This window comes from Xenopus laevis, chromosome 2L (genome assembly GCF_017654675.1).
Source record: "Xenopus laevis strain J_2021 chromosome 2L, Xenopus_laevis_v10.1, whole genome shotgun sequence".
In the NCBI taxonomy this organism is placed as follows: Eukaryota; Metazoa; Chordata; class Amphibia; order Anura; family Pipidae; genus Xenopus; species Xenopus laevis.
The window spans coordinates 170640403-170784581 of NC_054373.1; the positions used below are offsets into that span (position 1 = coordinate 170640403).

The 144179-nt window shown below is 40.1% G+C and overlaps 3 protein-coding genes across 5 annotated transcripts; 1 reads left to right on the forward strand and 2 right to left on the reverse strand.

Annotated features, from left to right (window-relative positions):
• Nucleotides 1-7846: 7846 nt before the first annotated feature.
• On the forward strand, nucleotides 7847-67257 carry elmod1.L (ELMO/CED-12 domain containing 1 L homeolog). Of its 3 annotated transcripts, none has more exons than XM_041580785.1 (12): nucleotides 7847-7994; nucleotides 30969-31057; nucleotides 43335-43480; nucleotides 45048-45076; nucleotides 49682-49779; nucleotides 51757-51886; nucleotides 52974-53107; nucleotides 53825-53893; nucleotides 54648-54671; nucleotides 58328-58378; nucleotides 63580-63713; nucleotides 64835-67257. In XM_041580785.1, the coding sequence occupies exons 2-12, from the start codon at nucleotides 31041-31043 to the stop codon at nucleotides 65005-65007; spliced, it is 1005 nt and encodes a 334-aa protein (XP_041436719.1). In that variant the 5' UTR covers nucleotides 7847-7994; nucleotides 30969-31040; the 3' UTR covers nucleotides 65008-67257.
• Nucleotides 67258-80894: 13637 nt separating this feature from the next.
• On the reverse strand, nucleotides 80895-92983 carry LOC108704687 (sarcolipin-like). Its single transcript, XM_041582685.1, has 2 exons — nucleotides 92775-92983; nucleotides 80895-81488 (listed from the first exon to the last, which is right to left on the reverse strand). The coding sequence occupies exon 2, from the start codon at nucleotides 81392-81394 to the stop codon at nucleotides 81299-81301; it is 96 nt and encodes a 31-aa protein (XP_041438619.1). The 5' UTR covers nucleotides 81395-81488; nucleotides 92775-92983; the 3' UTR covers nucleotides 80895-81298.
• A 6656-nt stretch (nucleotides 92984-99639) lies between these two features.
• Nucleotides 99640-104322, reverse strand: LOC108704688 (sarcolipin). Its single transcript, XM_041582686.1, has 2 exons — nucleotides 104217-104322; nucleotides 99640-99835 (listed from the first exon to the last, which is right to left on the reverse strand). Exon 2 carries the CDS (start codon nucleotides 99752-99754, stop codon nucleotides 99659-99661), a length of 96 nt encoding a protein of 31 aa, XP_041438620.1. The 5' UTR covers nucleotides 99755-99835; nucleotides 104217-104322; the 3' UTR covers nucleotides 99640-99658.
• Nucleotides 104323-144179: the final 39857 nt, after the last annotated feature.

Sequence of the window (144179 nt, forward strand, 5' to 3'; positions counted from 1 at the left end):
AACAACATCTTAACAAGTGGCTGCAGGCTGGTAAATAAACCATCCCTGTCATCTTTCCCTGTTTTCACTAACTTGCCCTGGTATTCCTAGCACAATCTTCCTACCAAATAATCTACAGCATGCCCCTTTTAATACAGCTCAAGTCCTTGTTGCCCTTGATGCTGCTGACTGTCATTGCTTGCTACAGCCAAGTTTATCATCTACAAGGACTCCAAGGTCCTTTTCCATAATGGATTTGCCTAGTACAGTCCCATTAAGGGTATAAGTGGATATTTTTACATCCCAGGTGCATGACTTTACATTTATCAACATTGAATCTCATTTGCCACTTAGCTGCCCAGATTGCCAGTTTGTCAAGATCTTGTTGCAAGGATGCCACATCCTGGATGGAATTAATTCGGCTGTATAGTTTTGTGTCATCTGCAAACACTGATACATTACTTACAATACCCTCCCCTGAGTTATTAATAAACAAGTTAAATAAAACTGGACCTAATATCGAGCCCTTAAGGGACCCCACTAAGAACCTTACTCCAAGTAGAGAATGTACCATTAACAACCACCCTCTGTACCCGATCCTGTAGCCAGTTTCCTATCCACGTGCAAACGACTTCATTAAGCCCAACAGACCTTAGTTTAGAAAGCAGTTACACAGTGACTGTATGTATCCTTCATAAAGCCATGCTGATTGCTGCTCATAATGCCATTTACAAGGACAAAATTTTGAATATGATCCGTTAACAAGCCTTCAAAAAATTGCCTGCCACAGATGTCAAACTTACTGGCCTATAATTGCCAGGCTGAGATCGTAATCCCTTTTTTAAATAAAGGAATGAGCTTTCCTCCAATCCTTAGGTACCTGTAACGGTTGGCACCCTAAATCTAGAACCAATGCCAAGCACCCTGGTCTCGGCTCGTGCTTCCGCATGTAGCAGCCGCCTTTGGCCTCAGGAGGAGCCCTCAGCTACTCAGATGCCGCCAGGTCTTAAAACGAGAGGTGCAAGGCGAGGGGTTCTAGACAAGCAAAGGGGCACAACTGTAAACAAGAGTCTTTTGGGCTGAAGGTCACAGTACAAGGCGCTTAGACAGAATTGTATTCAGATCAGGCCGGGTCGGGGCAGGCAGAGAATAAACTTAGTCAGGCAGGCAAGGGTCAAACCAGAAAGTCAATCCGAAGGGTTTAGCAGAAGAGGTAGTCGGTATTCAGGCACGGGTCAGGATCCAGAGGTCAGAATAGTCAAAAGCCAGGCAGGGGTCACAACAGGAATCAAAACAGGTTCAGAACAGAATAGCTTAGAGCATTGAAGCACCAGGAACAAACTCCTTTTATATCTTTTGAATTTCGCACCATTGCGCGCCAGCGCGCCTGCGTCCACAAAGGAAACGAGACGCGGGTGCACGCCCCTAAGAGAACCAGCAAGGGAAGGAAAACAGAAGTGCGGGCAGAGCGTGGCGGGCGTCCCCGCCGAGGGGGCTGCAGGCGTCCCTGCAGACCCCTGCCGAGGGGGCTGCAAGCGTCCCTGCAGACCCCCTCCCACTAGACCACCAGGGGTGAGTTGTTACAGTACCATACCAGATGAAAGGGAGTCTTAGAAAATCAGAAATAGAGGCTGGTCTAAAACTGAACTAAGCTCTCTTAGAACTCGAGGATGTATTCTTTCTAGCCTCTGGTCCCTTGTTGACACCAGGGCCAGATAAAATACATCCTCACTTAGACTGTAAGCTCTACGGGGCAGGGACCTTCTTCCCACTACGTCTCTTAGCACACAGCGCGTAAGCTCTTTGTCCTATGATTCTGTATATATTTATTATATGATTTGTCTCCCCATGTATACGTTTATATATATTGTACTTATGAACTGTACAGAACTGCGGCTCCTTGATATCGCTTTACAAATAAAGTTATACATACATACATACATTTTTAGTAAAGCTTTATGTACCATATCTTGTCAGCCACTGACTAGATTGAGCAAATAAAGAAAATAACTGATTTCTCCTTTTCTGTATCTGTTACAAACATACTGGTACCATTATTTTAAGGAGCAACCTCTCAACCTGCATCTTTTTACTATTAATATACTTAAAAAACGTTTTGGGTTTAGTCTTAGCCTGTGCTGCAATGCGCTCCTCAATTTCTATCTATGCCTTCCTGGATTGTGTTTTACAAAATTTATTTCAGTGTTTATATTTATTAAATGCAACTTCTGTCCCTACATACTTGTAGTTTTTAAATGCCTTTCTCTTCATTCCTATTAACTTTTTTTTTAAATTACAACCATTTCTGTACTATGTTTTTAGCTGAAAACTTAATGCCCCAATCAATACTCTGTAGGGCAGCACTGAAGGCACTAAAATTAGCTTTTCTGAAATTCATGGTTTTTGTTGCCCCAGTATATATTTGTTTTTTGCACCAGACATATAGGGGCAGATTTATCAAGGGCTGAATTTCGAAGTGAAAAAACTTCGAAATTCGACCATCAAATTGAAAAATTTGATAGTCTAAGTTTTTTTTTGGTTTAAATTTAGCTGTTTTCATTAAAATTGTTCGATCAATCGTAGAAATCGTTAGAATTGAACGATTTAATCGATTGATCAAATGATTTTCAGAAAAAAAACTTTGACTTCTAAAAACTTAGCCAAATGTTGGCTATGGGTTCTAGGAGGTCCCCATAGGCTAACATACCAATACCAATTCGGCAGGTTTAAGGTGGCGAAGTGTCGAAGTTTTTTAAAGACAGTACTTCGATTTTCGAATGGACGAATATTCAAAGTATTTTCAATTCGAATCGAAGTCGAATTTGGCCTGTTGGATGGTCGAAGTACCTAAAAATGACTTCGAAATTCTATGTTTTTTAATTTGAAAATTCACTTTGACCTTTGATAAATCTTCCCCTAAATGATATAACATTATGGTCACTATTACCCAGGGATTCAATGACTTGCACATTTGCTATAAGTTCCGGGTCATTAGAGATCACACAATAATTTTTCCTGGTAGGCTCCTCAACAACTTGCCATAAAATTGTCATGCAACAAGTTTATAAACATGTTCCCATTTACTGTACTGGCAGTACTGTTGCTCCAGTCAATATCTGGGTAATTAAAATCCCTCATTATCATTACTTTCCCCAAACTAGCAGCCTTTTCTATTTGCATCAGGAGCTTATCCCGCCCTTCCTCACTTACATTAGGGGGTCTACAGGATACTCCTACAACTCCACCCATAAGGCTTCAGCACCCTCATTTTCTAACATCATCATCTCCTTTATATTAACTTTTAAATCCTACCATACAAACAGACCGTGTCCATTTTATCAAATTTGGCAGGTTATGGAAAGTTTGAAAACATTTCTGGGGGTTTTAGGGTCATGTTTTATGTTGTATTACAGTTTTGCTTATGAATATGTAACTTATGAATATGTTGCTTATGAATATGTAACATAATAGCCAGAACACTACTTCCTGCTTTTCAGATCTATAACTCTGAGTTAGTCAGTGACTAAGGGGGGCCACATGGTACATATCTGTTTAGTGAGTTTGCAATTGATCCTCAGCATTCAGCTCAGATTCAAAGCAACATATATGACCCATGTGGCCCTCCTCAAGTCTCTGATTGGTTACTGCCTGGTAACCAATCAGCGGAACCCAAGAGAGCTGCAAAGCAGGAAGTAGTGTTCTGGCTATTATGTGAGACATCCAGTCACTCCAGCCTTTATACATTACATTTTTGGCTAACTAACCATATTAGAAACATTTTTTATTTTGCACAGCCTATCTATTTACCCAGTTTTTATTTTTACACTGAACTGTTCCTTTCAAGGGTAATTCATGTTCATTAGCAAAACTGTAATAACACAGAAAAAACACAGAAATGTGTTCAAACTTTCATAACCTAAAAAATTTTGTAAAATGAACATGGTAATTAGAGGGTGTGGCCTCAAAATGGACGTGGTCAACATTTCACCACGCTCCACTCTGCAAATCTTTTTGTCCCTCTTTCTATTTCCAAAATATTGGGAGGGATGTGGACTGACTGCGTGAGTTGTCCAGATAAGGAAGAAGATTTTGTTTATGTCTTGCCTCTGCGTTGAAAATTAAATGAATAATCATTTCTCCTCCTCCCCATGAGAATTTCTTCCTGGCTCCCAGTCCGACTCTGGAAATAATTGGAGGCAGCAGAAAGCCTTATACACAGGATAAGCAGAACAATGCTGGACACATGCCCTTCTTCTGGTGATGGATAGTGAATAAATCACACACCAATCAATGATGCCTCCTGCTGTGATTGGTTAAGAAGTCTTGCTGTATTGTGGAATATCCTAAGCACAAAATTAGGGAAGATTGAGAGTTGCATTTAAAGGAGAAGGAAAGGCTTGCAGCACTTGGGGGTGCCAAATGTTAGACACCCCCAAGTGATTGTATTGACTTACCTGAAACCCAGGCCGGTCCTCAGTGGCGGAAGTACCGGGGGAGCAGGGGGTGCGAGCGAGCCAGGGCCCGCACCCCCTCAGGGCCCCCCCGGCAGCCTGCGCGCCACTGAAATCCGGTGTGTATGGAGGGGGGCAGGGGCCGGCTGTGCGTCACGCACCAGGGCCCGCCCCCTCTAGTTACGGTACTGCCGGTCCTCCTATCAGCAGAAAACTGCACCGTGGTTATACCAGCGAGCACCACGGAGCGATCTTCTTTTGTCTTCAAATTTCCCGGGGAAAACTAATGCGCAGTTGAACGAAGTAGCCGACTTTTTAGTAAAAGTTCAGCTTTTCATTCTACTGCACAGCCTGCAAAGAAGGAGAAAGACAGAAGATCGCTCCGTGGTGCTCACTGGAATTCCCCCGGGTCGGTGCAGTTTTCTGCTGGGTTTCAGTTAAGTGAATACAATCACTTGGGGTGCCTAACATTTGGCACCCCCAAGTGCTGTAAGCCTTTCCTTCTCCTTTAAAGAATCACACATCTATGGCATTTTAATGCCAAGCACTGGAAATGGCACAGTCCCCACATTGAAAATTTATAGCCCCATTACATCTGATTTGTCAGAATGCATGCATTTTGTCACATAGGCAGTCTGAACCATGCCTGCGATTACGGGGGATGCCATTATGGGCATTATATAAAGGGTTATGAGTATTACCCTACATTCCTCTTAGCTGTGCATGGATACACATGGGTTCAAGGCACTTAGGGATCCCCAGACTGACTGCCTACTCAGTCAATGCAATACATACAGTGCTCCAGACTAACTGTCTACTCAGTCAGTGTAATACATACAGGGCTCCAGACTAACTGCCTGCTCAGTCAGTGCAATACATACAGGGCTCCAGACAAGCTGCCTGCTGAGTTCCATACACACAAGGTTCTACACCAGTGATCCCCAACCAGTGGCTTGTGAGAAACATGTCGCTCACCAACCCCTTGGATGTGGTGCTCAGTGGCTTCAAAACCGATACTTATTTTTGAATTCCAGGCTTAAAGGTAACCTTAGAGGTTTTGGTTGCATAAAAACCAGGTGTACTGACAAACAGAGCCTCCTGTAAGCTGCCAGTCCACATAGGGGCTACAAAATAGCCAATCACAGTCCATAATTTGATCCCTACAAACTTGTTTTTATGCTTGAATTGCTCTCCAACTTCTTTTTACATTTGAATGTGGCTCATGGGTAAAAAAATTGGGGATCCCTGTTATAGAGGATTGAGCTCTTACTCCACTAAAGCACACTCTCCACTTTATAGAAAGTATAACAAGGACCCACATACACACACACATTATTTAGAGCAGTGATCCCCAACCATTGGCTTGTGAACAACATGTTTTCCAGGCTTGGAGGCAAGATTTGGTTGTATAAAAATCAGGTGTACTTCCAAAGAGAACCTCCTGTAGGCTGCCAGTCCATATAGGGGCTACCAAATAGCCAATCAAAGCCCTTATTTGGCATCCCAGGGACTTTTTTATGGTTGTGTCGTTCTCCAATTATTTCTGCATTTTAATGTGTCTCATGGCTAAAAAAAAGATTGGGGACCTCTTCTCTGGACTAACTGCCTGCTGTGTGCCATACATATAGGGCTCCAGACTAACTGCCTGCTAAGTTCCATACATACAGGGCTCCAGACTAACTACCTGCTTATGCTCAGTGCCATACATACAGGGCTCCAGACTAACTAGCTGCTAAGTTCCATACATACAGGACTCCAGACTAACTACTTGCTTATGCTCAGTGCCATACATACAGGGCTCCAGACTAACTGACTGCTTAGTGCCAAGCATACAGGGCTCCAGACTAACTGTCAGCTCAGTGCCACGCATACAGGGCTCCAGACTAACTGTCAGCTCAGTGCCACACATACAGGGCTCCAGACTAACTGCCTGCTCATGTAGAATTCAGTGGTAAGCTGGCACAGAAACTGGACTTCAATCCAAAATAGATGCAAATTAAAAAAGTTTTATTACGCAAAAAGGACGGTGGCCTTACATGTTTTGTTCCTCAAGGGCACTTAGTCATAGGCTAGGGAACTGCCTGCTCAGTTCAATAGCTACAGGGCTCCAGACTAACTGCCTGCTCAGTGCCATCCACACAGTACTCCAGACTAGCTGCCTGCTCAGTGTCATCCATACAGGGCTCCAGACTAACTGCCTGCTCAGTGTCATACATACAGGGCTCCAGACTAATTGCCTGCTCAGTGTCATACATACAGGGCTCCAGACTAACTGCCTGCTCATGCTCAGTGCCATACACATAGGGCTCCAAACTAACTGCCTGCTCAGTGCCATCCTCACAGGACTCCAGACTAACTGCCTGCTCAGTGTCATACATACAGGGCTCCAGACTAATTGCCTGCTCAGTGTCATACATACAGGGCTCCAGACTAACTGCCTACTCAGTGCCATACATACAGGGCTCCAGACTAATTGCCTGATCATGCTCAGTGCCATACATACAGGGCTCCAGACTAACTGCCTGCTCAGTGTCATACATACAGGACTCCAGACTAACTGCCTGCTCAGTGTCATCCATACAGGGCTCCAGGCTAACTGCCTTCACAGTGCCATACATACAGGGCTCCAGGCTAACTGCCTGCTCAGTGCCATCCACACAGGACTCCAGACTAACTACCTGCTCAGTGTCATCCATACAGGGCTCCAGCCTAACTGCCTGCATAGTGTCATACATACAGGGCTCCAGGCTAACTGCCTGCTCAGTGCCATCCACACCAGGCTAACTGCCTGCTCAGTGCCATCCACACAGTACTCAAGACTAGCTGCCTGCTCAGTGCCATACATACAGGGCTCCAGACTAACTGCCTGCTCAGTGCCATACATACAGGGCTCTAGACTAACTGCCTGCTCAGTGCCATATATACAGGGCTCCAGACTAACTGCCTGCTCAGTGCCATATATACAGGGCTCTAGACTAACTGCCTGCTCAATGTCATACATACAGGGCTCCAGACTAACTGCCTGCTCATGCTCAGTGCCATACATACAGGGCTCCAGACTAATTGCCTGCTCAGTGTCATACATACAGGGCTCCCTTGCACCTTTGGCCGCTGCTCACTGTGCTTTTTACCGCGAGTAACAGTAATGGTGCAATGGTGCAATGGGCGCACACTGATGAACTATATTCTATATTGGTCAGATGAACTATATTGCCTTTTAATAGGCTTCCCTCCAAGCAAAGCAGCTACAGTTCGTGCCTGACATACAAACGCTATGGGACACAGATCATAGCTGGGTTGACCAGCTCCATCCCAGCAGCACCCTGCACTTGCCCTGAGCCCCCTGTTTATCTCCAGCAGGAGAAGGTGATCAGTGGGCGGGGCTAGATAATAAGGGCTGCTAGATTGGCTGCAGGTCGCGGGAGCGCGCGTGTGTTGTTCTCTGCCAGAGGAGCGCGTGCTCGTGCAGCATTGGCACTTGGATGCAGTGACAGTTGCAGCAGCAGCGCTGGATTCACCAGTCATGGGAGCCAGGGAGTGAGAACACAGCCCGGGCAACTGCAGGTGAGATCGGGGTACACCCACGCCTGCTGCGTATTAGCGCCCGACCCCCAGTGAGTTGGTTATAGTGGAGCTATAGTATCAGCTCTGCCATTCCATCGCACCAGGACTCACATCGACTCACTGCTGTACCCTCAATATGAAACATATGTTTTGCAGGGCATGCTGGGAGTTGTAGTAAGAGAGAAGATGTGTGGAGTTGGTAAAGCAACCTGTAATCCTATTCCATTGCTAGATGTCAGGTTCTGTTGCACAGCTGCAGGCATGTGCTTCTGGTTTGGGGTGTCCAGTCAGCACCCTGAAGGTTGTTGGAGAATGCTGGGAGCTGTAGTTAAAAGGCTAGTAGCCACAGACTGTGTGTAGCATTGATCAGGGGCTGGCACAGGTGATTGCCATGATATTGTTATTGAGCTGCTGCTGTGCCTGTGTTTGTGTGGCTGGCACTATTCCAGCTGCTATTGTTCATGTTAATATTCAGGCAGGTGCCCAGGCTACTATAGGAATGTCTGTGTTTCCTCAGGGGGTACATAGTAATGGCCAGTTCTGTTTATATGGATCGTGGCTGGTGCCACATATTGATGTTGTCTCCAGTTGGTCACTGTCCCCCCTCCCTGGCCAATATCTGTACAATACAGTACAATACAGTACAAATAAACACTGGCAAAATTTATATTCGAGTGTCAGTGGTTTAAATTCTAGCACCGGCATTTCCCTCGGGCTATTTGTATGTACCTACCTCTCTTCTGTTTGATTCCAGGACACAGGCATTTACTGGGAGGGAATCTTTCTTTTACCAGATGGAAACAAGGCTAGTTGTTATTAATAGTCAGAACTGCTCAGGTGCCAAGATGCCCTTTGGGTGCCCCTTATTTGGAACAAAATTAATCTCTTTTGGGCAGGGCCCTCTGTACCTGTTGTATTAGTTATTAGTAGTTTTCAGGGCCAATGGTTTACCAGGAAAAACCCAGTGTGTCCCCCCCAACCCAGGCCGCTCGCAGAAAGTGTGGATGGTCGGTCCCCTGCTGCTCCACCTGCACAAGGAGAAAACAAAAGGGGTGCGAGCAGGTGGGTGGGTGCACAAGGGGGCAGTTTCAGGGTTGGATTTGGGTCGCAGGGAGATGCATAGGGAAATTCGTCAGGGAGATGCGATAGGGAGATTCGGCAGAGAGCGGATCTGGGCTGGCCACCGGGTTTTTTCCAGGTGCCCCGCTGGCCCATTCCGACCCTGGACAGGTTGGCATTGGGTTTAACTTCTGGAGGAACGTGACTGGGATGTGGGCCCCTGAGGTGGTAGCCCTAGTGATCCCTGGACACCCCAGTTTGACACTGTAGGGGGTAATTTATAAACACTGGGCAAATTAGCACCTGGGCAGTAAACCTGGGCAGGAAAAAAGCTAATCACTGATTGGTTGCTATGGGTTGCGATTTCTTCCGTTCAGCCGCAGGAGAGCGCAGGAGTAGACGCACTCAATTATTGTGAAGGGGGCTGTGCTCACACAGACGCATGTAAGCGCCAAACACAGGTGGGACGCAGCATGCTGCATTTCACCAGCGTTCAGCGCATACATGCGTCTGTGTTGTACGTGGATTCTACATGGAAGTGACCAATTTGTTAGGTGTCCCTGGACTGCCCTTTGAAAATTGGGTAACTGTAGCTGGTGCTCCACTAATAGCAGAGAAAACCATTTGTATGGAAGGGTGCATGAATAGACTTGTGTATGGCATTTTGGGGCCAGTTTAAATTGGCGTTAGGGATACCTTGGAGCAAGATGGTGGTGATCCACTCTGCAGTTTGGGATCACCACCATCTTGTTCCAAGCTATCCCACTGTGTGTTTTTAAAGAAGAGGAGCACAGCCGTGGGTGGCTACTGCTTAGAGTCATGGGGGTATCTAACTAAGAAATTGCCCCCCCCCGCCCCGGAGATTCCAAATCATGTGACTTGTAGCGTAAACACAACCAAGGTGCTTATGTTGCTGTAATGAACGGCACAGGTTCTGTGTGATTATTGTTTCTGGTGATTTATGGGATTTGAGTCCAGGGACCACTTAATAAGCACAAAATATATTACCCGAGGCCGGCAGCATCGAAGCCACGTCATTTCCATACCAAGCGAGGACACTCATTCCTTACAAAGCAATTCCCACGAGGGGAGAGGGGACAGCATCACCCCAAAAATTCGGAAGACTGTCAGGTACAGGAAATGTGCTGCAATGATACTGTATTCTTCTGTTTCAATGCGTATGTTGTTTTTATTAATGTTGTGACGTTCTATTGGACAAAATATGTCATGTTTTTATATACAATGGCCTATTTGATATCTGATGTGGAGTAGTTTGTGCTGCATTGCTGAACTTCCTTATCCCAGCCTCTCTGCTAATGAATCCTGTTATAAGGGCAGCCAGTCCTGCAGTGATGTAATCAGTAGCTTTCTGCTTGGATTCCTGGTCTCTGTGCTTTTAAGCTTGACAGAACTGCTGATTTTGAGTGAGAAGGCTTAGGGTAAGGCCACACGAGGAGATTCAGGGAGATTATGTCGCCTGGCGACTAATCACCTCGTCTTTTGAGCGACTATCTCCCCGAACTGCCTCAGCGTTTTTCCCCATAGGCTACAATGTCGGCAACTTTGAGCGACTATTGAAAACATTGCCGCGTGTGCATTAGCGCAGGCGACTTTACATTGTAGGCTATGGGGAAAAATGCTGAGGCAGTTTGGGGAGATAGTCGCTTAAAAGACGAGGCGATTAGTCGCCAGGCTACAAAATCTCCCCGAATCTCTTTGTGTGGACTAGCCCTTATTGCAGACTGGGCTATTGTTGGTTCCCTCAACAACAACTTTCCCTTGTATGACTAGGAAGCGGCAAAAAGCTAGGCCTTGACAGTCGCAGAAAAAATAGCCCACATACCACTAACCTTGAGAGAAACATAAACTCTTGAAACAAATGCAGGTCCGGACTGAGAATTAAAATAGGCCCTGGCATTTCAGGTACACAGAGGCCCAATCAGCCCACATAGAGGCCCAAACAGCCCCCACCAGCCCACTAAATACTGACTTTCTATGGGACCTTATAGCAGCCCCTCTGGCATTTGCCAGAACCCACAGATTGCCAGTCCGGGCCTGAACAAATGTATGTAAATGTAATACAGGTATGATATTCGTTATCCAGAATACTCAGGACCTGGGGTTTTCCAGGTAAGGGGTCTTTCCATAATTTTGGAACTCCATACCTTAAGTCTGCTAAAATATCATTTAAATATTAATTAAACCCAATAGGATTGTTTTGCCTCCAATAAGGATTAATTATATCTTGCAAGACTCGACAGGCAGACGGCACTTCTGAGATTGGGTTTATTGGAGTTACTGCTGTAAAAACCTAATACATTTCGGGAGTTATCCTTTAGTCATAGGTTCATTAATATATTAATTATATCTTACTTGGGGCCAACTACAGGTATGGGATCTGTTATCTAGAAAACTCCTAATTACAGAAAGGCTGTCTCCCATAGATTTCATTTTATCTAAATAATCCAAATTTTTAAAAAATTATTTCCTTTTTCACTGTAATAATAAAACAGTCGTTTTTTCTTGATCCCAACTAAGATATAATTAATCCTTATTGGAAGCAAAACCTGCCTATTGGGTTTATTTAATGTTTACATGATTTTCTAGTAGACTTAAAGGGGTTGTTCACCTTTGAGAGTGATATTCTGAGAAAATCTGCAATTGGTTTACATATTTTTTATTATTTGTGGTTTTTGAGTTATTTAGCTTTTTATTCAGCAGTTCTTCAATTTGCATTTAAAGCAATCTGGTTGCTAGGCTCCAAATGACCCTAGCAACCATGTATCAATCTGAATAAGAGACTGCAATATAAATAGGAGAGGCCTGAAGAGAAAGATGAGTAATAAAAATGATCAATAATGATACATGCGTAGCCTTACAGAGCATTTGCTTTTTAGAAGGGAGTCAGCGATGCCCATTTAAAAGCTGCAAAGTGTCAGAAGAAAAAGGCTAATAATTATAAAGATATAAAAAATAAATAATGAAGACCAATTTAAAAGTGGCTTAGAATTGGGCATTCTATAACAAACTAAAAGTTACCTTAAAGGTGAACCACCCCTTTAAGGTATGAAAATCCAAATTACGTAAATATCGATTTTCCGGAAAGCCTCAGGTCCCAAAAAATCTGGATAACTGGTCATATACCTGTACAAGGCACTGTTTTATTATTATTATTAAGAAAAAAGGAAATAAGTTTTAACATTTTGAATTATTTGAGGAAAATGGAGTCTATGCGAGATGACTGTACTGTAATTCTGAGCTTTCTAGATAACGGGTTTCCGGATAACTGATCCCGTACCTGTACTCATTTAAGCACTTTTGTAATTTGCATGGATTCATTTACACTAGTTATCAAGATATTAGCAGTGTTTACACTACGGATATAGGATCTGTTATCCACAATGCTCGGGACCTGGTGTTTTCCTGATAAGGGGTCTTTCTGTAATTTTGGTCACCAGACCTTAAGGGTCACTCAGCGCCGGCTAAAATGAAAAAAAAAAGCCAGCGCTAATCACACGCGGCAATTCGTTTTCCGAAGTCGCCCAAAGTTTCGTCGTGAGGCAGCTTCGGGCGACTTCGGAAACGAATCGCCATGTGTGATTAGCGCCGGCGGTTTTTCATTTTAGCCGGCGCAGAGTGAGGGAAGGCGTTTGGGGAGATTGGTCGCCTTAAAACGAGGCAATTAGTCGCCAGGCGACCAAATCTCCCCAAAACGCCCAGTGTGGCCTGACCATAAATCTGCTAAAAAAATCTTTTACACATTAATTAAACCCAATACAATTGTTTTGGTTCCAATAAGGATTAATTATATCTTACAGTACTTGTTTTGATCACAAGCCAGGCTAAACAACTGTGATTTTATTGCAACAGGCTGAATAATAACACAGTTTTTAAGTCTGGAATGTTACCTGGATTGTGTTTAAAATAAATGCTGAGACGTTCAGGATGCTGGTGGCAGAGCATCCACAGAGGCTGCTGTTTGGCATATGTGGCATTGAGTCCATGGAAGATTGTCTTCCCGTAATTTAGAGCTTTCTGTATAACAGGTTTCCGGATAGCAGATCCTATACCTGTATGTGTTTGAAACAACAGGGACATCTGCTGTTCACCTCGGCCTCAATCTGCAGAATATTAAGTTAGCTAAAAAAAACATCTTGTGATGTTACTCTGCTTAGAACTGGCCAGATGACTGTTCTCTGCTCACAAACTTCATTATATGAACAGAACAACAGGACAAGGGTTTCCAACTAAATGACTGTGGCTGATCAGCTGTTGGTGCTATTGCATCATACTAGCATTGTGATTATAAACCAAAAGAATGAGCAATACAAGTTATGTATGCCACTGTTCCGCAAGCTTGTAAAAATATATGTCTACGCCAAAAAATTACGAGTGACTGGACACCCGTTACACTAAGGGGCAGATTTATCAAGGGTCGAATTTTGAAATAAAAAATACTTCGAAATTCGACCATCGAATTTAAATACTTTGAATTCGAATATCGAATTCAAACTTTTTTCATTGAATTTGGTTATTCTGCGGTCAAAGTAAAACCATTCGATCGGACGATTAAATCCTTCGAACCGTACGATTTTATTGTATGATCGTACGATTTTACTTCGACTTCAAAAAACTTAGAAAAATGCTGTAGAAGGTCCCCGTAGGCTAACATAGCACTTCGGCAGGTTTAATTTGGCGAAGTATTGAAGTCGAAGTTTTTTTAAAAAGAAAGTACTTTGATTATTGAATGGTCGAATATTCAAACTATTTTACTTTGAATCGAAGTCGTAGTATCCTATTCGATGGTCAAAGTATCCAAAAAAATTACTTCGAACTACGAATTTTTTTACTTCGAAAATTCCCTCGAATTCACTTTGACCCTTGATAAATCTGCCCCTAAGTGGCCAATCAGTTCAGCCAAGCAAGCCAGTTCAGAACGTGGTGTTAGAAAAGTAAACATAAAGTTAAAGCGTAACTTTTAATATAAATCACCTTTAAAAAGGCACTCAAAATAACACACACTCACTACCAAATAAGCTTATCGGTAGTGCTGGACAATGTCCTTAAAAAAATGCAATGTCCATTAAAAATTAGCAAAACGTGGATACGTGGAGTAATCAAGGAGGGATTCATTCTGATAGCCCAAGTAACCCTCCAAACCAACAGAGATTTTCTACGAAGGGACTGCGTGGGAGCTAAGCATTCCACCCGCCACCTATGCCCACCCTACGCGTTTCACCAACTACATTGGCTTCCTCAGGAGCATAAGTGGCGAGCACGTATTCACGTGAACTTTAAATAGGTGAATTGAAATTGCCGGGCACACAAAATCTCACGGTATTACGAACGTGACTTCCGCGTTTGTCCAGATTACGTCATGGTTGTCACAGCAACACGGGTAGCGGTTCTCCCGATATGAGCTGTTTTCAACAAAGTCCAATTCGCATATCAAGTTACCATGCTGTCAGGGGTATTCATTTTTAATTATGTTTTTAAGGACATTGTCCAGCACTACCGATAAGCTTATTTGGTAGTGAGTATGTGTTATTTTGAGTGCGTTTTTAAAGGTGATTTATATTAAAAGTTACGCTTTAACTTTATGGTTACTTTTCTAACACCACGTTCTGAACTGGCTTGCTTGGTTGAACTGATTGGCCACTTAGGGGCAGATTTATCAAGGGTCGAATTTCGAAGTTGAAAATTTTTCGAAATTCGACCATCGAATTTAAATACTTAGAATTTGAATATCGAATTCAAAGTTTTTTCATCAAATTTGGCAATCGTTCGATCGAAATAAAATTGTTAGATCGAACGATTAAATCGTTAGAATCGAACGATTAAATCGTTAGAATCGAACGATTAAATCGTTAGAATCGAACGATTAAATCGTTAGAATCGAACGATTCGAAGGATTTCTGTGATCGATCGAATGATTTTAATTCGATGTGTAAAGACTTAGAAAAATGCTGTAGAAGGTCCCCATAGGCTAACATAGTAATTTGCCAGGTTTAATTTGGCGAAGTATTAAAGTCAAGTTTTTTTAAAGAGACAGTACTTCGATTAGCGAATATTCGAACTATTTTTACTTCAAAAAGTAAATTCAAAGTCACAGTATCTTATTCGATGGTTGAAGCATCCAAAAAATTACTTTGAATTTAGAATTTTTTAACTTCGAAAATTCCCTCGAATTCACTTGAAAACCCTTGATAAATCTGCCTCTAAATGTTACAGGTGTAGCATTGTGATTAGTAATTACGGTGATTTATAAAAGCAATTCTGAGCAATTTGACATTCATTTCTTTCAAGGGTTTATATTCCCTTCCAAACGTCAACATTTGATAAATCTATTTCCCCAATAGGTTTTATTATATTTTTCTTACAGTTGTTTATATTTAAAGGGGTGGTTCGCCTTTAAGTTAACTTTTAGTATGCATTTGTTCTTTTTTATCATTTCAATTATTCTGACTCTTTCCAGCTTTCAGATGGGGGTCACTGACCCCATCTAAAAAACAAATGCTCTGTAAGGCTACAAATGTATTGTTATTGCTACTTGTTATTACTCCTCTTTTTATTTAGGGCCTCTCCTATTCATATTCCAGTCTCTTAATCAGTACATGGTTGCTAAAGAAATTTGGACCCTAGCAACCAGATTACTGAACTTAGAGAGCTGCTGAATAAAAAGCCAAATAACTCCAAAACCACAAAAATAATAAAAAATTAAAACCAGTTGCAAATTGTCTCAGAATATCACTCTCTATATTCTACTAAATGTAAATTAAAGGTCAACAACCCCTTCAACTATTTATATGTGAGTTTCTCAATCTAATTTTTTTACCCTGGCTGCAACCAATCAACACATTGATGCTGTCAGTCACTGACAGATTTCACCTGTTCTCATTGGCTGATTTCAGGCACGAGGCAGCAATCTGCAATGCCCTATGGACACACAAAGTGGATGGGTTGTTTGCAGTATGGGTTAAGGAAAAAATAAAAGAAAAGGAATTATTAATCACCCACTGCAGTTTAATGAATATGTTTATTTATGCTAGTGTGTATCTCACTGAGGTGACCTTACTTTCTTGCGTGCAAGCAGCTTGTGCTTCTGTTGCATTGAGTCTGTGCTGCTACTGATCACGCTCAGCGTGGGGCAGGATTACAGGTAAATCAGAGGGAATGAGCAGAAAGCTGGTAAGCACAGATGTTTATGGGATGTTAGATGAAATGGTGCGGGAAAGAAATGGAATCTATTCACTGATGCACAAGCATTTGTAGTAATACATTGCAATGATTCCGACTGTTTGCTCTTAAAGGAGGAGGAAAGGCTAAAATTAAGTAAGCTTTATTAGAATGGTCTATATAAATACACCAGCAAAACCCTCAAAGTAATGCTGCAGTCCTCTGTCAAAAGAAACACATAATTTCTTTCCTTCTATTGTGTGCTCATGGACTTCTGTATCAGACTTCCTGTTTTCAGCTTAAACTTCCAGGGTTAGGGCTTGAGCATGCTCAGTTTGCTCCTCTTCCCCCTCCCCTTTCCCCCTCCCTGCTGTAATCTGAGCCCAGAGCTATGAGTGAGCAGGGAGAGACTCAGGCAGGAAGTGATGTCACATCAAGCTAATATGGCAGCTTCTATCCTAAACAAACAGAGAGAGCTTCTAGAGCTGTTTACTCTGGTATGGTAAAGCATTCTGCAGAATAAATATAGTGTTATAGCTTGCACTATTGTGGCTAATCTGTTGGCAATAAACTTCTTCGGTAGCTTTCTTCGGTAGCTCCTTTAAAGAGACATTTACACACACTGCCTTTCAGTAAAACATGCTGCTGTTTGTACAGGGCACCTGGAGTATAACAATTGGGAAAACAAAGGGGCTCTACTGGGCCCAGGGTCAGCGGGGCCTGGGAAATAAGACTTTGCTTATGCGTTAGTAATTTTTAACATATGGACATTCATTTGTCATTGAAGTATAGTTTACAAAACCCATTGATAGCCTACAGCCAATAACCAAGAGCTATAGAGGTAGGGCAATATTGAAATAAAGTATGACTGCCACCATCATGCCCGTCTTTTAAAGGGTACATATCATCTCAAAATAGTTTCCCCCATCAGAGGTACATGCTTTTAGAGCCCACACTCTGGTTGGGGGCAACTGTAGTATTTTTCTAAGATCGTAAGATCAGGCGCTTATTAATCTACATCATGCAAGCTAATGCACTTGCTCATTATCCACCTGTGCGAACCAACACTTTGAGCTCCCTCCAGGTGCAGGGCCCAGAGTACTCAATAAGAGATTTTTCCTAGAAAAATACTATCTCTTCCCACATCTTGAGTGTGGTCTCTTTTATCCCGCCTCTCCGATGGAGGAAATAACATTTTAGGTGATGACAGGTGCCCTTTAATAAATGGTCAATGTCAAAAAAACCATTTGTCCAGGCAAAGGGTGTTTGTTTTCTGCAGTAATATTTGATTGAAACAGGGATTCAACTGGGAGAGCTGAAAAAATCCCAAGGGGTGTAGTTTATAAACAGTTTCATCTCTATGGGGAATCTATTTTCTTGAGGTGTCCCATGTAGAGGTTCTACTTGCTAAGTTCCAGAGTTAAAGGAGAACTAAAGCTTAACTAAAGACGTAGCTAGAAATGTTGTACATTATGTTTTTGGCTTCTGTACCAATCCAAGGCAACCACAGCCCTTTAGCAGTAAAGATCTGTGTCTCCAAAGATGCCCCAGTAGCTCCCCATCTTCTTTTCTGCTGAATCACTGCACATGCTCTGTGCTGCTGTCACTTACTGAGCTTAGGGACCCACACACAATATACAGTACACATAGAATAGAAATGTCACAATATAAGGCTGATTAGTAATTAATTCAGATAATTACTACATGGCAGCACAGAAACCAGTGCAATTAGCATCAGAATTTAATAATCAGTCCTGTAGCATCAGCTTATATTACAGGGGAAGCTCATTTTCTGCTGGATAATTAGTGACGAGCCCTAAGCTTAGCTTCTCAACAGCTGCTCAGAGCCCACTGAGCATGTGAGTGTCACAGACACTTTCCAAGATGGTGACCCCCTGTGACAAGTTTGAAGTCCTGGATCATTGCTGCTATTGACAAGCTGAAACTTTAGGCTGGTGCAATTAGTTCATTTTATAAAATATGGCATTTTCAGCTATATTTATTTTAAGGGTTTAGTTCTCCTTTAAAAGGGCCTGAATGTTTTTTTCTCCCCTTTCCTGCTGTAGAATAAACATAATAAGGGGGCCCTTTGGGTCTGCACACACTTGACATTGTTGCCAGTGAAAGTGTCAGATTCTGTAAGGTTGCTCTGTGCCTGGCTGGGTAATGTCTCAGCACAAGGCAGACTGGGGAAGTAGATCTTTCCTGCCACATTTGTCAACTGCAATAAAAGTGAAATCACAGCGGCTGCTGCTTTATCAATCTGCTCATAGGACGTAACTGCGGAGCTCATTTAGCAGTGAGTCACTTTCCGGGGGCTGCCAAGCTCAGCATTGCAGTAGAGCCGTGTGCCCGGGTCACTTGGTACAAAGCATTAATACAACAGCATTCCTTAAAGTAATTGGTGCCACCTTATGGTGTTTGCTGCATGCTATATCCAGTGAAATAGGGATATGTTGGAGGCCATAATGAGTACTGTGCTTTGGACAAGTGTCCTCAAATAGACCATGTATTTATGACTTCAAGGAAGGCCCATTCTCAATAACCAGGCAACCCAGCCAGCCACATCGCCCCTCTGCCGAACGCTACTACATGAGTGCGCGCATGCATGCGCGCTGAACCACCGCACCAACCCCTCCCCTCCTGGTGAGCGTGCGCATGCGCGCTGACACGAGTTACTCATTCACCTCATAGGCGCACAGGAACAAGTCAGATTCAGAGGCCTGGACTTGGGTAGGCAGTATTAGAAGGTACGTGCCTGGCGCCCCCCAAGCTTTGCGCCCTAGGCACGTGCCTACTCTGCCTACCCCTAGTTCCGGCCCTGCCCTGAACAGAAAGATGAGAAATCAAAAGTAGAAATAACAAAAAATGTAGCTTTACAGCATTTGTTTTTTTAGATGGGGTCAGTGGATGGCAAATAATTCAAAAACAGACCAATTGAAAAGTTGCTTAGAATTAGCCATTCTATAACATACAAAAAGTTAACGCAAAGGTGAACCACCACTTTAAATATAAATGAACTATATTTTCGTAAAATAAAATGCACTGGCATGTGCTTATTGTATACAAATATTTTACCACTGCCAGCAGCGTTTCAGGATCTGCTGCCGCCTGAAACAGCAGGCCTGATTCCGCCCCCTTCCTGCTCCGCGCTTTCAACTTTCATCATCGAGCGGGTCCGGGGGGGGGCATCACTAGTGCACTGAGTGCTGTGGTGCTTGTTACACTAGCAGAGACGAATTCCCGTGTTGAAAAACGGAAATTAGGCTTTTTGCCACCCCTAGTAACTAGGGATGAACCGAATCCACTATTTTGGATTCGGCCAAACCCCGGAATCCTTAGGGAAAGATTCGTCATATGCAAATTAGGGGTGGGAAGGGGTAAATATTTTTTACTTCCTTGTTTTGTGACAAAAAGTCACATGATTTCCCTTCCCACCCCTAATTTGCATATGCAAATAAGGATTCGGTTCGGCCTGGCAGAAGGATTCCGAATCCTGCTGAAAAAGGTCAAATCCCGAACCGAATCCTGGAGTCGGTGCATCCCTACTAGTAACTGGCAGCTCCATCCCGCTTGAGGCAAGGTTCTCATCTGGAAGGAATGTTCCTGCATATGGGTTCCATAGCATGTGTTTTACAATACAATGGGATTCCTACACATGGGGGCACAACATTATGTAATATTAGGTGTTTCCATTGGTGGAGGTCTATATGTGCGTATATTTTGTCTAAATTGACTGTGTTTGGGCAAAAAATATACCTGGGGAACAACCGCTTGGTGTACCATGGGCCTCTGTCAATAAAACTGCCAGGGAGATGGATGAGGAGACTGCTCCTTGTTACAGTGTTTATTTGTCCGGCTGACGGATGTATAAGCCAGTGATCCCTGCCTGGCTGCTTGGCTTTAGGGCTTCAGGTACCTGTAATACATTTGTATAAAATATACACACAATGGCCACCAAAGCCATGTATGCACAATGAGCACGCAATACATTTGTATCTGACAGTTGTGAGTGCTTGCATCAGGGCCGCTTTGCCAATGATGTGAGTTGAGAGACTCCCAGAGCACCCCACTGGTTACTAGGGGCAACAAAAATGGGTTCAAACTAGAAATTTGGCCCTTCTAGCACAAAGAGCGCAATTGCACTTCTATGTGTTAGCGTCGTGGACCCCCAGACCCTGCCTGGACCCCCTCCAGTGAGAGTGGGGGGAGGGGTGGCGGCAGCAGCAAGCCACCTCAGGCAGCAAAGGGGCCAGGATCACCCCTGGCTTGCATTATACTTTATAGCCTTCATTCCCTTATTTTGCCCGTTACCTGTGCCTGAAGAATACATTGTGATTAAGTGAGAAGCTGGTGCCACCCTGAGCGCCCTTCTGTTCCTTTCTTTTCCCTTACATGTGGCCTGAGCTCACGTTGCTAGGCGACAGGGAATCAATTAAACTGCCGGTGGAGCAAATTATAGGGGGAGTGAGGCAAACACATAAAAAACGTGTAGTTCTGTCTATGTTAAGATACAGGTAAATGGAACTGAGAGGGGGTCTGCATGGCAGGGAGGGAATGATAATTATTGCTGGGAGGGCTTCGTGATGTGAATGCAGAGAGAGATACAGGCTGCCGTCCCTGTGTTTGGGGAATTGCGCAGGCTTCATTCTGATGCACGGCTCCACGTCTGCTGGCTACCGGCCCCTGCACATAGCACGCATTGATAATTACCTTCAGGGAGACAAAGAATGGCTCCATGGGAACAAGACACACTCCATCAAACTGTCAGCCCTGTTTCTGTCAGTCCCATGCCTCTCTGCAATGGCCGGCCCACTCTGATAGATTTCCCTGTGTATGCGAAAAATATAAGGCAGCATCATTTCTCTGCAGGTATATAGTCATAAGTAGGGCTGCACCAAATCCAGGATTTTTCGTTTGGTTTTCAGCCAGAATTCGGCCCTTTTCAGCAGGATTTGGATTCACCCGAATCCTCGTGCCTAGCCAAATCAAATCCTTAAAATCACAAAACAAGGAAGTAAAAAAATCTTTTAGCCACGTGCTGCTCTCCCGGCTCTTTTTTCCCCTCCCCTGAATTTGCATATGCAAATTAAGGGTCAGATTTGGTTCGGTATACGGCCGAATCTTTCTCGACGGATTCTGGGGTGCGGCCGAATCCAAATGAATAGATTCTGTGCATCCATAGTCATTAGTATAAATTTTTAAAGCTAGAAGATTAAACATCACAGAGCGATACATCCGATTGGCTTTATTTTATGCTATGGTGACTATGGGGTCTTTTTACTGAAGTGTGATAATGCCAGGGCCATTTCACCAAACTGCTATAGCTCCTGTACCAGTGGATTTCTAGGTGCACACATGTTTTAGCCTCTATAAGCTGTTTCTCAAGCCAAGAATAATTGGCTAGCCACACCTAAATTACAGTTGATACCTGTATGGTTTTTCACAGGGCTGTCTGGTTCAAAACTTCCTGTCTGGTTTACCTTTCAATTAACGTTTAGTATGATCCAGAGAGTGATATTCTGTGACAAATTGCAATTGGTTTTAATTTTCTATTATTTGTGGTTTTTGAGTTATTTAGCTTTTTATTTAGCAGCTTTCCAGTTTACAGTTTTAGTAATCTGGTTGCTAGGGTCCAAATTACCCTAGCAACCATACATTGATTTGAATAAGAAACTGGATTATGAATAGCAGAAGGCCTGAATAGAAAGATAAGTAATAAAAAGTATCTGGTTGCTAGGGTCCAAATTACCCTAGCAACCATGCATTGATTTGAATAAGAGACTGGAATATGTATAGGAGAGGCCTGAATAGAAAGATGAGTAACAATAACAATACATTTGCAGCCTTACAGAGCATTTATTTTTTAGATGGGGTTAGTGACGCCCATTTTAAGCTGGAAAGAGTCAGACGGACAAAGCAAATCATTAAAAATTCCATCCAGTTACAGGTAAGTGATGTCATAGCTCTGCCCACCACATCACCCCCGAACATCACTGGCCCACCCCCTGATATCCCCAGCCACCCCAACATAATCACTCCACCACCTTTTGCTGGCTTTTGCGGCTGTTAAAGACGGCAACCCTATCCTTTGATTGATTCATTAATTAGCCGTAATTTTATTTGATAATACCGTGAGAAATAGGTCATAAAGACTTGACTCAATTCATGTGACCTAATGTAAACATCTTCTTTAAACACTGATCAATATAAGTGTTGTCTTTTGCAAAATGATGTCAGCTACCCACATGCCCCAGTACTTAGCTGAGCCTGTAGCCTGATTCTGTAGCCCAACATGCATGCTCTTCAAGTTGGTTCTGAGCAACTTTTTAATTTCTGGACCATGTATGTCCAGGCCCATATTTCCTATGTAAGCACCTGAGGGCCCATGCCTAGGGACAGGGAAGCAGTATTAGAAGTGTGGGTCTCAATGGATTATATAGAGAAAAAATATGTGTGTGCCTCTGCAGAGGCCATAATGTACAGAGTCAGCCTTCACCTTAATATTATATTCTGGTATAGGGCACAATGTTATTATGGAGAGCTGTAATACTTGCTGCTTTATTAGATTTGTGCTATGATGAACAGGTGAGCGGTGGAAAAAGGCTTCCCTATTAAGGGCCATATTTTGTTGTGGGGTTTTTTTTTCGGTGACTGTTCAAACCTATATACAAAAATGTTTAGTGCTAAATCTGCTTCCGTTCACTTAAAATTAACTAAAGTGAACCCCGCTAATTTAAGCACCAAGAAATCTTATGCAAAAGCCTTTGCTATATTGTGCCTATTGCATCTCTAGCGGACAATTTTAAAAAAAGATTAGCATTAAGACAGCTCACCCGAAAAAGGTGGTGACCCGGGTGTATAAACCCCAGGTCCCGCTCCTGGGTTCACTAATGCCTAAAACGGTATCAAGGGTAATTTGCAAGAAGGAACTCACCAGATCAGACGGGTGAATGAAGTGCTCGTCAAACTTTCTAGCGGTGAAACAGTAAAAGCTTCCGGTTTATTGGTCATTGTAAGATACTGAGCCTGAGCAGAGTTTATTTTATTTTTATTATTACAGAATCTCATTTTTCAGTGAATGGTCGATGATGCCAAGAGTATTTAAAATATTTTATTTTTCAACAACATCAAGAAAGAAGAAAAAAAGGCCCAATAGCCGATAACTTATCACTAGCTGTGTATCTAGAACAAGTATTATATGTACCTGTCACCTGTGATTATGTTTCAGTTCTTCATCAGGGCTGTGTGTATCCCAGGACAAAGCAACCTACATATTTAATGGGGACCCTGGGGTTTCTTTCTCTCTCAGCTCCGTTGCATGTGATAATATTCTTCTAGGCCTCTGTAAAAAAAAAAAACAAACCTGCTGCAAGTTGCACAAATAGTGTTTGTCCCAGTTTTACAGTACCAGGGAGGATTGTGACAATAAAAGGAATTTACAAATTCATTGTTACACTGTACATTCGTATAAATGATGGGCCTATAATACATCAGCTAAACGTAGCAGATTTTAAAATCCCTTAAATGGAAATTAAAGTTTAACTAAAGAAGCAGGACAGAAATGTTGTACATTAAGGGGCCCATTTACTAACAATCAAACTTTTTTTTCCCCCACAAATCTTTAAAAATTTGTGGTTTTCTTTTCCAATGTTTTTAAAAACTTTTAAGTATAGAAACCACAAAAACCTCTAATACAAAACATTGGCAGGTAAATAGTGTTGCCCCCTTTCCATTGTCAACCATCCGGGCAGAGGGGTAGGGTCAGTGACGTTGTGGACGGAGCGAGCAATGTCACAGGGGCAGGGCTATGACTGCCATGTCAATCAAGGGCGATTCTGCCCAGTTTTCCTTATTTGGAAAAACCGGTCAGACTGTTTTGATCCGGGCAGCCCTTCTGAAAACCAGGCTTTACGACTCAAATCCCTACAGGTAAAATTTGTTGAGGTCCTACATAACCTAGGAACTGCGCTGATCCTATTGACCGTTTGAAATCAATTCAAAGTTTTAGAGGTATTCAGGTTTTTTTCCAAACCTGTTCAGCGTAATTTCCCTTTTTGTTCAGTGTAATTTTCCTTGCTGTTACTTTCTGAGCTTAGGCACTGACTGACGCGAAATATACTGAATATATATAATATAAATGTCACAACATAATGTTGATTTATAAATAATTCAGATTATTGGTACATGGCAGCTCAGAAACCAGAACAATTAGCATCAGAATTTAATAATCAGCCCTGTAGCATCATCTTATATTACAGGCCAACCTCATTTTCTGCTTGATGATTTGTGACGACCCCTAAGCTTAGCTTCTCAACAGCTGCTTAAAAAGCCCATTGAGCATGTGCGAGTCACTGACACTTCTAACAAATCCAAGATGCAAACACTTGTGGCAACTTTAAAGGCCTGAATCATTACTACTATAGAGATGATGAACCTTTAGGCTGGTTCAGTAAGTTCAATATATAAAATATAGCATTTCCAGCCATATTCATTTTTGCATTTAGTTATCCTTTAATGTTTTTGGCTAAAATGGATTATGTTTTTGTTCAGTACCTATACCAGACACCATAGGGAGTCAAGTTGTGACGAGTCTTCATTGTTATGTTAACTTTTAATATGTTATATAATGGACAATTTTAAGCAACTTTTTAATTGGTCTTCATTATTATTTTAAGGCTACAAATGTATTGTTATTGCTACTTTTTAGTGCTCATCTTTCTATTCAGTCCTCTCCTATTCATATTCCAGTCTCTTATTCAAACCAGTGAATGGTTGTTAGGGTAATTTAGACTCGAGCAACCAGATTGCTGATATTGCAAACAGGAGAGCTGCTGAATATAAAGCTCAATAACTCAAAAACCACAAATAATAAATAATTAAAACCAGTTGCAGTTGTCTCAGAATATCACTCTCTACATCATACTGAAAGTTAACTCAAAGATGCACCACCCCTTTAACACCACCTCATCTGGATGTAAATGGAACTCAAAAACCACAAATAAAATATAAAAACCAATTAGAGAGAGAAAGAAATAGATAATGGGAGAAAGATAGAGCACTTCTTTCCTTTAATCATAACAATTTACAGTATATATTGTATTTCTCTAGAAGTAAGTTTGACTGTATAGAAGGGAATTATGTTCATGCTGTGAAAACAGGACAGGGACCCATTTTAGGTCCTAAACCACAGGTTTCATTAGTGTGAATAGCATCCTTCCACATGCTTAAGACTGTCTCGCTTTGAGAGTGTCTGTATGGGACTACGTTGATTTGTTCAGACAGATGAGTCCTGCTTGTCTCTCGCCAGCCGTCACTCTCATGGTGGAACAGGTCCTTGTGTTCATCTTTCTTTGTCACATCAATTACATCCAGCGAAGAGCACATTCAGCGGTGCGTTATTGGTGTGTAATGTATATAAATTATGTCTTATTCATGCAGCCAAATGAACTGAAACAAACCATTCCTGACCATTGTATTCTTGTTCTTGTACCATGTGTGTGTAAATGTGATGCCTGGTAGCTGGTACTAGTGTTGGCTTTGCAGCCATTTAGTAGAATGACAAGAATATAACAGTAAAGGCTATCTACCAAGGGCTAAATCGGCAAAGGACAACTCATTTATTAATATGGCACCAGCAAGTTATGCAGCACTGCAGTAATGAGACCCACAGGGTAGGTTTATTTACCAAGTGTGCGTCCCATATCTTCTGCCAGACCATAATTTGCAATTTATTGAAAATTAATTTAACCTAATGTAAACATCTTGTTTTAAAGGAATAGTTCGGCCTAAATAGATAGGCTGTGCAAAATAAAAAATGTTTCTAATATAGTTAGTTAGCCAAAAATGTAATATATAAAGACTGGAGTGACTGGATGTCTAACATAATAGCCAGAACACTACTTCCTGCTTTTCAGCTCTCTAACTCTGAGTTAGTCAGCGACTTGAAGGGGGGGACACATGGTACATATCTGTTCAGTGAGTTTGTAATTGATCTTCAGCATTCAGCTCAGATTCAGAATCAACAGTTATGGCCCATGTGGCCCCCCTTAAATCTCTGATTGGTTACTACCTGGTAACCAGGGTAACCAGTCAGTGGAAACCAAGATAGTTGAAAAGCAGGAAGTTGGGCTATGTTCTGTTATGTTAGACATCCAGTCTTTATACATTACATTTTTGGCTAACTAACTATATTAGAAACATTTTTCTATGTTACACAGCCTCTCTATTTACCCAGTTTTTATTTTTACACTGAACAATTAATTTAACACAATATTAGTGTTGTATTTTGCAAAAGGACACCTAACCACAAGCCCCAGTACTTAATTGAGCACCTCTCAACCTCTGTAGCCTGTTGTAGCCCAATATGTATGCTCTACCATTTGGTTCTGAACAACTTTTTAATTCCTGGACCATGTATTTCCTGGCCCATATTTCCTATGTAGGTATCTGAGGGCCCATGCCAAAGGGACAGGGTGACAGTATTAGAAGTGTGGGTCTCAATGGATTATATATATAAAAAAAATGTTATACTCTGGTAAAGGGCACAATGTTATTATGGAAACCTGTAATAAAGTACAGGTAGTAGTGGGTAGTGTGGATCACATATCTTTTGCCAGACCATCATTTGCTTGGCTGTTTCATGCTTCCTTGTACATCATGACCAGCTATATGGTGGGCAACAGTTGCAGGTCATGGTTATGGGTCTGTTGTCGGATATAAGTAAATATGCAGTTTGGTGATTCTGCTCTGAAAGCCAACTTGAGGCATCTTACCCATTGCCGCTTACTTTTTGCATTCCTACAGTGGTGAGGAGGGGCACTGGTTCAGACAGAGCAATTGCACTCTCTGTGCTAGAAGAGCCAAAATTCCACTTTAGCTATTAATAGCTTGCCTCCAGATGAAGGTAAGGATCTGGCAAAAATGTGTCAACCCCATCTTTACTAGAGTGGACTTCTGCTATAAATAGATCCTTGCTCATCTGGAGGACATCACAGTAAGTCTTTTAACCCCCATCCATCATACATATTTTTTCCTTATTGTGAAAGTTCAGATTGGACCTCACGGACTCATGAGAGTTTCCTTATACATTGGTCATAATATTTTCTCCTTTATTCTGGTTGGGTACAGTTAGGCTGCATGTCTTGTCAGCTGAGATATTGGCTCCTACATGTTTGTGCCATTTCATAGTTACGGAACCACTGCTCTTAGGCCAGACACATGTAACTGTGTTAATTAGCCGTTGTGACCATGGAGCCTTATTTGCCTTTAATTGCTATGTTGCATTACCTGGTCCAAGATCAACTAGTTTGTCAAAGTTCATACCAGCATTACTAAATTGATGTAAGACGCTTGTAAAAAATTCTTCTGCTATGGTCACAAAACCTGTGGAACTCACTTGATGGGTATGAGAGATTGATGTGGTCAAGGAAAAATAGAATTGCATCCTAAGGAATCCATAACATCCCACCTTCCAATTGCATCTAATAAGTGGACCTGCTTAGAACATAATGGGGCTCATTTATCAACACTGGGCAAATTTGCCCATGGGCAGTTACCTATAGCAACCAATCAGTGATTAGCTTTTTGAAGCCAGCTGCAAGTAGAACAATGAATGCAGCAATCTGATTGGTTGCCATGGGTTACTGCCCACGGGCAAATTTACCCAGTGTTGATAAATCACCCCCAATGTCTATAATTAGGGGACGTGAGGTATCTATTACAAATTTACTTGTATTCAAACCCACATAGCATATCAATAACCAGCCACTCAAAAGACAAGACCTCTTTGGGTGAGGGACCATGACTCTCATCAAACGGCTTGTGGAGGCCATCGTTTATTCTTCCACTTACACCCAATTCATTCACCCAGCCTCAAAGAGTTGGGAATGAGGAGGGCTACTTCACTCCCTATCCCACCCATGCCAGCTCGGAAGTAGTGCAACTCAGAAATCTGGACAATTAGGCAGCTAGTCCTGCATTCAATAAGGGAACATTATGCATCACTATGCCTTTTACTTAGAATGGTTCCCAGTAACCACTATTTTACATCATTTGTCTTCAAGAAAATGCAGAGAACTAAACATTCAGCTCCACTTTTTTTCTCTTTATTCGTGAATAAAAAGTGCATGGGTTCTTCTAATCTTCAGGTCATTTTTATTACGATAAATTATGCAAATGCCATTGTACAGAAACCACAGTCAATTGAAAGCAATTCACCATATCTGATTAAGAAAGAGTCTGGGTCCGTTGAGAATTTGCATGGAAAATGTTCTATCTCATCTAAATCTGTCCGGTTAATGTCACTGAGCTGTTGTCATTCCGTGACAGCCCCTCGGGATGGAAATTGGGTCACCTAAGGTAATTGAGCAGGGATAACTTTTCATCCAGAGGTTCTATTTGTTAGCCTTTTTGAAGCAATACAAATATAATTTTTTTTATAGATTTTTCATTTTGCATCATTTTTCAGGCTATTCGTCGAGGAACCTTAAATGGCATTCCGTAAAATACATGCATATCTAATGAGAAGATAATCTTTAACACCAGTTAGTGCCAGATCTTCAGTACCATAATATTTAAGAAATATCTTGTTCTTCAAGATATAACTAAATATATATATACATATATATATGTAGTTTTATATATATATATAGTTATATATAGTTATATATAAGATATAACTAAATAAACTGGCTAATATCTTCCACCTACATTTGGTTGTATCCCTAGTGGGACTCTACAGCACTTGCTGGATTACCCTTCTTTAGTAGCCTGAACTTGCCTAGAAGGACACTTACCTGAAGCTATTAAGAGTAATTTTTGATCCTTGCATGCTGACCCAATACAACATGGTAGTTTGTAGGCAGTAGAACGTGCATCATTTTGGAGGTCTTGGTGGACGCCATGTAAAACTCCACTGCAAGAGTTTTCTGTAGAAATTGAATTTGCTGCTTCCCAATGTATTTGTCAACATATTTCCTACCCAATATCCTATTATTGAAACTTTGGACCATAGAGATGCCATCTTACCTTATCTTCATTCTTACCTTATCCTCATTGCCAGCTCCAGGCTCAAATGAAACCACTATGTGAGGGAACGGTCACCAGCTTGCCATGTGAACATCTTGGTGGAGTCAGTTAAGGCCAAATTTGGGAAATTGGGGTGTCTTTAGGGATACAAGTGAATGAACCACCTAGACCTGTCCCAACCAGGTACAAATTACATGGTCTGAAACTGACACAAAGGAAGGCAAACAAGATGGATACACTCCTACCTGACCCCAAAATGGATGTCCAGATTTCTGTAACCCCCAGAAACGAAGAAACTTTGCAGATTTGTTGTCTTCATGTTTGAAAGGAGCTTAGAAAGGAAATAAAAGAACCACAGTGAAGTACAGTTAATAAGAATGAATTGACTGGCCTTTTAGTGGTCCCAAGAGCAGGTGGAAACCTTTTATGCTCTACATGTAAGCAACGATCTAAACATGTTTTCTAATGTGAACTGACTGATTTAATCTAAACTGACTGATGATTCAGTTATTTCTATTAGGCAGAACTTGGTCCATGAAGTCCTTAACTGACAGTATATGACCACACAACACATCTTTCTTCACACGTGACATTCTTATTCCCTGAAATGTTTCTAAAACAGAACCTAATTTACTGACCACATTCACCATACTGAAGTCACAGCTTGCACTTTTTTCAGTGAAACTTAAAGGGGTGCTGAAACATATTCACCCTCTTTTCCAAAATAACTCTATGGATGCTGGGTTAATGTGGCCTTTTTATAATTCTTTAAAATAGAACCCACAATACTTATTGATGGACTTTAGGGTTTTCAGATGACATCAGAATTAAAGGAATGTTTCAGAACGAAAAAAAATATAACACTTGGGGGTTATTTATTAAACTTTGAATTTTTCTGGTCTGGCTTTTTTGGGGCAAAACTCAGAAAAAATGTATTATCCCCAATGCTGAAAAAAATGGCATCCAAAAATCTGCCTTCTCAGACCTGTCGAGGTCCTGTATAAGTCAATAGGGGAGGCACCTATGCAAAACTGAATTTATCGTGGTCTTCAGTGGGTTTAGCCTGAAAGTCTGACTTTTTTGAGGTTTTTCGGAAAATACCTGAAAAATTGTATGATTTGGGTGTCCGCTCAGTTTGTTTGTGTTTTTACCGATCTGATTAAATCGAGTTAATACTGTATATTAATAATTAAGGCAAATTATTAATAAATAAGGCAAAATCTGACATGGGAGTTTGGTTGAGCTTTTTTTATTGGGACAATGAGAAAAATTCATATTTTAGTAAATAACCCCCAAAAAATTACTGAAATCCCAATACTTTAACAGAATTTCAGTAACTTATGGTAATGCATCTGTAAGGGTGGAAATTTGATCATTTTCAGCAAAATAATTTTGTTTTTTCAAATAAATAGTCAAAAATAGAAGTTTGAAATTATAAATAGGGCCCTGTAGGTTATTTAAAGAAGAAGGAATGCTATTTTGGCTCATTGTTAGCTTACATTTGTGTACAGTCCCTCGAGAACTACCCCAAATCCTTTCTTAAAATGTTGGCTTTGGTTACTCATTTTGTTCCTGGTTGCAATCTCCATCTTGTTAAAGAAATGACTGCAATGATGCACTGAGATATTTAGAGCTATGGAAATGGTAAGATATGAAGAAAAACATTTTTTGGGGGTTTAAACCTTTCTTTTCCTTGGCTCTCATTTTTAGGTTCTGTTGGGACAAATCTATTACTGCTAAAGTCACTGAATATTATCTGCTTGGACCATTGAGGAACCAAAAATGAAGCACTTCATGCAGTGAGTATTCTACTGAGTATTCTACCGAGTATTCTACTGTGTGTTAATAACAAACAGAGACATAGGCTAAACTCACTTCTTCAGTAATGAGGATAATCCAGGTCGGGTTTTACAAAGCCATTGAAGGCTATTAGTTGTTTGTTATAGAATAAGATTTATAAGATAAAAAGCTGGATCATTATCTCAGTGATGATGATGATGATCTCTGTATTTTTCCACATTCATATGTAATTGTGCCAGAATGTGTCACATGTCAGGGAATTCTGGGAACAGTGGGTGTTTACTATAGTAACAGAAGGGAATAATCCAGGGCAACATGGGACCCCCAAATGTTGTAGAACTTCAGCTCCAACTCCTAGCACATACAGTTAGCATACAACGAAATCTGGGAGGGTGCAGGTCTCACATCCATGATATACGGTAATATAATGGTAAACTCTACATGATGTCTTGGGGTTGTTGGGGGCATCGGTTCTATTGAGACTTCCCAAGAGCTGGATTAGGTTCGGGATTCGGCCTTTTTCAGCAGGATTCGGATTCGTCTGAATCCTTTTGCCTGGCCGAACCGAATCCTAATTTGCAGATTCAAATTAGGGGCGGGGAGGGAAATCGCGTTACTTTTTTGTCAAAAACAAAGAGGTAAAAAATGTTTTCCCTTTTTCCACTACTTATTTGCATATGCAAATTAGGATTCAGTTTAGTATTCGGCCGAATCTTTTGCGAAGGATTCGGGGGTTCGGCCGAATCCAAAATAGTGGATTCGGTGCATCCCTAATAAAAAGTGTGCCATTCAGAACACACCGTTACTGCCTTATATGGAATAGTTAATGAACACATTTTATTTGAAATTCTCATTAGCAAAAAAACTTACAAATATTATATATGAATAGAAAATGAAATTTGAGGCTCCCACAATGTTCTCTGACCCCCTTATTGTTGTAGTTTTTTATAAGTGCAGTCACCCTCAGTTTTCCTTATTGTATTTAATCTCTTAACCTTAATCATCTCTTGTGAGTCAAGAGACTTCTAGTGGAGAAGTCATTTGACAGGATATTGTATGCATAGTAGATTCATCATTTTTAATATTCTTGGAGGAAATATGACAATAGTGAGATTTTGCTCTGAGTATACTTTTAGCTTTTTTTTCTCTGAGCATACTTTTAGTTATTTACTTTGAGCATACTTTTGGCCCTTTATGTTGAGTTTACTGTTAGTTCTTTACTCTGAACATACTTTTAATTATTTACTCTGAGCTTACTATTAGTTCTTTACTCTGAGCTTAGTATTAATTTTTTTACTCTGAGCTTACTATTAGTTCTTTACTCTGAGCATGCTAATAGCCCTTTTCTCTGTTTATATTGTTAGCCATTTATGCTGAGGTTTTTCTAAGTTTTATACTGTTAGTCTTAAACCCGGAGCTTGCTTGTAGCCTTTTACTTTGAGCATGTTATTAGCTGTGTGCTCTGTGCACACTATTTACCCTTTACTCTGTGGACACTATTAGCTAGTTACACAGTGCATGTTATTATGACTTTACTCAAGCATACTATATAATAAGCTTGTTTCTCTGTACATATTAGTTATTTATTCTGAAATTTGTACCTTTGTACTTTTAAAATTTTACTTTATTTGAAGCATATTTATAGTTCTTCAATCATACCATTATAATCCTTTACTCAAGCATACTACTAGTCCATTCCTTTTTTGCATGTCAGTTCTTAATTCTTGAAATACTTTGTCATTAACACTAAACAAGCACATACCCTTTTCCTTTTTGCATATTAGCCCTTTATTCTGAAAATACTGTTAGCCATTTACACAAAATTTGCTATTAGCCATTTACTTCCTTTATTTTGAAAATACAAGTATGGGACCTGTAATCCAGAATGCTTGTGACCTGGGGTTTTCCGGATAACGAACCTTTCTGTAATTTGGATCTACTAGAAAATCATGTAAACATTAAATAAACCCAATAGGCTGGTGTTGCTTCCAATAAGGATTAATTATATCTTAGTTGGGATCAAGTACAAGCTACTGTTTTATTATTACGGAGAAAAAGTAAATCATTTTTTAAAATCTCGATTATTTGGATAAAATGGAGTCTATGGGAGACTGCCTTTCCGTAATTCAGAGCTTTCCGGATAACTGGTCCCATACCTGTACTAGTAGCCTGTTACAATAAACATACTATCAGCCCTTTAATCTAAGCATTATATTAACCTATTACTGTAAGCACACTATTAGTCCTTTACTGTAACCATTCTCTTAGTTCATTACTTGAGCATACTATTACCCCTATGCTTAGCCCTTTATTCTGAGCTTGCTATAATTATTTACTTTGTGCAAGTCCTTTATTTAAAGCTTTGTCAACGCTCCATAGCAATACTATCCCCATGTATAAGCAAATTGACCTTCAGGGCTAAGTCAACCTTGCAATTCGCATTAGACTATAATGTCAATTATGATAGCCTTTGCCTATTTCATCCATTCATTCATTATGTTTAGTTTTTTTCCCTCTATCAATGAACCTTCTGTCGAACTCAAGTCTGGAATATAGACTGCTGGTTTGCTAGTTCCAATAACTGGAGCAACCTAGCAAAAATTGGCCTGATACACATGCTACTGACATTGTATCGAGCCGTCATGTGCCATTTTCAGAGCAAGTTTAAAAAGCAATAAAATGAAGACCGACTGCAGAGATGATAACCACCATCTTCAACATACTGAGCGGCTTATTTTCTAATACAGATGCTAAATTGATGACTGTACTTACCCTTAGCTACCAATCAGATCCTTACTTTTATTTGCTTACTGTTTGGGTTGTCATGAATTTATGTTAATAAATTAAACCTATGTTCCTTTAAATACAATCATTCTGTATTGGTTTCGCTTGAATTCCCCCATGTTCGAACTTTACATATTGGGAGCTGAGCTTCGATCAATAGGCCTCCTGCCAATTCAGCATCAGTGCCTAGTTAGAGTCGGGGCTATGCACAGCCTACACAGTGTTTTCTCTTTCAGAGGAATTATAAATCGCAGTACTTGGTGCCTCGGGCATACTTCTTTCATGGCTTTCCAAAAATAAGGCAATTAGGAGGAAGGGAAAGCCTATGAATAAGGGGTTTCTTTTTGCTTAGCCTTTTGCAGAGTACAAAGATCCAGCTGAGAGAGAAGAGGGAAGCAGTGCATTATGCACAGAAATGGCTCTGGCTAAATGATTTGTACATGTTATTATTAACTTTTATTTATATAGCACCAGCATATTTTGCAGCGCTGTAAAGTAAATGTGTTTATACTACGAAATCACATTAGTTACATAAATAGAACATATGGGCTTACATACATCACAACCAATACTGGTACAAAAGGTGAGGAAGGCCCTGTGCAAAAGAGCTTACAATCTAAAGGGAAGGGAATGGGAGTGGGCAAGATTTATCGACTGCCAGTGCAAATATTTCCATTGTAATGCTGATGCCTCTCACTAAAAGGAAATCTGTACCAGTTGCACATTAAAAAATGTAAATTTGACAGTAAGTTAAATATTTTCGTTATGCTTAACAACCAACATGTGTGTTATATAGACCAGTAACTTGTCTTTCAGGCCTTCTACTATTCATTTTCCAGTCTCTGATTCAAATCAATGTATCAGTGCAGGGATACCCTCATTCCAAAGTTTCTTTTCTGAATTTCAATTTCATTCTTAACCTTCATTGGTGTCTTCAGAATACAATTCCCATCAGTATCCTTAGTCTACAAGAAAGTGGAAGGGTGTTACTGTGCTAAGCACAGACTAATAATGAAGAAATATGGGTAAAGTAACTTTACCTGGATAGGATTAAAAATGCAAACTACATCATACTCAAAGTTAATTTAAAGGTGAACAACCCCTTTAAAGGAGAAGGAAAGGCAAAAAGTAAGTAAGCTTTATCAGAAAGGTCTATATAAATACACCAGTAAACCCTCAAAGTAATGCTGCTCTCTTTCCTTTTATTGTGTATACATGGACTTCTGTATCAGACTTCCTGTTTTCAGCTGCAATCTCCAGGGCAGGGCTTGAGCATGCTCAGTTTGCTCCTCTCCCCCTCCCTTCTCCCATCCCTGCTGTAATCTGAGCTCAGAGCTGTAAGTGAGCAGGGAGAGATTCAGGCAGGAAGTGATGTCACACCAAGGTTATATGGCAGCTTCTATCCTAAACAAACAGAGACAGTGTCTAGAGCTGTTTACTCAGGTATGGTTAAGCATCCTGTAGAATAAATATAGCATTCTAGATTGCAATTTTGTGGCTAATATGTTGGCAATAAACTGTCTTGGAACTTTCCTTCTCCTTTAATGACCAAGAGGTCAACTGCTTTTGTCCAAAAGCCAAGATATGGGGACATGGCCAGATCATTTGAAAAAAGTCAGACGTGACCTCTTCACTTCTAGGGCAAAAGTAGTTTGTAGTCCATCCCATTTGTTTGTACTTATATATAAAGGGGGAAAATGTTTACATTAAATTAACAGGTTTTTCTTTGAGATAAGAAAATGTTACTGGTTTCTATTGCCTCTTCCCAATCAGCTGAGTAAGGCCCAGTATTTTAGCAGTCCATCACTTCAAAGTAAGGTTGCCACCTTTTCTGGGAAAAAATACCGGCCTTCCTATATATTTATGTTTTTTCACTATTAATAACATTGGGCTCAACCATGATTTTTACCATGATTTTTTGATAAAATACCGGCCAGGTGGCAACCCTACTTCAAAGTGGAGCTGCATGTCCTGGGCCAATAGTAATAGTAAGCAACATGTGTCCATATCATCACTATATTCATTGGGGCAGGTCTTGATACCCCTAGCTTTTGCATCATTCTGACGTGCTAGCTAGGGAGAGTGTCAGCGCATCCAAGGTGCTATGGAGACTTATCAATGGTTCTAATTGAGCAACTAAAGCACCGAAGTGATTACACCCGCAGGTTTGTGATTAATTGATACAACACATAAAATGAAACGCTTAAAGATCTGGGGTACAATCCTGGACTCCCATGCAAACCAGTTCAGGCGATGATTAATGGAATGACTGACTCATTGCTGACATTAAAACTTCACCTTTAATTGGAAATATTTAAAAATAATAAATTGGGCCGACCCATACAACACACCACACATGACACCAGATTCACTGCATATTGTCAGTCGTGCAGTGCAGGACTGTTGCCTTAAAATACACACAATTAAAAGGGGCCCTGACGAAGCCATTTGAGCGGCGAAACGTGCAGGGCATTGTAGGTGGATGGTGGGGGACAGCTCCCATCCTGTCCCAACGTAGCTAGGTAGAACATTTTACACAAATACATTTACCGGGGTTCTGTTTTTTTTTTTTTTAATTACCTCTACCATGTATACTTTATAACAAAATCTTTTGGAAAGAACATATTAAAACATCATCAGAACAGTTCCATGATTTATTGCCAGATGATGCAGAAATACCCTAATATAGCAAGGCAGACAGCTTGTTTGCAAATCAGCTCTGTGTATCGCTGAGTTTTGTTTTGCAGGTGACATATCTGTGGTTAGAGGGGCAGAGGCAGTTGAATAACACAGAGCTCCTACCTTCATGTCCATTAGATAAAGATAGAAGCTCTGAATCCGAGTGGGAGGAAGGGGGCATGAAATGGATGTTGCCATGGAGATGTACCTTGCAGATTTCAGAGGTGAGAGATGGTGTGATACAGCCAAACCCTCCCAAAGCAGAAGCGGGAAATTGAGACATGAAGCTGGATAGTATGCAGCTATATTAAATCCCTTTAGATGGAACACAAAATTCTATTTAAAATATTTATGTGTGGAATATTGCTTTATTTACACACACCAAAAGGTAAAGACTGGTTTAGGGTTTGTATATTATGCAAAAGGAGAGTTTTTTTGACATTGTGGTCCTAAAGCAGGACCTTCATCAGGAACAAACCTTTTTGCTGTTCCTGACGATATTATTTGCTGTTCCGAAGGTCCTGGTTTAGGTCGAAACATTGAATAAACTCTCGTTTTTTACATAATATACAAACCCTGAGTGTGCCAGACTTTACTTTTGTTATATATACAGGGTTGGACTGGGCCACACCTTCTCAGATAATCTGCCGAGCCCCAAGAAAAAAGTGTGTGGCGTGGAATGCACCGGAGTTTGTGCAGGGGGCCCCTGAAGTGTGGAACTAGGTGGAACCCCCCGTGCTCCAGTTTGACCCTGGATATGTATGTGTGTATGTGTGTGCAAACAAAGCAATATTCCACATATAAATAATATAAATATTTTAAATTGAATTTTGCCTTCAATCTAAAGGGATTTAATATAGCTGCAAACTATTATATCCAGCTTAGTGTCAATTTCAATTTCCCGCTGCTGCTGTGTTCCAGTCTTTACCTTTTGCTTTACATTAGTATATATAAGTTGCAGAAAATGCTGTTGCACTCTAGGGACTTTTGCAAATAAAATTAACTTTATTTAGATTGATGTTTCGACCCTTACTGAGGTCTTTATCCTGCAACTTTTATATACTCTTTCTGTTAGCACCAGGGCAGAACCTCATTTTAAGTGCGTGCAGTTGTCTCATGGAATAAATATATATATTTATATAAATGGCAGGATTTTCCTCCAATTATTTTGCTTTTCAGTATATGAAACCAAGACATTTTCTGTAAGCCCCGGGGACAGGGAGAATAATGTAGAGCCAGGAGCCTAGTCTTAAGAAAGCTGTTTATATAGGGAAGGGAATGTAACCACGGTGCTAGACCATTTCTGATTAGACATGGGAGAGCTTGCGGCTGAGATGGAGTGTGATGAGCTGTGAAGCTCAGAAGGAAGGGGATGGAAAGGAGGACAATTTTTTCATTTAGATTTGAGTTGCTGATTCAGGCCTAACTTTAGTACTGCCTCAAGAAGCTTCTAGATTCAGGTTTAGCTTTTAGATCAATGATCCCCAACCAGTGGCTCATGAGCAACATTTTGCTCACCAACCCCTTTGATTTTGCTCCTAGTGGCCTCAAAACAGGTGCTTATTTTTTAATGCCAGGCTTGGAGGCAAGTGTTGGTTGTATAAAACCTGTCTCCTGTAGGCTGCCAGTCCACATAGAGGCTAACAAATAGCCAATCACAGCCTTTATTTGAGGACTTTTTTCATGCTTGTATTGTTCTCCAACTGTCTTTTTATTTGAATGTGGCTCACGTTTAAGAAAAAGTTTGAGGTCGCCTGTTTTAGGTAGCCTTTCCTGCTCTTCTGACTGTAGCAGTAATTTTGTAGCAGCACTATGCCCTGCTTGGGCCTTCCATTACTCATTTGCCAGCATGGCCTAGTGCACTTAGGGACGTCTACCAGAACTAATGGGAACCCAGGTTGTGGCTGGATGAATAAGAACCAGGTGAAAGCTGGACAACAAATGTATGGTCATTACTCCATCTATGAAACAAAAGGTCCATAAAGTTCAACAGGCCAGAGGAGGCACAGGACATTAAAAAAGACCAAGAGAAGCTTAAGTGGTAATTAATTATATGTAAATGATCATACTTATAGCCTAAGTGACAAACCTGATATAGCTTCACCATGCAAATAGGTATCCTATTCTCAAATGCGTCCCCTTCCCACCCATTCTAGAGCTCACTCTAAATACTTGTCAAATATGCACCTGGCAGTAACTCATAGCAACCAATCAGTAATTAGTGTTTTTAGCCAGCTGCAGGTTAAACACTAAAAGCTATAATCTCATTGGTTGCCATGGGTTACTGCCTAGGTGCAAATTTTCCCAGTGAAAATATGAAGGTGTGGATTACAGTACACACAAAATTTCTCTGTTCAATGATAAATATTGGACTAGATTCAATGCAAGCTCTCCTAACTTAATTCTAGATTTTCCAATAGAGCCAGATGCAATTCAATGAGACAAATATTATCAATAGTAATGAGTGAATCTGTCCTGTTTCTCTTCGGCAAAAAATCTGTGCCAAATCTTTTTCTCACTCCAAATGCATTAAAGTCAACGGTTGTTTTTTCTTGTGATCTTTTTGTCTATGGGGAAAACTGGAACTGAACTCTGTAAGTTTTTTTTATCCTCAAACTGAATCTTAGCCAACATGTTTTAACGTGATAAACCATAAAAAAAGGTTTTCGCATTGTTTTGAACTTGGCCCCCTATAGCTAAATGTTTGAATGAATTTGTAATGGAAAAAGATCTGCCTCCACTACTCTCACCTCGATACATACTGAAGTTGTACTTAACCTTTCATTATCCAACAGGTCTCTGTCAGAGGTCCCACGTGATTCAGTAGGTAATGAACTGTAGGGTACAACAATTAAAAGTAATTCAATTCATGATATCATCATTTCTTTCCCTAGAGTGCTGACTTCGTGCATTTTTGATGCAAACAACCATAGACCAACAGAGACAGTACAATAACTTGCAGGTAACATTAGGTAGTGAGCTTCTCTCCTGTCCTTCGCTCTATCACTCTCTACTCTTAGTAAAGGGGTTCTTTCCCCAACATTTCTAGCTTGATCCAAGATGTATTTGCTATACTGACAATCCTTGCTTAACCTATTGAATTGCCTCCCTGTTTATCAGCATGTAGAGCCTGTTGAGGTTGATTATGATGGACTTTTTCAGTACCTGATATTTACCATGGGATAACACCATCTTAATATTATTACTCCTATTCCAGTATAAAACTACCAATAATACCATTGATAATTGGCCTGTGCCCACTGTGTTAAATAGTGTGCCCCTGTATTTTAATGATACCTTCAACTGAACAAGCAAAGTAAGTTACCTTTATTGGAACAAGCAAAGGAAGTTTGAACTTACTTTTCACTCACAGCCAAATAAATTGATCTCAAACTGACTGGTGAAGGGGTCCATTCTCAAAAAGAGATCATATACCTCAATCCATCCCCAAGCTGGCAATAAGTACAGAGCTCTTAGGCCCTTGGTGCTACTGATTAACTAAGTCTGTACTAGCCCAGTGAAAATAAAACTACCACTATATATCCCCCCATGGAAGACAATCCATTCTGTGTGCCTGGAGCAGTGGCTAGAGAGGGCTTAGCCTAAACAGCAGTAAGGGAGGGATTTCAGCACAATGCCTCTTTGCTCATATAGGCCCTCCTAGAAGCTCAGCATGGAAGTCATAAACAGTGGGATTTGGGGGCAGGCATTTTTTTGCTGTTCTATATATTCTACTGTATGTCCATTGGGCGAATACAGAAAAGATATAATGACAAAATGTTCCCCAAGTATTTTAATTCAGGAAACATCCCAGAAGGCCATGACAAGGTGGTATCTAGTTCCGAAAAGAATTTCAAAATGGTACCCATCAGCACCCTCGACATGCTTCCACGGCTGCAGCTAGAGTGGCTCCTACCTGCATGTTTGGTGGTCCTGCCCTAAGGTAGTTCGATTCTGGACCAGAATCTATACAATGATTACAGGTTACAGGGTTAAATTAAAGTAAAACTCCTGCAGAAGCGCTCCTTCATGGAAGAGTGGCAGGGAGTAACAAATATGGTAGAAAGTTAATTAGCCGAATTTTCTCAGCTGCATAGCTAAGGCTTGGAAAACACCCTCACTTGACCTACAACAAGTTAAAACTAGACTTGATAATTACATGGTAATGGAGAAACTCACTTTTGTAGCTAGTGGTGAACTGGACAACTTTCATAAGATTTGAGATCATCTATGGATCCACTATAGAGGCTTAACAGTGTGATATTTAACTCAGTATTACAACTCCTGAATACCCGCCAGTAATAGCCCATTCCACAGGAATAACCATGTATATGCCTTCATTTGTACTGACGATACCCCAATGGATACAAACTTTACAATGCTACCTGTTATTGTTGATAACAATTTATTTATTTTTTTTCTCTATTATATTTCTTTTTTTTTTCTTTTAGTCCTTCTACATTTTTCTTTTAAATGACATAATATATACTCCACATTTTGTAGATAGCAAATGCAAAAGAAATAACAATATGATGTGGTTGTAAAATGATATATGTTTAATACAGTTCAGTTCAGTACAGTGTAAAATGTAAAATGCTTTAATACTGTAATATGTCTTTTTATTTTTCTATTTTTTCTTTTCTCTATGTTATTACAAAACAAAATAAAAATATTATTTAAATAAATGTGGTATCCCACTTGGGGAAAGTGGTATCCCACTTGGGGTTGCAAAATTTAAGGCACCCCCAAGTGATTGTATTTACTTTCCTGAAACCCTGGGCCAGTGCTCCTATCAGCAGAAAACGGCAGAGAGCACCATGGAGGGATCCTCTTCCAGCATCTTCTTTCTTCTCGCGGCTGCGTGTGCATTATAGTAAGAAGCCAAACTTTAACTAAAAAGTCGGCTGTTTCGTTCTACTGCGCATGCGTCTACCACAGGGAAATTTGAAGAAATAAGAAGCCAGAAGAGGATTGCTCCGTGGTGCTTGCTGGAATAACCTTGGGCCAGTGCCGTTTTCTGCTGATAGGAGCACTGGCCCGGGGTTTCAGGTAAGTAAATACAATCACTTGAGGGTGCCTAACATTTGGCACCTCCAAATGGGATACCACTTTCCTTCTTCTTTAACACATAAAGTACCCTAATCTTCCCAAAATAAGCATTGTGCTTCTGTGATGAATTACGCCCTTCAATCTATGAAGCATGGTGTTATAGTAGCTTTTAGTGGGTGGAGGGCAGATTGAAAGACTACAGGGCACCATTGTAGATAAATGACCCATGTGAGTCTATAAAGCATGAACCCATAGTGGCTTTTTATGGATACAGTCGACACAAGGCTGCCCTTTGGGTTTGTTCCTTTAAATTAGAGTGTTAGAATTTGACATTATTCCCAAGGGATTTTGCAGTAAATCCCACAAACCATTAATTTGGCTAGAGCTCATTTTTTTCCATTCAAGAAATGCAAGATTACATAAGTAAATATTTTAAGCCAGTTTAAAAAACCTTCACTGTTCTCATAGAGGTCATTGTTCCAGTTGTTCTGCCTCACATCCCTGGGAGACCTTCCTTCTGTAAATTTCATAAGTGCATTTTCTTCTTCCTCTATTTGAATTCCTGCTATTTCTGCATCCTCCTTCCACGTATCAGCTCAGCTGGGGGAATACAAAATATTATTAGCACAAATAAAAACAGGTTGTTGGCCATGAAGCTGTACAATAAATTGCAGAAAAGGGAAATTGTGACCTAAGGCAACAAAGTGGCTTCATCATTTGACTATATACATAATTAGTGAGAACTGGAAACACATCTTTGATTTTGAGAAAAAATGAAAGACAAGGGCTGCAGTATTTACATGTCTAGAGAAAGACACCAAAGTGAGAAGGTTGTTTTTTGTGATGTATTCGGCAGGAGTGATGGTTAATGAGTCTACCTGACATTCCCATGACAGTAGTGGTTAAGCCAATGTTAGTTAGCATTCTTTTTAGCCATATTGTCCATCCACTGTGTAGTGTGCTAATCGGCAAATCTAGGACATAAAATTCAATGTTATAAAGGAGATAAAGGGGAACACTATGGCCGCAGTCATTTGAGTTGTTATGTAGGACTGCAAACCTCACCAGAACTCATCCTGGTTTCATTAGGTGCATTAGATGTTGGGGCCACTCAATGTATGTCTTGTAACATTGTTTATGATCTTAGTGCAGCCATTCCACTGGTATGAGATGCAGGTGGGCTTCCTATTTGAATCTAATCTTCAGAATATAAAGGGCAGCCTGACCGAACACTTCTGGGTCAGAGCCTAAGACCCAGAACCAGCATCAGCTACTACTACTTATTTCATGTCATAAAAAATGTTTCCTTCTCTGCCCAGAGAGTTACACCATCTATACCAGGGGTACTGGCCCTGTTCCTATGTGGATCAGCACCTTGTTTAGACATAAAGAGGCTGATGTAATAAAAGCTGCCAAATAAAGCTACTTGCTGATTGGTTGCTATGGGTTACTAGGCTACCAATCCACGACCAGTGCAATAACCCATAGCAACCAGTCAGCATATAGCTTTGAATGGTCTAGTGCCGTATGAGTAAATAAATTATTTAATGGTTGCTTTGGTTACAGCTCTATATCATCCTTCTTATTGGCTTTCTGATTCCCTATCAAAATTGTTAGGGTTTGTTAACCTGGATTTTTTTAAAAAAAATCTGAATAGAAAAGTAACTGTTTAAACCTTTGTACCTTAATGTCATAGTTAAAATATTCTTATATTGGCACTGTTTTGTCATTGCATAACTAGGAAATATTGTGTATCTCCTACAGAATGGTGGTTAAGGTGTGGATATACTTCTACTGCATTTGTCTGTGGCGTTGCTTGAAATTCATCTTGCGGAAGCTGACGGGCCGCTGTGAACTGCAGAGAATCTGTTACAAAAATAAGCCCGGCGCTGGCCGAACGCTAAAATTAGGTATGTGCCATGTTTCTAGGGATATTGGTGACTGTCAGCTTATATGGTTACGGTGTAATAATCAGCATAATGTTGCACACAATGAATCATTGTCAGGCACCTCCTAACAGTAATAAGTGCAAACAAGTACAGGGAAATATGTGGTGACCCGTGGGCCCTACACTTGCTTGCCCCTTACCAGCATGCCATTATAGAGGTACAAGCAGGGGCACCAGCCGTCACAACGCACATAAAGGGGGTTATTTATTAAAGTCCAAATGTCAAAAATGTTTTTTTAACTATAAAATCCAAATTTTTGTGGGAAAAAAAACCTTGAATTTTTCTAGATTTATTATACCCCGAGAATGGAAAAAGTCAGAATCAGAAAATCCGGCATCCCAGACCTGCCGAGGTTGTATATAAGTTAATGGGGAGAGGTCCCTATACTATTTGGATGTTTCTGTGGTCTGCGCTGGAATTAGCCCAAAAATCTGACTATTTCTGACATTTAGGGCAAAATTCCTAAAAATTCTGGCATTTTGGGAAAAAGTCCAAAAAAATTGAGCGATTTGGGGGGGAAAATAAAAAAAATCGTATGATTTGGATTTTCACAAGATTTTATCGAGTTTTTCCCCAATCTGATGAAATTGTGCTTTTTTTAATAATAAATTAGGTCAAATTGTGGATTCTAGTTTGACTTTTTTTTAATAAAATCATCATAAAAATCAGGATTTTGATAAATAAAGCCTTAAGAGTTCTGCTTATGACAGCTGGACCCCAGACATTAGTACAGGCAGCACAATAATAATAGGGAAAGCAAAGCTTGGAGCACTAGAACCTGCCTACAACAGATGATGCCAGCTATACAGGGTGCAAAGTATGAAAACCATCTGAGCTTGCACCTGTATTTAGCACTTTGCAGCCTGCCCACTCGGGCCTGGATTTGTGGAAAGGCCACCAAGGCCTGGGCCTAGTGTGGCAGGATTTTAGGGGGCAGCATGCTGCCCAACTACACCCACATTGGTTCATTGGATGCACAGGAGCTATGATAGTTTTTTAAATTTCAAGTTTTGTACAAGTTGACTCTAGTGTGTATTTCTCCTCTGGTCTACCCTTTCCTACCCTTTCTAAACTCCTAGGGGCCTGTTTATGATTGCTCAAGTTTTTTCAGCTTGATCGATCATCTTGATGATTGCTCAAGCCAAAATAGGCTCCTTAATGTAGGGAAGAAGGAGATTTGCTATGACATTGATTTAGGGTTGCCACCTGTTCAGTTTTGACCCAAACACTTCAGTTTTTCTGTTTTGGTCAGAACTCTTTGTTTCAGCCTTGTGAAAGCCAAACAATAATCGGGTCAATAACCACCTTTGATGTCAAAACAACACCCACATGAGGCACAACCACGCCCTCAAATATCCTAACCCCACTTTCACATGTTATTGCTCCAGCCCCTGATGCCATCATTCTGCCCCCTTGTTCGTTTTTTTGCAGAATTCAATGGTGGCAACCCTACATTGATGCATGTTGTAATTTCCTGATTATATCCATCATTTAATGCATTTAATTTACACACAAAATGTTTTTGCAGAATCTTCCCTGAAGTCTTCAAAGAGCAAGGTAAGTGATCTTCTGCCTCTGTAGTTTATGACATTAAATGCATCACATGACTGGCTTATTCTGACATCACCATCTCACTGTTTATTTCCAAACGATCAACACAACTAAATTTGCAAGTGTATTGTGTTACGCTGGGCACATACAGTTATGGCTAGAAACAATTATTGACCAGGGGGCAGCATCACAGATTATACACGTATGGTCTATTAAAGATTGTTTTACAGTATGGCCACTTTGGGATTCCCATATATCACACACCTGTTATAAAGGTATGGGATCTGTTATCTGGAAACCCCGTTACCTAGAAAGCTCCAAATTACTGAAAGGCTGTCTCTCAAATTACAGACATGGATGGATGAAAGGTCCCATACCTGTATGTTTATTTTGGGTTACTAAAAATTAGTTCATCTGATAGTACAGGTATGGGATCTGTTATTCGGATACCCGTTATCCAGAAAGTTCTGAATTAGGGAGAGGCCATCTCCCATATACTCCATTATAATCAAATAATCCAAATTTTTTAAAAATAATTTCCTTTTTCTTTGTAATAATAAAACGGTAATTTGTACTTCATCCAAACTAAGATATCATTAATCCTTACTGGAAACAAAACAATCCTATTGGGCTTATTTAATGTTTATATGATTTTCTAGAAGTCTTAAGGTGTGACAGAAATTACAGAAAGATCCTTTATCCGGAAAGCCCCAGGTCCCGAGCATTCTGGATAACAGGTCCCATACCTGTATCACTATAAACTATATAGTCAATAATGTATCCCTTATTGTAAAATATAATAATATTATAAGTCACAAGGCGTTCCATGACCATCTAAAAGCACAATGCATATAATAAACAGGGCGTACTTTATGTATTATAATACACAAGTTTTAGTGAGTCATGTGACATGACATCACTAAGAGCCGTTTATGAAGATATAATTTACAAGATATATATTTATATATATATGTGTGTGTATATATATATATATATATATATATATATATATATAATATATATATATATAATATATATATATATACAGTATATATATATATATTCATGTAGAAAGCTGACGCACACTGGGATTTATCAAAATAAAACTTATTTTATTGGATCAATATAAGATCCAATAAAATAAGTTTTATTTTGATAAATCCCAGTGTGCGTCAGCTTTCTACATGAATATATGGTTTTCACTAAGGGTCGAATTTCGAAGTAAAAAATACTTCGAAATTCGACCCTCGAATTGAAATCCACTGCACTTGTCTGCTAGGTGTCATTTTTGGAGTGAGACATGTGCACCCAATTCTTTAGAGGCAATTGTGATGCGGCAATTGATAAAGGCCGCTGTGAGAACCCTGGAGCTGTCGTTTAGATTAGGAGGTGGCAGTAGTTCCAGGGTTACCCTACATCAAGAGGCACAACTTCAAAAAAATTTGGAACAGGAGGAAGGCAGTAGCATAGAGCTGAACCATATAGAAGTGCAAGGAGCACACATCGATGCAAGTACCTATAATAAATGCAATTTTTGAAGTAACTGACCAGCCAAGTGCAACTGCATTTATGGTCATGAATGACCTCTAGTGCCTTATTATGGAAATGGGATCTGTGCAAAACTGTCATCATTCACTATGTGAAGCAGATTAGTGGTACAGTCCACAATGGCGGGAATGGGCAGGTTACAGGTATTTAATAACAACTTTGTGGGGGTTATTTATTGAAGCTCGAATATTTTAAAGGGGAAAACTAGGATTTTTCAAATGGAAGAAAAATCCTAAATCTTTTGAGATTTATTATACCCCGAAGCAGCCAAAAGTCCAAATCCGTAAATACTCCATTTCAAACCTATTGAGGTCCTGTAGAAGTCAATGGCCGATGTCCCTTTTCCAATTTGAAGATACCGTGGTCTACTATAATCTGAAAAATGTGTGGTTTTGCGCGATAACTCAAAAAAATCAAGTGATTCGGGAGTCAAGTCCAAAAAAATTCGTACCATTCAAGTTTTTCCAAAATTTTATCGAGACTTTCCCCCAACTAAATTTTTCGAGTTATTTGATTAATATTTAAGGTAAAATCGTGGATGGGAGTTTGGTTGAGTTTGTTTTATTGAAATTATGAGAAAAATTATTAGAAAATAACCCCCTCAGTGTTTTATTCTCCAGTTCAGAATCTATAGAAGGCTCACCTTCAATTTTAATTCTATGGATATTTTATCCCCCCACAAATGCCTCCCAGTTCCCCCCTTAGCTAATCAGCCTAAATACTAAACAATGCAGACTCTGTTGTTTGTTTTTAGGACCATTTGTTTCTACAGTTCAAGCAGCTTTCTTAAATCAAAATATACTAATCTTCTGAACTGGGTTTTACTACCGTCCTTACAGCACAGGAAAGAGGATTATGCTCCAGTGACAGGGAAAAGTGGCTTAGGAAAAGGGAAGCTGCACGGCTGAGAAGGAACAGTGTATATAGTTACTGTATATCTAAAGGGCAGTGCTGTGCAGTTTGTGTTGAGAGACACTGGTAGTCAAAATATCCATTGTTGTTAAACTTAATACAGGTATGGGATGCCTTATCTGGAAACCCATCCAGAAAGCTCTGGATTATTAAACCCATTTCCCATAGAGTCCATTTTTTTTTTTCAAATAATTCAGTTTTTTAAGCATTTTTTCTCTTTTCTCTGCAATAATATAACAGTACCATGTACTTGATGGTAACTAAGCTGCCTGAATCCATTTGGGCGCAAAACATCCCTACTGGGTTTATTTAATGTTTAAATTATTTTTAGCAGACTAAGGAGGTTATTTACTAAACTCAGAATGCAAAAATCACAAAAAATTTGTTATTTTTTTTTTAATATAAAATCTGACTTTTAAAAAATAATTTTTTTTTTTGGAATTTATTAAACCCCGAGGATGGAAGTCTAAATCAGAAAATCCGGCATCTCCGACCTGTTGTAATATAATGTAATATAAGTCAATGGGAGCAGTCCCAATGATTTTTTTGGGTGCGCTGGGTTTCGTGTAATACCCTGAAGTTTTCGGGCAGAAAACATAATCGGAATTTTCGGATGAAAAAATTGTGAAAATCTGATTTTTTTTTTTTCCGCAAACAAAATTTTCGGGAAAGTGTATTAATAAATAAGCCGAAAAAACCTATGCAGATTTGGTCTTAGTTTTTTTCAGAAAATATTTAGATAAATTTGGTCTTTGATAAATACCCTTAGGGTATGAAGATCCACATTACAGAAAGATCACCTATCTGGAAAACTCCAGGTCCTGAGCATGCCAAATCAAAGATTCTATACCTGTATACCTACAGTGTATATATTCTGAAACTCAATTTTGGGGGAAGGAGGGCATTCCAAGAAAAAACATTTTTCTTTATTTAAAATGCTTTGGTACTGTAAAAATATCTTGGTTTTTTTTTTTTGCAATTGTGTGTGTCAAATGAATTTACATAATTACAGTTACATAATTAAGTCCATCAAATTCAACCCTTTCAAATAAAACCCAGTGTCCATACATTCTTACACTCACACCAACCCATACATACACTAGGGGGCCGCCGATTCATCAAGGGTCGAATATCGAGGGTTAATTAACCCTCGATATTGGACTACGAACTAAAATCCTTCGACTTCAAATATCGAAGTCGAAGGATTTAGCGCAAATGCTGCGATCGAACGATTCGAAGGATTTTAATCCAACGATCGAAGGAATATCCTTCGATCAAAAAAACTTAGGCAAGCCTATGGGGACCTTCCCCATAGGCTAACATTGACTTCGGTAGCTTTTAGCTGCCGAAGTAGGGGGTCGAAGTTTTTTTTTAAAGAGGCAGTACTTCGACTATCGAATGGTCGAATAGTCGAACGATTTTTAGTTCGAATCCTTCGATTCGTAGTCGTAGTCGAAGCTCAAAGTAGCCTATTCGATGGTCGAAGTAGCCCAAAAAACACTTCGAAATTCGAAGTTTTTTTACTTCGAATCCTTCACTCGAGCTTGATGAATCGGCCCCCAAATATACACCAATATCTATACTAATTGTAGATTTTAGTATGACTTTATGATATTATGGGCCAGATTCAATTCAGTAAATTGTTCATAGATTCTATTATATTGCTCATAGCTTATATCATATAGTTCCTAGATTATATCATATAGTTCCTAGATTATATCATATAGTTCCTAGATTATATCATATAGTTCCTAGATTATATCATATAGTTCTTAGGTTCTATTGCATTGTTCGTAACTTCTATCACATTGTTCATATTGCTCAATAGAAGTTATGAACAATGCAATAGAACCTAGGAACTATATGATATAATCTAGAAACTATATGATAGAACCTTTGAACAATATGATAAAACCTAGGAGCAATATGATAGAATCTAGGAACTATAGATTCTATCACATTGCTCATTTGCTCACAGATTCCATCATTTTGCTCCTAGGTTCTATCACATTGTTCATAATGTCTATCAAATTAATTTGCTTATAGATCCCATCATTTTGCTCATAGGTTCTATCATATTGTTCATACATTCTACAATATTGCTCTTCGATTCTATTGTATTGTGCATATTCTCTTTTGTGTTCCGTGCAGCTTCTGCAGAATGCCCCGTCCGTTCATCCTGATGCCATTGAGAAAACTATAGAAGACATTCTGACTTTGAAAAAAGTTAATCTTGACACAAACCCACAGTGAGCCTCCCTTTATTTCTCTGCATTGTAATATTAGCTCTAAATGCTGGCACTGTATGGATGTTCTTTGCCCAGGGTTTCTCCAGTAGTGCTAATTGAAAGCTTTGGTATATGGGAAGGATAAATTGTCAATTCAAAGAGATTAAAGAGCTATAGGGAGGTGATGAAATGATTAGTGTCTCACATTATGATGCCTAGTTAGAAGCATTGATTGTAAATGTATATTGTGCTGAGACTTTAATTGCATTTATAACAATGACAGCAGTGGTAGGATTTGTCACATTTGCAGTTAAATCACATGGATTTAGAAAAATTATATGATAATATGTCATGATTTCAACGTGTAAAGCACACATGAAGCGGTTTTTTATTCCCACTTACTTTGGGCATGAAAAAACTTGTATAGAGAGAAGTACAGTACAATAAAATGTAACAGTACATTTTTGGAAACACAAAGCAAAATTGTCTCAGATACACAACATTTAGAAAGCTAGGCTCAGATTTAGGAGATTAAGGGAAACAGTTGCTTTTTTTGTGTTACATGGGGATAAATGCATCTCCAGTAGATATGAATGCTGACCTACCTACATTCTGGTACAGATACAGTATGTGACCTGTTATCCAGAATGCTTGCGACCTGGGGTTTTCCAGATAACAGATCTCTCTGTAATTTGGATCTTCATACCTTAAGTCTACTAGAAAATCATGTAAACATTAAATAAACCCAATAGGCTGGTTTTGCTTCCAATAAGGATTAATTATATCTCAGTTGGAATCAAGAACAAGCGACTGTTTTATTATTACAGAATAAGAGCAAATCATTTTTAAAAATTTGGATTATTAGATAAAATGGAGTCTACAGGAGATGGCCTTTCTGTAATTTGGGGCTTTCTGGATAACGAGTTTCCGGATAACTGATCCCAGACTTGCATTAGAACTCAGCAGATCTTTGATAAGGCCCATATTTTGGATCCTGGGAAGAGATATCTGCAACACAGACATGTTATCCCCTGAAAGAAGCAACTAGAGTTTGGGGGAAATGTGGAAGAAGGCAAAAAGGCATAATCTAATACATTTATAGGATCCATATCCAGAAACCCATTATCTATAAAGCTCTGAAACAGTGGCGTAACTAGATGTAACTAGCCCCCAAAATGTATAGAGGTTGACCTGATGTACCAATATTTATTGAAATGGTATGTTAATTAGGGCCTCATGGGTCCCCTGCAGCCGCAGGGTCTGCTTCCTCTGTAATTACACCCCTGCTCTGAAATACGGGAAGGTTGTCTCCTATAGACTCTATTTGATCAGATAATTCAGATTTTTTTTTTTTAATGATTTCCTTTTACTCTGTAATAATAAAACAGTAGCTTGTACTTGATCCCAACTAAGATATAATTAATCCTTGTTTGTAGGAAATCAATCCTATTGGGTTTACTTAATGTTTAAATGGGTTTTTTGTAGCAGACTTAAGGTATGAAGTTTCAAATGATAGAAAGACCCCTAATCCGGAAAACCCCAGGTCCCAAGCATTCTAGATAACAGGTCCCATACTTTCACCATTCACCATATTCATTGACACTTTATAAGAATGGTATGTTTAATTATTGTAAAGGTTGGTTCGTGCCCACTGGCTGCACTTGAGGGCTGGGCATGTAATTAATCAGTCCACAATTTATCTATTTTTTTTATATCTGTTAACCTGAGACACACGTCACAGCTGGTGGAAGGGGGGGGGGTCTTGTTTATATAGAGCTCATTATCTAATTGTAAATACATTCTCCTTATTACAAATGTAGGGGAGGAGAGCCATTTAGGGTAAAAAAACAAGGCAATGATCCAATATAGGCATAGGTGTAATGTTTAAATGAAGAGTATGTAGGTGTATACTGCCCCTTTTAAAGCTAAAATCTGTAGGGGACTTTTAGGGGTAGGTATAAGCACTTGTTATTAATATAATCCTTTCCTTGTGACTAGGTTGGCTGTGTCTCTCCAAGCCTGCCTCTTGCAGATCGTGGGCTACAGAAACCTAACAGTGGAAATTGAAAAGCTGCGTCGGGAGGCCTATGATTCGGAGAACCAGCAACATGAAGAAATGCTTTTAAAGGTCAGAAGGTCTACTTATTAAAACTCCTTGCAGTCAGGGGTGATCCATGAATACAAAAACTCCAGCTTTATTGAGGCTACTGTATGATTATATCACCCATGTATGTGGCCTAAGTGATACTGGTCCACAGGCAGCTCCAGCAAATCCTTAAAGTCATACATCAGAAAACTATTGGGGTAATATATAAAAGCAACTTTGATTTGCCATGTATTTTTACTTGTAATGCAGCATTCCCCCCAACCAAAAACAATCCAGCATAATTGTGACTGCACTCCGAGTTGCGTCCCTTGCAATTGCATCCAAAATGGACGCACTCCCGCTTACGTCTTGATGCTAATTGTGTGCAAGTTGCATGTCGCATTTTCAGAGCCAGGGGTGCATCACTTCAATGCATTCAACACAGTGCACTTTATGCAAACAGCTTCAGGAACACGGGTACTACCAGTTTGTCCAAGATAGCGGTAGTTCTAGGGTACACTAGTGTCAGGGTTTTAGGGTGGTATATCATTATCCTGAAATGATATGATCCATTATCCGGAAATCCATTATCTGGAAAGCTCCAAATTACATAATTCTTCTTTTAAAAATGATTTCCTTTTTCTCTGTAATAAAAACAGTAGCTTATATTTGATCCCAGCTAAGATATAATTAATCCTTATTGGAAGCAAAACCAGCCTATTGGATTTATTTAATGTTTACATGATTTTCTAGCAGACATAGGAACTGTTATGCAGAGCAGTCTGGATAACAGGTTCCATTCCTGCACTGCCTACTATTTTGGTCACAAACTATCTGTCTCTGATAATCAATAATCAAGATGATTTATATTTAAAATTTAAATATTAAAGTTGCATTAATCTATAACATTGTACATACATGGAAAAAAGACTTTATTAAATCATCTGGTACTAAAGGAATTGTATCCCAGATGCACCACGATTATTCTTTGTAGTTCAATGTTTCCTGTATTGGAGAGACATAACCAAGGCTCCTTCCTGATTACAGAAGCGCTTACTAATTCTCCAATATGTGCCCTCCATAATAAATGCTGTCACGTCCTGCACCAACGTGGGTTTCTCACTTGCAGCTTTGGAAGACTCTGAAACCTGGCGTTCCCCTGGAAGCTCGGATTTCTAAGCAGTGGTGCGAAATTGGTTTCCAAGGCGATGACCCAAAAACGGATTTCAGAGGAATGGGCCTTCTTGGACTGTACAATTTGGTGTAAGTATCAGATTTAGGTTCGGCAGGCTGCACCCTGTTGTTCCAGGAATAAGACTCGGATGAACAAGAAAAATGTTGATTGCTATTATTAACAGTTTGCCCTGTAGTGTGCCACCATAATATAACATGCACTAATGAAACTTTTTTTACCCATGAGATACATTCAAATGTAAACAGGTTGGGGAGCAATGCAAGCATGAAATATTTTCCTGGGGTGCCAAATAAGGGCTGTGATTGGCTATTTAGTAGCCCCTATGTTGACTGGCAGACTACAGGAGACTCTGTTTGGCAATACACCTGGTTTTATACAACCAAAACTGCCTTTAAGCCTGAAATTCAAAAATAAGCACCTGCTTTGAGATCACTGGGAGCAACATCCAAGGGGTTGTTGAGCAACATGTTACTCATGAGCCACTGGTTGGGGATCACTGCACCAATGAGTTCATTGCTCATCTTAACTCTTCTGACCTTAGGGTGCAGGGGGTACTTTAACTTAGGCTAACATATGGCTGGGCATAGCTGGATGCTCAGTTATACCACTAGGTGAACTTTAAAGCTAACCCAGAACCTGGTGGGACTGTGGATATGCTGGGAATGCACCGCTCCATATAACATGAGCTGCACCATTTTTACTGGGCTGAAGGCATAAATATATTGGCAATTCCATGGTGAGAGGTCGGTACTTCTCATCTCACAGTATGTTATATTTATTTCCAGATACTTTGCAGAGAAGGATCCAACCTCAGCTCTTCAAATCCTCTCTGACTCCCTTCAACCAAAATCCAGGTAATTGAGCAAATGTCATTTCTATTGTTTTCAAAATCATTTTTCAATCATAATTATGATTTTTATCAGGCCATGCCCCCAACAACTTATTTTATGTCGATGAGAAAAAGTACAGGAGGTGATAAAGAAAGTAGCAAACAATGAATCTTAAGGCAAGACTGAACCCATGACCCTTTCATAGAAGCAGGAGGAAATGTTTCTCAATGCACTTCTTTATATTTCCATAGGATCAATAAAGTAGGGAAATACTTTAATGGACATTATTGTGACTCTTTGAAGGAGAAGTGAATTAAAAACATTACTTATATAAAAACTATTACTTGTGAATAGAAACTTTATTTAAACTAGAGATGCACCGAATCCACTATTTTGGATCGGCCGAACCCCCGAATCCTTCACGAAAGATTGGGCAGAATACCAAACCGAATCTGAATTCGAATTTGCATATGCAAATTAGGGGTGGGAAAGGGGAAACATTTTTTACTTCCTTGTAAAGTCACGCAATTTCCCTCCCCACCCCTAATTTACATATGCAAATTCGGATTCGGTTTGACGGCAGAAGGATTCCCGTAATGAATTTCTGGATTCAGGGCATCCCTAATTTGAACGAAAAATCAGTGGGGCCCACATTATTGACGGCATGGTATTCTATTGGCTGTATCATTGCTGTGCGGATTGTATACTTACATACGTAGCAATATCTTTAGTTCCTTTCCTTTATTTTTTATTTATTTTTTTTGTTTTACATTATAAGGGATGCCAATAAGGAGGAATTCAGGTATTATTTGTTCTGTGTTATATGTATTTTAATCGACTATATTTGTATTAAAAAAGGTGCACTCCCATTCATCTAGGTCATTTTTTTTTTCTAAAATGTTATGTTTAACAAGGTTTTCATAATAAAACGAATTAATAGATTAATGGATCCAAGACACTTTGCAACTGTGTGTTCATTCACATGATTTATTATGTAGGTTTCACATTTTCACCTTGTCATTGTTCATCTCTCTAGCCTGAAAGTTAAAATGCTTTTTGTTAGATAGAATCACTAGGGGTTATTTACATAGACCCTAGATGGAAGGAAAGCAAAGTACACCGCTTAGGGTCTGGCCACACAAGCAGATTCGGGGAGATTAGTTGCCAGGCGACAAATCTCCTCTTCTTCACGGCATCTAATCTCCCAGATCTGCCTTCCGCTGGTTAAAATTTAAATTGCCTGGGGGCAGGCACATGGAGCTCATCTTTTTCCAAAGTCGCCCGAAGTTTCCTCGTGAGGCAATTACAGGCGAGTTCGGAAAACGAAGGCAGATCGGGGAGATTAGTCACCGCGAAGAAGAGGAGATTTGTCGCCTGGCAACTAATCTCCCCGAATCTGCCCGTGTGGCCAGCCCCTTAAAGGGGTTGTTCACCTTCAAGTTAACTTTTAGTATCTTATAAAATGTACAGTTCTGCGCAACTTTTCAATTGGTCTACATTATTATTTTTTTTATATATTTTTTGAACTAATTGCATTCTTCTTCTGCCTCTCAGCTTTCAAATGGGGGTCACTGACCCCATTTAAACAACAAATACTCTTAAAGGCTACACATATATTGTTGTTGCTGTTTTTTATTACTCATCTTTCTATTCAGGCCTCTCCTATTCATATTCCAGTCTCTCATTTATATCAATGCATGGTTGCTAGGATTATTAGCAACCAGTTTGAAATTGCAAACTGGAGACTGCTGAATAAAAAGCTAAATAACTCAAAAATTGCAAATAATAAAAAATTGAAAACTAATTGCAAATTCTCTTAGAATATCACTCTCTACATCATAGTTTATTTAAAGGTGAACAACTGTTTTAATGCTCATTCAAGCATCAAGTCCTTTAGGGTTGTGGCTACACTTATGCTGGTCCAAAGTTATAGGTTACTGGGTACTAGTTATAGGACACCAGGGCGAGCCAAATACATGACCATGCCCATCCACCCCTCCAGGCCAGGATTTCTAATTTGGCTGCCCGAAAATGCGCGCCCATGCACTGGTTCCCACCAAAGCATGCCTTCCCTAAAATCTTGCCACCATAAACCTTGGCCTTTGTGGCCTTCCCACAAATCAGGGCTGGTGCCCCTCATAAATTCAGCATTTCTAAACCAACCAGTCCCTTATACATTGGGGTATGAAGCAATTCATCTACTGTACTTGCTGAGCAGGGAAAAAAGTGTCCAAAAACTGTGCCCATTGTTTGCATTTTGCACCCTGCCCTGCACTTCGTCAATAACCCCCAGTGGTTTGATCAACATGAAAGCACTTTAAAGGCCACACTGTATCTGTTGCTAGGGTCACTAATGTATATATTCAATTGAAAAAACAAATAAGAATAACAGAGAACACTGGGCTATTTTCATTTTCCAAGAGTACCATTATATTACTGTGAATGGGAGTGCATCTTTTCATGACGTTGGCTTTTTGTGCGGTGTTTGTGTTGAAATTGTAGCTTTTTGTTTGGTTGTTACTAAAGTGACCATTAGAGGCAGTAGAATAGATAAAGACGTCGACAGAAAGAGATGTGGATTCAGAGACTGGCATGACGTGGGGTGACAATCATAATGTACACTATTATGGTATGCAGTGTATTTCCATCTGTGTGATGTTCATGTTCCCAACAAAATGTTGAGATATTTTATTGCAAATTATGGGCCCATTATTCCCCCTCTGTTTCTTTCTCTCTCTCTCTCTTTTATATATTTAATTGTATCCTTGGCAAAAAAACCCACAGCTGAATATCTCACGGTGTAAATGCTTTTTCTGGTGGGAACACAATGATCTAGACTGGCGGCAACTTTAGATTGGTGCATCCATTGTGGAGAAAGGCCCGGTTACTGCAGATCTATTCATGTATTACTGACTCATTTTCAGCAATAGAATTAAAAACCACAGGTCCCATGGTTGTTCCTTCAGCAAAATACAAAAGTATTTCATGGGAAGACCCCTCTGTTGCCCGGCATGTTGGAACATTTTGACTTTGACTGTGCTGCTCATGTAACACCCAGTACATACTGTTCCTGTAGTTTATATTTTGTAGCCTCTTGCACGTTAAGCCCATGGCAGCTTTCTGTGTTGGCAAAGTCGGTTTGTACTGTTTTATACTGTTGCCTAATGCCCCTTGCTATTCCATGCTTCCTGGCTTTCCTTGACTATTATCAAGTGCTTTTGAAAGCAGTACTTGTTGTCTCCTTGGCTGAAATGCAGATAAAATGAGGATAGATTAGTTAAAGGGATACTGTCATGTGAAAAAATGTTTTTTCAAAATGAATCAGTTAATAGTGCTGGTCCAACAGAACTCTGCACACTGAAATCAGTTTCTCAAAAGAGCAAACAGATTTTTTTATATTTAATTTAGCAATTTGACATAGGGCTAGACATATTGTTAGTTTCCCAGCTGCCCCCAGTCATGTGACTTGTTCTCTGATAAACTTCAGTCACTCTTTACTGCTGTACTGCAAGTTGGAGTGATATTACCCCCTCCCCCCAGCAGCCTAACAACAGAACAATGGGAAGGTAACCAGATAGCAGCTCCCTAACGCAAGATAACAGCTGCCTGGTAGATATAAGAACAACACTCAATAGTAAAATCCAGGTCCCACTGAGACACATTCAGTTACATTGAGTAGGAGAAACAACAGCCTGCCAGAAAGCAGTTCCATTCTAAAATGCTGGCTCTTTCTAAAAGGACATGACCAGGCAGAATGAGCTGAGATGGCTCCTACACACCAATATTACAACTAAAAAAAATACAGGAATTACACTTTATATTGTACAGTGAATTATTTGCAGGGTAAACAGTTTAATTTAGAAATAAAAACATCATAAAAATCATGACAGAATCTTTTTGCAAGGGTATCTCAGTGAGATGCAGGTAGGGCAAGTGAACCTCGGCAAGCAGATAGGATGAGGGTACCTCTATAAGATGGAGGGATGGTAGGATAGTCAGCTGCCCAGGTTGCATTGCTTGTGGTGCAGTTCTAAATACCAAAATGAGGTATTAGTGTGGAGAAAGTGTCAGCCAGGAGGATGGAATCAACTGGTTGGTGGAGATGTGCGGTGGTAGAGGTAGATGTGGTACTGGTTGTGTCTGTGGGCAGAGGTGGAAGTGGAGACAGACTGGCTGTCCGGGGTACCAGGCCAAGTATTATATATTGCTTTGGGCAGCAATACGACTTGGCCTGGCTGGTAAGATGCAGACAGAACAGTCATCCCTTTGTGCGATACAAATAGATGTTGTTTTATCAAGAACCCACATGTGTACCTGCCATGCTCACACAGGCTCTGAGATTTTAAACTTGTAGGGCGGAATATACCAGAGGGGTGGTATGTTTGCTTTTACAATATTTTTTATTGTGTTAATAAAGAAGAACACTGAAAGTATTTCATTCGTTTATCTCTTTTACAGCAACTTCAGCAAAACAGAATGGGAGATGAAAAAGTTTGACAAAGCAATAGGGTATGTACATTTTGTTCTTCTATTCGACTCAAGGTACCGTATTAAGAATATATCGATTTCAACATAAATGGATTCAAGATTCTAGACCACCTTTGCTCGCTAGGTGTTTCAGTTGTTAACAATTATCAAAATTAAATTGTATTTATTGCCAAGGACAATGTGAATTTGAAATGAGAATCTGTTGGCCAGTTTCCCTAGTCTTTAAGACTGGAAGTCACCATGTGGCCACTCTCTTTTTGGACTCCACTTTCTTGGATGGATGTAGGCCTCAGTTGGAGAAGTAATTGTCAGGAAAGGTCTGTAATAGCTTGCTCTAGGAGTGAGAGGCAGGATCAGGGTAGTTAGCAGAGCAGTCAGAAGCTCCAACTAGAAGGCAAGAAAGGTTAGTGCCCCACAATGCCAGCTGTCAGCTCAGAGATAGGAGATTCCTGGAGTAATCCTGTGAGCATCCGTTAGAACTAGGGACTAGTTTACCTATCTGTACTACTATCTGATAAGTACCACCTAAAAAATTGTGTAAGGTCTAGCAAATAACGTTTAAGTATTTGTTTCAAAAGCTATAGGCACCCAAGTTATTGTGAGATCAAGTTTTCTGTGTGTTTAATTAACCAGGTTAACCTGGTCCTCCAGGCCCACCTGAAAGAAAGAGTCCCATGTAACACATGCTTTACCAGAAGTTGGGTAAGAACAAGGCAGGCCCAAGGAACCAGAGAGTGCCCCATTGTTCTAAACTTTGGTACAGAAAATACTTATTTTGCGTTAAAGGGGTGCTGCACCTTTAAGTTAACTTTTAATATGTTATAGAATGGCTAATTCTAAGCAATTTTTCAGTTGGCCTTCATTCTTTCTTTTTTATGGTTTTTGGATGATTTGCCTTCTTTTTTTGACTCTTTACAGTTTTCAGATGGAGGTCACTGACCCCTTCTAAAAAACAAATACTCTGTAAGGCTACAAATGTAATGTTGTTACTTTTTATTACTCGTCTTTCTATTCAGGCCTCTCCTATTCATATTCCAGCCTCTGTTTCAAATCAGTGCATGGTTGCTAGGGTCATTTGGACCCTAGCAGCCAGACTGCTGAAATTGCAAACTGGAGAGCGGCTGAATAAAAAGCTAAATAACTCAAAAACCACAAATAATAAAAAATGAAAACCAATTGCAAATTGTCTCAGAATATCATTCTCTACATCATACAAACAAGTTATTTTAAAGGTGAACAACCCCTTTAAGGCTCATAGCCACCCCTATCCCACCCCTTACTTTTTGGCATTCAGGGTTGCCAACAGGACTGTGCTCCTTCCATTGGGGTTTTAATGTAAGTGCAACAATGTAATGTAATGTAAGTGCAACAATGCCCTGGTTTTGCACTACTTAGTACTCTTGCACTTGCCTCTGGGGTATAAGTAATTTAATATTAAGACAAATATTTGGAATAAGCAATACAGCAATAACGTAACATAGGTTTCAAAATATGCGTATAGTAAAATGCTGTCTGGTTTTATTGATTTTCTGATCTTATTAGAATCATACAGATACAGATACATGTCTGTATGTTGGCAAATTGACAGGCTCGTCTGTTGCAAAAGAGCCTCCTGGGGATAAAACGGCCTACTAACAAGTCATCTAAAAATGGAGTCAGCTACTCTGCCATCTGTAATGAAAAGTGCATAGTCAATATCTAATTAAGTAGATTCAGTGCATGAGAAATTGATGACTTAAAAAGCTTTTCATTAAGGCTGAATACAGTGAGAATCTGAAATGAGACAGAAGTGCAAATGTGCTTTTTAAAGGGCAACCGCAGCTTCATGTTTTAATTTTACCAATGTGTCTTATTGAAGGGAATCTATAATCATTTCATTTGGATTATTTTGATCTCCAGCCTTTCATAAATTGAATTCATATACATGCAAAAGTTTTGGAAATACCAGCCAATGCGAGAAATTGCACATGGTGAGTTGAAACATGAGACTGTAAGCAATTATAATTCGAGCTATTGTGGAAAAACTTTCACACTGGTCAAAAAAAAACACAATTCTCAAGGTCCTATTGAGGATAATGCAAAATCAAAAGAATAAATTGAAGGTGTATTATAAGACCAATGTATTCATAATTTATTTATCAAACAAAATTCTTAAAAACTGGCCGGCCAGGAAACACAATAAAAATACATAAAAACAATTGTCAAGTTAGTTATTCTAGGTGGGTAATCACTCGTTTAAATAATACAATATATGCTCCTTGGTTGTGATAGGTGCTTGCATCAATTATGAAATAGCAAGAAAGACTGTGAGTTAAAGTTCCTCAACTTAGAAAAGTTATTTTGTGTTTAGAGTGTGAGTTATAGTTCTCCAAGACGGTAAATCGGTAAAGGGTACAAGGTATTTCTCTTAGTGGATTATCAAGCTAATTTGTATAAGGCTGTAGATAAAAAAAACGCTTGTTGGGGCGTCCCCTACTCCCGTTTTTTTCAAGCTGTAAATGCCCCCCAAAATAATTGGATCGATCTCACCAGATCCTGCGTTCCGTTTTTTCCTCAAGGCACAGCCAGGTATAGACTTTTAGTGGTAACCAGCCTGTTCACAATTTTTCCACTTTGCGGGTACCTTTTTCCCGAAGATCCAAGATGGCGCCTGGTTCACTTCAGCGTGTGCGTTCCACTGTGGAGCGCAATTCTTCGAATCTCCTCACGATTTCCACTGTTTTACCGATTTTTACGGTCTTCGCGCTTTAACAGTTAACAAAGTGCCGGCAAACTGACGATTTTCAAAATTTTTTCGGTATTGGGGTAAAAACACACAAAGTGTTAGTCCAACCTAAGGCGTGACCCCACCTGGGTGCTGCAACGCATTTCACCTCTATAGGGCTTTATTAAGCAGTTAGAAACCAGAAATGGTGTCTTATCTCACTTTAAATACCCTAATCTTAAAGGGACCACCATAATAAACTTCAAAAGTATATTCCATCAGGAAAATGTCACATTCAGTTTATAACAAACACATTATCCTACAGAAAAGGTGCTAAATCAAACCTACTATTCAACCCCTTTGGATGAAGGGTATTCAAGTTGAATATGCCCGTCTGTGCCTCGAGGAAAAACCGGAACGCAGGATCTGGTGAGATCAATGGGGGGCATTTACAGCTGGAAAAAAAAGAGGAGTGGGTGACGCCCCAACAAATGCCTTTGGAAACCTGTTTTTCACCTACAGCCTTATACAGATTAGCTTGATAATCCACTGAGAGAAGTACCTTGTAACCTATACCGAGTTACCGTATTGGAGAACTATAACTCACACTCTAAACACAAAATAACTTCAACTCACAGTTTTCCTTGCTATTTCATAATTGGGGCAAGCACCTATCACAACCAAGGAGCATATATTGTATTATTTAAATTTAAACGAGTGATTACCCATCTGGAATAACTTGACAATTGTTTTTATGTATTTTTATTTATTATATATTTATTGTGTTTCCTGGCCTGGACAGTTTTTAATAAATGACATACTTTTTTGAATACATTGGTCTTATAATGCATCTTTAATTTATTCCCCTGAGACTGTAAGCTCCACTTTGGCAGGTAACTCTACAAGGCAAAATATGTCATAAATAAAGGACAATAATAGTCACGGATCCTCAGTGGGCCTGCTGCATGTATTGTTTGGCGAAACATTCCTAATTCTTAGACAGAGAACCCTTTTGTCTTATTCTAGTCCCACCAGCTGTCATTTGCGATATTGGATCCAACTTGTACAGATCATTAAGAAAATGCATCCTTTGGCTTCTGTTGAATGGAATGCCAGTTCAGCTAATTCAGGTCGACTCGGAGCAAAAAAAAAAACCACATTGAAATAGTGATGTGGAATTCTGGGTAATTTTTATCCATCCCCCTCTAGTAACAGCCACAAACGAATGAAACTTTAATAAGCAAAGCGTATATAATGAGTATGTGCTTCACAGAATAATGCCCAAAATAGAAGTGTAATTGTGAGCAGCAACAGAAAAGGTTCAGTGTGAGATTTCTTGGCAGCGGTGAATTAGTTAGAGGAACATGGTGAGAATTGTACTTTAAATAAGATACTGAGCACATTTTAAATCCCAGAGGGACACAAATCTAACCTTATTCCCTGTGCAGAACATTGTAGAACCTTACTGTTCCGAGCCTTCAGAATAACACTGTATTGTCCTATTGTGCGCAGTGAGCCCCTCGCCCAAACCCACATTTAAACCACACACACACACAATTTTCAGCACATTAAGCTGCAGCCATCTACGGATGGTCCATTTATTCATTTGTTTTTGTTTTTTTTACTAATAAGGTATCAAAGCCAGATGATGGCATGTGCCCAGTAGATATACAATGATGTGAATAATGTCAGACCTTCAGATTGAGGAGAACACCAAGCAACCATTGCATAAACGAGCCGGCACAATCAGGACCTTAGTCAATACATGCTTAGTCAGTACATTACTTATTGGTTCCAACACCCTTTATCATAGTGTAAATAAAAGCCTGAGGCGTTTCATGCTTACTTGGGGCTAAGTGCCCTATGTAGGCATTAAATGCGTCAGGCTTTTGCTTCCACTATGTTAAAGGGTGTTGGAAACTTTTAATAAAATGTAGAGCATGTATAGAGTAAAGGTGGCCATAGACTCAAAGATCCGCTCGTTTGGCGACATCGCCAAACGAGCGGATCTTTCCCCGATATGCCACTAAACTGCATGGCTATATCGGGGGTAATTAGAACGTTCGGCCGTATGGCCGAACGATCGAATTACGATGCGCCAAGGGGCCCAGACGGGTCGGTCGGGTAAAAATCCAACCTTCCCGATCGATATCGTGGCCAGATATCGATCGGGAAGACCCGTCGGAAGCCCCCATACACGGGCAGATAAGCTGTCAAATTGGTCCAAACGACCGATATCGGCAGCTTTATCTGCCCGTGTATGCCCACCATAAGGTCCTGACTGATGCACCAATTAATTATTTCTGTTCATGGAAAATGTTTTTTTGTGAAGCAAAAGGTTTTTTTTTGTGTTCAGCCATCTAGTATCTTCTATTGTCAAACATGAGATGGAGCTGTGAAGTAAAAGCTGTCCCCTGTATTATTGTGTATTATTGTTTACCTGCCTATGAATGTTTTCAGAAATATGCATTCTCTCCGATTGTCCTTTTTATAATCAATCATTTCTGTTTTGATCCAGTTACTCATTTGCCATTGTTGGAATCAATATCACTGACCTTGCCTACAACCTGCTGATAAGTGGGGCACTGAAAACCCATCTCTACAATGTGGCACCGGAAGCCCCCATATTGCACCATTTCCAGCAGACCTTCTGTAAGTATCCTAGTCAGGCTCATGTTTTGTGTAGCCTATGTGTCTTTTCCAATTTCTGTAGATTGGAGGTCCCCAACCTTTTTTACCCGTGAGCTACATTCAGATGTAAAAAACTGTCCTGGAGGTGCCAAATAAGGGCTGTGATTGGCTATTTGGTAACCTCTATGTGGACTGGCAGCCTACAGGAGACTATGGGGCAAATTCACTAAAGCGCGAAGTGGCTAACGCTAGCGCAAATTCGCCAGCGTGACGTCATTTCGTTACTTCGCCGATTTACTAACGGGCGCTGGAGTAAATTCGCTAGCGAAGTGGACCTACTCTATCGCTACTTCGCACCCTTACGCCAGGCGAAGTTGCGCTATGGCGGAGGGACATTCACTAACTTGCGGATTTTCATGAACGTTAACTCTTGCGCCAGACTTGCCTTCGCCAACTGAGACCAGGCGAAGTGCAATAGAGTAGATAGGGATTGCTTCAAAAAAAGTTGAAGTTTTTCTAAGTCCCAAAAAACGCTGGCGTCTTTTCCTTTTTTAAGGGTGATAGGCTGAAAAAGATCGTACATTTTTTTGGGGGTACCCTCCTTCCCCCCTACATTTCCTAACATATGGCACCTAAACTACAGTGGGCACATGAAGCTTTCCCAGGCTTGTGTAGTGTAATGTATTTGCTGCAACATATATGTCCATTGTACTTTAACTTCCCGCCGTATGCAAATTAGGCATCGCTAGCGTAACTTCGCTTTCCTTGATGAATTAATGCTAGCGCAACTTTGCTACTATTCGCCTCCCTGAGCGCAACTTCGGATTTTAGTTAATTAGGGCGCCCTGGCGAAACTTCGCCTGGCAAAGTGTTGTGAAGCCTGCGCTAGAGCAGCTCCACAGGTTAGTGAATTTGCCCCTATGTTTGGCAGTACACTTTTTATCCAACCAAAACTTGCCTCCAAGAATTAAAAAATAAGCACCTGCTTTGAGATCATTGGGAGCAACATCCAAGGGGTTTGGTGAGCAACATGTTACTCAAGAGCCATTGGTTGGGAGACACTGCTGTAGATCATTCAGGTCCGGTTTCCCCCCTCTCATTTTAGAAAACGTAGCTTATATTTGGTGATTTCAACCCAACAGGTTTCCTGATGCACGAGTTTCATAAATTTTGGATTGAAGAAGACCCTTTGGACATCATGGAGTTCAACCGCGTCCGCAACAAGTTTCACAAGCGCATCTTGAAGCAGCTCCAGAACACAGATATGGCGTTGTGTCCTCACTTTGCTGCCTCAGAAAGCTTAATCAACCTGTAAAGATCTACATCCTTGATTGGAAGAATCACTGCCTCACTATTGTGTTTAAACCACGGCTTCGATCACGGCTCATGCTGTATGACCACAGCGATTGTATGCATGCTTTTCGGTACAAGTATTCATCTCTGTTTTTTCTTATACAACGAATCCCTGGAGACTAGCGCTCCTTGGGATATTTATCATTCCGTGGGTAGACATTTTGCCACTTACACAGTGTTATATTTTCATCCGACATGAGAGTTTTCTATTTTTTTAGATTTTTCTCGCGCATTGAAAAGTTGTATTTGTCGCATTTAGATCGATGTTCTGAGCAGCCAGTGCTTGTATTGTAGACATTTTATGATCTTCAGTGTATTCTTGTAACTTTGCTAAGGTCTCCGGAGTTAAATGTATTTTTGGAAGTTTCTCTTATATTCCATTGGTAAAAGTTTTGAAGTCTTCTAAAAGAATATTATATATTAATAGGCAGTGCTTTCTCGATATATAATGTACTGAATGCACTAAACAGCAATTGATCCAAGGTTGGTATTAATATTCGATTTATCGTGATTGGCTTAAAACTGAGTTGACCTTTCATAAAATATTAAAATGCTAGTGCATAACTTTTTGCTATTTTGTAGCTTACCTTCTTTTACTAAAGTGGCTACAGAGTGACTGAAGATTTTCATTCATCCAGGTCATGGTATATCTAATATACATAAGTCATTTTAGAATTATTTATATTAGATGTGGCTACTGAGCGTTATTAAAGGGTTGGTGTTCTTTACTCTTCTCGTTAAGTGGTAGATCTTCGTACATCCAGGAATTACAGGCAAGCTGTATGGTTTTTGTATTTTGTATCTTAATAAATGGTCAAAGATATTGTAGAAATTTGAATGACATAGATACCGCCCAATTTATTGGAAATTCTAACCAACAGAACCTTACTATGATCTCTCAGATCAAGTGCCACATAGGATTCTGGAATCAATATAAGCATTGGATTGGATAGGTAGTGATACGTCTATATTATAGGTCCCTAAACTGTAAGATGGCCCCTCCTTGAAGTCTCCAATTTAAAGGATTATGTATTCGAGCATAAATATGCACAAAATTAAGCTCTGCTGAAAATAATGGAATACACACTATAGCAATTCTCGTGGGGAGCTTGAGATCCAACATCAGCCACGCAATGGCAGTATTTGCATTTTTCAGCAGAAACGGCAATACGCCAAGGAAATGCAATATAATTGAACTCTATGGCAGTGCCGGACCAAGTCGGCTGGGTTCCCTGGGCAACCCGGCTGGCCATATCGCCCTTCCTCGTGCGCACAAAAGCACACACATGTGCAGAAGAGTGAACACACGATCACACATGCGCAGTAGAGTACACAAGCTGATTTGCCGCTGCAGTTGGGGGAGCACAAGGGTCCAACTAGAAGAATGCCTGGAGCCCCTCTACTTTTGAGCCCTAGGCATGTGCTTCTTTTGTCTATCCCTAGTTCTGGCCCTGCTCTATGGCAGGGGTCCCCGACCCAAAAGTGGGCCGCGGACATTCCCGCACTGGACGCCGGTGCGTCAAAATTGGACACCGGTAAAGGGTCCCTATCAAATGTGTGACTTGAAAATGGGGCCCAAACCCACAGGCATTCCTCTCTGAGCACGGCCTCTTCATCCTTCCTGTTGGACCTGGCCAACTTGAGAATAAACCATGGTCAACACAGGAAGAAACACCAGCCTTAAATCATCAAATAACTGTAGGGACAAAGGAAAAGACAAAGCTGCAGGTAGTGGGATCAGGTTGGTGATGGGCTAAGAAAGTGTTTTAAATAGGCTTCTGTTTCATTGGTTCTTTTAAGGCAGAGATTGTGGTGCTGGTCCCCCAACTGGAGGCAACCGGGGTGGCTGGGAAGTCTGAAGGTCAATTAGGATGAAATGTTGTCAGAATGTCTATTTGTTCTCCTAGAAGCCCAGCTTGAAGGTCTTTTGGGTTCAATTTGGGGGTGAACACCTTTACTGTCCAAATAGTTGTCAGTAATAAGATAAATATAAATATTGGATGTAAGCATGTGACCACCCTGACCTACCAAATGAATGTGTCTTTGGACATTTTCTTTACATTCTAGCTTCTCTCTCCTCTTGGAGAACTAAAACAAAAAAGTTCAAGATTTTTTTTTTAACATTTGTTGCAAAATATTACATAAATTGATATGAATTATGTTATAGCCAGTAGTGCTCGTAATTGTACTTTGACTTTGTTTTAATAAATGTATATTCTACTTCATCCCAACCAGACATTTTACATGGCAGCTAGTGGCTAGGATCAGTGCCTGCGGCTTGATTTCAGTTCATTTACTTTTTTGTCTTCTCTTCTTATTGGTTATCCGGCCCAATCATTTCTTTTACTTATATTAATAATAATTACTTATAATAATAACCTTTCCAGTCCAGACTCAACAAGATGCTTTAAGTTGATTTTTAAAGGACAAGAAAAATGAAAACACTATGGGCCAGATTTCTCCGAATTCAGTTTTAGTTTTTTTCCCTTAGACATCAATAGAGTTTTGTGTGATAAATATTGGCAGGAGCTTTTCTTGATGAATTTCTGGCTCTATGGGAAAAGTTGGAATTGAATTAGGAGATAAGCAAAGCACCCTCTGTCCCGCTTACTCCCCCATGAAGGAGAGCTGGAGTGCAGGCGGTGGAGAGCGGGTCTGCGCCAGTGGAGTCCACAATAGCTGGGGCCCACCGGATTTTTCCCAGTGTTCCGCCGGCCCAGTCCATCTGTACGTGGGCCACCCAGTTACTGCACAAGGAACACACAGGAGCAGAGGAAAAATGTTGCTGCCACACTCAGCTATGGGATCCGGAAACCTGTTATCCAGAAAGCTCCGAATTACGGAAAGGTTTTCTCCCATCGACTCCATTTTATCTAAATAACTTAAATATTTAAAAAAAAATTATGTAATAATAAAACAGTATCTTGTACTTGATCCCAACTAAGATATAATTAATCGTTATTAGAAGCAGAACCAGCCTATTGGGTTTATTTAATGTTTGCATGATTTTCTAGTAGACTTAAAAGTCCATTAACATTAAAAAAAAACACCAACACATATTAAACTTTAAAATTGCAAAGTCTTTATTTAGAAATAACTTACCGAAACTCCGCTTGCGCTCCTCTTGAGACAGGGCAACAATCCATAGTGCGACGCTCGTTTTCTCCTCCCATAAGGAAGGCAGGGAGGTGAAATCGAGCGCCGCACGATGGATCACCCAATCTCCTTTTCTGAAAAGGAGCGCAAGTGGAGTTTCGGTAAGTTATTTCTAAATAAAGACTTTGCGATTTTAAAGTTTAATATGTGTTGGTGTTTTATGTGACTGGTCCTTTAAAGTATGAAGATCCAAATTACGGAAAGATCCATTATCAGGAAAACCCAGGTCCCAAGCATTCTGGATAACAGGTCCCATAGCTGTACTTGTTTTTTTTTTTATATATATAGCGGAGGTGCATTAGCATGGAGCAAAAGGGGTAATGGTTTTGCTTATTGAGAGGGTGCCTAACAAACTGGCACTCCATTGCCCTTTAAGTCAAATTCCCTTATAACAAATGTGAAAGGACCTTTCCATTACTGTATTAATATTCCTGTAAGTGATGCTTAAATGTTCTGATTGCTTGTGCGTTCTCTTGCATTGGGAATATCAACATGACCCGGGTTATTTTATACTAATGTCTAAAGCAATATGTTTTGAAAAAGGTGTTTTATTCACATGATGCAGAATTTCTAACATTACACTAAACCCAGCAGATCCAGTCATTAATACTTAGGAGCAGATTTATTAAGGGTCGGAGTGAAAAAATCGGAATTTTGAGCTATTTTTCTGTACTTCGACTATCGAATAGGCCAAAATTCGATTTGAATTTGAAAAAAATTAGACTGTTCAAATATAGAAATTTATCATGTACTGGCTCTTTAAAACTTTCAACTTCGAGCAATCTCCATCTAAATAGCGATGGATGAATTTTTCCGCCTTGTTTCGCCGCAAAAATTACACCCATAGCGTTGTATGGCGTTGTGCGTCTCAAAAAAAAAAAAAGATGCGCAACAAAATTTTTGTGATGCCCAAAGACTTTAATGGGCGTCCGCGACATTTCGCCGGGGGCGAATTTTTAACGAAACGGCTCAAATTTGCCCATCCCTACATCTAAAACGTGCCGAATTGTTTTAGCCTATAGGGGACCTCCTAGAGCCTATTTGGGGCAAATACTTTGATTTGAATTCGATCTAATGTGCTAAAACTTCGATTCGAATGATTCTAATACAAGTTAAAAACTTTGATTTGTTTTTTTAAATAAATTTCGATTGATCTTTTTTTTTATTAGAATTTCGAAGTTATGGGAGTTCAAAAAACCTCCCATTACTTTGAAATTGTTGATCTGCCCCTAAATATCACTGGCAGGAATCAGGTCGTACTGTATGGACCTTGCCTGACAATAATCCTTCGATGAGGACTGGGTTTAAAAGCAAACGTTTCTTTTCTCTGAACACTGGGATCTGATTTCAAAGTTATCCGTGCGTTTTCTATTGAACGTTGGTCGAATCGGCTGTCCTGATGCTGTGTACGATCTCATGATATTCAGAAGTCATTATTTGAATTTCAATCTACTGTGAAATCGCTTGAATAAATTTCATGACATTCCAAGAAATCTCGTGTCAGTATTTTTAAGTTAAATCAACAGAAAAATATCCATTTCATATTTTCTCAAAAACTGAATTTTTTTTATTTTAAATAATGTCTCTCCTGTTGACCTTCCATGTTCACTGCTCCTGTTGTCCTTGACTGGCATGTTCCATACACTTCCCAACTCCCAACATTTGCTGCTTTTCCAATGATAATATATAGCTCCTTATGATATTTTGTTTTTCCCTGGACTTTTGTTGAGCTAAATATTTAGTAATCAATCTTTGCTCTGTAGTTCTAAGGATTTCCTTGTTCAAAGGTGGTTTGCCTTTAAGTTATAGAATGGCTAATTCTGAGCAACGTTTCAATTGGCCTTCATTATTTCTTTAAATATTTTATGCATTATTTGCCTTCTTCTGAACCTTTTCAGCTTTCAAATTTGTCCTACTCATTTTTCTATTCAGGCCTCTCCTATTCATATTCAAGTCTCTTATTCAAATCAGTGCATGGTTGCTAGGGCAATTTTGGACCCTAGCAACCAGGTTGCTGAAATTGCAAACTGGAGAGCTGCTGAATAAAAAGCTAAATAAGTCAAAAACCACAAATAAAATATGAAAACCAATTGCAAATTGTCTCCGAATATCACTCTCTACATTCTACTAATTTTAAATTAAAGGTCGACAACCCCTTCAACTATTTACATGTGAGTTTCTCTACCTAACCTTTTTTCCTGGATGTAACCAACCAACACATTGAAGCTGTCAGTCACTGAAAAGTGTTGGAAAGTAAATAACCCCTCTAAAGGACCGTAAGTATTTAAAAAAAACTGGCAATCATTTTCCTGCATTTCCAACACATAGTGGGTTATTTTGCAAAGCTCCAACGGTTCACTAAGGAAATAAGCCAAATAGCTGAACATGCTGCAAAGTGTTTATTTACCGAATAGAGTGTATTAGTGAATAATCACTTTGCAGCAAGTTCTGCTATTTGGCTTATTTCCTTAGTGAACCGTTGGAGCTTTATCAATTTAACACACCTGTGGCCTCGAATGAGCCGCACTTAGTCACCCCTATAGCTTTGATAGTGGGTTATTTATCAAAGTCCGATTTTATCTCAACATTTTCTGCTGCAAACTCCGATCAAATCCGCATGGGTCTTTTACGCTGATTTATTAAATTTTTCTGAAAATTTGCTTTGCTGAAAAAAATCTGATTTACACTTTTTTTTGGACTTTTCATCTGATTTTCAAGATTTTTTCCAAATTTTCACCCGAATTTTCTCCCATTGACTTATATGCAACCTTGACAGGTCTGAGATGCCGAATTTTCAGATTCTGCCTTTTCCATCCTCAGGGTTTAGGGAATTCTGAAAAATTTGTGATTTTGTCAGTTTTTATAAAAACAAAAATCACAAATTTTTCGGAATTTATTAAACCCTGAGTTTAGTAAATAACCCCCATAGTGATACAACTCCAGAGATTAGATATTATATATATATATATATATATATATATATATATATATATATATATATATATATATATATAATATATATCTATCTAATAACAGCTATTTCGATTTTTACTCAGTTGTTGGCCAATGACTCTAAAGTGATACATCAGCATAAGGGCAAGTTTTTTTCAAATTTGTCCAGTATTGAAAGAGAGGCCCTAAAATCCCTAAAGGAGGACAAGGAACTTTTATCATAAGACAGGCTGATAAAGGAGGGGCAATTGTCTTACTGGACAAAACATACTATATACGAGAACTACGAGAGCAACTGTCAGATATTAAAACCTATACCCCCCTTAGAGGGGACCCCACTACACTATACAAAAATAAATTGGATTCCCTGATAAAGGCAGGCATATCAGCAGGGTGGATCGATATCAATACTAGCAATTTTCTAACTACTGATCATCCCAGGACACCCTTTATTTACACTTTGCCTAAAATACATAAATCCTTGGCCGAACCCCCTGGTCGCCCAATCATCTCGGCAATAGGCTCACTATTCCAACCAGTGGCCCAATATTTAGACTCTTTTTTACAACCCTTGGTGCAGGAGATGGGTTCCTATGTAAAAGACACCACACACTTAATTTCTTTATTGAAGGAGGTAAGGGTACCAACAGGCTGTATACTGGTGACGATGGATGTCTCTAGTTTATACACGGTGATTCCTCATAATAGTGGGATTGAGGTGTGTAGAGAGGCCTTACGGAGATCCCACCAGGGACCACCTCCCATTGAATTCTTGATATCTTTACTCGACCTGGTCTTGACACACAACTATTTCTGCAATGGGATCAAATGTAGCTCCCTCTTTTGCCAATTTATTCATGCAAACATATGAAGAACAATATTTACTCCCCTTGGGTGGAACAAAGATCACATTTTACAAACGCTATATTGATGATCTACTAATACTGTGGCAGGGAACGGAGGGTGAACTGTTTGATTTTCACAAATCCCTAAATGACATAGTTTCTCCTATCAGGCTGACAATGACTCATGACAGACAAAAGATAAACTATTTAGATCTAAGTATCTATATAGAGGACCATCAGTTATTTACCACGCTGTACAGAAAGCCTACTGATAGAATCAGTTTGATCCAAGCCCAGTCTCACCATCCGCCGCATATGTCCCGGGGGGTTCTGTACTCGCAATTCCTAAGAGTTATTAGGAATAATTCCAATCGGGCTACGGCAGAACTCCAACTGACTGACTTAGCTAGCCAGTTTGCCTCCAGGGGCTATGACGATACCCTGATCAAAGAGCAATTGGAGAGGGCACGGGGTCACACTCAAGAGGACCTCATACAGTAACAGGTGAAGTCGCCCAAAGAAGGCTCGGATTCCATTTTTGTTACAGAATGGACGGATGCCAGTCCACAGATCAAGAAAGCCCTGAAGGAACGATGGGAAATAGTTAAGACAGAAGCATACCTACCCTTCTATGGCAAGAAGGAACCTATGGTAGCCTACAGGAGGGGACGAAATTTAAGCGATATGTTGGTGGTAAAGAACCTGACTAAGACATCTAATACAGGGGCCACCTGGTTGAATCAACCACTAAAATCTGGATGCTACAAATGTGCCAGCTGTTTGACATGCGGAGGTATGTCCCAAGGCACCTATTTCACACACCCCAGGACTGGGGAAAAGTACAAAATACAGCACAGAGTGACTTGTACAACTGACCACATTGTATACATGGCTTGGTGTCCTTGTGGATTGCACTACATAGGCAAAGCTTCCACTACATACCGGGAGCGAATGAACAATCATCGTATCGCTATCAGGAGCGCCCTTGCCACAGGAAAGGCGGAACAACCAGTCCCTAGGCATTGGTTGAAGATGGGACACACACTCCCTCAATTCAGGCAAATGATAAAAATCATGTGCCTGCCCCTAAGAGAGGAGGCAACAGAGACTTACTACTATTGAGAAAGGAGAGAATGTGGATTTTTACTTTGGACACACTAGCCCCTAAGGGGTTAAATGAGACCTTACCTATGTCTCCTTTCTATTAGAACACAGGGGCCCAATGACAATATCATGTCTGCGGTGGGTGGCTACAATAGACTACTTCATGAAATGGGTCTTAATGTATCTACACAGAAACTGTTTTCTTACAAAGATTAACATTTTGCTACAAGAGGATTATATGGCTATTATGTATTCATTAGAAACTGTGTGCTCTAAGGATACCATCTCTTGTTAATATGTTGCGAATGTTCAAATGGGCAGTTATTACATGGTTGCTTTTGTTTTTATTTTTCACAGTATTTCACCACACCCAGCCTGCAAGGGCCTATATCACCGTGGACAGGCCCTGATTACCTGGAGGTACCGAATGTATAGCAGTTTTGACAGGTAGGCCTCGGACAGGGAAGACGTTGTCCAGATGCTGTACACCCCTAACAATCCTCAAGCGATAATATATGCACAGGCGCTAGCTCCCTCCCCTACTTCCAATGAAGACGAGCGTTCCAAACGGTGTAGCCAGATGGGCATTTTTTGGTTTATTAAATGACTAGTTGTCATACGAGAAAGCGCAAATAGGTGCGAGTTGGGTGGGCGTTTTGTCTCACTCCATCTCTGGCACCTGTGCGCTATACGTATATGGGAATATATACTAAGATATTTAAACCCTGTGGCGATAATACTCACAGCCCTGTGAGTGACATCTGCACCGCATGGAGGCGGGGCCTCCTAATGGCACGTACGGGGAGATCGGTATACACCGGCAGTGAGCTGGCGCCTGAGCTAAGCGGCGCATTGGAAGGACAGGTGAAGGGGTCTCAGCTTCGCTTAGTGGAACACGCCTCCTGTCTTCAGAGGCGACATGGTGAGCGCTCCTTTCCCTCTGCTATTCACGGTCCTCCCTGGGTAAGTGGCGATATGATTTTAAAACAGCACCAAAGCATATGGGCTGCATCACAGCACTGTTTGAGTATATAAGAGCACCCTCATTGCCGCATAGTAAGTCACATATGCACTCGAATATTCACTTACATAGGAATAGCGGCTGTTGAGTAAAACTGTTTTATGCACCATCAATTAGTGACGCATCCAGGCCCCGATGACGTCACAAGCTGATGTTTGGCGCCTTTTTATGTTTATATAGATTGTTACTGCCACTGTGTATTTCACCTGAGGAAGGCTCTAGTATTAGAGCCGAAACGTCGTAATAAAACTTTTCATTTTTTTATTCTTTACAAGTCCTGTGAGTGCGGTTTTTTCAAGACTGTTTTGTACATACTATTTGTAACCTGCACCCAGGCAGTCGGCCTTGATTGTATGAGTGCTCCAGCCTGATGAGAATTATATATACAGTATATGCACCGGATCCACTATTTTGGATTCGGTCAAACCCCCGAATCCTTCGCGAAAGATTCAGCCGAACCGATTCTTAATTTGCATATGCAAATTAGGGGCAGAGAGGGAAACTGACTTTTTGTCACAAAACAAGGAAGCAAAAAATGTGTTCCCCTTCTCACCAATAATTTGCATATGCAAATTAGTATTCAGTTTGTTATTTGGCCGAATCTTTCGATAAGGATTCGGGGGTTCGGCCGAATCCAAAATAGTGGTGCATCCCTAATATATAGGCTACTCCCAATAATCCTATGTAGATTAATTATATTGAAAAGCGTTTGAGCGCCCTCTTCTGCTTTAGGCTTCAGAGCAGGTCCCACTGGGGCAAGAGACGAAGGAGAGAAAATAGTAAGCTCTGCCTTTGTGTGGGTGACCAGTATAAACCAATGTACTACAGGTATAGGATCCCTTATCAAGAAAGCTCCGAATTACGGAATGTCAGTCTCCCAAAAATTATTTCCTTTTTCTGTGTAATAATAAAAGAGTAGCTTGTACTTGATCCCAACTAAGATATAATTAATCCTTATTAGGAGCAAAACCAGCCTATTGGGTTTATTTAATGTTTAAATGAATTTCTAGTAGACTTAAGGCATGAAGACCCAAATTACGGAAAGATCCGTTATTCGGAAAATGCCAGGTCCTGAGCATTCTGGATAACAGGTCCCATGCCTGTATATGTAAAATACAAGTGATTTCAGCTTTTTGTTCAGTTGGTCACACTAATATTCTTCTATGTTTCATGAAAGTAAAAATTGTGGATTTGGCCGAACCCCAAATTCCAAATTAGTTCGGAACCCTCATTTGCATATGCAAATGAGGGGGAGGCAAAAAGAGCTGCGCACTAAAAAAAATTTTACTTTGTAAAAAAGTCACATGATTTCAATGATTTGGATATGGTTCTGCTAGGCAAGAAGATTCGGCTGAATCCTGGATTTGGTGCATCCCTAGCCTCAATTTATGCAAAGAAAATAGGGATAACTGAATGATATCGGGGTGAATTTTCTGGTTTCGGCAGCAGCAATATTTCTCATGAGTTTACACTAAAATTTTGCCATGCACTGAAAAAAATGCTGCAAACTCCTTCATCAATAATAGAGGCTGCAATGAAGTTTACCTTATGTGCCTACTGTTGCAACAACAAAGGTTAAGGCTCATTGTGCATTTTCTCCTCTGGCCAGCTTATAAGTATCAAAATGTAAAGTGACCCCTTATTTAAACTTTATAGACAATATTATTGTAGCTGATAATAGTTGTTAATAGTAATTAGCTAATCTATATGTTGGATGCAACAAGCCTTGTGTTGTGAAGTGCTGCATAATATGCTGTTGATAATAATATTGTCACTAGATGGCAGCATGCTCTAATATAAAAAAAACAAAAGTGCTAGCTAGGGAATTACCTGCCAATAACAGGTATGGGACCTATTATCCAGAATTCTCAGGACCTGGGTTTTTAGGAGAAGGGCTTTTTCTGTAATTTGGCTCTCCATACTGCTAGAAATCATTTATATATTAAGGGGATTATTTACTAAAATATGAATTTATCTATTTTATTTTAAAAAAATCCGAATTTATCTCTTATTTTATTTAAAAAACCCCGACCAAACTCCCATGCCCGATTTGATTTTATTTATTAATAAAATAACCCAAATTAATCAGATCACAGAAAAAATTGAGCGAAAATGCGAATCGCTCAAATTTTTTTTGGACTTTTTTACAGAATCGCTCAATTTTTTTTTCACGTTTTTGCCTGAAACCGCAGAAAAGGTCTGATTTTTGGCTAAACCCAGCGCAGACCATGATAGCTTCAAATTTAGATAGGTGCCTGTCCCATTGACTTACACAGGACCTTGAGTCTGAGATGGCGGATTTTCGTATTCAGGCTATTTTGCAGCATTGGTGTATAATAAATCTTGATTTTTTTTCACGAAAGATTTGAGTATTTGCCCCAAAAAGGCCGACCACATAAATTCGAGGTTTAGTAAATAACCCCCTAAATAAACCCAATTGGCTGGTTTTGCTTCCAATAAGGATTAATTATATCTTAGTTGGGATCAAGTACAAGTTGATTAAGTACAAGTTTATTATTACAGAGAAAAAGTAAATATGTTTCATAATTGGAATTATTTGATTATAATTGAGTCTATGGGAGATGGCCTTCCTGTGATTCAGAACATATAAAAAATAAGTTGAGAAAAAAAAGGGATTAAATGGTATAAAGGTAGTGCGCCCATAAATCTGCATTGTGAATTAATTTGGGCTGAGCTCAAGCTGGTTGCTATTATCCAGAATGCTTGGTTTTCCAGATAATTAGTTATAATAATAATAATTAGTTTTTCCTGTAATTTGGATCACCATACCTTAAGTCTACTTAAAGGGGAAGGAAACCTCCTCGGCACTAACCCCCACCCCCCCTCCCGTGTATTGCCCCCCCTCCCTCCTCCCCCCTGGCCTACCCCTCCCGCTGGGCAAATGCCCCTAACTTGTTACTTACCCTTCTGCGCAGGTCCAGTCCAGGGAGTTCACAGCCGACATCTTCTTCCACGCGATCTTCTTCCTCCTTTGACCGGCGCATGCGCAGTAGGATCATTTCGCCGGTACGATCTACTGCGCATGCGCGTGACTTTTGGCGCATGCGCAGTAGATCCGTACCGGCGAAATGCTCCAACTGTGCATGCGCCAAAACGCCGGTCAAAGGAGGAAGAAGATCGCGTGGAAGAAGATGTCGGCTGTGAACTCCCTGGACTGGACCTGCGCAGAAGGGTAAGTAACAAGTTAGGGGCATTTGCCCAGCGGGAGGAGTAAGCCAGGGGGGAGGAGGGAGGGGGGGCAATACACGGGAGGGGGGAGGGGGGTTAGCGCCAACGAGGTTTCCTTCCCCTTTAAAAAAAACACAATTTGTGCATTAAATAAACCCAATAGGATTGTTTTGCCACCAATATGGATTCATGCAGCTTAGTTACCATCAAGTACAAGGTACTGTTTCATTATAGATATATAATAATTATTATTATTGTTGTTAAAAAATAGTATTATTTCCTAAAATAGGTATTATTTTCTATGGGAGATGGGCCCCCTGTAATTCAGAGATTTCTGGATAAGAGGTCCCATGCCGACATTAATTGTAATGACTAATTTGCTTCTACCAATGTACTGTATCAAATCTAGTGTTCAATAGGCTTTAAGGAACAATTAACCAAACAAAGCAAGAAAATGAGGAACATTATTTCCCCTGATGATGTTTATATGAGAATCTGAAACAAGTAGGGATGGACTTTCGACAAAAAGCAGGAACATAGTTACTAAAACTGGAGTTGAAATGTGCAGCACTGAATTGGTCTGTATATATGGAATCAGTGCCAGATTACCTGCTAGGCAGTTGCTTAGTGCCCTCCTAGTTTTAGTTGCCTGGTCCTCTTGGCTGCATAGTAAAAAAACACAAAAAGTGTGGATTAGGTGTGAATGAGATTCGATCATGGATCCGATTGCATCGCATCACCCTCGCAGTGACTGACTTGCAGGCTCTCCTGGCTTCCCCTTTCATTTGGCTGACGCATTACGCCACCCAAAGCATGCACATGGGGTGACATATGGGGAGGGCAAACCAAATTATAAGCACTGGGGCTGTAAGCTTTATTGGTTAGCGAGAAGGCAGAAGTATCCAGTGCTATTGGTCACGGATAAACTATTTAAGATCACTTCATATTTATCATACTGATACATGTTACTGCCACTGTACCATCCTGCTATGAGTTCTGGGTCTATTTATACATGAATTTGCCACTTTACCGACCTGCTATGCGTTCTGGATGTATTTATACATGGAATTGCCACTGTGCCATCCTGCTATGAGTTCTGGGTGTACTTATACATTGATTTGCCACTGTACCATCCTTCTGTGAGTTCTGTGGTATTTATATATGAATTTGTCACTGTGCCATCCTGCTATGAGTTTTGGGTATATTTGTACATTTGCCTTCTTCCTGGTTTTCTGAGGGGGGAATGCTAACCTCAATGCTGCAAAGAAGTTATAACAGTTGGGGGGGGGAAACCACTACCCTGCCTAGGGCCCCATTTAGTCTTAACCTTGCTCTTTATGGAATACAGTAATTACCCAAACAACCAGGGAGTAGCTCCCTCCCAGTGTGGGAGGGAGGCTACAAAATTGGTCAGGGGTAGTCTGACGTTCCTATCTTTGCTGGTTTATCTAATGGATTATGGCATATGGATTTTCCTCGTTGGTCTTTATATAGTACCAAGGTTGTATGTGTTGGGTGCCTGGAGCATACAGCTGGCCACAGACGCAAAGATCCGATTGTACGAATCAACGTATGATCGGACTTCCCCATCTCCCGACCTGCCACTAATCATTCCGATCAAATAAAGTACAAAAGAACAGATGAGCCGATGTTCTGCCCCTGACAGCAATCGTATGAAAGTTATGTCTGACCAAAGCTAGTGACAGTCTCCCTCTGAAGATCGAACGATCGGCAATACATGCAGAGATATTACTTGCAGCCGACAGAAATCTTTTAACCTGTCCGATCGACCAAACGACCGATCTCCGCCGGACGAAAAATGACGGGACTCTCCACACATGGTCCAAAAATCGTACGAATCCTTGATTCGTACAATCAGATCTTTGCGTCTATGGGCAGCTTAAGGCCCCAGTATCAGGGCTAAGGTGACCAACCACCTTAGTGAAGTCAGGGAGCAGGGGCCATGTGAGTGAGCTAAAAGGTGTATATCTTGCTGGGTACTGAAAACTTTATGGGACACATATGTTGCAATGCACTGTCTTCCTCATCTAGTGACAAGTCAGGAAACACATTCATGGGGTCCAGGACCATCTAGCCTACTAATTTACATGATATTTTTGTTTGTCTCTAATAATTCTGCTGTGTTTCCTAGCAGCTTCTACCCAAAAATAACTATTGCTTCTGTGCAACCCAAAGCATATATGAGGTCTCCTAGTTCTCTTCTTTTGAATGTTTTTCCGTTGTGGTAACCATTCTTGGTTAGTCTTTGAACTTAGTCTATTTCGATGGTATCATGATGACCTTCAGAAATGCCCACATCATGGTCTTATAGATCTATAATACATGAGCCATGAATATACTTGTGTATTGTAATAAATAATGTAAATACCTTTTGTAAAATATGAGGATATTAGAAGTCACCTTGGATTTCCATGACCGGTATAAAAACTCTACTGCCTCGTGCTTTTATATGGTCATGAAACTCCTTGGTAACTGATAATATCCTTATATTTTACAAGAGGGGGTACTTTATTCACTATTTAAAATTATATTATCAACCTACTACAATCCGTCTATGGAACATGAAAGTTATAGTACATGGCATACAGTGCAGAAAGGGAGGAAGACCCTGTGGTTGCAGGGGTGGGGGATCCAGCAGTGTATAGGGTATAGGTGAGGTCCTAACTAATGAGCAATTTCAATATATCTTGGTAGAATAGAACAAGTTACCAATATCTTGGGGCCCAAAAACTTAATTTGCTATACGCCACTGAAGGAAGAGCACGTTATAATCCAAGAGGATAATCAAGGCCACCATCAGGGGCAGATAGGACTCCTGTTATGAACTCATTCAATGTTCTAATTTCTTTTTGGCCCTATGGGCAAAAAAATATATTTTGTGTTCCTACCTAAAACAGCCCTGTACCTTTAAAGAAAAATATCCCACAGCATATAATTCACAAAATTAAATTTTTTTTCAAATATACATATTAAAAAGTTTTACATACTGACCCCATGACGATCCACCTTGTGCGTTTCGTACCCTCCGATACTTAGCTACAAGTGATCACTTATGACTAAGTACTGGAGGGTGACGAATGCGGGTAGAATTTTCAGAATTTTGAGCTATGGGATGTTTTTCTTTAAAAATGGCAATTTGTGCCCTGAGAACCTTAGTAATATCCCAGTAATTTTGGCCCATTGTTGATTGGCTGTTATATTCCCTTAAGAGGTAATATTTGTTTGAAGCTCTTTACTCTGTACTCATTTCAGGATTCTACTGCACCCATTTCACCCTAACTTGGATATCTAAATGACGCACAAGTTAAGGAGTGAGGTAGGAGATGTCTAGGTGCTTCACCCATTAATATAGTGCTGTTGATTAGGGGGTGGTGCAGCACTATGCCCGGTGGTGCTAAACATGGGACAAGGTTTGCACCTGTTTTTTGAACTTTGCCTCGCACACTGGAAATCCATAAATAAGAATACTGCTTCATGTACTGCATGTTTATATTAATAGGTTTATTTGGCTAAGCAGGGCTTCTTATAATTGTTATAGAAATTAAGAACAAGCACATGATATCAGTTTCCAGCCGAAATATTTATTAGCACGGAATCTGAGCGGATGTGAAAGATTCCATTCTGCGTCTCGTCAAAACATATACATCGTTTCTACAGTTAATGATGAAACGCAAGTTCCATTCTTCACTCAGCATTCACAGACTAAACATAGCTTTTCTATTTAAATATCATCAACGTAACTTTCATTCACTTCACCCTCATGCACATTACAGTGGATTCTCAGAGCACACAGAATAAAGGACAAACAGGTGAAAGTTGATCTTGATGTTCAATCATGGTGCAGGTGAAGGACACAAGGGCCTAGAAGCTGGGAGAAGGTACACAACTTGCTGATGTGCAGATAATATTCTCCAGTGATCACAGAGACTCTCGCAGTAACTTTCATCCATGTCGTAGGGCCTTCATTAGCTTTGATAAGACTTGACGATGATCCACATTAGCAGGACAGTGATGAAGACAACCATGAAGTTGAGGAACAGCTCCTGTGTTGAACGCTCCATCCCGCAGAAGGAGAGTCAGACCTTGGGGTACCAGACAGGACTCTGTAGGGTCTTGGATCTTTTCTCAGTAGAGAGCTTGGTGGTCCTTTTAAATCTGAAAGTAGAATTATTGTTCATGAAGACAGAGCTAAACTCACTTCTGTTTGACCATTTGCTACGAATAATCGCTATAAGTTAAGTATGAAAAAAGACATCAGTCAAGTTCAGCCCTTGATTTGTTTATACAGGTGTAGGAGCTGTTATCCAGAACCCTCTGGACCTGGGGTTTTCCGGATAACGGATCTTTCCATAATTTGGATCTTCATACCTTAAGTCTACTAGAAAATCATGCAAACATTACATAAACCCAATAAGATTGTTTTGCCTCCAATAATGAGGTTCCAGGTAATGTTTTTTGTTTGTATTAGCTCGTTGAAAAAGTTATAGGGTAGAACTTTTGATATGAAACATAACAAAAGTGGTGTAAATGCGATACCTTTATTGGTTAACTAAGATGATAATCACAGCAAGCTTTCAGAACATTGCAGTTCCTTCTTCAAAGATGATTACAGCTTTGTGATTATCATTTTAGTTAGCCAATAAAGGTATCACCTTAACACCACTTTTGTTATGTTTCATATCAAAAGTTCTACCCCTCCAACTCCTCCAATAAGGATTAATTATATCTTAGTTGGGATCAATTACAAGGTACTGTTTTATTATTACAGAGAAAAAGCATTATACAAAAAACAAAAAAGTGAGGTGCACACCAGGAATGTTTTTTAAATAGTTAAAAAAGTTAAATTTTATTTAATGCATTTAAAAAAAGCCTTTTTTTAAATGCATTAAATAAAATTTAACTTTTTTAACTATTTAAAAAACGTTCCTGGTGTGCACCTCACTTTTTTGTTGTTTTTTATATATATATATATATATATATATATATATATATATATATATATATATATAAAAAACAACAAAAAAGTGAGGTGCACACCAGGAACGTTTATATATATATATATAGCATCAATTTATAATTAATAACAATTCATGTATAATATTATTATAGTATTGTATAATATTATTATAATATTGTATAGTTAAATAAGTTCATGTGGAACCCAATTAAAATCAATTGTATTGGTATTGAATTATAGCCAGTGATTTCTTGTTAAAAAGTCTTGGAGGAAGTAATAGGAGTCAAATTATCCCAAAGTAGATGAGGATTTCCCAACTTGATAGAAAGGATCCGAAAAAAGAGGAAAGTTAGAATGTTTCAATGGATGCTGTTACAAAAGTAAATATCAAACCGTGCAGAAAATGTGATTGTTGCTTTGTAGCCACATTCAAGTTATAGATGTTTACATACAATATGTGGCCATAGATGTAACAATTACAATCTTTCTTGGAAAAGAGCTTTCCAAGAAAGATCGTTCGTTTCAATACACACGTGTAGAGCTGAATTGTCAGATATACAGGTAGATATACGGGAAGAAACAATAGAATTCTACCTGTATCTGACGATTCAGCATTAACAATGGCCGATATTTGGGTCCCTTCAAAGGCACCTGATCAAAATTTTCCGTCCAGCACGATCAACAAGCCGACCAATATCCAGGTCTTCTGCCAATATCGGTCGGCTCTTTTTCCACCATACACGCACCGAATATCGGACGAAAATTTGTTTAGTACGATATTATCTGTGTGTCTATGGCCACCTTTAGCCACGGATCGACAAATCCTTTTGTGTGTCCGAGTTGCACGGATTAGCATATGAGTAACTTAAAACAAATTAGAGTAGGAAGAGAATAGAAATGGGGTGAAAATGAGGAGAAGAGGGAAGAGGAGAGGGGGTGAATGGATGTCTTTTCCATGTCGTTTCATCGTCTTCTCAGGGCAAATTGCCCTGCACAGGATTTAAGTGTTGGAGGAGTTTCTTCTTATCTAATTTATGGATTTTCATGTGAGTTCTCCCCTGAGGGAGGCTTCTGCCCACCATTTAGTATATCGGAAGGGTGCTAGTAGCTTTTGGTGTTATTGTCCCTCAAGTGTGTGTAAATATTTGCTCCAAATATCAAAGAAACAAGAGCCCTTGGATTCCTTGTCTTGCAATGCTAGAACTCATTGTAGTTGCATATATAGCAATTTGTGTTCCCACGTTTGTGTTGAAGGGGGTTGCTCGTTAGTCCAGAATTCCAGGATGGTCCTAATTGCAGTTAATACCATTGTATCAGCTAGTCTGATGTTACCTTTGATAGTGTTGTTAGGGGGTGCAGGGTACAATCCCAGTAAAATGTACTTTTATGATTTCTAATATCCTCATACAGTCAAACCCCGATTTTCTTTGTTATCTAGGGGACTGAAAAAAAGTGGTGGTTCACCTTTAAGTTAACTTTTAGTATGTTTAAGAATGGCTAATTCCAAGCAACTTTTCAATTGGTCTTCATCTTTTCTTTTTATAGTTTTTGAATAATATGCCTCCTTCTTCTGACTCTTTCCAGCTTTCAAATGGGGGTCACTGACCCCATATGTAAGGCTACACATTTAGGGGCAGATTTATCAAGGGGTCGAAGTGAATTTGAGGGAATTTTCGAAGTAAAAAAAACGAGAAATTAGGATACTACGACTTCGAATTTACTTCGACTTCGATTCGAAGTAAAAATCGTTCGAATATTCGACCATTCGATAATCGAAGTACTGTCTCTTTAAAAAACTTCAATACTTCGCCAAATTAAACCTGCCGAAGTGCTATGTTAGCCTATGGGGACCTTCTAGACCATTTTTCTAAGTCTTCACACATCAAAGTAAAATCGTTCGATCGTACGCTAAAATAGTTCGAATCGTTCAATTCGAATGGCCACATTCGGTGAAAAATACTTTGACTTTGATATTCGAAGCCGAAGTATTTCAATTCGAGGGTCAAATTTCAAAGCATTTATCACTTCGAAATTCAACCCTTGATAAATCTGCCCCATATTGTTATTGCTACTTTTTATTACTCCTCTTTCTGTTCAGCCTCTCTCCTATTCATATCCCAGCCTCTTCTTTAAATCAGTGCATGGTTGCTAGGGTAATTTGGACCCTAGCAGCCAGATTGCTAAAATTGCAAACTGGAAAGCTGCTGAATAAAAAAAAACACAATTAATGAAACATGAACAACCCTTTAAGTGGCTCAACTCGATATTACTGGGCCCTACAGCAAATTATTTTTCAGGCCCTAAATTTCTAGAGGTTGACTGGTTTTACCAATATTTATTGAAACTGTGTATGAATCAGGGTCACGTGGGGCCCCTATACATCCTGGGCCCCCCTGCCGCAGGGTCTGCTTCCTCTGTAGTTATGCCCCTGTGTGAATTAACAAAAAAATGTAAATTGTGGGAAAAGCCACATTCAGAGGAGGAAAAATTATGACACAAAATGCCGGGAAACATAATCCTGGAAAGGCTTACACTCGGATGCATTAAAACAGGAAGGGGCTGTAAATTAAAAGAATGTAGACTCCAGGAAAACCTAAAATGGTACATACAATTGTTGTTTGCCAGTATTTTACAGCAGTGCAGTTGATGAATGCTGGGAGCTGAAACTCAGAGCCATTGCTGATTGAAGGAGAAGTAAACCCTAAAAATTAATATGGCTAGAAATGTCACATTTTATATACTTTACTTAATGCACCAGCCTACAGTTTCAGCTTGTCATTAGCAGCAATGATCCAGGACTTCAAACTTGTCACAGGGGGTCACCATCTTGGAAAGTGTCTGTGACACTCACATGCTCAGTGGGCTCTGAGCAGCTGTTGAGAAGCTAAGCTTAGGGGTCGTCACTAATTATCCAGCAGAAAATGAGCTTCCCCTGTAATATAAGCTGATGCTACAGGGCTGATTATTAAATTCTGATGTTAATTGCACTGGTTTCTGTGCTGCCATGTAGTAATTATCTGTATTAATTACTAATCAGCCTTATATTGTGACATTTCTATTCTATGTGTACTGTATATTGTGAGTGGGTCCCTAAGCTCAGTAAGTGACAGCAGCACAGAGCATGTGCAGTGAATCAGCAGAAAAGAAGATGGGGAGCTACTGGGGCATTTTTGGAGACACAGATCTTTACTGCTAAAGGCCTGTGGTTGCCTTGGGCTGGTACAGAAGCACAAAACATCATGTACAACATTTCTAGCTACTTCTTTAGTTCTCCTTTAATAAAAAATACTGGACGTGTGAGATGTAAAGGCACAACTGCTGTGATGAGAGCCATTAGAGAGGAATGAGCCCCTATCAATTGTTCATGGGTACAAGGATACATGTGCAGCTGATTTATCTCACATTATTTCCCAGAGGGCCTTGTGCCTGGTGATGAGTGAGTGCTGCCCCAGCGCTGCATTGTTCTTCTTGCTAAGTGGCTGAGTGAGGAGACTTACATATCTATGGAGAGGCTTGTGATAGCAAAACACAGAAGGCTTGGATCATCTTTCTTTTACAGAAGTGATATGATATCAGAATAGAGCTGCTGCTCCTCTATTTATACTTGCTGGCGTGACCATCAAAGTGCCACACACGAGATCCTTTTTTAATAATGCCAAGGTCAACAAAGAATCCTTTAACATTAGGTGCCTCGGGTTGGGCGTCTGTTATAATTGCTAAAATTAACTATTTGCTGCAATTTTGTTTCCCCCAGGAGGTGCCTTGGAGCTTTAGACCTATCAAACGTTATTATTGATTGGCAGGGCACTAATCAGGGAGTTTGGGTGGTACAACAAAGTGTTTAGTATATAAGAAGTGGGCCCACATTTTTGTACAAGGCCCCAAAATAAAACTAGCCCTCTGTTGATTGGCTGCTATGAGTTACTGCACTGTCATAAAATTCCAAAGGGGGCAATTATTTTCACCACTGGTATAAAGTTATTCCCTATGAGTATGATGTGGTAGAGCTTTATATAGTCCTTGATTCTGTTCACCATCGTAACTATTATGCAGATATGGGATTTTTCTTTAAAGGGGTGGTTCACCTTTACATTAACTTTTAATGAATTTATCTCAGTATTTCTAATATCCAACTCCGAATTCCCGAATGGACCTTATTTATGAAGAAAAAAGCCCGAAAAAATAGGGTCGAGCAAAACTCCGAAAAGTTCGGAGCTTTCCCCGAATTGTTCTGAGTTTTCTGCAAAAACTATGATTTTTTCGGAGTTTTCTGAGTTTTTTATCGGTACAGACATCAGCACAGACACTGGGACCTTCCCAATTGACTTATACAGGACCTCGAGAGCTTTTAGATGCCGGGGTTTCGGACTTGGAGTTTTTAGACCATCAGAATTTAATAAATCTCGAAAAATTCGTAGTTTATTTTTTTTGTCCAAAAACTACGAATTATTTGAGGTTCGGATATTCGGAGCTTGATAAATGACCCCCTAAGTATGTTATAGAGTGGCTAATTCTAAGCAAGTTTTCAATTAGCCATAGCTTTTGAATTATTTGCCTTCTTCTTCTGACTCTTTCGAGCTTTCAAGTGGGGGTCACTGACCCTATCTAAAAAAAAAAATGCTCTGTAAGGCTACAAATTTATTGTTATTGCTACTTTTTATTATTCCTTTTTCTATTCAGGCCTCTCTTATTCATATTCCAGTTTCTTGTTCAAATCAATGTGCGGTTACTAGGGTAAATTTGTACTGAAAAACCACAAGTAATAAAAAATGAAAACCATACTAAAAGATAATTTAAAGGTGAACAACCCCTTTAAGTGCCCTGGTCTACAGCATTATACACAGCGTCATGTTCTGAAATTTTTACCCCACCCTCTAGAGCTAATAGCGCTGTAAAGCCAAAGTCACACTTGATTTTGAACTGTGACCCCTGCTTATTGCCCAGGCACCAGAACACTTGCAGTTACCCCTAAAGAGATCTTTAGATATGTATGGAATGCATAGAGCTGTGTTGTCATTAGGCTGTCCTACAGAGAGTGTGGGGAATCTGCTTGTGTTAGTTTAAACTGCACCAAGGAATATTTTGGATGGGCTAGGGTAGGAGCGGTCAAGGGTCATTTAACAGGTCTCATTATGTTTCATTGGTTTCCCTGCTCCCAGCATTAGCACAAGTATATTAGTCATCATGCCTGAGCTCCTAAGCCATCCATCTCTGCTCAGACAGGGAGCCATCTCAATAATGCAGCTCCTCGGTCCTCGAAAACAAACTTTATTCACCTCCGCCTGCTAAAGGGCACCAGGTAAAAGATTCTTAAGTGCCTCAATCAGGAGCAGAATTCCCCAAACTGCTGTCATTTCACTTTACTTTAGAACAGTAATCGCACCAATCAGTAATGAGCTTTGATCAATCGACAGCAGTAAGGCCAACTAGAGGAATTTTCTGATTGGTTGCATTGAGTGACTATCCAGGGCATCATTTACTTCCTTTTTTAAGAATTCCCCCACTCTGGCTTTATAAGACTACAGGTATGAGACCTGTTATCCAGAATACTCGGGACCTGGGGCTTTCTGGATAATGGATCTTTCCATAATTTGGATCTTCATGCCTTAGGTCTACTAGAAAATCATGCAAACATTAAATAAATCCAATAGGCTGGTTTTGCCTCCAATAAGGATTAATTATAACTTAATTTGGATCAAGTGGTATTGTTTTATTATTACAGAGAAAAAGGAAATAATTTTTCAAAATTTGGATTATTTAGATAAAATGGAGTCTATGGGAGACGGCCTTTCCGTAATTCGGAACGTGTTTCCGAGTCCTGCGCGGGTCCTTTTTTTGGAACCTGTTCAGTACCCGCAACCTGCAATCCACAACCCGCATTCTTACCCACTACCCGACCTGCAAATACCTTATCCGAAACCCGGACCCGCGACCAGCTGACCATCAGGAAGTTCTGTCATTGTAACCGGAAGTGACATAACCGGAAGTAGGTGTGATCAGAAAAAAGGTGTAAAAATCGCTATTGAGAAGACCCGCGACCCACAAACCTGCCAACCCGCTGAACCGCCGACCCACGTCTATACCCGCACTCGGAACATCTACCCGTAACCCGCAGGGTACCGCAGGTTTTTGCAGGTAACCCGCGGGTAACCGACCCGCTGCAGGACTCTAACCTGTATCACCATTGATGAAAATATATGTTGTATATGCCTTCGTTTTTATAAAGCAATGCATTTTAAAGGATGGCTGGTTATGAATGCAAAATAAAAATCTTTTAAAAATCTAAGAAAATGTTCACCCATTCCTAAATTATAAACGTAAAATAACAACCGGTACCCACTATCAGTCCAGAATTTCCTCCCCCAAGTTTATTTCTAACACTTGCCTGAGTCATTTGTTACAGTTCTACAATGATGTGAGAGAGACCGGTCCAACCATTATATCTCTGCAAACAGAATTCCATCCGTGTTCTGCAATGAGCCAATTTAATGGGTGAGTAGTATCACAGTAATCCAGCAGAAATAAAAGAAAGGTCATTCATAATGCCGCATGTTATACTGTTTAACTATGTGTAACATTAGCCTTGGAAAGTTCGAAGCCAAGCAGAGAGCTTTGTTATCTTCCAGGCCTATTTACCCTTTATTAAAAGACTAGTTGCATTCCTCCTATTGATCCTGCAGGGGCACCTACTAATGTGAGGAGTGCTCAGAATCAGGGACTACAAAGCAGGAACTCTTCTGGGGGTGCTTAATGTTAGAAGGGCTTGAATATGGGGCACAAATGTTTCTATTCAATCAAATGTATTTTCATTAAAACTAATGCTCAGTTTGGCATCGGTGTGTGTATTTTATTATAGTGTTATGTGTTAGGCATATTTATTAGCTATAGAAGCCCACCTCAACACCTAGATGTATCTGAACAGTTCCAAAGCTAGACAGGTGTTAGGAGTTGGCACTTGCTGATACCCTCCTTCATTCTTCAGAACAATTGCCTTCAGTGTTGGGCTGGGATGCCATGGACCCACCATAAAACTGTAGACCATGGGCCCACTTTCCAAACTATTATTCCTTCTCTCCTCACTCAACCTCTTCATTTTTCTAGTCTTTTATCTCTACATACTATACTCTATTCTTCCATTATTAAGCCTCTTAAAGAAATAGGGAATGAAATGAAATAGGCCAAATGATTAGAATCAAGAGGGCCCACTAACACATGGGCCCACCGGGAGTTTTCCTGGTATCCCAGTGGGCCAGTCCGACACTGATTGCTTTTTTATGAATGAGAACATAGATGCCCTTTAAAATAACCAAAGAATATTATATTATGATTTATGGCCTGTGAATCTTCAAAAACAGTACGGTATGGGACCTGTCACCCAGAATGCTCGGGACCTGGGGTTTTCCAGATAACGGATCTTTCTCTAATTTGGATCTTCATACCTTAAGTCTAATAAAAAATTATATAAACATTAAATAAACCCAATAGGCTGGTTTAGCTTCCAATAAGGATTAATTATATCTTAGTTGGGATCAAGTACAAGCTACTGTTTTATTATTACAGAGAAAAAGGAAATCGTTTTTAAAAATTTGGATTATTAGGATAAAATTGACTCTATGGGAGATGGCCTTCTCCTAATTTGGAGCTTTCCGGATAGCGTGTTTCAAGATAACGGATCCCATACGTGTACTGCAAATTACAATGAAAATGTGCAATATTGTGGAGACATCTGTCTGATCTCACAGTAATGAAGGCAAATATCTTATATGATCATAACTTTACATGAGATAAATCCATTACAGAGTAAAATAACATTATCTAAAAAAAATGTGTTGGTTGCTTCAACAACTACAGAAATCTGTACTGGCAAATTATATTGCTTTATATTTAGGGGTTGGTCTGTTGGGGACTCCATAGAAATAATGCTGACCTTGTAACATTTCATTGTATTCTTTGGATGTACCCCATTGTTATGGTTACACACTAATGAGCACTGGCTTGACTTGAGATTTTTGCCTTGCTCACGTCTTTTGGACTGAAATTCAGATCTAACCAGGGACGTAACTATAGAGGAAGCAGACCCTGTGGGGGCCCGGGAGGTATAGGGGCCCCATGAGGTCCTTATTCATATACAATTTCAATAAATATTGGTAAAAGTGGTCAACCTGGGGGCCTGAAAAATAATGCTGCTGTGGGGCCCAGCAATATCTAGTTACACCACTGGATCTAACCAAATGTAAATGTGTAGCTCTGCAGAGCATTTGTTTTTTAGATGGGGTCGGCGACTACTGAAAAGAAGGTAAATAATTCAAAAAGTATAAAAAAGAAAAAATGAAGGCCAATTGAAAAGTTGCTTCGAATTAGCCATTCTATAACATACTTTAAATTCCAGACATTAGATATAGCATCACATAATTTATTGGAATTGCCTATAGGTACCAGCTTTATAGATTAAAAAAAAAACTAATTTTTGTGTATTAAGGTTAAAATGTTTGATTACTGTCCATCAATACTAGTGTTCCCCCAAAATTCACCTGAATGGTTTAGGAATGTTCCATATGTCAATTCTCTGGACATTATCTGACATGTGTAAGAGCTTTCCTGGTTAAACTAAACTTTTATTTTATCTTATTGGCTTACTACTCAATGTTATGTGCTCACAGATGCATTTGTCTTGACCCCATCCTCCTGGGCAAGATTTTACTCCTGGGCCCCCACAGATCTTATTGACACCTGAGAGGGATACGTTTGCTTGCACTCAAGCTCATTTACTATCCTATGTACATATTCCTAAGTGCAGTAACCCACAGCTACAAATCAGAGATCAGCTTTGATCAGTATATTGCAAGCAGAATAATGAGAGCTAATATACAATTGGTCAGCACAGGTTACCATCCCAGGGCACAAAGCGAAAGAGAAAAATTGCCAGCGCTCGGTTTGCCTTTAAAAAATAATTACAAAAAATGCGGTGTTAGTACCACACTTTGGCCAAAATATGTAAGCTCACCTGCCACATCAAGGGCCCTCATTGACGGGAGTCCTACACTGTTTGTGAGCACTAGAAGTCTGTAGTGCACTTAAAATCAAGTAGTCTCCCAGCAACCAATGTGACTGAGTAGTAAGACCATTGTGCAAACCAAGCACTGGCAACTTTTCTCTTTGTGTACAAATATTGACTTTTTATCGTTTACGACCATCAAGAATCAGGAAGTGCTGTCATTGTAAACCAAAAGTGACATAACCGGAAGTAGGTGTGATCAGAAAAAAGGCGTAAATATCGCTATTGAGACCCGCAGAACCGCCGACCCACGTCTATACCCGCAGCCGGTCAACTCCAGAATGTGGGTTAGAGCGAGCGCTGGGACAATGGTGTCTATGGCAGCTGGTCAACGCCACAGCGTGAGTTAGACCGAGCGCTGACAATCTCTTTCTGTGTACCGTCCCAGGGCAGTTTACCCGGATTATTTAGCAAAATCCAAAAATTACAGGATTATTTTTAGTAAAATAGTTCAACCAAATCTGCACGGAGTTTCCCCTTTATTTATCAATACATTTTTCCGAAAAGTACCTGTGCGGGAAAAAAAATAAAATCGTGAAAAAATTTGAATCATAAAAATTTTCCAGATTTGATGTCCGAAAACCACAAATCTTCGGATTGTTGCAAGAAAGCCAATGATCAGGGTATCTTCTGGACTTCTCCCATTGAATTCTACATGAACTCGGCAGGTCTGAGTTGGAGTACTTTTTAATTCGGACATTTAACAGCCTCTGGGTTTAGTAACCTCTAATTTTTGGAGTTTTTGGCATCTGATAAATAACCTCCACGTGTTACCAACTCTAGAGACTCAACCCTGTATAGACTACTGAAGGCGGCAATATTAGATGTCAGTTATGTTTTCTCAGTGACTTACACTACTCTAGGTAAGTCCAACCTGCTCTGCTTATACTTCTCTTGCATTGTGCAGGTGCTGTTGAGAGAATGCTCCCCTACTTTCAGTAAAATAACACTGGTAACTAAGCAGATCTATCTTTGAGTTAAAGTGTTGTAGATGTCAAGAAGTGAATGAAAGTTAATGTGATGAAAGAATACTAGAACATAGGATCCTTGTAAACGAAATACTCATTAATATGCACAAAGGGCAAATAAACATCACAACTGAATCTGTCACCATGTACTATAGCAGCAATAAAAACCTAACAGCTCCCCAACAACTACAACTTCCAGCATCTCACCGACAGTCAAAAGCTATTGGGAGTTGTCCTTCAACAACGTCTCCTAATCTGAATTTCACTGGGTCCCAAGACCAAAGCTGCTGTGACTGGCTCTCCAACGCCTAGAGTTTGAAGGAGCCCCCAGAAAGAACAATTCATCAAGAAATATTACAGAGTAATATTGTAGGCAGGACATATATTGCACAGGCTCCATGGCAAATAATGGGCAGTGTTAGAACAATGGGAAAGAATAAAAAGTGAGCTATTAGCTTTACCTTGTCTGTTGGGCTTTGGAAGTTTGGAGATGAGTTGTGGTTATTGTTCCTTCCCTGCAAAGGCTCTGCCGAGGCTGTGGAATTCTAATCCCTGTGTTAGAACTAAAGTAGTTGGAGGGAGGAGGGCATTAAGTTAATTGCTGATGATGTCACAGACAGTATATTAGAAAGGCATGCATTTTGGTGCACACTTGTGTCGAAGGAGCAATACAAACTGGATTGGGCTTTATCTCTTGTCAGGTTACTGCTCTGGTTTCCCGAATGCTGCCTGTGGGTGCCAGTAGGGATTTTTCTGAGTGCAGCTCATGTTTCTTTTCTCTGCTCTTTGGCCAGTTTCTTGGATGATGGGGAAATCCTTTTCTTTCTATTCAGGCTTCCAATGCTGGACTGCCAGTGCATGAGATATAGATTTAGTTATGTGCAGATCCATGGATCATATAGTGGATCTGTTATCCATAATGCTTGGGACCAGGAGTTTTCTGGATTACAGATATTTTTGTAATTTAGATCCCCATACCTTAACTCTAATGCAAAAAAGAAGCATTTAAACATTAAATAAACCCAATAGGACTGTTTTGCCATCAGTATGGATTCATGCAGCTTAGTTCACTGCAAGTACAAGCTACTGTTTAAAATTAAAGACAAAAAGAAAGTCATTTTTAAAAATTGGAATAGTTTTTTGTCCAAAATGGGTTCTATGGGAAATGGCATTCCTGTTATTCAGAGCTTTATGGATCATGGGTTTCTGTATAATGGACCCCAGATCCCAGATCTGGGAGTAATATTGCACACATTGCCTATTAATCTATGGGCATATTAATCACTGCATTAATTGCTGATTGGCATAGAATACTATTGTCTACATCAGACTGTACCTTTATTTCAAGTTTATTTCAACTAAAATTACCCCTTTAATTGCCCCTGTTTTCCCTCTAATTGAGCTTCCTTCACGTCTGGTGAAACTGGATGACTATGGGTGCTGGCAATGGATGAGATGGGTTGAAATCACATGAGAGTTCCTTGAACATCTATTTGGAAATACACCTTCACTCACTTCACATATGTCAGAGCAATAATTTGAATATTATTCCCTACTTCTTGAACAGTCTCAGAACAACCATGATCCACACATGCACCGGAAGAGCTGTCTGCTTTGGGATCCAACTAGAAGTGCCTGTCCTTGACCCTTTGATAGTAGGGTCTTGCAGAGTAACAATTTTATGTAGGACGAGTTCAAGAAAACATCAGCAAATTCAGCTCATGACTGTTCAGGCAGCACCAAAAAAAACCTGTACCAGATGCAGGAATATTAGCCTCTGGAATGGGACATCAACTGTTTGATAGCAGGTAGAGTAGGGAGAGACGGTGCCTATAGTAACAGTGGATAATAGTCTCTGGGAAGGGAGTGTGACTGTGGGATAGCAGGTATAGTAGGGAGAGATGGTGCCTATAGTAGCAGTGGGATAATAGTCTCTGGGAAGGGAGTGTGACTGTGGAATAGCAGGGTATAGTAGGGAGAGATGGTGCTATAGTAACAGTGGGATAATAGTCTCTGGGAAGGGACTGTGACTGTGGGATAGCAGGTATAGTAGGGAGAGATGGGTGCCTATAGTAACAGTGGATAATAGTCTCTGGGAAGGGACTGTGACTGTGGGATAGCAGGTATAGTAGGAGAGATGGTGCCTATAGTAACAGTGGATAATAGTCTCTGGAAGGGAGTGTGACTGTGGGATAGCAGGTATAGTAGGGAGAGATGGTGCCTATAGTAGCAGTCTGATAATAGTCTCTGGGAAGGGAGTGTGACTGTGGGATAGCAGGTATAGTAGGGAGAGATGGTGCCATAGTAACAGTATAATAGTCTCTGGGAAGGGAGTGTGACTGTGGGATAGCAGGTATAGTAGGGAGAGATGGTGCCTATAGTAAAGTGGATAATAGTCTCTGGGAAGGGAGTGTGACTGTGGGATGCAGGTATAGTAGGGAGAGATGGTGCCTATAGTAACAGTGGATAATAGTCTCTGGGAAGGGAGTGTGACTGTGGGATAGCAGGTATAGTAGGGAGAGATGGTGGTAACAGTGGGATAATAGTCTCTGGAAGGGAGTGTGACTGTGGATAGCAGTATAGTAGGGAGAGATGGTCCTATAGTAACAGTGGAAAGTAGTCTCTGGGAAGGGAGTGGACTGTGGGATAGCAGGTATAGTAGGGAGAGATGGTGTCTATAGTAACAGTGGATAATAGTCTCTGGGAAGGGAAGGGAATGTGACTGTGGGATAGCAGGTATAGTAGGAAGAGATGGTGTCTATAGTAACAGTGGGATAATAGTCTTTGGGAAGGGAGTGTGACTGTGGGATAGCAGGTATAGTAGGGAGAGATGGTGCCTATAGTAACAGTGGGATAATAGTCTCTAGGAAGGGAGTGTGACTGTGGGATAGCAGGTATAGTAGGGAGAGATGGTGCCTATAGTAACAGTGGGATAATAGTCTCTGGGAAGGGAGTGTGACTGTGGGATAACAGGTATAGTAGGGAGAGATGGTGCCTATAGTAACAGTGGATAGTAGTCTCTGGGAAGGGAGTGTGCACTGCTGGCGATAGCAGGTATAGTAGGGAGAGATGGTGCCTATAGTAACAGTGGATAATAGTCTCTGGGAAGGGATTGTGACTGTGGGATAGCAGGTATAGTAGGGAGAGATGGTGCCTATAGTAGCAGTGGGATAATAGTCTCTGGGAAGGGACTTTTGTCATTTTCTCCCTTAAAATAATAAGAAGACAAGACCAATAAGGTACCCATAGAAGCCCACAGACTTAAGAGAACTCTCAATTCAATACCCTGTTTTGAAACACCAAATATAAAGTTAAAAAAAGCATATGTAGACATAACATGTACAAAGTTGAAATTATTCGTTTGACACATAAATGACTTGCCAAGGACTTCCAAGGGTTTGATGAGTAGATCCTAACAGTAGGTATCTCAGTGACAATGTATGCACAAGTAACTCAGAAGGACATACAATTATGGAAAGAGCAGTTATGAAGGCAGAGCCTAAAGTACAATACAACGTTTGATGGCAGATGGGCATTTTAATTTGAAGCTATTCGGGTAGTGAGCAAATGTCAGAGGATCCGTGGCATGCTTATGAAGTCAGGGCTGACCATATCCTATGTGGTGTCCAACGCTCCAAATATAATATTCCTGCCTGCAAGACTCTGCACTCCATTGATCTAGAGAGAACAAGGAGATTCATAGTAAGTGTGGGATTTAGTTTTGGATGACAGAAGGAATCTGCTGCTGTGCATTTGTAAAGTATCAGCCTGTGCATTTGGAATATATATATATTTACTTATATAGCACTACGTGTATGTATTTTTATTTGTATTTATATACTGGTATATACTTTTGGGCACCCCTTGCCAAAAGACATCTAAGCATGTAACATAATGTACAATTACATTTTATTTATTAAATTTTAAAGTATAGGAACACAGAAAATAGTAATTGTGGCATATGCAAGAGTCCCTACAAGCAGCCATGAGACCATGAGGATTTAATACATTATTTATAGGGATAAATCAGATTTATAGTTTTAGATTTTGCCAAATTCCAAAGTAAAGCCAAGCCCTAATTGACCAAAGCTTTACAATCATGTGATACTAATGGTTTAGATTCAGTTCAGCCAGCATTCAGCATTCGTCAAATCTAAATCCTGCCAAAAGGTAATAGTAACATAGTAGATAAGGTTGTGGTTATGGTAAATAATGTTAATATAAATAAAAAAACACATCTATAAGGTTATATTACTTTTTGAGTCATGCCTATTCATCCAGAGAAATGGAAAATAAAAACTCCTTCTGCAGACTTTCCAAAAAATAAAATTCCTCCTTGAATCCCAAGAGGGAAATTGGACCAATCCCTGGATCAACTTCAGAGATATTCAGTAATTTGGTATCTTCTCATTTTCTAAAAAGGCAGAATAATGATTACAGAATAATCATATCACTCGTAATTTCCTCTTCTCCACCATAAACAACCCCGATATACTTTCTTCTTTATTCCTATTAACATCTTATGTGTGAGTTGGGTGATCCTTAAAACCTTTACATTTCTTCCTGAAGGGGTTACATTTACAACAGTGATACTTTAATATAATTTTAAACAACAACCATTTATTTTTGTGTTTTTAGCTAAAACCCTTCTATCCCAATCCAGCTGCCGATGTAAGGATTTTTAGGGTGCTAAAGGTTGCTCTCCTGAAATCTGTCTTTGTAAACCCAATGTATGTTTTTGCAACAAACATTAAATTAGCTTAGTGTTCAAGTTCTAGTTACTTATACATTTGTTATTCACTCTAGGTTGTTAGAGATCACTAGATCCAACAACCAGAGCCTTTTCTGGTTTGGTTCTCATAAACTGGTGACATGTAAGCTGGACGTTTATGAAATGGTTACCATTAACTGTGCTGCCAGTAATATTTCTCCAATAGTCTATAGCAGAGGTCCCCAATATTTTTTTTTACCCTTGAGCCACATTCAAATATAAAACAGTTGGGGAGCAATACAAGAATGAAAAGCCCCAAGGGATGCCAAATAAGGGATGTGATTTGCTATTTGGTAGCCCCTATATAGACTGGCAGGACAGGGGCATAACTATAGAGGAAGTAGACCCTGTAGCTGCAGGGGGCTCAGGAGGCATAGGGGGGCCTGCAAGTCCCAAATAATGAGCAATTTCAACATTTATTGGTAAAACAGGGCAATCTCTAGATATGTTGGGGGCCCTAAAATTAATTTGCTGTGGGGCCCAGTAACATCTAGTTACGTCACTGCTATAGGAGGCTCTGTTTGGCAGTTCACATGGTTTTTATACATCCAAAACCTCTCTAAGCCTGGAATTAAAAAAAATAAGCAACTGGTTTAAGGCCACTGTGAACAACATCCAAGGGGTTGGTGAGCAAAATGTCATGAGCCACTGGTTGGGGCTCACTGGTCTATATCATACTCCTACAATTAATTTGCCTGTCACCTAATAATCTGTGAAAACTTCAGCCCATTAGATTTGAGCCCTCACATTCTCCTACAAAATGTCTTCCTTAATACTAGGTTTCAATTCCCCGCCTCCTTTTCTATGTCTCCTATCCTTCTGAATCAAGGTACAGTATAGCCCTTTAAATTTACTGCCCAGTCGTGTGACTCATTCAGCCATGTTTCAGCAAGTCCAGCTACATCATACTTTTTATCCAGTGCCATTATCTACCACAACATTTAAGAGCATGTAACTGAGGATCTTGCCCAGTTGGCCCCCCAGTAGAGTCTTGAGCATGTCCAGTTGGGCAGATCCATGCTCAACCCAGACCACTCGCACAGTGTCAAGTCCCTGTCCCAGCTACTTAAACCAAGCAATACTGCCTGAAACTGTAACTGGACCCAGGACACATGCAAAACAAGAAGTGATGTCACTCCGGAGCCGGATCAACGAGGTTAGGAGGAAAAGCTTACTTTTAACTTCAGGAGGAGGGGTGAATACAGGTATTCCTAGGGTTGCCACCTGTCTGGTTTTTCACCTGGACATCCCCATCCAATCTAAAAATATAGAGTTAGGAGGCGCACACCCAGTAAATAAACTTGAGGTGCAAGTCCAAAGGAGGCTCCCCATGAGAGTAACATGAACAAAAATCAAGTGAAGGATTGCGCACTCCAATTAAAAATAAAAAGTATTTATTACTTAAAAAAAAGGTTACAAAAAAATGATTTCAAAATAAATGTCATTAGCCCAACGCGTTTTGACCAAAGTGGTCTTCCTCAGGGGAAATTAAATCAAAAATTAGCCTTTTTCTTTTTTGATTTAGTTTCCCCTGAGGAAGACCACTTTTGGTTGAAACCCGTTAGGAAATCCAAACAGGGCTTTCAAATGAATGGGAGGCGATCACCATGTCATAACCCCACTCCCAACATCACCCATCCCACCCTCTGAGGTCATCTGCCCATCCCCAATGTCACCGCTACATCATCACACCTCTCCTGAACAAGGCTGCCACTCGGAAGAACCCTATACCCAACCCAATGCAGGGGTCTAGTCCACTAGTAGTATGATTTATAAAAACACACCTGCAGTGGGGATGAAGTAAGTAATAAAAATCTCAGGCAGTCCTAAAATTATTCTTCATTCTTCACCTTCTCAACAGGGACGTTGGTTCATTGGTGGGCATCATGTAGTAGTCTGACTTGCCCTTGTTCCTACAGATTATTGTATCTCAGCCTCCAGCTCTTTCATCATAATATTTCCCTATACCCCGGGTATAACAAACATGGGCAGTTTTTTGCTGTTAAGCTAAGGCTTCATTTACCCATACTAATTCCTAACAAAACTCTATTGAGTATCTGCTCTCCTAGAGATAAAGCTGAATGAAACACCCATGTTCTATATGTTCCTTTCTTTAGTGAAATCAAAACAATGGAAACCACTTTCCAAGTTTGGACATTAGAACTTTTTTATTCAGCTGACATCTTACTGTGTCCAAATTTGCTTTAACATGTGTTTTTGCAGAGACAATTGGCAGATTAGGAAGGAATTTTCAATACAGATTTCTAGGAAACAAAACATGTGACTGCCCAGAAAGTTGAGAAGATTCATTTGAACTTTTTGACACCATTTCAGCAGAAAGCATCTTCTGCGATGATGTGCAAAACGAGAAGACAGTTCTCATTGGCTCCAGAAGCAGGTCATGAGCAGAACACTATTGCGTACTTGGATGCTGATATGTAATAAAAAAAATTGCATGGGTGCCATTGGCTTATGTACAAAGCCCCTTCAGTGCTGAAGGTCACAGCATTGAAGGGGCTAATATTGTGGTTGCCTACATCAAATCAGAAGCTTGATCAAGTCTTTATTGTTCTTTTATTCTTGGTAAGATTTCACAAGAAGCCACATCAGCAGCACAGTGATCAGCACAATCATGAAGTTAAGGAACAGCTCTTGTGTGGACTTCTCCATCTTCAAGTGTTAGGATGTGGTGAGCCACAAGTAAGAGACACCTACAAATCCACTGCAGTGTATTCAGATCTGGACAGTCTCCTACAAAGAAAAGAAAGATACAGAGGTATCAAACAACTAAATCTAATGGGCCTTCTGCTAAAACTCTTCTACCTTTAAAGATACTTGAAAACAATTTATTGCCACCACGATAATAGTTCACAACAAGTCTCAATGCTCTGGAAGGCTACAGTGGATTCTAGCAGTCCCTTCAAAGTCCAGTTTATAAAACAAAGCCAAATATGCCCTTGTGGTTCTTACAATGAGCCTTAGGGGTCCATTTACTAACATTGCTATTTTTATTTTTTCCCACTCTAAACCATGGACATTCATAATTTATTAAGGGGCTGATTTACTAAGATTTATATTTTTTCACTAAGGGGCAAATTTATCAAGGGTTGAATTTAGAGTTTTTGAAAACTCCCATGAACTCTAAATTTGGCCAAAATTTAACGAACTGCAATTTTTCCAAAAATTCTGATTTTGCAAACTCGGGTGAATGGGATCGTGGATCAAATTCGATTTGAGTTTATTCTCTGAAAAAAACTTGATTTTCAGGAACAACTCCAAATTGATCCCAGGCTAAAACAGAAAATCAGCAGGTTTTAGGTGGCAAAATAGTTGAATTTGATTTCTTAAAGGGCCAGTACATGATAAATTTCAAAAATCAAATTCAAATTTTTTTAAAAACTAATTTTAACTATTCCCTAGTCGAAATTCACTAAAATAAACTCGAAAATTCAAATTTCAAAATTCAAATTCCAATTTTCACTTTGACCCTTGATAAATCTTGAATTTTTAGAGCTTTAAAAAAAAAACCCACTAATTGTTAGTATATCAGTCTAATAAAAATGTTAACCAGAGATCCTGACATTTAGCTTCACACATTTTGAGCAACGTCCTCTGCCCTAACAGATGTTATAATTCAAAACCAACTGGGTGTGAAGAAAATGAAAGTCCTTTTGTGTGAAACAGTGAGTTACAAATTCTTTTTGTAGCACTAGCGCTGGTGATACTTCAAGAAGAGGCAATGTCCTCTAAAATACCATGCACAACATATTACAGGATAAATTTAGCACCAGTAACCCAGAATATATAACAAGAAAATATAACCTCAATATCAAACATCCCAGAAGACATAACGAGCCTGTGTGTCTCCATTTTTAGCTTCTCCAAGCCTTGATTAAAGGGGACCCGTCACCCAAACAAAATGATCCAAATCCTATTTTATCATGTTAGTCAAGCAAAATGAACTTTAATTACACTGTATAAATTATTTGAATATTGTTTCCATCAGTCTGGGAACTCATAATTATAGCAACCTGGCAGGAGCCATTTTGTGGACACTGTTATTAGGGCAAGCCTTGTATCATCTCAGAATCTTGTTTGTGCACCAGGGGACAGGGACCCAATGCCCATCCCCATGCCCTGGTTACACATTTAAATGGTTAAGAGAGCTGGGGGAATGTAGGGAGAGCAGTGACATCTAGGAAGTGCTGAATGGAAAGTGAAAGTAATTGCTTGCCCCACCTCTATGCCTAGGCATAGAGGAGGGGCAAACAATATTTGATTGACAGCTGATATTTTTAAACAAGTTTAAAACAGCTATGAATGCTTTAATAAAAAAAAGAAATTGGATTTCATATTTAATTTAAGAAGGACTTTTATTATACAGATTTTTATGTCTGGGTGACGGGTCCACTTTAAACTCTACCCATAAAACAATGCAGGCATAAGTATTCCCTATAATAAGCTCAAGTGGTGTATTCTTCATAGAATTTGATTTTTTTTGGCCATGGGGTCTCCCTGATACAGGAAGCAACAAATGCTCTCGGTCTGCCCTAACTTAGACTTGGCTGCCAAGAATATGTGGTGTGACTAAGTTCAAGAAAATGCAAAGTTAGGAGTGGAAGGAGGTGATCCTGTAGAAAGATTTGAGAAATTTTTAGATAGCTCTTTTACAGACTAGTTTAAAAATCGAGACCACAGTCCTTAGAGTCCTGCCTTTCTCTCCGTGTGGTGTCCCAGGGCATTAGACAGAAATTTTTTCCTTTTCCATTCTTTTTATTCATGAATTGCTGATTTATATAGAATTTTCTTTTTATAACATTATCACATTTCCAATGAATTTTTGATAACTATTAGCACTAGCACTTAACCAATTAATTGATAATCAATGAATTCTTAAATTAATCGATGTTATATAAGCACTTGCACTTTTTTGAATGAATTATAACTGATGCATTAAATTAATTCTTGAATTTATTTTGGTATAATTAATTAGTGGTGTGTAGGAATAGAATTAACTTAACGGCACATAAAGCACTAAGCACTTTTTCTAATTTATCGCACCTTAAGGGTAAATTAATTAGTGAATTAATTCTTAAACATCATTTTAACGATATTGTGGGGTTACTACTTTTCTTTCAATTAATTACACTATAAACATGTCATCTGGCCCTATGTTCAACTACTGTTTTATAATAATTTCCTCAATTATTTGTATAATTAGCCTCAAATAGTTCCTTGTAAATATTACTCCCTGCTTTCTTAGTTTGGATTCCAGTTTAGAGCACAGCTGAGAGATAAAAGGCCATGGGCCCCCCTTTGCCCGGACCTGGGGTTTTCCACATAAGGCATCTTTCCATAATTAGGATCTCCATACCCAAAGTCAACTAAAGTATTATATAAACTTGAATTAAACCCAATAGGAGTATTTTGCCTCCAAGAAGGCTTGATTATATCTTAGTTTAAATCAAGTATAATGTATGTTTTTTATTATTACAGAGAAAAGTGGAGTCTAAGGTAGATAGTCTTCCTGTACTTTGGAACTTCTGGATAATGGATACTAAATACCTTTAGTAGCTGCCGATCTCCCAGTGCGGCATAAGGTAAAGGGTTCCTAAATCTCAATTACAAGACCAATATTGCAGATCCATACTAATCCTTTACCAAGTAAAACAGAATTACATGCCACTCTATTACAGCGCCTGTCAGTGGTCAAGGTCTCTGGTATCTACATTATATTATATCTATATTAGTTATAGTGTAAGTTTTTAATACAAGGACATAGATATATAAACTTCAAATACACAACAAGGCAGCAACGGCTTTGAAAAAAAAAACAATTTACTGTGCGGCCGGGATTGAGTTTATAAATCTTGTGCATGGGAATTATTCATCCCAGCATTGTGCATGCAACTATTGCATGCCAATTTTGAGCACGCGCCTAACCCATCCCAGTGTTGTGCATGCAACTATTGCATCCCAATTTTAAGCACACTCCTAACCCATTCCAGTGTTGTGCATGCAACTATTGCATCCCGATTTTAAGCATGCACCTAAACCATCCCAGCATTGTGCATGCAACTATTGTGTACCAATTTTAAGCACGCACCTAACCCATCCCAGTGTTGTGCATGCAACTATTGCATCCCAATTTTAAGCACACACCTAACCCATCCCAGCATTGTGCATGCAACTATAGCATTCCCGATTTCAAGCATGCACCTAACCCATCCCAGCATTGTGCATGCAACTGTTGCATCATGATTTTAAACATACACCTAACCCAGCCCAGTGTTGTGCATGCAACTAATCCATGCCAGCACTGTGCATGCAGATATTCCATCTAAGCATATTGCATGAAACGCAATAAAGCACTGTGCATGCTAATTATTTATTCCAGGGGTGCTTCGCCAATGAGGCGAGTTGAGGCTTTTGCCTCAGACGGCAGCGCCCAACTAGGTACCAGGGGCGGCAAAAATGCTGCTCCTGGTACTTTAAGAGCGAATTTCCGGGGGAGGGGGCTCAGGCGGCGAAGGGGCCAGGATCGCCCCTGCCCAGTGTTGTGCATGCAACTATTGCATTCCCGATTTTGAGCATGCACCTAACCCATCCCAGCATTGTGCATGCAACTATTGCATCCCAATTTTAAGCAGGCACCTAAATCATCCCAGCATTGTGCATGCAACTATTGCATCCCAATTTTAAGTACACTCCTAACCCATTCCAGTGTTGTGCATGCAACTATTGCATCCCAATTTTAAGCACGCACCTAACCCATCCCAGCATTGTGCATGCAACTATAGCATTCCCGATTTCAAGCATGCACCTAACCCATCCCAGCATTGTGCATGCAACTGTTGCATCATGATTTTAAACATACACCTAACCCAGCCCAGTGTTGTGCATGCAACTAATCCATGCCAGCACTGTGCATGCAGATATTCCATCTAAGCATATTGCATGAAACGCAATAAAGCACTGTGCATGCTAATTATTTATTCCAGAATTATATATGCAATGTAGCAATCCTAGGATTCAAGTCAATGCATGCCCATGACTACCTCTCCTAAAAAAAAAAAGGAGAACGTTGAATTTATACTAAGATATACAGAGAGAATGTCCATGATGGAATTACCTGAACTAGTGAGACAGAATGCCTTAGCCTTTAGGTAACAGAGGGTATCAATCCCTTCTCAGAGGCTGCTCTTCCCACCTCCCTGTGCAATATGATTCACAAGTCTCCGTGGTGGAATTAAAGTACAAGGAGGGAGTGAACTGGCAGGGAATCTGATGAGGTCATGATTTCAGCTATATATATATATACAGTATATGGCACTTTATGGAAATGTATATTGATATGTTTTACAGTGGCAGTGAGGAACAGGATTTTATGTCTGAGTGTTGTTTGGAGAAGAGGAAAACCTGAAGTAACTTCTATCCGCTTTATCAATGCCCTTTTACAAACATTAGACCACTAGGTGACGGCCACCCTTCTTATAAATACACAGCTATTTCCATCCTACCAGCACACGTCACTAGTTGGAAAACATTGTAGTTCCTCTATACTTTCGCCAGATAATTAGCACATTGCTTCTTCTGAATCTAATAAATCCCAGCATGTTAGGCAGAGTTTAGTGTCTAGTTAGGGATAATCAGGTCTGCCCTAGACCAGTCCTGAATGATAACCCACATGGACCAACTACTCAACCTGCAGTGGGTTCCACCATTATCTAAACCTCAAAACACCCAAATTAGGTGATGGCCCAACACACATGGTCCTTGAGGGCTGCCACACATTTGGGAAACCAAGGCTTTACCTCCAAAAACTCAACCATTTTGTAGGTATTCCATGGACCAGCTGCATGGCACTACCCGGGTGATTCATTTTCTTATGTCCCTTATTTTGTTTTCTAGTACAGGTATAGGATCCGTTATCCGGAAATCCATTATCCAGAAAGCTATGAATTATGGAAAGGCCATCTCCCATGGACTTCATTTTATCCAAATAATCCAAATTTTTAAAATTGATTTTCTTTTTCTCTGTAATAATTAAACAGTAGCTTGTACTTGATCCAAACGAAGATATAATTAATCCTTATTGGAAGCAAAACCAGCCTATTGGGTTTATTTAATGTTTAAACAATTTTCTACTAGAGTTAGGGTATGAAAATCCAAATTACGGAACGATCTGTTATCCAGAAAACCCCAGGTCCCCAGCATTCTGGATAATAGGTCCCATACCTGTAGTAGATAGCAAAAATCCCTTTTTTATTTGTAACATGTGAATGCATGGGAATGCATTTGTATGCAGATCATACTTTATATAACAGATAAGCAAAAGAGCAGCCTTCCATATACAGTCAAATTGAAACTCTTGGAAATTCACTGATAGCTCAATACTTTGGGGAAGGCCTCCAGATGCTTATGTTTACCAAAGAATGGCAGGGGGAAGGTGAGACTATAATTAAAATTGTAGCCCATTTTTCTAGGACTGCTTACGTCTAATCAGCAAGAAGTTGTAATTAACAAAAAACTATAGTTTAAACAACCCCCATCCTATGACTTCTCACCCACCACACTTGCTGGTAGTATATGGGTGTAACCCTCACCCTCTATATAAACCTAGAGTAAGCAATGGTCCACTGTTCCTATTTAAATAATAAATTAAATAAAAACGTACCTGTTACAACTCCTCACATGTAGTCAAGTACAACCCTGAGCCCTAATATTGCCATCTGTGCATGATTCTTAAAGGAAAATTATACCCCCAAAATGAATACTTTTAAGTAAATGTAACGCTAATCTAGGCTATCTAGTCCACAGATAGTTAATGTCCAGCTAAGATAGGCGCATGGGTTACATTTGGACTCTGTCTGCAGGATCCGGGCCTTCGCGAAGTGGAAGCTATGCCTTTAAGGTGTAGTGCAACTACAACACCCAGACTACTATGCATACAAAAATGATTGGGCGCCAGGAGGTTCTTATGATGCAAACAAAGAACTGTTTATTAGTCAGGGACAATGTCCCCAGGTTTACTCACATCCAATGGATCAGAGGAAAAGGGCACAGGCACATCACATGCAGCTTCACACAGGCTGACACTCCCTTAGGACAGACTTGGCAGACATCCCACTTCACCTCTGCAACATATTCCAGTAGTGGTCTCTGGATCAACCTCAGGGCAATTATCTCTCCTGATTCCCTCTCCGCTGGGATCCCTATACTACAGGCAATATGGCCTGGGAGAGATACCTCCAATCTATCACTCCTATGTTGGAGCTCAGAGCTGCTCTTATTCAGTTCAACCCTGACTATCTTACACTCCTAGAGTGTACTAGTACTGGGAGCTCACCTGTCACTTTCTATTCCTCATTCACGGGGAATGTCCCTGACTTGGACACATGACTTTCTGGGCCTTGCTGTACCCAGGCTCCCCTGGGCACAATCAGCTGGATCAGCATCCAGCAGCCAAAGAGGAAGAGGCCACTCCTTACACACACTATAGTGCAGTGTGGCAGGAAGTTGTCATATCACCTCTTGGCCAATAACAATGAGTAAAGGGTGGGGACTTAAAGCCATAGGGGCAGATTTACCCCCTATGGGCCCCTACATAAATATTGCCCTTTTACATCTCTTGCCTTGAGCCACCATTTAGTGATGGTCTGTGTGCTGCTTCTGAGATCACCTGACCAGAAATACTTCAACTCTAACTGTAACAGGAAGAAGTGTGGGAGCGAAAGACCCAACTCTATCTGTTAATTGGCTCATGTGACCTAACATGTATGGTTTGTTTGTGTGTACTGTGAATCGTACGATCCCAGGGGGCGGCCCTTATTGTTTTTAAAATGTCAATTTTCTATTTACCCAATGGCACGTACGACTAAAAAAGTATATTATTATTAAAATGGTTTATTTACCTGAAGCAGGGTTTTACATATGAGCTGTTTTATGCAATATCTTTTTATAGAGACTTACATTGTTTCAGGAGGTATAGTTTTCATTTAATAGGCAGATGTTGAACATTTATGACCAAGGGTAACCTCCCAGCCATTCTAGTTAAAAACCCCGTGGGAATCACTAACAACTCACAAGTGCAGTTGCAGTCACGCAATTTTAGGCTGGGAAAAAAATGTCAATTATTTAATGTACTAGTGTTCAAAGCTGCTCCTTATACTTCTGCATAGTTGTGCTTGGCAAATTCTTCTGAATGCCTATTGACCTGAAACTACTGCCACCCTCAAAGCTGGTGGTCACTCCACCTTAAAGCATTAGCCACTTCGCCCTTTAGTAAATCTGCCCCTAGGTGTTCTTAATCATGGAGTTGTCCCTAAAATCAACCCTTGTATTTTGCACCAATTGCATATTGCACTGCTTTGCATAGAGAGTATTAAAGGTAATTGAGAGAAAAAGCAGCAAGGATTTGTTTTGTTTCTCACTGTCTGTATACAGTAAATACATAAAAAGCAACACTTCTCAAGCACCTGTTGCTGTCATTAGTTCCTTTTATAGACTCTCGGGCCTATCCAGTTTCCCTTCGTGTAACCTAAGAGAGAGCAAGCAACGAGTTTACAGTATTGCTACTCAGTCAAATGTGTTATTTGCCCTTAAACCTTTAACAACAATGTTGTTCACCCTGACCCTTCCTCTAGGTTTTGACATCAAATTCCCTTCATCGCTGGTTTAGGTCTCTCAGCACTTACCTCTAGGAATGAATCCAAGCTTGACCACATTCACTGTGGACAATGGCCCTGAGATATTTACTGGTCCAGTGCAAAAAGTTGTTTAACGACAAGGACATGAGGCTCAATTCAACTAAAACCTTCCTGAAAATGTTCCATGGGACCATTGAGACTGCATTTTGTTGATTGTATTAACCAGTGACCATTAACAAGAGCTTGACATGTTAAGGAATCCCTCCTACTAAGTTGACCTGAAGAACTTGCTTGGATGGTAATATGTTTTTCTCAGCAAGTTGCTATAGGCTTACCATTACTAGATACTGTACATCATGACCTGGGTAAATGAAAACATATAAGAAGATCCTTCACTTAAAGCAAAACCAAACCCTTTATATTAAAATCCCCTACCGCCCTACTCTACATAGACCCCCTCCGTGCTCCCCCCAGCCTAGGTGTTACCCTCAGTAAATGCCCCTAACTCTTTACTTACCCCTCATTGCAGATAATCTAATCGGTAATCTTTGTGAAGTAAGTGCTGTATCGGCGCATGCGCAGTTGGAGCAATCTGCTGGTTTGTTAACAACTGCGCATGCGCCGAAAGTCACGGAAATTGCAGAAGCACCGGAAGAAGACCTGAAGATTACCGAAGAGAAGAAGATGGTGCCGTGAACTCCGATGCGCTGATACTGCAACGAAGGGTAAGTAAAGAGTTAGGGGCATTTACCGAGGGTAACACCTAGGCTTGGGGGGAGCAGGGAGGGGGTCTATGTAGGGTGGTAGGGGATTTTAATATAAAGGGTTTGGTTTGGTGAAGGATCTTTTTATATGTTTTCATTTACCCAGGTCATGATGTACAGTATCTAGTAATAGTAAGCCTATAGCAACTTGCTGAGTAAAACATATTACCATCCAAGCAAGTTCTTCAGGTCAACTTAGTAGGAGGGATTCCTTTACATGTCAAATTCTTGTTAATGGTCACTGGTTAATACAATCAACAAAATGCAGTCTCAATGGTGGGGTAAGTAAAGAATTAGAGGCATTTACCAAGATTAACACCTAGGCTGGGGGGGAGCAGGGAGGGGGTCTATGTAGGGTCGGGGTAGCGGATTTTAATATAAAGGGTTTGGTTCTCCTTTAATGTCGAACCTTTTCAAAGACTTCTTTGGAAATACTCTGTTGCTAAAACATTTTTTCCATCTCATATATTTAAAGTTCCAAGTAATGAGCAATATAATTATTGGGAGTGAACTCACTAATGGATACGTGGGGTCCAACTGCACGTGCCCCAGACCTTCACCTTGAGAGAGGTTGCAGAAACTTGAACTACTCATGTAGTAGGCTGGTACAACTGCACCAATGTAACCGAAGCGATGCAGATAAAAAAAGGGCTATATCTCAAACACCTTACGCGTTTCATGGCAAAGAATCATAGGCTAATTTTTTCCATCTCTCTTGGGACTAATAATATCTTAACACAAAATGGATTTGAAATAGATTATTATAAAAAAAACTAAATATTCAAACTGTTTTTGCAAATTTCAACGCTCCACACTAAACTGAGTTTGAAGGGGGGGATAGGGGTTTAATAAAATTCTCATTTTAGAATGTAAACTATTTTGGGCAGGGCCCTCTTCTCCTCCTGTGTCAGTTATTGGTTGCTTTGTATGTAATTCTGTATTTTCACTGTATAAACCCATTTATTTTACAGTGCTGTGAAATATGTTAGCGATTTATAAATACAGGTTATTAATAATAATAAGAAGAAGAACTATTCTACTTTCTGGTTCATACAAGCGATGTGAAAACAAACCACCGGTGCACTGAATAGCCCTCTATAGTTGCTCCTTATTACACTGCCTAACTAAGGCTGCAGATGGGGGCAGGGGGAGGTTTGTTTACACAGAGAGTTTCTCAGTGGACTGCTTGTGAGAACCAGGTGGAATGTGACTTTAATTTCAATCTCAGTTATTTCTAGTAATAGATATTTCTTAATTAAAACAACAGGCGAAAAGTATGTTCACTGCAAGCCCTCTTTACTAAACTAACACTGAAGAAGGGGTATGCTGCCCACATGTATATATGTGTTTTTGGCATACTGCAACAAATCTGGAACAGTAGTGGGTTTCCCTTAGTAAATATCTCAGCAGGATCAACTGCCGGCATTATGTGTGTAAATGCATTATCAGGTTTCCCCCCATCGATGTGCAGTTTGGATGTTATATGATACAGTCTGGGAAGCAGCCACATTAGGGCTCATTTACGTCCGCAAGTGCAGTGAGCAAAGTGCAACATGTTTTTTACCCAAAATGTGTTCTTTTTCTCAGAATTCCAGAGTCAAGGTCAGTCATTCCACTGTCATGGTGCAAAGGGGTAACTGTATCTGAATTTGATTTGCTACAATTGCACTGTAGGAATTGCGATAACATTTTTCAAAACATGTCTGGCATCATTTCCACTGTTCAGCATGTGACTAACATGTGTGCCCTGTTCTTTTGGCGCAACTGAGCTGCAGCATTTGAGGCAGGGAGCTGCGGTCAGGGGGTGGCAGGAGTTCCAGGGTTCCCCTTCATTATTAAGCACACCTGAATTAGAACAAAAGGCAGAACAGAAGGCAGAAGTGGCACCAAGCGTAACTATTTGGAGGTGCGTAGAGCCCGTGTCTGATTAGGGTGTCCGGGGCCCACCAGGGATGCCATCCAGGGGGGCATAGGGGGTACAAGTGTACCGAGCCCGGGCCTGAAGGGGGGCCCGGCAGTGCTAATCTTTTCGAAAGAGCCCCCTTGACAGCGTCGAAGCCGTGCCGCCTCCTTCCGAAGTCCCGACAGCCAAAATGCGGAAGTGCCGAAAGATCCGAAGTCCTAAAGCAGCGAAAAGAGCCAAAGCCACGAAAATAGCCGAAGTCCTGAAGAGGCAAAAAGAACCGAAGTCGCGGAAACAGCCGTAATTCAAGTCCTGAAGAGGCGAAAAGACACAAAGTCACGAAAACAGACGAAATTGAAGTCCTGAAGCAGCGAAAAGACCCAAAGTCATTAAGGGGGGGTTTTTTAACGCTGATGTCTGTGTGGTCTTTTAACTGTGATGTGAAGTGGGCGGGATCTGGGGTGGGGCTTGGGGGCCAGGATGGGCGGGGCCTAGGGGCCCCTGAAAATATTGTGGTACGGGGCCCTGTGATTTCTAACGGTGCCCCTGCTGCCATCTCAGGGGTTCCCCCACCCAAGTCACTAACTCCTGCCAACTTTAAATCCCAGCCCTTGCACGCTGCATACTTTTTACTTTCTCTTTGCAGTCATGATTAGAGGTGAGGGTGGAGTGCCGAGTTTGAAGTGGGAATTGGGCCTGGGTCTAAACCTGCGAAGAGCACATTTTGAAGAAAGAAAGTGTTTTTAAGCACAACTGACTGCTAGGAAAAGTACAAGTTGCCCGCTACACTTGTGAACATAAATGAGCCACATTGTCTTATAAGAATTAGTGATTACTGGATTGATTATAGCATAGAATAGATCCATTTCTGGAGTGTATCTAAGGAGCAGTGTTCTGCCTCAGTATGGGGCAGTAGTTTCCCTAGTAGTTTGCTGTTATTTTTTCTGGACATATAACAGATCCAAGAATAATAGTTTCTGGAGTTTCTGTGAGTTTCTAAAGGTGGCCATAGACACACAGATCGGTTCGTACGAATCGAGGATTCGTACGATTTTCGGATCGTGTGTGGCGTGTGCCGACATCTTTCACCCGGCGGAGATCGGTCGTTTGGTCGATCGGTCAGGTTTGATTTTGACCCGACCGATCCCGCCGGAGCTCATGGCACATCGTAATCTGATCGTTCGGCCATACGGCCGAACAATCAGATTACCCCCGATATAGCCATGCCTGTTAATGGCATATCGGGGAAAGATCCGCCCGTTTGGCAACATCGCCAAACGAGCGGATCTTTGCATCTATGGCCACCTTAAGAGTTTCTGCTGGGCAACAACATACACTGAATTGGACCAAATTTAATTCAATGAAAAAACATATTGCACAGTTGATCTTTTGAGGACTCCGTTGACATGGCATTGAATAAAAAGATCTCGCTCATGTGTCCTTCTGCTGAATTTGAGGGATTCTTAACATAAACATCACAGGACAAAGAGGAGAAGGCCTGTAAAAGGAGAATGTGGCAGCCATAAAGATGCTAAAATACTTTTAGTTTCTAATGCAGTTAAGCAGTGTATCTAGCCCTAGCCAAACCTAATTTACAGGGGTTTCTTTCCGGTACCCTTTATTTGTTCTTCTCTAGGGCTTGTCTACCCCATCACTGGGCACATAGATCCACAATTCTCCATGATGGAAATCTAAGAGAAAGTGTTATACAGTTTTTTCTGTTTATTTTTTTGTGTTAATGTAACAAGAGCAATAGAACTGAGCAGAGAAGCATCAGGAGATGCTTCCTGTGTCAAAAAATAAGGCTTTCCATTCTGTCTGACCCTAGAGTACCTGCACAGATCACCTGAGGGCAGCCCTGTTAAACAGTTATGATTTATGTAAATTGCACAAATGCTCAGAGGAACACTATGTTGTGGGCAACATCTACCACAGGAGAAGCCTCATCCTCATAAATAAGCTAAATGTCCACTTTACAAATCTGGGGGCACTAACAGTGGTCAGTTTCTATTAGGATACCCAAATTACTACTATTTTTTTTTAAATATTTTGTGTTTTTTTCCATTGCACATTGGTGTTTAATTTAAATTAAGAAAAACAGGCTGGGTGCCCTCTATTAGTGTATATAGAGTGGAACACTATAGAGTTCAGCATCTTAGCTTAGTATTAAAGTTTCTTCTAGTGGACTTAAAGGGTGACATAGTTAACGAGCATCAAATTAGACACCAGCAGAATATCATATCAGCTTTAAAAAGCCTACATTATTCTTGATTAACAGAAAGAGCTATCAGTATGAAAGTAACTATCAGGCATGATCACTCGTAATGATCACAACACCCCATAACCTGTGATATTATATTTTTCTAATAAGAAACAGAAGTTATCTGGAAACCCGTTATCCAGAAAGCTCCAAGTTACAGCAAAGCAATCTTCCATAGACTCCATTTTATCCAAATAATTAAATTTTTTTTAAAAATGATTTCCTTTTTCTGTGTAATAATAAAACAGTAGCTTGTGCTTGATCCCATTGGATAATTAATCCGTATTGGAGGCAAACCAATCCTATTGGGATTATTTAATGTTTAAATGATACAGAGCTATGAGTGAGCAGAGAGAGACTCAGACAGGAAGTGATGTCACAACAAGCTAATATGGCAGCTGCTATCATAAACAAAAAAAGAGCGTCTAGAGCTTTTTACTCAGGTATGGTAAAACATTCTACAAAATAAATATAGCTTTCTAGCTTGCACTATTGCAGCTAATCTATTGGCCTCTGTAGCTTTCCTTCTCCTTTAAGGAGGCAGCACCCCACGTGGAACATATGTTGGATAATTTGCATTTAACCCTTGGAGCATAAAGGTGTTTGACCTTTGGAGTATGGAGTATTCCTGTAAATTATTTGTTTCTACACATAACTGCCTTAAACCAGTTAGCGCCTCTTTCTCTTATATACTTTCTATATATATATATGTATCTCTTATCTTTTACAAAGGGGCTATTCACTTGATACAGCTGTGCTGTGTCTACTGCAATTGTGTCCTATTCACCAAAATAGACTCATCTGTACATACACGTCATTGCAATCGCACCAAATATTTTCAAAGTCAGCCTGGGTCAGTATTCAGTGTGTAAGTGACATCTGAGCCTGATCCTTTAAGTGCTGCAATTGACGCAGGGCACTAAAGGAACCCCTTGAGCTTCTGCCTTTTCTTGACCAGCTCCAGGAGCACCCTGCATCAATAGGCGCCGGAGCAGAGCCTGATTGGGAATGGAAGTCAGGAAGGACTGGGTGTCACTGAACGCAGTTATATGGAAGTGTAAAAAGTGTATTTTGAAGTGGAAGTTGCATCTGCAGATATAAATGAGCTCTAGAGACCTGTATATGTATATGTTTGTTTCCTATTCCCACCAAACAAATGTGCATTAGTTATAAAACACAAGGCAAATGACAATCGCCATTTAAACTCAGGCCTTATTAAAACCCCACACTTGGAACTACCCAAATGCTTATAATATGTGCCGGGTATTTTCCGGGCAAGGCTTATAATTCCAGGACTCATGTTGATGTTCTAACCTTTCACAGATGCTGCTGCAGAATTTCCTGCCCATCCCCTAACATATCCACGGCTGGTGTGTTTGCTCTATATTTATAACACTGCTGACTGTCAAATATGGTTCCAAGACCTGAGAAGAAGAAGCACGTAGCAGCCTTCGACATGAGCAACAAGTCAACACTGGGAGAAAAAAAATATTTAAGTACTTAACCCCCAATTAACACAGTTTGGAAGAAAATATTTATTGAAAGCCAATAAAACAGAAGGGGCTGTTGGCATAAAGGCATATGGATCATTTTCCATTTCTGCCGTTACTAGCTTTTAATGAATGCGGATAATTTTTTTATCCATTAGGATGTGGAACATGTTTTACAAGGTCTTTACTGGTCATTTAACTTTGTTTTATTGTAAACAAAGCAACACATTATTTAAAGGGAATGAAACACCGGGTGCCCTTTTGTTTTAGGCCTACTGTAATGCACATGTATGGGGGCATTAAGAGTTTCCATGTACAGAAGAGAAAAGAAGAATACAAATAAAATAGCATAAAAACATAAGGAGGCCTCTGTTTTAAAGAGATCTAGTAATAATAGAGAGAAATAGAAAGTAGCACTTTTATTACACAACCATTATTTACTGTATTACAATATTGATATTTATATAGGGCTAAATATAAACTTTGCTATACAAAGACTTTATTACATACCATAGCCCATAGAGCTTTCAATCAAAAGTAAATGCTGTAATAAAGAACTAAGTGAACTTCACTGGGTTTCAATGGCACAAGTATTGTTACCAGGAATCCAATCTAAGCCTTCCAATATCAGAGGAAAGAGACTGAAAGATATTTGGACAGATACCACTGATCTGGCTTTTTGATCAATGGCCTCAACAAGAGGGTCAGAAAGAAATTGGGAGGGAGGTGTGGCCCTGTCGTTTCCATGATCTACTAATGCCCAATCCAGTACAGGGGTGCACCAGGGCAAGTTTCCCATTCCCACACTAATTGAAGTTGTGGTGTTGCGGTTAGGGTTGCCACCTTTTTCGGAAAAAAATACTGGCCGTCCTATATATATTTATCTTTTTTCCCTATTAATAACATTGGGATCAACCTTAATTTTTACGACCAGGGCGGTAAAATCCTGGACAAGTGGCAACTCTAGTTGCTGTGGTACTAATGTTGCTGTGCTACTCATGCCAGAAACATCACCATCAGTAACCAGGATGGAGGGAGGCACGTAGGTGGGGGAAACTGATGCAAACTTGGCATGAATTATGGAATGGGAGAATGTGTGCCAAATGCATCAATGCAATCTACTTGTTGGGGTTTCCAATAGGGATGCACCGAATCCAGGATTTGGTTCGAGATTCAGCCAGGATTCAGCCTTTTTCAGCAGGATTCGGATTCGGCGAATCCTTCTGCCCGGCCGAACCGAATCCGAATCCTAATTTGCGTATGCAAATTAGGGGTGGGGAGGGTAATCACGTGAATTTTTGTCACAAAACAAGGAATTAAAAAAAAAATCCCCTTCCCTCACCTAATTTGCATATGCAAATTGGAGTTCAGATTCGGTTCGGTATTTGGCTGAATCTTTCACAAAGGATTTGGGGGTTCGGCCGAATCCAAAATAGTGGGCTTGGTGCATCCCTAGTTTCCAATGTTATTATTATTGTTGCTAGTTTTGTGTGTTACTAAATTTGTTAAAGAGAGGAAAAAGAAAGGGGAAGGGGGTTCAGAGTGTGAGAGAAAGAAGCAAATGAGTGAGGGACAGTTAAGAGAGAAACTGCAACTGTTGGAAATTTTATAATAGTTTAAATAAAAAAGAAAAAATCTTTGTTAAGAATTGGAGCCTACCATATATATTATAGACTTTTACATGCTAAACCAGATCATTCAACCTTATCATTGTAATTCACTCATGGTTTTATGGGTGGAAAGAGGGAGCGTGTGCTCTGTGCTCCTCATTGGAAAGGGACCCCTTTATAAGATACCGTCATTGACAAAAGGCTGGACTTCCCTGTTGGAATATGTTTTCCCATATTGGCACCCCAACCTTCATTTACTGGGGACCCACCATCTCTGTCTCTCTGGCCCTTTATAGATGAAAGAGTGGCAGTACAAGGAGCAGGAGATCTACTTCAGAACAAAGTGCAGAATTCATAACCACTAAAATACCAGAGAGGAGGTGCATTCCATTAATGTTCAGGAGCCGGAGTGACACCCAAGCAAAAAGCAAGAAGAACAGGTACATTGTTTCACTGTCAACAGCAAAAAAGACAAAAAATCCCCAGAGATGATTTAAAAGGTTTGGAGACGCATCTCAGTTTTTGACAAGAAATGTTTCATGAGTTGTTTCTCCATCCAGGATGATATTGCCATTAGGCAACTTGACGCCTGTGACTGACACAAGGGTGAGAGGTCAGATGCCAAGAGAGCTGGGTGTCCTCTGTTTATACTGTAAATGGTATTTTACACTTTATAACCTACTAAGCTTACCATGAGGGTGTGAGAAGAACATGGGATTCCCCCAGTGTAACAATCTTTAATGAAGGATAAGGGATTGTTCATACTGTAGATCAGGGGTCCCCAACCTTTTTTAACCCGTGAGCAACATGCAGATGTAAAAGGAGTTTGGGAGCAACACAAGAATGAATAATGGTCCTGGGGTTGCCAAATAAGTTCTGCATTTGGCCATTTGGTAGCCCCTATGTGGACTGGCAGCATGCAGGAGACTCTGTTTTGGCAGTACATCTGGTTTTTATGAAACAAACACTTACCTACAAGCCAGAAACTCAAAAATAAGCTCCTGCTTTGAGGCCACTGGGAGCAACATCTAAGGGGTTGGAGAGCAACATGTTGCTCACGAGCCACTGGTTGGGGATCACTGCTGTAGATGGTACTTGGAGGTTAATAGAACCTACTGACATTACTAAAGAGAATGTGTGTCAAGAAGAGGAAAGAGTTGTCCCTGATCAGGGTCTGCAGTACAAAAATAAATGATAAGGAATTTTGTGTACAGAAAGAAGAGGACAAGACCTGGAACAAGCATTGGGATTCTCCAATAAACAGATGCTTAAAATGAAGGATAGGGGTGTATATAGCTCATTTATGAAGCAAATGCTATGTGCACAGTGCAAAATGTGCAAACAGTCTTTTTTATACCCACAATGCAGTATTGGTTCCCAGAATTTTAGGATGCATGATAAACTGAATTTGACTTTCCTTCCCCTATTCCCTTATACCCACCTAATGTTGCTTACATTTCTATGGGGCTCTTTATAAATACATCCATAAGTAGGGAAAAGGACAGAGGCAAAAGAATGGGATGGGATTCTATTGTAAGTGACCTTGCTCTTGAGGTTTAGCCAGTCAGATTTAGAATTATGCTTTATAATGAACATCTGGGATGATAGGACAAATGGCATTGAAGGAGATACTTCCTCGGGATGAAGCCCTGGATGCAAGACCCATTAGAATTCATAGATTAGGGCCCCTTAACTGCAACTGACTGTGTTTATTGTTTCATTGGCTGATAATGTGTATTACCTGATCACAGTAAGACTGCTAGAATTACTTGAATTTATTTATTTATTCCCCCTTATGTTGATTTTATTATATAAGAGATGCATCTTCTGACTACCATAGTTTGAAGATGAAGGCTCTAGGGTTGCAGACCACGGGCTCTTGCAGGTGATCCAAGCCATGACTTAGACCAGGGCTCCCCAACATTTGTTACCCATGGGCCACATGCAAATATAAAAACAGCTGGGGAGCAATACAAGCATAAAAAAAAGTTTCTGGACTGGCTAATAAAGGCTGTGATGGTTTGTTTGTTAGCCCTATGTGGACTGGCAGCTTACAACAGACTCTATTTGGCAGTAAATATGTTTTAATGCAACCAAAACTTGCTTTCAAGCCAGGAATTCTAAAATAAGCACCTGGTTTAAGGCCATTGGGAGCAACATTGAAGGGGTTGGTGAGCAACATTTTGCTACTGTAAGAAAACCTACCTGCCCTGGTGGTCTAGTGGGGCGGCGGGGACGCCCGCCGCGTGGTCCTCTTCCAGCGCCATCTTGCCTGCCTTAGGGCCTGCGCATTGTTTATAGGCGCGTATTTGCACCAGCGCGCTTCTGACTGCAGACAGATGCCCGTAATAGAACTTGTTTCTAGTGGTTCCTGAGCCTTGTGCGTCTGATCTGTTCTGTATCTATTCCGCTTGATTATCCGTGTTTGACCCAGCCTGTTCCTGACTATTCTGCATTCTGTATCCTCACCCTCGCCTGCCTACGACAACTCTTCCTGCTTATCCCCTTGATTGACAACCCGGTTTGACCCTAGCCTGCCTGACGATTCTTGACATCTGCCTGCCTCGACCGAGCCTGTCTGACGATTCCTTTGCCTGCTCCATTTGTACCGTGACCTTCGGCCCAAAAGACTCTGCTAACAGCCGTGCACCTTTGCCAGCCAGAACATCTCACCTTGCACATCTCGTTAAGTCCAGGTGGCACCCAAGTAAGCTGAGGGCTCCTCCTGAAGCCCAACGGTGGTCACACTACTGGTGAAGCCGAGCCGAGACCAGGGTGCTTGGCACTTGTTCTGGTATTGGGTGCCGGCCGTGACAGCTACTGAGCTACTGCGGAGGTTAGGTTGTAGGATTCTTACCATGTAACTGTTTTATTGGGATATACACTAGATAGTTTCAAGAAAGGGTTGGATTCCATTTTAGCAAATTAGAAATTACGGAAAATGAACTCTTAGTACAATTATGACAGTGTTGTATTTAGGTTTGGGATTGCCTTAGGCATTGTATTTCACTAATTGAAACATGCCAAGGAAAGTCCCAGTATGTAGCAATAGTGGTATCCCACTTAGATTCAAAGCCAGATTTAGCCACTATTAGTGTTGAGCGGATGGGATCATAATTAAACTATACTTCTACTGTAAACAGGAATATTGGGGAAAGGTTGTGCAGCAAACCTTTATGTTTGTTAAGGTCTCCTTGGTGGGAACTGGGATGAATAGCATGGTTATACACATTGTGCAATCATTTAGATCCAAATATTTGATATTTATATTGATATTGTATGTTGATATTGTAGTGCCCCCTTAGATAAAAAGGCTTTGCCTTACACGGATGGAATGTGAAATTGGTCTGCCACAGTGTCCCTAAAAGTGTTAACTGCTCCATTATATGGCACTTGGTCTGCTCTTGAAATGCTTTACCAGATATTGGGCCAGTTTGTTTACCCTGCATGACATAAAGGAGGAAAAGTGAATCTATATATTACACACAGTGACCCCGTATGGAATTAATGAGATATTCTATGTTAATTGCTACATGTGTTGCCATTTCCTTCAGCCCAGGAGACTGCTACAGCCTTTTTTTACACCTGCTGATACTTAAAATGACACTTTATATGATTGTGTGGCAGTTTGAAAGCAGCAAATACTGTTTTTTTTTAAGGTTTCCAAACACTGGACCTTTAGACTTTCCATCTCCCTAGCAAACTTCACTCAGCTTTCTAATCCTAACTTCTGAAGCAGTCATCCAGAGGACCAGAGTATCTCCCAGAGGGTCTTAGCTCAATTTTTGACCTCACTAGTCCTCACAATGTTATGCTACTTAAGTACCTACTGCAGAACCTTTAGACTAGACACTATCTTGTATCTCACTCTTGGATTCCTTCCCCTACTTTAGATTCTTCTGGGACCAATATTAGACACTTTCCTCAATGAGAGGCATCCAAGAGACTGACCCAAGCTCCAGCTCAGACTTTTTACTACTGAGAGTCACCTGACACTATCCTGCAAGAGACTCCAATCCCTCTGGAAGGTTCTGATATCATACCATGTGCTTCTCTAGGCTTTGCCACCGCCAAAAACACTTGTGCTTCTCTAAGTTTTACTACTGCCAAAAACGCCTATATATTGGGTCTTAGCTCAGTACTCACTGGCTTCTCTAGGCTTCGCCACTGGCAAAAACACCTATGGAACATTATCCATATGGGGTCCTAGCACTCTACTCATTACAGTAGATTTGTAGGGATGTCACTTTTACAAAACCCCCAACAATCAACGTAGCCATATATGTATATAGCAATTAGCATCTTTATATTAAAAACATGACTTATATATGGTCATTGATGCTAAAGATAGACACATCTATCAAGTTCACCCTTTCACTCAATTAATTCCTTTTAGCTTCAAGTTGATCCAGTTGGGGGGGGGAGAATTCCTTTCTGATTCCAAAATGACAATGAGTCCCTGAGCCAACATTACACTGTATGTATTAATACCAGAAGCTTTATATCTATCCCCCTTGTGACACTATCTGCTTGTACAACTGCTACAGGGAAACCATTCTGCAACCTGATCTTATTGTACAAAACCATAAAATGAGACCTCCTTTCTTATAGTCCAAAACCCTTCCCTCATGTCAACTTCATTTTCTCTGCAGAGCAAATGTTATGCCCCCCTTATAAAGAAATTCTTAGGACTAGGACTTGAACTTCCTTTTTTTTTAATTTATTATAGTTTTTGAGTTACAGGTTTGGGATCTTTCCATACATTAATTCTACTTACAATTAATTTAAACAGTTAATAAATCCCATAGGATTGTTTTGCCTCTAATAAGGATTAATTACTGTATATATTAGTTGGGATCACGTACAAGGTACAGTTTTATTATTACAGAGAAAAAGGAAATGTTTTTTTCTAAATTATAAGATAATTAAAAAAAAAACGAATAATAAATGATGACCAATTGCAAATTGCCGTAGAACTTTCTACTAGGGATGCACCGAATACACTATTTGGGATCTGCTGAAACCCCGTATCCTTCGTGAAAGATTTGGCTGAATACCTAACTGGAATCTTAATTTGCATATGCAAATTAGGGGCAGAAATGGAAAAAGTGGGAAAAAATGTTTTACTTCCTTGATTTGTGATGAAAAGTCACGTGATTTCCATATGCAAGTAAGGGTTTCGGATTCGGTTCAGCAGAATCCTGCTGAAAAAGGCTGAATCCTGGCCGAATCCTGAATTGAATCCTGGATTCGGTGCATCCCTACTTTCTACCAGTGTCGGACTGGCGCACCAGGATACCAGGAAAACTCCCGGTGGGCTCAGGTGTCAGTGGGCCCTCATGCTGATAAAAATTTGGCCTATTTCATGGCCATTCTCTATTTCATTGAGAACAAAGAGGCTAGATAGAGGGAATAATAGATTATAGTATTATAATATGTAAAGAAAAGAGACTATAGAGGTTGAGTGAGGAGAGGAAGAACAATAGTACTGAGAGTGGGCCCCTGGTGTCCCAGTCCGACACTGCTTTCTACATTATACTAAAAGGTAATTTAAAGGTTAATTTCCCTAAAATACACTGCACAATCCCCTATGTAGTCATTTACAGCGCAGAATGCTGCATGCAAAGTATAAAAAGGCAGCTATTTTTTGCACGTTGTACATTAATGGATGCAAACTGCCATGTTTTTTAAGTGAACTTTTTTTTAAGTAGCCAAGTTTTTCCAAGTGTTCCCAGCCAATATACGAATCAGGTAAATTAAATAAATATGCATTAAAAAAAAAACTTTATGTTTCCACCTATCTGTAAGTAGCCATATGTGCTTGGATACAGTACATGCATTAATAGACAAAGTCACAGAAATGTATACGTTAGCCGTCAGCTTTCTGACCTTCAGCCAGTTTATTCTGATTGGAAAAGAGCTCATGATGACAGGTTGGGAGTAACCTGAACCAATTCTATTTTCTTTTTCTATGAATAGTACATTCTAGGCTTGTTGTCACCTATGAAGATAACAGCTGTTTACATGACTATTCTTCCACCTGCTTTAGAATGGGAAAGGTATTGATTATTTTCAGTGAGCTGCTTACACTCAATGCAGGGCAGGCTGTTTGGTCTGATACATGGGAAGTATTCTCCTAATGTTTGTAAAAACTCCATACTGAACACAATCTCAAGAAAAGAGGTTGTTCCCCTTTAAAGGAGAACTAAACCCTAAAAATGAATATGGCCAAAAATGCCATATTTCACATAATGCACTTATTGCACCAGCCTAAAGTGTCAGCTTGTGAATAGCAGCAATGATCCAGGACTTCAAACTTGTCACAGGGGGTCACCATCTTGGAAAGTGTCTGTGACACTCACATGTTCAGTGGGCTCTGAGCAGCTGTTGAGAAGCTAAGCTTAGGGCTCGTCACTAATTATCCAGCAGAAAATGAGGTTGGTCTGTAATATAAGCTGATGCTACAGGGCTGATTATTAAATTCTGATGCTAATTGCACTGGTTTCTGTGCTGCCATGTAGTAATTATCTGTTTTAATTACTAATCAGCCTTATATTGTGACATTTCTATTCTATGTGTACTGTATATTGTGAGTGGGTCCCTAAGCTCAGTAAGTGACAGCAGCACAGAAAATGTGCAGTGAATCAGCAGAAAAGAAGATGGGGAGCTACTGGGGCATCTTTGGAGACACAGATCTTTACTGCTAAAGGGCTTTGGTTGCCTTGGGCTGGTACAGAAGCCCAAAACATAATATGCGGGTATAGGATCCATTATCCGGAAACCCGTTATCCAGAAAGCTACGAAATACGGAAAGGCCATCTCCCATAGACTCAATTAAAAATTATTTCCTTTTTCTCTGTAATAATAAAACAGTAGCTTGTACTTGATCCCAACTAAGATATAATTAATCCTTATTGGAAGCAAAATCCATCCTATTAGGTTTATGAACATTAAAGATCCAAAGTATGAAAAGATCTATTATCTGGAAAACTCCCAAACATTCTGGATAACAGGTCCCATACCTGTATAAAATTTCTAGCCTACTTCTTTAGTTCAGATTTAAATCTCCTATAAGTTGACTTTTAGTATGTTATAGAATGGCTTATTCTAAGCAACTTTTCAATTGGTCTTCATTTTTTATTTTTTATAGTTTTCGGATTATTTGCCTTCTTATTCTGACTGTTTCCAGTTTTCAAATGGGGGTTACTGACACCATCTTAAAACAAATGCTCTGTAAGTCAGATAGCCTATGATTAAGGGAAGGTGTTCCCGAAACGCGTAAGGCCTATGTACCCTTGCAGTATTCAGCAATAAAAACCTTATTTTTACCGGAGTGCCGTCCACCTGTTCATGTATTTACAGATGTATTGTTATTGCTCATTTTTATTACTCATCTTTCTATTCAGGCCTCTCCTATTCATATTCCAGTCTCTTATTCAAATCAATGTATCGTTGCTAGGGTAATTTGATCCCTAGCAACCAGACTGGAGGGCTGCTGAATAAAAAGCTAAATAACTCAAAAACCGCAAATAATAAAAAATGAAAACCAATAACAAATTGTCTCAGAATATCGCTCTCTACGTCATACTAAAAGTTAACTCAAAGGTTGCCAACCCCTTTAAGGCATGTAATATTTGCAATGAAATCACAGTCTAATGAAGAATATTACATTTCATTATTTATGCAAATTGTTTTTCTCTTTGTGACTTTCATTACATTTCGCTATTTGAATTGAGACTGCATAAGAGGTGCATAATGATTCTACAATGAGCTGTGATTTCATAAGTGTTAAAAAATGCTTGAGATTCATTTTGGCTGGGCTTTAATAAAATTGCTGATATAAAATGTGTGTTTTATGTGCTTGTGTATGATATGCTTAACCTTTAGCACTTCCACCCATCTCTAGTCCTTGCTTCTATCCCACCATTCTCATGTTTCACCTTATCCCTATAAAACTGTACTGCAGAAAAACAGTGAATGTGAAAGTTGGATTTTGCCTTCAAAAAGCTATAATGGCATGGGGTGGCCTAGGTTAGATAACAGTAAAAAGAGTGATAACGTTGTTTTTGCATTTTGCCTTCTATGGACAGCTCAACAGGGCAATGGGAAGATTTATAGATGATTTACACATTTACACTACACATTATTATTACATATACTTTAAAGGAGCAGTACTTCTATAAAAATGATTCTCCAAACGTTCCTCACTGTGCCAGTTGATCTGCTACTCAGTTCTCAAAGCTTCATTTCATGTATGTCTTCCAGACAGCTGCATCAATTGAAGATTATTTTTCAAATTCAATCTGGTTCCCCCCCAACTAGTACCTCTTAAAAGGACAGTTTTGTTTTATTCTTACTCGCATTCTCCCCTATCTTTATATAATGTTTTACTTAGTGTCATAATACCTTTTAAAGACCCCCACTCCCTCAAACTTAACAACTTAAGAGCAGCCAGAAGTCACGTGTGTGGCTGCAAGTTTTTGTAGAGGGGCCCGCTGGTTGATTGATCTCAAATCCACAAATCCCCTTCTTTTCTCAACTTTCTCTAGAAAGTCTCCTTTCCCTTCCTACATCCTTGCCAGAAAAGCCACCTTTTTCTTGCTTTCTGTCCATTTTATAACCCCCTTCTAGAAACTTTATTAACAACTTACATGCCCAGGGTCGGTCTCGGCTGGTGAAACAGAGTAAAAACCCAGTGGGCCTCAGCTCTTACGGCCCGCACCAACCCAGACCTGCTCCCTGCTTGTAACATTGTCGCACTCCCGACCACCCTCCCTGGCCCTGGATGCAGCAGAGTAAAGGAAAAGGTACACAAGGGGGCCGGGGGTTTGCAGCTGGTATGGAGGGGGGCCAGAGGGGGGTTGCAGCTGGGGAACCCAGGGGTGGTGTGGTGGCCCCTGAGGCAGCAGACCCGGTGGGTCCTTTAGTTCAGCGCTATACACGACTATGGGGCTGGCCTCCCTGGAGGCACCTGGAGTAGTAGCTGAAAAGGCTCAGCCTAAAGGTCATTTAGTGCAAGATTTGTGCAGAAATATGTCAAATAGGGTGTGAATTGTTGACAGCCGCCATCAGGTGGGCACAGGGGGTACATTTCACCAGGTCCAGGCCTAAAGGGGGGAATGAGCTGGGCCCACATTGACAGCGTCTAAGTCATACACTGAAGATCCGAAGAGCAGAAGCACTGAAGACCCAAAATGCTGAAGCGCCAAAGACCCAAAGCCGTGACCAGAGCCATGGCCGCAAAAAGACCCGAAGCCACGAAAAGACCCAAAGCCACGAAAGGAGCCTAAAGTAAGTTCAACTGAACACCAATTTTTTTTTTAATTTTATTAAACCCCTGGCCATCAATTTATTTTAATACTCTATAGGCCCCTGGCCACCAATGTTTTTTTAAATATTCTATGGGGCACCTGATCTCCAATGATTTTTTCTATAAAAACTTTTATGTGGGACCCTGGCCACCCAAGTTTTTAACTTATAAGGGGGTCCGGATCACTTTTTATTGTTGGGGGGTGAAATCTGGAAAATGTTGTTTTATGGGGCCCCGTGATTTCTGATGGTGGCCCTGTTTGTTGGTATACATTGTTGGAATTTAGGGGAATTTAGTCTCTCACCAAAGATGTGACTTCCAAGGGGGAAAAAGTCTGACAGCCACTATTGTAGACTGAAGGTTCTCTCCAGCAACATCCTCTTTGCTTCTGCGTGCGTCTCAATTTCATTATACACTACAGGCCTGCAATATATGATGTGGTTATTAAAATTTTAATAATTCCTGTATGTCCCAAATTAACTGAATTTAAACTATTTTTTTTTGTAGCAAGTGTCTCTGTCATATTTAGAAGTGTTTCCCCTAAGATGTCTGCATCTTTTGCCATCACTTCACTTAGTCAGATGTCATATGACATCAGGGAGTATTAGGGTGTGTGGCTAATGTGTGTGGCTAATGGCCAATCAGGCTGTGAGGGAGTCAGTCCGGTAGAAAGTGTGCATTGCAGAGCAATTCTATATATTAGAAGAGAGAAATTTTCACTATGGATTTTATAGGGGTCAGTCATTTCAGATCAAAATAGAAAGGTGTTTTCATTGGGCATCTAATATTAAAACCCAAGGGCACTGAACTAGAAGTCTGTTGAGTTTGGGCCAAGCTCTGAAGCCTCTGCAGGCTGGATACCTTTTAATTAATTCAGCTTTGCCTTTCTATGTGGGCTTTAAAGATTTTCATCAAGGATTGGATGGCATGTGTGTACTTCCATTAGGCAAAATTCCTCTGTTATAGTCCTGCCAGCCCTGCTTATTTCAGTAGCGAGCAACTGCTCCTTTGGCTACCTGTTTAATCCCTTTAGATATTTGGGGAACAAATGGCAGTGCAATTGTTTTACAAGAAGCAAGAAGAGTTATGCAAAGCTATTTTGAATCCATAGCTGGCCGGTCAAACATCCTTTTAAACATTAATTGGATTTACTAATAGAGTATCAGTGTGAATAATAGCAGCAGTCCTGCACAGTGATTGCAGCCAAATCCCCGAATCCTTCATGAAAGATTCGGCCAAATACCAAACCAAATCCAAACCCTAATTTGCATATGCAAATTAGGGACAGGAAGGGAATAAGTGGGAATTTTTTACTTCCTTTTTTGTGACAAAAGATTATGTGATTTCCTATCCCGCCCCTAATTTGCATTATTTTGCATTGTAATTAGGGGAAAAGGCTGAATCCTGGCTGAATCCCAAACCGAATCCTGGATTCAGTGCATCCCTTATTTATACATTTGATGGACCTGTTATTCAGAATGCTCAGAACCTAGGGTATTCCAGATAACAGATCTTTCTGTAATATGGATTTTAAGTCTACTAAACAAAACATTTAAACATTAAATAAACCCAGTAGGCTTGCTTTGCCTCCAATAAGGATTAACTATATCTTAGTTTGGACCAAGTACAAGCTACTGTATTATTATTACTGAGAAAAAGGAAATATTTTTTTTTTTATTTTGGATTGATTAGATAAAATTGAGCCTATGGGAGACATCCTTCCTGTAATTTGGAGCTTTCTGGATAACCGGTTTCCAGATAACGCATCCCATACCTATATTTGTATAAATGTATTATGAACACACTTCTTTTATAACAGAGTCTATGAAAAACTTTTTATTAGAATGTAACCAGACGTATGTAATAAAATACACTAAGTTTGCCCAGGAGCTATAACCAATAGCAACTAGATGACCAGTAAATGTTTCCTGGTGATTGGTTGCTATAGGTTACTGCTCTTGGGCAGACTTAGTATCTTTTATTACATAAAGCCAAATAGCAATAGTCAAAACCAAAATCAAGAAAAACTTTATTTAGAGTTCACTATTGGTCTTCTGTCCTGTCTGCCCACCTTAAAAATTTAATTTAGTTTTCCAATTGCTCATTTTACCTCTGCCTTTAATAATCCATGAGGGACTTTCCTTTAAGGAGGGAAGGTAGATTTGAGAAATGAGAGCACAGGATTCTTTTGAGGGCATGCATCTGAGAGATGAAATACTTTCCTTGCTCCAATCTATAATAAATTCTCCTCCAGGAAGTATTTCCCTCCCTCCCTCCCTGTTCTCAACCTTCTTGGATCTCCTTCTTGGCTTCCCATCAAGCCCCATATTACATACATTCTACCTTTTACTATTTCACACCCTTCTGTCTACCTTGAAGTCCTTCATAAATTGCAACCTTGGCTTGTTTTCCATAGTCGTGTAAGTTTCTTCACCTCGACATACTTTGGTGCCTCTTGAAAAGTATCCACAGTGGCATAACTAAATGTAAGTGGGCCCCACAGAATATTCATTTTAGAACATATCTAGAGGTTGTCCTGTTTTACCTATAGATATTGAAATTGCTCATTAATTAGGGTCTCATGGGGCCCCTATACCTCCTGCCCCCCTCCCTGCAGCTGCAGGGTCTGCTTCCTCTGTAGTTATGCCCCTGACATCCACCTTTATTTATGCTTCTCGCCTTGAAGTTGTATTACTTACTGCTCCCATCATATGCGATGCCACCTATATTTCCCTACATTAGTAATGGTTTCTTGACTCTTTATGAAACCTCACTTGAAGTGTAGGTATGTTGGAGCAATGAGAGATTATGCCAGTACCCAGGGCAGCCATGGGGTGGGATGGGGTGCTGTTCACTTTCAGGGGCGCTCCACCAATGAGGCGAGTTGAGGCACTCGCCTCAGGCAGCAGCTCCCCCCTGTTTGCCAGGGGCAGCAAAAATAGCTCTCCTGGTAACTAAGAGCCAAATTTCCACTTTTCAACCCCGAAATTTGGCTCTTCTAGTGCAGTGAGCGTTCTCTGCACTAGCGACGTGGAACACCCTCGACCCCTCCGGTGCAACGTGGACCGCCCCCGACCCACTCGGGCACTGAAGAGGTGAGTGCCGTGGAGAGGGGTGGGGGCAGCAAAAGGAAGGTCGCCTCAGGCGGCAAATTTACCAGGATCGCCCGTGTTCACTTTTTTCCGAAATGCCACCATTATGCCCCTTGAGCCGGAACCCAGAGAAAATAGAGGGTTGCTGATATGAAATCCCTACCAGTGCCATCTGTAAGCAGAACTTCTATATTAGGCTGTAAATCTCTGGACTCCAGCGATCTATACTCTCCAAATATTATAATTAGTCTAATATAGAAGAGTCTGAACACCCCATTGAACTCTTTGGGCTAGTTACAGGGACAATTCTCACCCCCACCACTCTGAGGCGGCTTCCGTGATGTCGCCCCCCTCCCCCCGAGCTCATCTTTTCAGGAAGTCCAGTGGCCACCTAAGCAGGATTTGTGGAAAGGCCACAAAGGCCCAGGGCTAGGGCGGCAGGATTTAAGGGGGCGGCATGCTGCCCAACCACACCCACATTGGTTCAGAAACACTGGGGATGTGCAGGAGATACAATATTTTTTAAAATTTCCCATGTGCCAATCCCCAATGCTCCGGATCCAATGATGAAAATTTGCACATGTGCATGAATAAAGGGGAGGGGATAAAGGAGACAAATGGCAGTTGGCCTGGGGGTGGCCACAATGTAAATCCGGCCCTGCACCTAAGGCAAATTTCTCAACTAGTTTCATTGGTGCAGCACCCCAGGCTAAGTATATACAAGTATAAGGATATTAGTAGTCACAGAGGAGAGGCGTGATCATATACAGACAAGAAGCTTCAGACTGATCGTTTTCATACAGGTCATGGAATTCAGTTGACTTCTAACAGTCTGATATTACTATTATTATCATATCTGTATTTATAGCATTTATAAGAACTTTTCATGGAGTTCTACAATAAAGCAAACAGGTAATTTGACAGCATGTGAATATATATGCAGTTCCATATAGAGAACGTTAAAATTCTAAAAGAACAATAAACTGGTACTGATAAACCATTTGACCTGTTTCTCATCTTTCGTTCCAATACTCGACAGACTCTAGAAATCTAGCTCAGATTAATTCTTAAGTACACCAGCAAATATTATGAGAATGGCTAAATCATCTGGTTTTGTGTAATATATATATAGATTTGAATGCTATTATTATATGGGTGTTTTGACATCAGCGTGACCCATTATAAGCACATCTAAACTTGACTAACCTAAAAGTTACACTTCCTTTGCAAAATACCTCTCCAAAAGGCTCACATGGTTAAATCAGCAGCTAATGTTATCCCAATAATAAACTTATGGAGCTGTAGAATTATTTGTAGGGCAATTTAAAGGGAAAAAAATACTGCACTGAAAAAAAAACAGATTAATAAAACAGTTGAGGTTGAAAACAATGTTGAGATTCCTATTAAGGAACTGGTAATAACAGCTGCTCCTGCAGTTTATTAATACACATCTAATTATAGGTACGATCGTCAGCATCAGAGTGCCCTTAGCAACAAACACAAGTTTTATTTTCATATTATATGATTAAAGGCTAACCCTGTCCTTCAAGTCCATTAATCTGAGTTAACAGCCCCATACACAGCAAGTGCTGATTATTATAGTCTAATCTGTTAATGCCATACATAAATTCTCCAGTACTAATGGGAACACAGACGGAGTTAAAGTAAAGTGGGCACAACATAACGCAGGAAGGCTGGGATATTAACTGGAAAGGAAAACAATATTAACAATGTCCAAGTTACAGCTCCCTGGGTGTCACTGGATTCTGGAAGACAGGTCTGGATTGTGGTGAGGCCACAAAGGCCTGGGCTTAGGGCGGCAAAATTTCAGGAGTTGCATGCCATCCAGCCACTTCTAACGAACACTGGGGACCCACAGCTCTCCAGCATCCGGCGCATGTGTACATGGTGGGGGGGTGCGTGCGAAGGCGAGCGTGCGCTAGGACCATGTAGCTAGGTAGGGTTGCCAACTGTCCAGATTTGACCCGGACAGCCCAGTTTTTTGGAGGGCTGTCCGGGTCAAAACTGCCTCACCGGTTTTATTAATTTGGAAAACCGGGCAGGATTCCCTAACATTGGCGCAGCGATTGGCCAATCACCAACTGCCACATCATAGCCCCACCAATTGTCCTGCCCAAAATTTCATTGTCCTGCCCCCATGACATAATTTGCCCGCCCACAGCTCACAGCGGGTAAAGGTGGCAACCCTAAGCCTAGGGGCGCCAAAGAGGGAAATCCAAGCCTACTGGGAGATGTTGTGTAGGGTCAAGTTTGGGATGTCACTCAACCTACTTCCTTGTTGATCTGCTACAGTACTGATGTGATGGAATCATCTCCCCTTAGCCCAAAACCTGCACCACTGGGATACCCAACTTTCCCTTGCAAGAACTAGGAGACAAGAATGTAACTTCAGAGGAAGCAGACCCTCCAGGAGGGACCAGGAGGTATAGGGGCCCTATGAGGCCCAAATAAAGAGCAATTTCAATATATTTTGTTAAAACTGGACAACCTCTGGGTATGTTGGACGCCCTGAGGCCCTAACTAATGAGCAATTATGCTGTGGGCCCAGTAACATCTAGTTAAGCCACTGTGAGATGAGCTTGAACTCCATCCCATGGAAGGTCATTATATGTCTTCTTCTCTAGGTCAATTGTTTGTTAAAACATGGCTATATATACAAATAATCACATACCAGTCATGGTCTCCACTTTAGCAAAAACTATTAGGAATGCACTGGTTCAGGATTTGTCCAAACCCTAGCAATTTTTAAAGGATTATATTTGGTTACATTTTTACTTTACCTGACATCCGAATGCAACAATTTTGTTCGCAATGGATACTGTTCTTTAAAAAATGTTTTTAAAATTGGATATTCAAATTCACAGTTAGTTAAATCATTTTTGTGCAGGATTTGACATTTGCCTGAATTCAAAACTGATGGATTTGGTGTATCCCTAAAATATATTTGGGCTACAAATGAGGGGTTGTTCAAAAGGTATAAATTCACAGCCAAATCCTAAAACAAGGCACCCTCTCCTCCAGACTCTCTGCATATACAAGATAATTGTAAATAGAGGTATGGGATCTGTTACCCAGAAAGCTCCAAATTACAGGAAGGCCATCTCCCATAGAGATTTTATCCAAATATTCCAAATTTGTAAAAACTGTTTCCTTTTTTCTCTGTAATAATAATGCAGTATGTTGTACTTGATCTAAACTAAGATACAGGTATAGGATCCCTTATCCAGAAACCCGATATCCAAATTACGGAATGGCTGTCTCCAATAGACTCCATTTTGTCCAAATAATCCAAATTTTTAAAAATGATTTCCTTTTTCTCTGTAATAATAAAACAGTAGCTGGTACTTGATCCCAATTAAGATATAATTAATCCTTATTGGGTTTATTTAATGTTTAAATGAATTTCTAGTAGACTTAAGGCATGAAGACCCAAATTATGGAAAGATCCGATATCAGGAAAACCCCAGGTCCCGAGCATTCTTGATAACAAGTCCCATACCTGTATAATGAATCCTTATGGGAAGCAAAAACCAGCCTATTATTATTAACATGTATTTATATACAGCCTATTGGGTTTAACTAATGTTTAAATGATTTTCTAGTAGACGTAAGGTATGAAAATCCAAATTACAGAAAGATCTGTTATCTGGAAACCACCTCAGATCCTGAGCATTCTGGAGAACAGGTCCCATACCTGCACAATATTTGGAACTTCAGTCCCTGTTATATAAGAAAAGCAAACATGGGGGTATTTCAGAAACATGGAAACTCCATTATAAAGCTGTGCAACACAGGGAAATGATTGCTTTATTTAACTGCATATTTTCATGAAGTTGCTAGGGTGAATAAAGCCAGTACATGTTTGACATCTGTTATCCAGGAACCTGTTAACCAGAAACCCCCGAATTACAAGCCTATTTGGTTTATTTAATGTTTACATGATTTTCTAGTTTTCTTAAAATATGAAAATCCATTATCGGGATAACCCCAGGTCCCGAGCATTCTGGATATCAGATCCCATACCTGTACCATAACTATAGAGGAAGCAGACTGTCGGGGGGGAACCAGAAAGTGAAGGGGCCGACTGATAAGCAATTCACTAAGTAATAAAAATATAATTTAGGAGGGGGCTTAAATAATTTTGCTGTTACACCCAGTCAGTTTTGGTTCACGCCACTGATTTTGGACTATTTGAAGTGCTACGGCAGCCACATCAAAGTTCTTTGCATCACTAATCACTCCTCATCTCGGCTCAGCTGTTCCATTCCTTATACTGGGGCTCATATTTAACGTTCCGTCACTTTCCTTCAAAGCCCAAATAACTCTTGTTGCATCTAGAAATACTCTTCCAATTGTTCCTCCAATAATCCACCATTCGCCTTGGCTCTAACAAAGCCTTATTAACGGAGCTTGTACCCTATACAATCTATAGATAGCATTTATCTCCCATTTATTTTCCTTTAATACAATATAACAAAAGGACTGTCAATATGTTATTATTGAAGTCTATGGAGATTGCTGCTTAGTGAACAATTTTATTATTTTATAAATGAAAATAGAGAGACTTAATAATTAGGTTACAGATAGGGTTGCCACCTTTTTCGTTCAGGGAAAACAGGCTGGGGGGGGATGGATGGATGATGTCAAGGGGTGGGCCAGTGACATCAGGGGGTGGGCCAGTGATATCTGGGGTAGGACTGATGACCATGGCGATCAGCAATTGGTTGATCGCCATGTGTGTCATTAACTTTATCCAGGCAGGCACTTTTCACCCGGACAGCCCTTCCAAAAAACTGGCTGTTCAGGTGAAATTCTGGACAGGTGGCAACCCTAGTTACAGAAAATGTTAGCCATGATGTGAAATGAGTGGCACACACTTCAGGAAACAATCATTCAAGAGTGGCCGATCACCTTTTGGAATTTAGGCACATGTGCTATGAGTCTTTCAGCAAAAATGGAGGTTTCAGATGTAGGCTGCTAAATGTGCCATGGAAATTAAAGGTGACCATAAAAGGGCTAATTGTGTGGATGGAAACAACTAATTTTAACACAATACGATACAATTGTAACTTATCCTTACCTTGATGGGGTGCAAATGCATACCTCCCAACATTTTGGAAATAAAAAGAGGGACCAAAACATTGTTTGACCACGCCGGTTTTGTGGCCTCATCCCTAATTACCATGTTTATTTTACAAAATTTGGTGGGTTATGGAAGTTTGAACAAATTTCTGTGTTTTTTTCCCAGTTATTACAGTTTTGCAAATGAAGGTAAATTGCCCTTTAAGCTGTGAGTCTAACTTCTCCCAAGGGACCTCCTTATCTAAATTGTTACAATTACTTATTTGCTTATCTCAAAATTGTTACAAAGTATCTTAGTTGCATCTGGTGGCTGTTCTGGGCTCTCTGTCAAAAGCCGATTAAGTTAGAAACTTTCTGTTTCTTTTTCTGGCTGTTTAGTGGAGAGAAAGTCGGGACAAATGCGGGACAGCGGACTGAGTTGTCAAAAGCGGGACTGTCCCGCTGAAAAAGGGACAGTCGGGATGTATGCAAATGATCGTAATGTTCCGTCAAAATCAGTTCAACAGTCAGTCGGACAGGTTTTACAATTTTCATTGTGAAACGATGAAATCGGTCAGTGGATGGGACAGTCAGATAATCATGGTTAAATGAGTGTTCACTGGAGTGTCTTTTGCCAAAGTAAACCAAGGGACAGACAGGCATCAGTTAAAGGAACAGTTCAGTGTAAAAATAAAAACTGGGTAAATAGAAAAAATGTTTATAATATGGTTAATTAGCCAAAAATGTAATGTATAAAGGCTGGAGTGACTGAAAGTCTAACAGAACAAAAACACTACTTCTTGTTTATCTGAGTTAGTCAGTGACTATAAGGGGGGGCCACATGGGACATAACTGTTCAGTGAGTTTGCAATTGAGCCTCAGTTTCAGCTCAGATTCAAAAGCAACAGTTATGGCCCATGTGGCCCCCCCTCAAGTCTCTGATTGGTTACTTGCCTGGTAACCAATCAGTGGAAACCAAGAGAGCTGCAAGGAAGTAGTGTTCTGGCTATTATGTTACACATCCAGTCACTCCAGTCTTTATACATTACATTTTTGTCTAACTAAATATATTAGATACATTATTTATTTTGCATTATTATTATGCACAGCCTATTTACCAAGTTTTTATTTTTATACTGATCAATTCCTTTAATATATGTGAGATCTTGCAGCCAACATGACAAAATGACATGGCGTTTACCATGGATAGGTGAATGATTCGTTAAAATAATCATTTAGCCAATAAAATTGTTCTTAGAGCTCCAACAAAATCTATACTCCCGAACAATGTAAGTCTCTATAAAAAGATATGGCATAAAACAGCTCATATGTAAAACCCTGCTTCATGTAAATAAACCATTCCATAATAATATATACTTTTTTAGTAGCATGTGCCATTGGGTAATCCTAAATAGAAAACTGCCATTTTAAAAAATAAGGACCACCCCCTGGGATCCTACGATTCTTGGTGCACACAAACAAACCATACATGTTAGGTCACATGAGTCAATTAACTGACAAACCCCCATATGTAATAAATGAAACTAAGTTTGCCCAGGAGCAGAAACCAATAGCAACCAATAAGATGTTTGCTTTTAAGCAGGTTACCAGTAATTGCAACCTGCTGATTAGTTGTTATTGGTTCCTGCACCTGGGAAACTTAGTGCCTTTTATTACATATCCCCAATATTTCTGTCTTTTGCCCCCACACTCTTCCTGTTACAGTTAGAGCTGCAGTATTTCTGGTCAGGTGATCTCTGAGGCAGCACACAGACCATCATGAAATGTTGGTTCAAGGCAAGAGATGTAAAAGGGCAATATTTATTATATATATATATATATATATATATATATATATATATATATATATATATATATATATATATATATATATATATAATGTGTGACCACAAAATACATATAGACAAATACAAGAGTCCTCTGCACTCAACCCATTATCAATATATATAAGACAGCGACATTTTGTGCATACTGCTACTGAAAAATGCCTTACCCTTTAAACAAAACAGGGATTGTTTGTCCATATATTGCAATATATTTAAGCTGGCCAACTACGTCAAAGTCATCCCATATCTGGCTAGTCCTACGCTCAATTTTCATCTGATTCATTAAGAATTCTATTGCTTCATTATACATTTTACAAAGGGACAAAGTTTTACCTACAACTTACTAGCTGCTTTCAAAGTAAAACTCCCAAACTTGGCTGCCCTTTTATTAGACACCAGTGGGATCAGCTGACTGTAGTTGGGAAGGGTGGGAGCTCGAACATGGAGCTGGTCACTGCTCCTGTATGAGTGCAGAGGACTCTTGTATTAGTCTATTTGTATTTTGTGGTCACAGCCTCATTGCACCCCCGCCTAATGGTTTTTAAAATTAGTGGTGAGCACCCCTAATAAAGGCCCTAATGTGGGCCGAAACGTTGGACACGTGAGTGATGTTGAAATAAACCTTTTTCTGATTGAAGATTTGGTGTATATATATATTATATAACAATAATATTCAGTGCTTGAATTGGGGCGGGATGCGGCGGGATGGCATCCCGTTACTTTTTTAAAATGGCTGATCTCCATCCCCTCAGGTGGGATGGAACGAATTATAATACCGGAGCTATAAGGGGACCGTGTTTTTTTAAAACTTCGATTTGTTTTTGCGCTGTAATTGTAAAATTGGCATGTTCTGTACAGTTCCGTGAGGGCGCCAAATAAGACGATATCCTATTGCCCGGACGGGCCCTAGAAATTGACAAACCAGCTGGCTGCGCACTGCACGCACCAGCCAGTCAGCGCGAGTGTTGCCGGTTGAGCGTGCGACTTGTGGAAGTTAGAAGATGAGAGCGCGCCCAGTGGGGATGTGGGTGGGGGCGTACATAGAGTCACCGCTCCGGTATATGCAGCTACCGGTGAGTACACGAGTCTGTGTTACAACTTCCTATTGACAAACGGCCACTGAATGTTTGTGTGGGGAAGCGGGCAGAGTTGTTGTGTGGGCTTGTCACAATGGAAACAAGGCACTTTTTTTCTCCTGTGTGTGCTGTGATGTTGCAGGAGCTCAGCTGGGATGGGCATGATTGGTGTGAGCGTGTGTGCAACATCCTGCCAATGTGACATGCTTGCTGCGTGTGTAGAATGTGTATGTGTGTGTATAGTGTGTGTATGTATGTGTGTGTGTGTGTATAGTGTGTGTGTGTGTGGTTATGTGTGTGTATAGTGTGTGTGTGTATAGTGTGTGTATAGTGTGTGTGTGTGTATGTATAATGTGTATGTCTGTGTGTGTATAGTGTGTATGTGTGTGTATAGTGTGTGTGTGTATAATGTGTATGTATAGTGTGTGTGTGTGTGTAAAGTGTGTGTATAGTGTGTGTGTGTATAGTGTGTGTATAGTGTGTGTGTGTGTATAGTGTGTGTATAGTGTGTGTGTGTGTGTGTGTGTGTATAGTGTGTGTATAGTGTGTGTGTGTGTATGTGTGTGTATAATGTGTATGTCTGTGTGTGTATAGTGTGGGTGTGTGTGTGTGTAATGTGTATGATGTGTGTGTGTATAGTGTGTGTTTATTTTATAGTGTGTGTATGTGTGTGTGTGTGTGTGTGTATAGTGCATGTATACTGTGTATAGTGTGTGTGTGTGTGTGTGTATGGCCACCAGCCTGCCGGGTCTCCAAATTGGCCATTTTGTCTGTGTGTCCAGTGTTCCAGTCTCTTCCTATTGCAATCGCCTGTACAAGTATGTGGGCTAGTGAATTGTTTTGAAGAAAACAGGAACCTTCCAGGCAAAACAGGCTTCGTGACCTGGTATCCGTGTATGTGCCTGACAAGTAGCTTTATGTGGGATTGAGCAGGAGAGACTGACCCACTGGCCCCTGTGTGGTCGGTCCTCATAGAGCATCAGTCATGAGTGAGAACCAGTATTCTGGAGTCAGTATTCTGTTGCGAATGTGCAACATTTTCACATGTTTAAATAACCAGATCTCCTGTTACTGGCTCAGTTGTGCATTTTTTGTATAATGGCAATGCTTGAGACACTTAAGGGGCAAAACTATTTTTTTCAGGACAACCAAGCCTTTCACAAACTGCTGGTATATTTTGTGTGATTCCACTTTACAAGCTTCTAAATGCATATACTGTATATACATTTCATTTGAAGCAACATAGGGGGTTCATCACAGTGAGGTTGTGGAATGCACGGCCGGGTGATGTTGTGATGCTGATTCAGTTAATGACTATAAGAATGGCTTGGATGATTTTTTGGACAGACATAAAATCAAAGGCTAATGTGATACTAAGCTCTATAGTTAGTATAGGTATGAGTATATAGAATTTATGTGAACGTATGGAGGGGTGTGTGTATGGATGCTGGGTTTTCATTTGGAGGGGTTGAACTTGATGGACTTTGTCTTATTTCAACCCGATTTAACTGTGTAACTCTTTAATTGTAAAAAATTAGGGTCATTCTATTTCTTGCAATATTAAAAAAATATTTTTCATAAACATGGAAATAGCAAAATAACTGGTGGGCGAGACTTATTTAAAAGTGGGTGTGACCTACAATTGTGGGTGTGACCTACAATTGTGGGCGTGGTCTAATTATTTTATATACCATCCCTCCACCTTTTTCAACCCAATTCAAGCACTGATAATATTATATATTCCAGTTTGGTATCAAATATGCCAATTAATAGGATCTAAACTATCTGTTGCTTAAGTATTCGTTTGGAGGTAAAGTTTTCCTTTAAGGCTGGTGAAATAGGAGAACCGTGTGGCTGTGTAAATGGAGAAGATTGGGGTGGGGGCGGGGGAGTCTAAATATTTCCCTTGCAATACCCAATATATCTTGTTTGAATTATATCCAGATGGAACCACGTATCAGACTACATGTTTGACACACGTTGGCATTTATTGATTCTAAGGAGAAATATTCCGAGCCCAGCAGGCATTCTGGGACCTTGCCAAATAATACACGGTGCTTCTCGATAATCTAAATAAAGCATTTACAGTGAATGAAGTTGACCTCACCAGGCTACAGTAACTGCTCAGTCTCTTGTTCTGATTCAGAAGCCACATTAGCTTGCCCCTGGCTCCCTCCAAGTGCATGAGCTACAGGCCCCATTGTAAATCTGCAGAGAAATAGCTGGTCAAATAGCTGGTCCATATCTTCCAAACAGAGGGGTGCTCTCAGTAACGGTCTCGCTGGAGAATAGAGGCTCATGCTGGTACTCTCAGCTAGAGGTGCCAAAAAAATTATCCCTGATGCCAATTATAGTAATAGGGATTAAGGTTAAAAAATTTAGCAGGGCAGGTATTGTTTGAATAAATACATTTATTAGTATTAAGAATTCATGCTGTTATACATTCCATTTAAAATCGGCCAGCCGGCCTACCTTTTTATACTTGCCCAAATAAAAACAATAAATAACTGTATTTCGTGAATTAAAAATATTGTTAAAATTATTCAGGGAGGAATTCATAGGTAATAAGTCCCAATTAATAGTATTTCACACAGTCCTTAAAGGGGAAGTAAAGGCAAAAATAGAATAAGGCTAGAAATGCTGTATTATACTAAACATAACCATGAAATTATTGCACCACAAGCCTAATCAAACAAATGATTTATGCTAAATTGGCCACAGGGGGTCACCATCTTGTAACTTTGTTAAACATCTTTGCAAGACCAAGACTTTGCACATGCTCAGTGTGGCTGCAGCAAAATAATCATCTGAATAGAATACCAGTTTATCTGTTTAAATCTGGCTCCATGATTTGTCCCTGCCACTGGAGTTGGAAACAGTAAAAGGGATGTAAAAGCAAAAATAAAATCCAATACAAATCTCTACACAGTCGCTGACTGCTCTACAGCGAAACATACAAAGCTGCTTGAATTCTGCATGGCTGTTCATGAATAGAGGCTGTTAAATAAATAACTCAGTATGAGTATAGTTGATAGCTGGCAAGTTGCAGATAAGTGCCGTTATACAGTACTCAGGTCATGTATCATTCAAATCCACAGAGCACTGGACCCAAGGAGGGATTGAATTGTTTATATTAGTATGGTGCTTCAAGTTCTGAGAACACCTGTTCTATGGTCACACCCCCTAAATACCAAGACCATTTTACAAAATTTGGCAGTTTATAGAAAGTTTGAACACATTTTTGGGGGTTTTAGGTACATGTGTTATGTGTTGCTAATGTGTGGGACGTTGCAGTAGGAAAGCGAGACTGCGGGCTGAGCTGTCAAAATCAGGATTGTCCCATGTAAAATGGGACAATTGGGAGATATGACCAAGCCAAGGGAACCAAAAGAATCCCCCTACACCTCTGTTGTGTTTGTCTAACACAGCAAAGCAGTCCCTGTAATGAAATGTACATGGATATTAAACGTCACAGTGTGGTTCTATGTCCAGCACAGGATCCCAGGCATAGAAATCTTATACCATTTCCAATATCCTTATATTTTCTTATAGGGGCTAGAGTAGTGGTTGCCTTTTTTTCTGTTCAAGCCCCCCTCAGAGTTCCTCTCAATGCTTTCCAAAACACAGAAAAAAATATATCTGAAGCGCTCAAGCCCAAATACTATTTTAGATAAAGTATATTCGCATTCAAGCATAAATTAAATACATTTATTAAGGTTCAAGTTGTGTTTTCCACGAAAATTTGAGTTTTCAGGTTGACACAAAACTGGATAAAATAGATTTTTTTGGGGTTTGGCAACTTGAACTCATTTTTTTTTTAAATAAGAAACCATTCGAGTTGTGAGGTTATTGGAGGTAAAAAAAAACGCCAACCTTCAACCTTTGATAAATAACCTCCTAAATGTAAGCATCAATGCCTCTGTTACTCTAAAGTGCTCACCCAATTATTAAATAAGTTCGGGTGCACATGGCCTGAACATTTCGCTTGAAACAAACATTAAGGGGCAGATTTATCAAGGGTTGAATTTCGAAGTAAAAAATACTTCGAAATTCGACCATTGAATTAAAATACTTCGAATTCAAATATTGAATTCAACTTTTTTTCATCGAATTTGTGTATTCTGCAGTCGAAGTAAAATCGTTCGATCCAACGATTAAATATCGTACGATCGTACGATTTTACTTCGACTTCAAAAAACGTAGAAAAATGCTGTAGAAGGTCCCCATAGGCTAACATAGCACTTCGGCAGGTTTAATTTGGCGAAGTATTGAAGTCAAAGTTTTTTTAAAGAGACAGTACTTTGATTATCGAATGGTCGAATATTCAAACTATTTTACTTTGAATTGAATTCAAAGTAAATTCAAAGTCGTAGTATCCTATTCGATGGTCGAAGTATCCAAAAAATTACTTTGAATTTCGAATTTTTTTTTACTTCGAAAATTCACTCAAATTCACTTCGACCCTTGATAAATCTGCCCCTAAGAAACAAACGTTAAGACAAACGCTAAGAATCCATTCCCATTTGAGGATCTGGGTAGAACACTTCAGGAAATGCAATTGTGAAATAAAGCGGTTTGATTTTACCACTGCCTGGAAGTCCATGAAGTTCATGCTGCAGTTGAACTGATCGACTCTTATCGCTTAATAGGGATGCACTGAATCCACTATTTTAGGATTTGGCTGAATCACGAATCTTTTGTGAAAGATTTGGCCAAATCCTGTATCAAATCTGAACTATAATTTGCATATGTAAATGAAGGAAACGAGGGAGCAAGAAAACTAGGTGCTGCGGTTAGAAATTTTTCTTCCTTTTTTGTGTGCAGAAAAGCCACCTGATTTTTTGGCTTTGGATTCGGTTCGGCCAGGCACTTGTGCGAATCCAAATCCTATTGAAAGACTGTATCTTGACCAAATCCCGAACTGAATGCTGGATTTGGTACATCCCTATTGCTAAATGTAAACCCTCAAAACAAATGAACATAAAATTGCTCATAGTCCTCACCAGAGTATTTCTGCAATTTATATGTTTACTAGACATTAAGCCCGTTAAATTAACGGGCGCTAGAACATATGTAAAATGTGCCAAAGGAATGGACGGCACTCCACATGAAGAGGGAAAAAGTCTTTATTACAAGCTAAAAATAGGGATCAAAGGCCCTACGCGTTTCGGGATACAATCCCTTAATCATAGGCATACAACACAACCACCATAGACACGTTTTATACCTAAGGGAATAGTGACCCCTGCTGGTTATACATAATATTAATATTAAAATAATTTATTTTAAATTTTTAATTTTCAATGATAAAACCAACATTCAAAGGTAACAACCTTAATAGTACTCTTAAAAAACATACTGGTAGTTAAAATAGATCCCTGTACCCATATTGCACTATGTGTGAACTCATAATCCTGGTCGTTTGTAAATTGTGTAAATGTGGATTTGTATCCAAATAGTGAGTGTCTATCTTAAAAAATCTTTTTGTATAGTATATCTCTTTAATTGATTGTGGAAAATCTACCATCAAAATTCTCAAGATCCACATATTCAGATAGATTAACTCCAATTCAAATGTGTTCAAAGAGCCATGGGGTAAGTATTAAGCTATCAATATAGATAGGATATATCGTGTCTCGTATTTAGACCCTTGGGTATTCTGGTCTCCAATTTAAGGATCCAGAATGCCTCTCTTAGATCCAGAGAACGTGTCAGGTCCCCACCCCTAAGGGGTGTCTTGACTTGTTCTATGATTTTAACCGACAGGTCACTCACACCTTTTTTGGAACAAAGGGCAAAATGTTTGCCAATTGGGGATGTCTCATCATGTTTATCTATAGCTCGTATGTGTTCCCGTATCCTTTCTTTTAGAGTACGGGTAGTGCGGCCAACGTATTGTTTTTTACAACTTTGACATTCCAAAAGGTATACCACCCCTTTAGTGTTACAATTACAATAGCCGAAATTACGATATTCCTTTGCTGTCACATTAGATTTAAAAGTAGGACCCGTGGAGATGACCCTACAAGTTTTACAAGTGGTTGCTCCACATCTGTAGCTGCCTTTTATGGTTAGCCAATTTTCACTGTTTCTGTTTTGGGCCGAAGTTATTAGGCTCGGTGCCAACATTTTGCCCAACGTGGGTGCCCTTTTAGGGACACATTTCAAATCAGTGTTGGACAAAATTTCACACAGTGTCGTATCATTATGCAAAACTGGAAGGTGTTTCCTAATTATATTGCAGATCCTCCCGTATTCCTCGCTAAACTCAGTAATGAAATAGATTTTTTCTCTTTCATTAAATCTGTCTGAGTCTTTGTTATTGGTTAAGGTGTTTTGTGTATTAAACCTGTCCCCAGTGGAATACCTGCTAGCTTTTTCGCAGGATTGTTTTATCATATCTCTTGTATACCCTCGCCTGTGTAGTCTGTCTCCCAAGTATCGGGCTTGTTCCTCAAAAGTATGGTCCTGACTGCAGTTTCTCCTATATCTAACAAACTGACTATATGGTATCCCCCGAACAATATGTCTGGGGTGACAGCTGTTAGCTCTTAAAATAGTGTTGCCCGACGTGGGCTTTCTATAAACAGTGGATTCAATTCTACCACTACATGTGTCTCCCTTAGTGTGAGATCTAAAAAGTTGATCTCTGATTTGTTGAATTCAATTGTGAAATGTAAATTATATTGATTATCATCTAAATACGTGTGAAAATCCCTGATTGATTCCTCAGGGCCATCCCAAATAAATAAGAGGTCGTCTATATAGCGACCATACCATACAATGTGTTCACGAAAGGGGTTATCACATCCATAGACGCGGGACCGCTCCCACCAGGCCATGAAAAGATTGGCATAGGTGGGGGCAAAGGAAGCACCCATGGCGGTCCCACGTCTCTGGAGGTAGAACCCCCCATCAAAATAGAAAAAATTGTGCGTAAGTAAAAACTCCAAAACCAAAAGTGTAAAATGAATTAGATCATTAGTGTAAGTGTGTGTATTGTTGAGGATATCTGCAATCGCTAAAAGGCCCAAATCATGTGAAATGATTGTATATAATGACTTAACGTCCATGGAAAGCCATGTATAGGTGTCACCCCATTTTAAAGTGGACAATCTCTCTAGTAAGTGTCCGGAATCTCTAATATAGGAGTCCAATTGTGGGACCAAAGGTTTTAGACATGTGTCCACCCAGACTGACAATCCCTCATTAACTGACCCTATACTAGCCACTATTGGCCTTCCCTCTGGGGACGTAATTGATTTATGTATCTTGGGGAGGTGGTGGAAAATCGGGACCACCGGATTAGTTCTGACTAGATAATCAGTGTCCCGAGAATCCACCACCCCTAACGAGACACCATAGGAAACCAGACCTTTGACAAGCTCAGCATATTCCTTTTGTGGATTGGAGGGGAGGGATAGATAGGTGTCTGTATCACCCAGTTGTCTCCTAGCTTCCAACAAGTAGTCAGCTGTATTTAGTACCACCACACACCCTCCCTTATCCGCTTGTCTAATTGTAATTTCAGTGTTGTCTCTTAATGATTGAATAGCTAACTTCTCCTCCTTAGTCACATTATCAGGACCCCCTCTAGATTTCAAAGAACTTAATCTATTCAGATCTTTCTCAACGAGGTCCTGAAAAATGTCCATTGGTGTGCATCTGGACTGTAAGGGGTAAAAATTTGAAGGCATCTTTTTATCCTTAGGCAAGGCCACTCTCTCCACTACAACATCTATGTTTTGGGCATCCTCCATGCTCTCATGTCTTAATGTATCTAAATCTACCAAACAACAATGTTCCCGGAACGTGGACAATAAATTCTTGGGATCTGACCCACTAGCAAACCTTTGGGGCTCAGCTGCCTCAGCCGTGCCTAACCCACATGGACCAAAATGTCTCCGAAGGGTTAATTTACGTACTAGCCGATTCACATCTAGTAGTGTATTAAACAAACTAAAATGATGTGTGGGTGCAAAAGATAAACCATGGCTCAAAACACGTATTTG

Excerpts from the sequence above, each read along its gene's own strand:
- LOC108704687 (XM_041582685.1), bottom strand. The coding sequence starts at position 81,394 with ATGGAGCGTTCAACACAGGAGCTGTTCCTCAACTTCATGGTTGTCTTC.
- elmod1.L (XM_041580785.1), top strand. Across the intron at positions 54,672-58,327 it reads GCCAATAAGGAGGAATTCAG|CAACTTCAGCAAAACAGAAT; the intron begins GTATTATTTGTT and ends TCTCTTTTACAG. Across the intron at positions 58,379-63,579 it reads AAGTTTGACAAAGCAATAGG|TTACTCATTTGCCATTGTTG; the intron begins GTATGTACATTT and ends GTTTTGATCCAG.
- LOC108704688 (XM_041582686.1), bottom strand. The coding sequence starts at position 99,754 with ATGGAGAAGTCCACACAAGAGCTGTTCCTTAACTTCATGATTGTGCTG.